Raw genomic sequence first — 138,181 nt, 5'->3', positions numbered from 1 at the left:
GATTTATTTTTCCTCAAGGTTGCAATTTCTACAGTGCTAATGTTGGTTTACACATTATAATAAATAAATATGCCCCTAAATGACAAGCAAATTAGAGGACAGGAGTGTGGATGCCTACATTAGTGATGTGCTGGTCAGGTAAGACTCGACCTGCACCAGGCCCTAATCCACAGAACCTTTAATCGCCATTGTAGGACCCACATCCAACACCTGTTCCAATCTTCCCACTTTGTACACTACTTCTGCGTGCGTGTCTGGTTCCAAGACTGGGAACCTTCTGGAGCAGAGGAAGAGTCTGAGTGTATCTGACAAAATTTGTCTTTCATTATCTTTCCCATAGCGTTATACAGTATGTAATGCCCATAGCGTTATTATTATTATTATTATTAATATTTATTTATAAAGCGCCAACATATTCCGCAGTGCTGTACAATAAGTGGGTTTCATACATTGGACATACAGAGTAACATATAAAGCAATCAATAACCGATACAAGAGGTGAAGAGGGCCCTGCCCAAAAGAGCTTACAATCTACAAGGAGAAAGAGTTGAGACACAAGGTGTGGGAATGGGCATGACCAGAGTTGTGAGAGGTGTGGCACAGGGTATTGCTAAACTAGATTAGGGTAAGCTTCTCTAAATAAATGTGTTTTTAGAGATCTCTTGAAGGCAGAGAGATTGGGAGAAAGTCTGATAGATTGTGGGAGCGAATTCCAGAGAAGGGGGGCAGCCCTTGCAAAGTCTTGAATGCGAGCGTGTGAGGAGGGAATGAGAGAGGAGTTGAGGAGCAGGTCATACAGTATGTAATGCCCTTTAAAAAGAGAGTAAGATCTCAGCCTGGCAATTATAAGCCTGTAAGTTTGACATCCGTGCTGGGCAAGTTATTTTAAGGCTTGTTAAGGGATCACATACAAAATGATGTACTGGGAATGCCATTATGAGCATGGCTTTATGAAGGACAGGTCATTTCAGACCATTAAATTGCTTTTTATGATGAGGTAAGTAAGAAGCTGGACAGTGGGGATGCAGTAGATTTATTTGGATTTTGCCAAAGCATTTGATACCGTTCCCCACAAACGACTACTTTCTAAACTAGGTCTATTGGTCTTTGTGAAGTCATTTGCACATGGATAGAAAACTGGCTACAGTCTTTACAGTGGGTAAAGAGGGTTGTTGTTAATGGTACAGTCTCTACTTGGAGTAAGGTTCTCAGTGGGGTCCCTCAGGGCTGGGTCCACTTTTGTTTAACTTGTTCATAAATGACTTAGGGGAGGGTATTATAAGTAATGTATCAGTGTTTGCAGATGACACAAAAATGTGCAGACCAGTCAATTCTATCCAGGAGGTGGCATCCTTGCAGCAGGATTTTGTCCAACTGGCAATCTGGGCGGCTAAGTAGCAGATGAGATTTAATGTGGATAAATGTAAAGTCATGCACCTGGGATGTAAAAATATGCAAGCCCCGTATACCTTTAATGGGACTGCACTAGGCAAATCCATAATGGAGAAGGACCTTGGAGTCCTTGTAGATAATAAACTTGGCTGTAGCAAGCAATGCCAGGCAGCAGCTGCAAGGGCAAACAAGGTTTTGAGATGTATTAAAAGGGGTATAGATTCACGGGAGGAGGGGGTTATTCTTCCCCTTTACAGAGCGCTGGTAAGGCCCCATCTAGAATATGCTGTTCAGTTTTGGTCTCCAGTGCTCAAACGGGACATGATTGAGTTAGAGAGGGTCCAGAGAAGGGCAACTAAGCTGGTAAAGGGTATGGAAAGTCTCAGTTATGAAGAAAGACTGGCCAAGTTGGGTCTGTTTACACTGGAGAAGAGGCGCTTAAGAGGTGACATGATAACTATGTATAAATATATAAAGGGATCATATAATAACCTTTCTAATGCTTTATTTACCAGTAGGTCCTTCCAATGGACACAAGGGCACCCACTCTGTTTAGAAGAAGGGAGGTTCCGTTTAAATATTTGGAAAGGATTTTTTACAGTGAGAGCTGTGAAGTTGTGGCATTCCCTCCCCGAATCAGTCGTGCTGGCTGATACATTATATAATTTTAAGAAGGGGCTGGATGGATTCTTAGCAAGTGAGGGAATACAGGGTTATGGGAGATAGCTCTTAGTACAAGTGAGGGAATACAGGGGTAGGGGAGATAGCTCTCAGTACAAGTGAGGGAATACAGGGGTAGGGGAGATAGCTCTCAGTACAAGTGAGGGAATACAGGGGTATGGGAGATAGCTCTCAGTACAAGTGAGGGAATACAGGGGTATGGGAGATAGCTCTCAGTACAAGTGAGGGAATACAGGGGTATGGGAGATAGCTCTCAGTACAAGTGAGGGAATACAGGGGTAGGGGAGATAGCTCTTAGTACAAGTTTGATCCAGGGCCTGGTCCGATTGCCACCTTGGAGTCAGGAAGGAATTTTTTCCCCTCTGTGGCAAAGTTGAGAGGCTTCAGGTGTGGATTTTTGCCTTCCTCTGGATCAACTAGTAGTTAGGCAGGTTATATATAGGCATTATGGTTGAACGTGATGGACGTATGTCTTTTTTTCAACCTAACTTACTATGTTACTATGTTACTTTCACAATAACTTTTAGTATGCTATACAATGTACTGTTCCTAGCAACTTTGCAATTCGTCTTATTATTTGCCTTCTTTGTCTACATGTTTCCAGCTTTCACATGGGGGTCACTGACCCCACTAACAAAACATCTTTTGCTTTTTTTTTTTTATTTTATTTTTATTGTTACTTTTTATTCCTTATCTGTCGGTTTAGACCCCAGCAGCCAAAAAAACTATTGCTCTGTGAGGCTCCAGTTTTATTGTTATTGTTACTTTTTGTACCTTTCTTTTCTATTCAACCCCTCTCCTAATATACAAGTCTCTCATCCATAAGCAGGCTTCACTAACCCCCTAATATTAAAGGCACACACCTTACAGAGACCAGCAAGTGCAGAAAAGATCCACAGCCTCCACTAACAGCAAGTGTCCCAGTATTCAGGCAAGAACTGAATAAACTCCTGCATTTAATCCTGTCCCAAGAAAAAAAATAACGCTACCCAGAGCAACCTTACTCAGTGCAGCACTGTGACACTGCCTTTACATTCTCTCCATAGCATCCCCGAGTAACCACTGAGGAGTGCACTCACCTATAATTTATTTATCCAGGCATTTGAAGAAGGCACCGAATGTTACGTGCTGGAGACATCGCCACGTCTTCACGTGTTTGTGATGTCACTCGCGGCCATTAGACACTAGGAACTAGCAGCTACCATGAGCGGTGGAGCAGAGCAGAGAGGGTATGCACTGGACTGCTTGGAGGGGGGCAGAGAAATAAAATCACATAGGTCATGCTATAAGATGTCAACCTTCCGAGTCTAAAAGCTTAAAGGCACAGTTTCTGCCAAATATGTATGCGATTTCTGATTCCTGATTATTGGAAAGATCAAACATGGGGGTGTTTTTCCAGAGAAGACCCGTTCCACTGCCTGTCCCCCATTTTCTTGCTGGGGTCATAGGTGGTGATGTGCGGATATAATTAAAACCTACAGGTTCAGGCTCAGAATGGGCTTTAAAATAGGCCCTGGAATTTTGAGTACACAGAGGCCCAAATAGCCCCCACTAACCCAATAAATACTCAATGTCTATGGCATCTTATAGCAGCCCCCTTTGATGTTTGCCGCAATCCACAGATTGCCAGTCTGGGCCTGTACTGGTTAACCCATGGTTGCTTGTGGGGGTTCTGGTGGGTCTAGCGTTTAGTATTGCTAGACCTGCCACCCTGAGAATTAACTTGGCTGTGATGTTCTAGCAAATCCTCCCTGTTAATGCAACAGCACTGGTTCTTAGGGGGAATGTGGCACACCACAGAAATTTTTCCCCAATACCCAAAAGTAACATCATGCGCAAAAGTCACAGATGAAGCTGAAGAATTCTACCCACACAAATTCATCACGGGACTTCATGAGACTTCAGAAAATCAGGGAAATGTTGCTAGGGGATGGGAGAATGGAGGATGGCCACCAAAATTGGGAAACTCCCAAAGATATAGGGGGGGTGGCAGCTCTGTTAATGATGTCACCAGTGGCTTCTGATTGTAAGGGCGAGTGTAGGTTTGTGACCTGTACATCACTAGTCCTAGGGCCCAAAGAGAAGTGTGGTTACTGTGTGGCTGCAGCCTAATGACTGGTTCTAATGTTTTTGTTGGAGTAGTGTATCCCATCAGCGCCACTGCAGGCTCATAAGAAAATGCCAGCACCCATGTAGAAGCACTGCTTAGACATTATTTAAACCCCCAATGACACCAAAGCAATTGCCTGATCAGAGTTACCCTTTCCTCAGAATGCAGTAACTGCTGGAAATAAATAAGTGAAAATTTTCTGAAGACATTGGACCTGTTTCCTAAACTTGTATCCTGATCTCTGACTGCCCTGACCTGTGCCTTGATCTTTCCTTGGCTCCTTTTGGTACCTTCCCTTGGACTTTGCCCATTTTGCTATTTTCCAGTATCAACAGTGTCTGTCTTACCAGTACCAGTCTTGTCTGTTCCCCAGTACTCGCTTCCTACCTTAGTCCTTACTAACCATTCTTAGCAGCCATGGGCCCTGACACCAAGATTAGGCCCTCATGAAGGCCTCCAACACTAAAAGCATAAGGCTTTGTCAAAGATGTTTTTTGAATAAATATTTTTTCACTTTATCATCATCACTTATTTATATAGTGTCAGCAAGTTACAAAGCACTTTACATTATTTTATAACATTTATGGGTCTCACAATAATTGAACAAGTGTTACAGGATAAAAAGTGTGGGCAGCAGGACATTTATGGCTGTTTATATGGCCTTTGTGGAGTGCCGACTTCTTTGTTTTTTCTTTCACCCAAGTGGTGGACCATAATCTGAATTGCATAGACCACAGGTCAACAATCAGGCAGCATGGTGGCACGGTGTATGACAATGATGCCTGACAGTGCTGGGGTCTTAGGTTTCATTTAAGCTAAAGTGCTATTCATAAGGAGTTTGAATGTACTCTTTGGGGCTGATTTACTAACCCACGAATCCGACCCGAATTGGAAAAGTTCCGACTTGAAAACGAACATTTTGCGACTTTTTCGTATTTGTTGCGATTTTTTCGGCTTCTTTACGAATTTTTCGTTACCAATACGATTTTTGCGTAAAAACGCGAGTTTTTCGTAGCCATTACGAAAGTTGCGTAAAAAGTTGCGCTTTTTTCGTAGCGTTAAAACTTACTCGAAAAGTTGTGCCTTTTTCGTAGCGTTAAAACTTAAAAGGTGCAAAGTTTCGCGTAAGTTTTAACGCTATGAAAAAAGCGCAACTTTTTGCGCAAGTTTTAACGCTACGAAAAATCGCCAGATTTTACGCAACTTTCGTAATGGCTACGAAAAACTCGCGTTTTTACGCAAAAATCGTATTGGTAACGAAAAATTCGTAAAGAAGCCGAAAAAATCGCAAAAAATACGAAAAAATCGCAAAATACCGATCATTACGAAAAAAACGCAATCGGACTCATTTCGACCCGTTCGTGGGTAAGTAAATCAGCCCCTATGTGTGGTTATTATCCCACTCTCCAGAAACACGGGTAAGTTAACTGGCCCCTGATCAAAAAGACCACAGGGTATATAAAAGACAGGGTACTAGTTGTGCAAGTGGCTAGGATGGTAATAAAATGGGTAAGGACATATAAAGAAGCGGCCAGATGGTTGTAAAGGGCCCCATGGTTAATTACTGTAACACTGATTATAGGGATCTCAGCTTTTACAGAGGGATTAATATGAATGCTTCACAATATCTATAAAGCTATATAGAATATGTCAGCACTATATTAATAAAGCCATATTGGTATTGACAGCATTTTCATTCTCTCAGATATCTGAACCATGGCTATAAGACATAGGGGCCCATTTACTTACTCACGAACAGGCCGAATGCGTCTGATTGCGTTTTTTTCGTAATGATCGGTATTTTGCGATTTTTTTTCGGAAAATTATCGCAACTTTTTCGTTACCAGTACCAAAATACGATTTTTGCGGAAAAACGCGAGTTTTTCGTAGCCATTCCGAAAGTTGCGATTTTTTCGTAGTGTTAAAACTTGCGCAAAAAGTTGCGATTTTTTCGTAGTGTTAAAACTTGCGCAAAACGTCGCGCCTTTTAAGTTTTAACGCTACGAAAAAAGCGCAACTTTTCGTGCAAGTTTTAACGCTACGAAAAAATCGCAACTTTCGGAATGGCTACGAAAAACTCGCGTTTTTTCGCGCAAATCGTATTGGTAACGAAAAAGTCGCGATAATTTCCGAAAAGTCGTAAAGGCGCCGAAAAAATCGCAAAAAATACGAAAAGTCGTTAAATGTTCGTTTTCCAATCGGAATTTTTCCAATTCGGATTCGAATTCGTGGGTTAGTAAATCAGCCCCTAAGGGTCATCATATTGGCCTTGGCTACCGACTCCTTGAGACTTCACTAAGTAGGCAACCGATATCTGTCCAGAGATGTGCACCTTTAATATATAAATGATAAATATTCAAGTGGTAGCTCCCCTTAAGCGCAGCTTTAAAACCTGCACAGCAAAGACTACTAGTCATGTATCCCTGGAGTGTACTTGCCCCTGTCAGTGCAGCAGAGAGCAGGCTTATGCACGTCACTAAAAGAGGGCTGAGAGATACAAACAGGGGGGATTATTACCTCAGCAACTTAGCTATGTAATATTAACTGCCATGCACCGTGCTGCTTACTGATATCACACAGCAAGCCTGACTCTCCCGGCACAATATTAACATCTCAAAGCTAATATAGGTGGTAGTGGGCGTGGCTGTATGGAAACATAGCTCTGTAATAACCACGCCCATTTCGATAGGGGCGTGACCTCGGCGTAGCTTGTGACGCCGCTCCCTGGGTAAAACCGAAGTCCTGCTGCAGTCTGGAAGCCAGAAGTTTCTGCTAGTTGAAGAGGAGGGATTTAAGAGGCTTGCGGAGTTTTGCTCCCGGCTGAAATGGCTCGTAAGTCCGGGATTTGTCGTAGGAAGTGGCTGATAATGGAATGGGTGTGGAGCTTCTGTTACGTGTGGCATAGGGTTGTATCTGTCAGTCAGTAGGGGAACCTGCCAGACTAATCAAGGTAAATGGAGTTTTATGGGTGATGATGGGAGTTGTAGTAACTGGTGTGCGCAGGTTTATTTCCTAACACCTAAATATCTATTGTTGTTATTCCAGCCATTTGTCGCAACCTGCCGATGGCTGGAAGGTCCAATTTGGTCTTGTTACCTTATGTGTGCGCTATTTAATTGGGTGGTATAATGATATACTGCATAATTGGGTCAAATTCTGTTCCGCCATAATAACGGTGGCACTGTACTGTTATGTTGCTGGTACCTCTGACTGCAGCAAATTCTGCCTCTAGTCGGTCTGTGATGGCACAATCGCCTTATCTTCCTTCCTCCCTTCCTTCCTTCCTCTATTTCCTAATTTCAGTAGCATTTCTCTCCATTTTCTGTATTTCTTGAAACAAAGGCTGCATGGATCCCCTTTCCTTCATACAGATAGACATTTAGATATAGATCTGAGATACTTGGGAGGCTGGTAAATTATACCCTCTGTATGCCAGTATTGTAAATACAGGGAATAGTGAGAATATAAAATGATTTAGGGTGGCAAATTCATGGGCATAAAAGAAAAGCATTTGCCAGTATGAAAATCTCCTTTTCTTGTATGCCCCTGTGCTGCTTTCTTTCTTTAAGCCTAAGGGTGAAGACACACTGGGTTACTAGTAGCAGCTACAACTCCAGAAAATACGCTGCCATAGACAATACTGAGAATTGCCTCTGCTAAAACACACATAGGGACAATTATCAGTAAATAATCAGCATTGTCTTTTTTAGTAGCCACATCAGGTTGCTGCTACTAGTAGCTCTGTGTGTCTTCACCCTTAAAGAAACAGTAACATCAAAAAATTAAAGTGTTTTAAAGTAATTAAAATATAATGTGCTGTTGCTCTGCAAAAAACTGATGTTTTTGCTACAGAAAAGCTTCTATATAAATAAGCTGCTGTGTAGCCATGGGGGCAGCCATTCAAGCTGGAGAAAAGGCACAGGCACATAGCAGATAACTAGTAGATAAGCCCCATATAACAGGGTTTGTCTGTTATCTGCTAAGTAACCTGTGCCTTTCCTCCTTTGAATGGCTGCCCCCATGGCTACACAGCAGCTTACTTATATAAGCTATAGTAGTCTTTCTGAGGCAAACACACCAGTTGTAGCAATGCAGGGTAACAGTACATTATATTGTATTTACTTTTATACACTTTCATTTTTTGGTGGTTACTGTAACTTTAAGCAATTTATGGTGCTTAAGGCAGATAATATTAGGGCCCAAAACATCAGCTTTTGTAAAAGGGATTCTCTCATGATTTTTATGGTGCTTTTATGGTACTTTTCGTTTCTAAATTAGATTTTTTAATAGCAAATAACTCACTCTACCATTTAAAATTTTATTTAAGAACCAAAACACTTTTTTAGTTGTAATATTGGTGTGTAGGCGCCATCTCCGTGCTTTGTGCCTGAGTCTGAGCTTCCAGAAGGAGCCAACGCTACACATTAGAACTGCTTTCAGGTAACCTATTGTTGGATTCTTGCTACCTTTCTATTCCGCTGATCGCAGCTGGGGGGGAAAGGGAAGGGGTGATTTTACTCCAACTTGCAGCGCAGCAGTAAAGTGAGACTGAGCACAAGTCACACAGTTGTGGCACGCTGGGAATGAAGAATATGGCTAGCCCCATGTGAAATTTTAAAATTAATTCTAAAACAAATCTGTTTGCACTTTTAAAAAGATGGATTTCAATGCAGGATTGTGCTGGAGAAGCTCTATTAACTGATGGGTTTTGAAAAACGCATTTCCCCATGACAGTATTCCTTTAAAGGGTCAGTATACCCCCCTCGTTCAACATTACCATATTGCCTATTCTTTTACAAAAAATCTATGGTTTGTGTTTTTTCTTGAGCTAACGTCACAAACAAGGAAATTGAAGCTTCTCCGTGTTTGGTTGTTGTGAGGTAGATAATTAGATTGAGAAGTTAGCTTCTGTCTGTAGAACTCTGTTTAAAAATACATTGCTGCCGATTGGGGAATGCTGGCTTCTAAACCTTAATATACCTATTACTGCAATCTGTTCCTTCAAAAAGTATGAATAAAATACTATTTTTATATGCTGCAAAACTGTTCCTCTCTTTTTTTGCTTCATTTTAAATCCTGTCAGGGCAGGAGGAACTAAAACATTGATTGTAACAACCTCTCCAGAGCTTACAGACAGCATGCACACATAACGCACAATACGTTCCACTGTGATATTTCTTACCCTATTGACATCACCTGTGCAGGGAATTTTGGGATTTGAAGGATACAGGCTGAGGACATTCGAATACCCCAGACCAGTGCATTTGTCTGCTAACAGGAGCACCAGCTCGGAGTATCACACAAGTGGTTATAATCACTGGCGGGTCCCAAACATTTGGTTTTTAGGGCCGTGACAGACGGGGGGGGGGGGGGGGGTTGGTCGCTGAGTGACAAATCTCCCTTGTAATATCCCCGAAATGCCATTACATAGAATCTAAATCACTGATACGCGAAGTTTTCTCTCAAGGCAACTTTGGCGATTTTGGCAAATCACAGCGCCGCATATGCCATCCCACCGGCGATTTACATTCTAGCTGGTGGGATGGCATTTCAGGGAGATTAGTCGCCCGCAACAAGGGAGATTTGTCACGGGTGACTAATCTCCCCATCTGTCACAGCCCTAAAACCCTTTTCCCTAGTGTTATATAATCTGAATCTGAACTGGCAGGAAAGCTGCAGAGCCATCAGAGTCCTGTTGGAGGTACCCATGATGACTCAGAGGATGTTGCATATGCAACTCCTATGATAAAATCATGAGAGCTGCTGGCACACATGACTTTAATATTCTGTAGAAAGTGTTTATGGGTTGTATAATGACTGAGTATCTCATTAGTCAATTTAAGTTCTGGATGTACAAAAACGTACGCCTGACCCGGCCTGCCAGTCTGCACATATATACCTACCTCATCTCTGATGTCAAGGAGGGCAGGGTGTGGAAGTGGGGCGCAGTTACCTCGTGGGCGGGGAGAGCACTAGGAAGAGCTTAGTCCAGCGGATTTCGGGCCAGAACATTCATCACCATGCATTGCTTTACTTTATGTTCATTGTTTATACATGTAACCTTAAATGTAAATGTTGTTTCCGACAGGTGGAAACCAACGTGAATTGTCTCGCCAAAAGAATCTCAAAAAAACACAAGATTCAGGCAAAGGCAAGCGAAAGGATGATAACTTATCAGCTGCACAAAGAAAACAAAGGTGATTTTTTACTATGTTGTGTGGCTGACAAATACAGGTCTACAGAGACATGCTCACTTGACACTTTCCTGTTCCTGTTTGCCTTTTCTGTCCTACAGTTAATCTGCTTAATAGGTTTATAAATTATTTAAAGTGATACAAACTGCAAAAGCCCCCAGTCTCAGCTAACCATTGTTTTGGGGTTGTCCTTTGCTCTCATTCTTCTTCAACAGAGACTTCAACTGAGAGATTGACTGGAGCACAGTTGGTATATCAGAATGATGCCACTGTGTGGGAAGTCCTCAGCTGACTCAGGATAAAGTAACTGTCTATTGAAAGTCTACAGGGTACGGGATCAGAAAATAACTGCTTACTGGAGGACACAACTCAGTTTAATGTGTGCTTTGTATATGCAACAAATGAATACTTTGAATGCATGCGTTATTTGCGTTATTAACAGATCAACTTCATAAGAACATGCCTGGGGGCAAGTGTATCTTTTATTGCTTTCCTTTTCATGTTTGATTTTTTAGGGTGGCTACACATGGACTTATAAAAGCCACTGGCAGTTTATAGGACTATGTATGGCAGGGGTGTCGAACTCAATCAGAGAAGGGGACAAAATCTAAAATCCAGCCTAAATCGCGGGCCGAATGGTTTACTGAACAGTCATAGACAGCCATAGACAGTAGCCCCCACACACAGTGCCCCCAATTGCCTCATACACAGTACCCCTCCATAGACAGTAGCCCCCACACACAGTGCCCCCAATTGCCCCCATAGAAAGTACCCCCAATTGCCCCCATAAACAGTACCCTCCATAGACAGTAGCCCCCACACAAAGTGCCCCCAATTGCCTCATAGACAGTACCCCCCACACACAGTGCCCCCATACAAAGTACCCCCAATTGCCCCCATAAACAGTGCCCCCAAAAATAAGTACCCCCAATTGCCTCATCATACACAGTACCCCCCATAGACAGTAGCCAGCCCGCACACACAGAGCCCCCACAGAAAGTACCCCCAACAGACCAGTGATGTCGGCGGCTCCTTCTCTCTTATGCCGCGGCAACAGGCACTACTATAAGGTTGCGCCTCGACGCTGACGTGTGACGTCATACGCACGGGCGCAACCTTATAAAAGGGCCTGTTGCCGCGGCATAAGAGAGAAGGAGCCACTGGCGAAGACTTGCTTGGTATGTTTTTGCGCAGAGTGCGCACTCTGCGTAGGGAGCGGCGGTGCTGGGTGCCCCCCTGGGAGTTGGTGCCCTACGCAGAGTGCGTACTCTTTGTATAGGGAGCGGCGGTACTGCGCATGCATAATAGATTGGCCGGCGAGATCACAAGCCTCCTATGTCACCGTGGTCACCTATGACAGCGCGGTGCGGGCCACATTGCAAGGCCTGGCGGGCCGGATTTGGCCCGCGGGCCTTGTGTTTGACATGTGTGATGTATGGGGTCGATCAGCCCCATTTAGCCCAACTCATGGATTGCTAAATTAGGCAGAGACCTGCTCATTTGCAAAGATTGCCAAATGACTGAATCTATAGGTGCTTCGTGCTTCTGTCAAGGTCTAGGTAGCAGTTTGTCAAGGTAGAAGTAAGAACAAAACATGTTTGAAATGACTAATTGTAAGCTGGCTCACAATAAAATGATAAGGTTTTATTCCTTTAAATGCCTTCTTCTACAAACTTTGTCATTGCAGAGATTCCGAGATAATGCAGCAGAAACAGAAAGCGGCAAACGAAAGGAAATCCGAGCCGGAAGCAAGCAAGTAAGATGGGCAGTAGCAAATGCTTTACACCTACAATCCATGGATCCCATGCAACTGCAGAGAAGACCAGTCATGCCGACATATCGTGACTTTCTTTCCCTTCAAAATTCATGTGCAATTTTAGTTCTTAAATTAATAACAAAATCAGAAGTTGTATTTTCGTGGATAGATAGTGCATGTATATATATATATATATTTTTTTTTTTTTTTAATCCTGAAAGGATGGTGCTAAAAACAGATGTAGTAATCTGCTGTAAATAATACATTTTTTTAATAAAACAAAGCTAAGCTTGAACACTTGTCTCTCAATGATTTTTCTGACTTAATAGTATCTCCTCCCCCCTACCGCCCTTGGCTTGTTTCTGCCACTTTAGTTTAGCCTGTGGCGAACTTGTTTAGCAATTGTATAGCATGGCGCTTAAACCATCCCATGAGAGGGCTGCATATATATATGTGAGTTAGGTTCTTGGCCTTAATGTTTCATACATCTTCTATAAAAGGCACCTTGTAATGGATTTAGTAAGATAACAAAGGATCTGGGGAGAGTTCCTTGTCCTTGAGTGTTATGAAATGATTACTATCTAGCCATTTGTTGGCAATAAAAGATAATGTACTTTTATCTGGTTCTGTGTAAAGGTTCTAACAATCATACATTACAAATGTATCAACAATTCCAATGTTGATTGGATGTTATTCAGTGTTGGGGAAATAAGTACTTTTGTAATTCCAGAACAGTGTTCCAACGTATTCATATTATTAAGTTGGATAATGTTTGTTGACATTTTGATTTGCTTTGTTTATTTGCCTCATTGAAGCCTTCTTACAGAATAAGTAAGCCTTTAAAAATAAATTCAAAAAATATTCTATACAGCACCCAGAATAACATACCATTCACCCTGCATTATTTCATTTGTCTGTTACAAGCAGCTGAACTGCATCTTTTACTGATTTCCTTGCTTTCTGAGCTTTCCTCTCTCCGACTATGATGACCTAAAGAAGGTGCCTACTGTGCATGCCTGATTCATTTTAATTGGAGCAGAGACAGTGAGCATGCCCAGGAGACAGCTCTTTGAAGTTGTCATAGTCTGATCGAGGAGTGCTCTGAAAGCAATAGGGGGTGGAGTTCATGCAAGTAAAATGCTCAGTAAAAGAAATAAAGTTCTGCTGCTTTAAATGGAAAAACAAAATAAATCTGCATGCAGGCAGAAAGGTATTTTATTCTGGGGGTTGTTTAGAGTAATTTTAAGGGATTTCAAAATGCTTACTTATCCTTTAAATGTTTCTGTTTTTTGTGAGACTATAGGGGTCATTTACAGTTCCCGGGGATCAAGTTGCACCTTCTTAGTGCTCATCTAACAAGCACTTGTGCTCCAGGAAAGTTGCACTCAATCAAGAGGTACAGGCGAGCCCTGTCCTTACTGCCTGCCATAGGCTAGGGCACTGTTCTGGCCTGAGCCTCCTGCCAACATGTGCGTCTAAATGACATGGAATTTAGTGAATGCGGGGTGCCTTCAGGTATGTCCCTCCCCAGTTCCCCCTCTTGGATAGAGCATTCCGTAACGCAGACAGCTCTATTCAGGGGGCTGAATGTCTGATTTTTCATTCTAAAAGTAAAAGACCCCTTATAGCTCTGTTCCTGTGTTTATACTGCATATAAAATCATACAACATGCAAGACTTAGTTTTTACTTTGATGTTTTTGGAATAAAACCATTCTTTCAGATTCCTGATTTAAATGTTTTGGGGCATATATATATGCTATAGCAGCACATCAGTGGAATTCTGAGGGGAATTTAAAATGTTCAACAATTAAACAAGTTTCCAGTCCACGTTTCCATCTGAGGCCTGTAAATCTGCACAAGTAGAACCCACCAAAGGCCTTCCCTGCATATTACATTTTTCCCTAAGGTTTGTGTGCCTGAATTGTACTTATTGATATTCATGTTGCATTTGCTTAACTAGTGTCAGCAACTAACCACAAATAGGGATTCAGAGACTAAGAACAAGCTATATGCTTGTAAGTACAGTATGCACGCAGGGGTATGAGACAGTTTGCACACCAAAGTGTACAGAAAAGGTTATATTCATACACACAATTCTGTACAAAGCTTTTAAAAGTGTACACAAATGAATACTTTGCACATGTGGCTACTAGGATTTATTCTTCCTTATATAAAAGTGCCTAGTTTATGGTATTTACATATATAGTCTATCCCATTGTTGCAGAATAAAGACATGACAGAAGTATGGCACACTTTTACCAAGTGAATGCAGGAATTAATGTTAAATACACACATACCTTCCAATGGTACACAATTTTGCAGGACAGTCCTGCACTGTAGGCTAATGGCACACAGAGCTGTGCATCAGCTTTTCCTTGCCTGTATTTTCTCATCAGATGTAGAATATACAATGTGCTCCTATACGCTACTTACTGTATGTGCACAGGCACAGCATTGGCCTCTGTACAGACACATGGAGCAGATGTCGGCATTGCACCAATATACGTTTGGTGTGTGTCTGCACACCGGCCGCCAGGCCTGTCAGTGTAGATACAGGAAGCAGCAGATGGGAGCACATTGGTTTTTCTCTGCCTGCCGAAAAAAGCCACTGTACAGCCCTATGTAGAATTAGCCTTATTATGAATGTGTGTGTGGAGTTTGTGTAACTGGGAGCTATATGGATTGTTTCCTCCTATACTCCAAAAACATGCAGGTAGGGTAGCTCTGTAAATCAGTATTCTTCTAATCCCTGTCTGTTCTCTGGTTCTGACTGCAAAAATGTAGTAGAAATCAGTTCAGAGGATATAAACAAATTTTGCTTTCAGTAGCAATGACATGTACAAATAACTTCAAAATCATTGAAAATTCTGAATGAATACTGTGAAGTATCTAAGAATTACATATTCTCTCATTATAGAAAGAAAATCAGTTTTGTGGCAGAGTTCATCTTTAATATAACAGCTGTTTAAATATATTATTGTTGAAACATGCCTAAAAGGGTATACTTATACACCACAAATAGATGGTGTTGTATTGGTGCTGTATGTATCAAGAACATCTAGTTTTCCAGCAATCCAAAGCAAACGAATACTCAAGTACATTTAAACCGAGTCTCCCAGTCGTAGGGTTTCTGGCTAAATTATTTATAAGCAACCAACAGAGGGCGCTAATAGCAACTAATGGCAGCATCGCGGCTTCCAAACTCGATGGTAAATGACAGAATACGGAAGCCTTAAGTGTTCAATTAGTGTATGCGTTTAGTATTGCGAGAAGTAGCGTGTCTATGGCAGGCTCGGAGGACAGTGGGGAAGTGCTGTTCAGACGTGGAGCCGGCCAGGTAAGGAGCCCAGACATGGCTTTGTTGTTGCACCGGTATAGGCAGCTGTGTGGCCGAGTTACTGTACTGACGTCGTTGTACAATGCCAGTCTGTGGGTGAGGGTCAGCCTGTAACTGTCTGAAGTGACTGGCATTTTATGGAGTATAATTCGGCAACAACTGGAGAGGAGTAGGACATATATCAAGACTTGATTTCTTGCTTTAGTTTAAAATGATACACAATCACACATATAGTTACATTGGCTGAACTGTTACCTTGCATAAAAGGAGCCAGGTGTATTTGCTTCATAAATTCCACACACCATCTTTTATTTTGTAGCAATGGAGTCTGTTAGGCACTGGCCTGGGGCCACATTGTGTAGCAGGTAACTCATGAGATATTCAGAATTTAGAGGTTCAGGTGTTTGTGTGGTTATAACTAAATGTGACTTTGTGACTCAGACACCATCTACTTGGCACATGTCAGCGCTTGACAGACCTACAAAGCTAACATTATAACTAACATTATAGCCATTCCTTAGTTTGCCTATTTCTTGGTCTTCTTTCTGCTTTTTTTTTTATGTCATGTGCCTGCTGCTCGGTATAAAAGGTATATATTTCAGGTATATCTGTGAGAACAACCAGGCATTCTCCTCAGATCTCACCCTAAATAGCCTTCAGGCTCACATGCCGGCACCGCAGTTTGGTAGCCACTGCCTTAGGGTAATGACACAGGGCAGTATTTTGTTGCCTAAAATGTGTTTTAGCTTTGTGGGGACAAAATTGCTCCCATTCATTTTAAAAATGGATAGTCCTGGTGGCAAAACATGACATTTATCACTTAAGCACTCTCTTTTCAATTTTGCTTGTATAAAAACTAAGCATAGTGTCTGACTGGCTGCTTGCACTCTGACTTGCATTGACATTGCTATTGAATACTTTATCTGTAGTAATTGGATTATAGTTCACATTATTAGGAATATTATTTTATGCTTGTACAATATATTGAACTTTCTCCAACTCCTTGTGTTTGTGTGACTGATCATATATTTTTTTTTTATTATTTTTACAGAGTGATGACTCTGATATCTGGGACGATACAGCTCTCATTAAAGCATATGATAAAGCAGTGTCTTCTTTTAAGGTAAGAATTTTGCTTTTTTTTGCTCAGCACTTGCTGAAATACCAGTTATCAATGGTACCATTGTATTACATGTTCTAAAAGGAAAAATATTTAGTGTAGGAGGGTTATATTTCATACTAATAATTTCCTGCAAATAAAACAGTGAATGCATACCTTGTTCTTTGCCTGATACATTTTAGGATTTTCTAAAACCGTGGCAGCCAGATCCTGACTTTTCCTAGTCTGCACCTTTATGTACACTATATGGCACAGCTGATGAAAGAGCCATCAGCACTCAAAGAAGTAAAATGCACACACACTCTGAATCATTGTTAAACTAATCTGCAGTCTTAAAAATGTGGCCCCTGTGTTGGAATATAGTAGGCAGATCCATGTTGCCCTGTTTTTGTGCCACTCTGCTCCTTGGCTGAGCATGCTAGCAATAGCTGTAAGTTCTGCAAAGCAGGGGTGTTAAAGTTCCTGCTCTTGAATTTATTCCAGTGACCCACATTAGTATTTTTGTATTCTTACCATCTTGTGTTGTGTACATTAGAAGGCACTGAAAAATGGGGATTGTACAGTTAGTGCAGAAGCAGAAGAAAAAATTCCCAGGACCAAAAGGAAAAATAATAAGAAGAATAGAAGCAGGAAGAAGTGTAATGCTGCTCCACTGAAAAAGGTAATACAACACCTACATGCAGTTTTCAGTACAATACTTCACAATATAATTCCAGAACTATTTGGGATTAAATGTATGCATTTTTATGTAGTTTTGAACCCTGCTTAGTATCAAGCAGTGGAAATTTGTAAACGGATTGTAGCTAAATTCCAAAATGTATAAGTGGCTGTTTGTAACCAAGCAATGGATTAAAACAGTGGTTTGCAAACTCCACCTACCCCCTGGGGACTCCAAGTAGAAGGCCAAATTCACGTCCGAAATATTATTGTAAATATATACTGTATCTGATGCAACTTTGTTTTCCTGTATCTGATATGTTGTTATGGTTTTATGGTAATGGGGGTCTGAAAACTTCCACTTTAAATTGTTTTGTTACCCCTTTTCTGTGTGTGATTTAGGGCGGCCATCTTAATATCTACCTACCAGATTAAAAGATCCCATCAAATGAGGACCGCATTCATACAGTCCTCTTTTGACTAGTCTCCTAGGTGTGCATTATGATCCCATACAGTGTGTGGGTGGCCATATTGGGCAGAAAATCAACTTGATTGGTGACCCTGCCAAACGAATGAATGTTGTAGTGTTACCCAGATTTAGACAGAACTAATGAGGGAATGCTGTGCAGTCAAGACTAGATGCATCTATTCTTTTCAGAAAAGTGGTGCATATATAATTTTAATTGCTAATTTGTTTTGTCGAGTCACTTCAACTTCTGTTCACAGAACCTGTAAAGGGTAATAATATTTTATTTGTCTTGAATGTACTGTTTTCTAGTGGAGAGTAGGCGACACGTGTAATGCCATTTGGTCGGAAGATGGAAATATTTACCCAGCAACCATCTCTTCAATTGATGCTAAAAAAGGGACATGTATAGTTGTATACAGCGGATATGGGAACAGTGAGGAACAAAGTTTGGCTGACCTGCGCTTTCCAGATACTTCTGAAGCAGAAAGTGACCAGAGGGAGCAAGGGCAGGTAGGAAATCATATTTAATATATATAAAAAAAACCTATTGTTTGTGAGTCTACAATTTTATTGTTATTGCTACTTTTTATTCCTTATCTTTCCATTCAGGCCCTTTCCTACTAAACTTTCAGCCTCTCATTCAAACCACTGCCTAGGTGCTAAGGTAAACTTAACCCTAGCAACCAGATAGCCGCTAAATTTCAAACCACTGAACTGATAAACAATTCAAAAGCTACAAATAATTTTCCATTGGTCTTCATTTTTAAATTTATCTTGGAATGTCACTGTCTGCATCATACTAAAAGTTAATTTTAAGGGAAAAGTACCACTTTAAGTACTAACAATGAATGCAGAACAGAGCTCACGGACTATTTTCCTCCATTTGAGGATATTTAATTTTTTATTAAATTGAAGTACTTTCGACCATAGCTATAATGTTAGTGTATAAAGTTAACTTTGCTTTTTAATGTTCAAGTAACTGCAAGGGGACACAAGATTGACGGACCATTTTAGACATTTGTTTTTAACCTGAAAAAAAATAATTCAGGCTGCAATTTCAGGCTGAATCAGTATAGATTTTTGTGCACTGGTGGTTTTAATCATTCCCCATTCAAGTTAATGGGAAGAGGAAGAGGTGGTTATGGGTCATTATAGGCTGCTGAAAACTGCCTTACCTGCCATCAGCCTTCATATATTTCTAAGACAGATCAATAGGGAAATCAAAATAAAAAAGTGGCCCTTCAATAGTCCACTATAAACAAGCATCTCAATTTTTTTATATTAACACATACATTTGCAAAGTAAAAAAAAAAAAGAGGAGAAGTTGCAAAGAAAGTGTGAAGGTGTATACCTGTACATGAGCAGTACTTCATTGCATTCTTGTTTCAGGAGCTAAATGGAGATGAGCATTCAACAGATGAAAGTGATAGATCCTCAAGATCGCCTCAATGCAAAGATTCTCAAAACCGGGAGATACCAAAGTCCTCGCAGTGGAATGGCCAGTTCCCTCCTGTTCCTCCTCCATTTATGCCTGGGTTTGGAAGGGTAAGCATATATAAGGAGAAGTAAGATTGCCCCCTGTCTTGGCTCTGTTTGCTTATATCTTTTCACTGATTGATGCTGCTTTTTTTTTAAAAAAAAAAAAAAAAAAGCACACTGGACCTCAACATTTAAGTAAACTTATGATAATAGTATCCTGTGTCTATAGAATGATGGTTAACAAAAAAATATTAAGTCTCCTTATTTGTGGATGCTATCATTAGCTAGTTGGTTGTTTGGTGCCTGTTTCCTGCCACAGCTTTGGTATGACAGGAGTTACCACACTGCAGGTATCGCTTATTTGCATAACCTGTCGGGTGAATAAAGGTATGCACAATCTTATAATGAAGATCTTTAAAATGTAACTTGTCAATGAACTTGTTTTCTTTTTTTTTTTTTGCTTCTATTATTTTCATTTATTAATTTAGGTTAAAACCGGATGTTTATCTGGTAGGTAATATATAATCCCCCTTAAAGTGATGGGATCTAACAATTTTAAGAATTAAGTTTCTCATTCAGATCAGAGAAGCACAGAGGGGGATGCATGTTGACATAGATGAAATGACTGTATAACAGACTATATATTCAATTTATGTTTTTAGCACGGTGAGAAGTTGGATCAAGCACATCCTTTCCTCTCTGGCTGGCCCCCACCATTTCTACCTGGACCACCTGTAAGTCCTTTTTATGTTACAAATGTATATATAGTGCACTGGCTTACATACATTATCAAAAAACCTGTTATCCAGAAAGTTCTGTATTACGGGAAGGCCATTTCCCATAGACTGCATTTTAATCAAATTCAATTATAAATTTAATTCACATTTTTAAAAATGGTTTCCTTTTTCTCTGTAATAATAAAACAGTACCTTTATACTTGATCCCAAATAATAGATAATTAATCCTTATTGGAGACAAAACAATCCTTTTAGGTTTAATTAATGTTTAATTTTTAGAAGAGTTAAGGGATCTTTCTGTAATTTGGATCTTCGTTCCTTATCTGGAAAACCCCAGGTCCTGAGCATTCTGGATAAAATGTTCCCTACCAGTACTGCATCAGCCAGCGTTATTCACATTCAAGAAGTCGATAGAATGACATGATCATCTTAAGAAATATCCTTTGGCAAGATCAATCATCCATCCACCTTTTTAAAGTTTTATTTAATATTTGTTTTATAAATTGGGCCTAACTTAACTGGCAACAAAAAATAAAAGAAAACATAGAAAAGCATATTTGTGACAGACTCATCATATTGTACATTAGTCTTCCTTTGGAAAATGAATACTTACATACATACAATCCTTTTCATTTTATGCAATGGGCACAACTTTTTATGATGACTGTCTTTGTGCTGTAAGATGATTCCTCCACCTCCTCCAATGAGCCCTGATGCTTGTGAAGATGATGAGGCATTGGGCAGTATGCTGATCGCTTGGTACATGAGTGGATATCACACTGGCTACTATCTGGTAAGTGGAAAGTCCTGCAGCAGAGCCACACTGTTCCTATTTCACATTTTGCTCCTTGCATGTACCTGTGGGCATACGGTTGATCTGCATCTATCAATTCCATTACATAACTGAATGATTAGTTACATGCAGTATGTTACTTTGGGAAGCTAAACGTTTCATAAGTAATTTGCCAGAAGTCAACCAAATTGTTGTGTGATTTATTTATTTATTTATTTTTTGCTTAGGGGCTAAAGCAAGGGCGAATGGAATCTTCCTTTGGAAAATCTCCTCACCAGAAGTAATAGGAAACGTCCAACAGCCGGTGAGTATTCAAGCTAAGTAGATACTTTTATATATTTTTTTTTTTTTTTTATGTTTAACATACAGCTAGCATATTGATGAACTATGCATATTTGAGGGGGGGTGGAGGTAAGGGAAAGTTAGTGGTAGGTAAGGAAAAGAGGGGGTTAGCCAGTGAAGGAAGAAAGTAGGAAGAAGTGGAGGAAGAGCAGAGAGCCATTAATGTGCTGACCCCCCTGTACAATCTCTTTAAAAGTATCCAACTTGAGCCATGTTGCTCAATATTTAGTGAATTGATCCAGTGTTAGCTGATAATTCTTTGAATGTCATTTTTTTCAATGATTATGTTGCCCCAGCATGTATTTGATTTGTATATAAGTAAAGATGATTTAAATTACTAGTTTAATCTGCATTTGGTATGCTAGGGGGTGAAACAATCCACAGTTCTGTGATCTTCCTACTTTTTAGATCCTACACCTCTCTAGTCAGGACAAACCCCACTGTCACATAATAACATAGTTATGGCAATACCAGTATGCAGACATATTAAAAATATTTAGCTTTGTATGTACTGGGTAGAACGGCAGTAAATGTATTTGTTGTTAATGCTTTGTTACAGGTGTCGGGTGTTTACATAGAAGCTCCATGTTTCTGCGCTATGAAGAAACCACTTCTGGACATATGAAACCATTCTGAAAGTAACTGTCACCATCTAGCTTTGTGTTATATCCAATGATTTAGATTGCTTCCAAAAATGAATGTGTGATATTAGGCAATATTGTTACTTTAGCAAAAAAAAAAAAAAGCATCCAGTTTATATGCCTGTTTCAAGGTGCTGAAAATGAATACCCGCATCATGTTAAGTATTAACTAATCATTTCCTAGCGAAGAGCACAGAATATGGCTTCAGATTCTGATCTGGTGATTTGTATCTGAAATTCAGTGGTTTTATAATGTATTGTATTCAGTACACAGGGAAACAGGCACTTAAGAGTTAATTTGTTATGAAATGTTTATCACTGAATTTACTAGTGAATATCACTAGTTTCTTCTCTTCCCTTGTGCCAGTTTGGAAGCAGGATTACTGTTTATGTAGGCACAGTATTCAACAACAAAAGGGTAAACAATGTGGCAGAACTATACAGATCCTTAATAACGGCTTGTCAGTTACTTTGGTTATTCTAAAAAAAAAAAATAGTTTCCCTTGGTTGGTTTATATAACCAGCCCCAGCAATTAGCAGCAGGCCTTTTGTGTTATTTTTCTATTCTAATAGCTTATGTGAGATTGAAAGGAGCCTCTTTTCTGTTTCCAACACAAGTAAAATTTCTGTTTATTTTGATAAATATACAGCTTTTTTTGTAAGTTAAACAATAAAGTAATTTTAGGTGAACATTGTCTCTTCTTCGTGTCTCTTCAACTTTAGAAGCTTTTTACCAGTAGAACTGCAGTCGGTTATTGGCTTTGTAGGCATAGTAGTCTCCTTTGGCATTGTTAGACATTACTGGTTCCCTAACTGCTATGGGATCTACAGAATGCCTGTTCTACTCCTATTACATGCCTGACCAGCAGCTTTGTTTCTGTGAAACATTTTCCAGTGTGACTTGTCTAACCATCTACTCATTTATTAACCAATGTTGCCAATGGACTGAGTTTAGTTATCACCGTAGAATGCACAGTGTAAGCCACTCATTGCTTTCTCAGTAGAAAAACACATCATACCTGCTCTTTGCTCTTTAAAACATGACAGGGCTTTTGTACTTACTGGGGACACATTGGGTGCATTTGAGTACAGAGTTGGAATGGGTATGGCACGGTATTTTTACTGCTTTTACAATGCAGTTATATCCCATTGGACCCCCATGAGTGGTTATTCAAGGTTTTGCTTTACATCAGCCATAAGGGAATATGCATCATAAGCTTGGAAATTACTGAACTGTTTCCAAAGTGACATCATATTGGATCTGGCAGCAGGGTTTTTGATGCAAATAGTGCAGATATGGAATCCATTATCCAGAAAGCTCCAAATTACAGGAAACCCATCTCCCATAAACTCCATTTTATTCAAACAATTCTGATTTTTAAAAATGATTTCCTTTTTCTCAAAAATTAAACAGTAGCTTGTACCTGACCCCCAGGCAAACAGAATTGGAGTCAACAATTAGAGCATACTCATCCAAAATCAAAGGGATGCCATAAATGCTCATTAAATGAGGGTGTGGAAGTGGTGGGGAAAGAGACAAAACATTGGTAAGTATTGGATCCCTGTAGGTGTGTGTTCAAGGTGTGCTTTACTTGGTTGCACACAATGAAATGCTTTTTTTTTTTTTTTTTTTTTTTTTTTTTTGTATGGGCACAATGATTGAAGAAGCAGCGGGGAAAAAGCAAAATGCAAAGAGCTGCATGTTGGCTGCCTCTTGTTTAATATTATAAGCACAGATCTAAGTTCAGTACTAACAGGTTATACTAAAAGTTCCACTTCCAGACAACTAGAACATTGTACTATAAATAAAATAACCAAGGGTAATGGGTGATACAAAGAAAATAATTTAACAGTGTCCATTACAGTCAGAGGCTCCACAGTAGTGATCAATGAGCAGATGCCTGCACACTGGAGTCTGACCTGGTCCTGGATTTGGCCGCCATGTACAGGTAAACAGTTAATTTTGTATTTTTTGTGCTGGGTTAATCCATTCAGGAAGGGGCAGGAGCACATTGCAAAGAGGCTTGTAGTAAAAAAAAAAAAAAACTAAAACTACTAGGAGATATTAACTGTTTAGAGCCAGATCGATGTGGCAACGCTTGACCCATTCAGATAATGGCCATGGTTATAGAGATAGAGAGACATTTTTTCCCTCTGTTGCTATAGATGAGTTTTCATATAGTTATAGATGTGAGCAGTTGTGTTTAAGGCGGACTTGGACTGTATTGGTCTAGCCCTTAATATTTGGTGGAAAAGGCAAGTGCCACTGCCAATATATAGTTAGGCTTTTAGACTGAGGGTGAGTTTCTTTCATGGTATTAAACATATTTAAGTCCTCTTCATCCAGCAGCCACCCAAACATCAGGATTGTCGTCAAAGTCGGCAGTCTGGATACACACTGTACAAAAGATGCAACAGTGGTGGGGTGAGACTTTATTGGGTGGGTGTACATCCTGTTCATATTTAGAAGCCTTAGCTCTGGCATATTGTCCACTTTATGGAAAAATGTTCTCCATCCAGATTCAGTGACACTGACATTCATATCCAGCTCAAGCTGGCAAAGCTTCTTCAGATATCCGTTTTTTGCTGCACCACCTTAGAAAGAGAAAGGCAAGTTTAATTTTCTGCCAACTTACAATAACTGCTGGTTAGTTACAATGAGTTGCAGAACTAAGTAATGTTCTTATATCAGGAGGAGGGCCTGTAATGGAAGCCAGTTTTGACCACTCTCTTTTTAAACTCATAGGGAAGGCAGAATATGGTACACACAGGTTTTTAAACCACATCCAATTCAAATCATACCCATGTTATCACAAGAGCTTTAAAGACCGTACCTACACTAATGATGGTAACGCTACAAAAACCCAAATTGTTGGTGCTCACTGCAGGGATATCACCCATCACTTAGATGTGAAAAGGGTTATTAAGTCATAGTAAGCCCTCCTCTTCCTCCCCTGTGGGTAGCATAGCAGCCCCAAGTACATAATTAAACACATTAGGGACCCCCTAACAATTATTTCCAAATGCTAACCCCTGTCAGATTCACCTCCCACTTGCAGCCTAGTGAAGGCATAGGGCAGGCAGAGTATGGCATACACAGGCAGCATAGGGCAGGCAGAGTATGGCACACACAGGCAGCATAGGGCAGGCAGAGTATGGCACACACAGGCAGCATAGGGCAGGTAGAGTATGGCACACACAGGCAGCATAGGGCAGGCAGAGTATGGCACACAGAGGTAGCATAGGGCAGCAGAGTATGACACACAGAGGTAGCATAGGGCAGGCAGGGTATGGCACATAGGCAGCATATGGCAGGCAGAGTATGGCACCTGGTTGGGTACCTGCAGAATACCCACAAAGCAGTCGGTTTTTGGGCGAAAAGTCCCTGTTACCCTGACCATGTGGTAATGCTATTCTTACTTAGGTTCATCTGCCCCTGGAGTGATATCACTTCTGGTTTTGCAGGTCATAGGGTTGGAAGACAAGTTAAGCCATTGTGGGTAGGGTTGTGGGTCGGGGAAGGGGGCACAGCAGGTTGCGGGGCCTGGTTGGGACCTGTGCAGATCTCTAGCTGGATGTAATGTAATGTGGTAACATACCTAGTTCTCCAATGCTTTCTTCATTTAGAATCCCAGACATAGTGAGATGATGGAGGTTTGGATAATTGTGTAGCTGCCCTATCAGAAGGTTTGCGGCTTTAATCATACCATCCCCTTCTGGTAAAAATAACTTTTCCAGGTGAACCAGGGAACCTAGAGCATGAACTGTTTAAAAAAAAACCAAACATTTATTTTAAATACTTAATGTACATCCAAAATCCATTTTGATGCCTCTTTACGTTTAAGTTGTCCTTTACTATATTCCATGTACTGGAAGTTTGGCTTGATCTGTAAGTCACCAAATGAGCAGTTAAAGGAACAGTAACACCAAAAAATGAAAGAGCTTTAAAGTAATAAAAATATAATGCACTGTTGCCCTGCACTGGTTAAACTGGTGTGTTTGCTACAGAAACCCTACTATAATTTATATAATAAGCTGCTGTGTAGCCACGGGGGCAGCCATTCAAGCTGGAAAAAAGGAGAAAAGGCACAGGTTACATAGCAGATAACAGATAAGTTCTGTAGATTACAATAGTGTTTTATCTGTTATCTGCTATGTGCCTGTGCCTTTTCTCCTTTGAATGGCTGCCCCCATGGCTACATAGCAGCTTATTTATATAAATTATAGTAGACTTTCTGAAGTAAACACACAACTTTTACCAGTGCAGGGCAGCAGCACATTATATTTTAGTTACTTTTATACACTTTCATTTTTTGGTGTTACTGTTCCTTTAATAGCACAGAAGTCATTGAATTCACTGAGTAGGGGAGCAGGGAGTTTATAGTGTAACAACAAAACAAGAAATTATAAAAAATATATTATAAAGATTTGAAAGCAAGTGATATGATTTACCCAATGTCTCTGAGACTTCCAGGGATGGGATTTTTTGACTTCTCAAGTTCAGAATTTTCAAGGATTTGAGATATACCATTGCTTGTGCTGCCAGGAAAGAACATAGAGAAAAAATAATTTAGTGAGTGAAAGTTAAACTCAGACTGGCAATGGAACATGCCTTATACAATGGGAATTTTATAAATGCTCATTTTAAACAGATGTGGCAGTCCAAAATCTGCAAAAGAGTGAGGAACATATTGCCCATTTTTAATGGGTTACAGCAGGCATCCTCAATCTACGGCCCCCCAAGGTAATTTACTCTGCCCCCGCTATGATCTGGAAGCAGAGGGGGGGCGAAGGAAGCAGTGGGAGCACGTGGGGGGGGGGGGGCAGAGGAAGCAGTGGGAGCACGCAGGGGGGAGCACCTGGGCCCATAACTTCAGTTCTTACCTAATGAGGCCAAATCATCTTTAAGATTTGATTCTGAGAAACTTAATTCTTTCAGGCTGTTACAGTAAGAAAGTGAAGTCATCAGACCCTTGAAATCAGGAAAACTATTGCAGTGCAGCTGTAGAACTTCCAGTTTTCCAAAGTTCTTAATGAATTGAGCTAAAACAAGAGAAAATATACACACAACTAAGAAGCAGAGACACAATGGGGCACATTTACTAAGCAATTATGACCCAAAGTCGTATTGTTTCTTACTTCTAGATCATTTCGTAGAGATCTAATTTCTTTTTTTTTTTATATATTCTTTCTTTATTGATTTTCTGAACAAATAAAAGGGATACAGAAGGAAAAAAAAGGGGGAAAGGGGAGGAGGTCAGTCAAAACAAATCACAAAACAGCAGGCTTTTCCTTAACATTAATTCCTATCAACAAATGTAAATTCACACTGCTCAATGTTTCTATCATATAATTTCTGTTTATGTCAATGGCTATCCTAATATACTAGTCAATGTCTATCTTAGTATACTAATCAAAGGGAATTTGATTTAATAAAATTATGCCATGGTTCCCATATTTTCCAGTAGAGCATGCTTGTTTTATGTAAAATGTGGGTGATCTCTTCCATTTTTCTAGTGTCTTCCACTAAGTTAACCCACTCCGTAAAGGATGGGGGTAACACCGATTTCCAATTGCGTGGGATCAGTGTTTTTGCGGCATGGAATAGGTGAAGAGTGAGTGGGTCAGATAAAACTGACTTTTCTCGGGGGCTGAAATATAAAAGAATCGTTGAGCCCTCTATATCTTGTAGTGCAGTCCCAGTAATATTGGCTATTGATGAGATAATTTTAGCCCAGAATTGCCTTAATAAAGGGCAAGTAAGCCAAATGTGTGAGTGAGTTCCTATATCAGACCCACATCTCCAGCAGGAGTCTGGGCTATCTCTGTACATTTTCCTTAATTTTACTGGAGTGTAGTGCCATCTAGTAACCAATTTATAGTTCATTTCTCTCACTCTCACAGCACGGGAGGATTTATGGATTATAGAAAAAGAGATCTAATTTCAATAGATTTACAAGTGGGTTTTCACCAGAACTCAATTTCTTCGTAATTATTCCCAGAAAAATTTGAGTTTTTTCGAAAATGACTCCCATAATTTGTGATTTATTAATGTTTAGTTAACTGTTTTTTGTAAAATAATAATTCGACAGGTTTGATCTGTGGAGTACCATTGAGTCCTATGGAGGTTTAGAGTAGCAATGGAATAGAATAGTCAGTGACAGCCTATCCTTCAAGGACAAGTTATTCCCCTCATTGTTTTCAGTTTCCCACCTTTCAAGGGGAAGTTAATCCCACCATTTTTTTCCGTTTCACACCTTTCAAGGGGAAATTAATCTCATCATTGTTTTCAGTTTCACCCAGTTTCAACTCAAACTTAAACATATTATTGTTTTCCAAGAATTCAAAATTATGTATCACATTCAAAATTATGTAGTGGAGAATGCCATTATGAGCAGTAATCAGCATGGCTTTATGAAGGACAGGTCATGTCAGACCAATTTAATTGCTTTTTATGATGAGGTAAGTAAGAAGCTGGACAGTGGGGATGCAGTAGATATAATCTATTTGGATTTTGCCAAAGCATTTGATACCGTTCCCCACAAACGACTGCTTTCTAAGCTAAGGTCTATTGGTCTTAGTGAAGCCGTTTGCACATGGATAGAAAACTGGCTACAGGATCGGGTACAGAGGGTGGTTGTTAATGGTACATTCTCTACTTGGAATAAGGTCCTCAGTGGGGTCCCTCAGGGTTCTGTACTGGGTCCACTTTTGTTTAATTTGTTCATAAATGACTTAGGGGAGGGTATTATGAGTAATGTATCAGTGTTTGCAGATGACACAAAACTCTGCAGACCAGTCAATTCTATCCAGGATGTGACATCCCTGCAGCAGGATCTTGACCAACTGGCAATCTGGGCAGCTAAGTGGCAGATGAGATTTAATGTGGATAAATGTAAGGTCATGCACCTGGGATGTAAAAATATGCAAGCCACTTATACCCTTAATGGGACTGCACTAGGCAAATCCATAATGGAGAAGGACCTTGGAGTCCTTGTAGATAATAAACTTGGCTGTAGCAAGCAATGCCAGGCAGCAGCTGCAAGGGCAAACAAGGTTTTGAGCTGTATTAAAAGGGGTATAGATTCACGGGAGGAGGGGGTTATTCTTCCCCTTTACAGAGCGCTGGTAAGGCCCCATCTAGAATATGCTGTTCAGTTTTGGTCTCCAGTGCTCAAACGGGACATTATTGAGTTAGAGAGGGTCCAGAGAAGGGCAACTAAGCTGGTAAAGGGTATGGAAAGTTTCAGTTATGAAGAAAGACTGGCCAAGTTGGGTCTGTTTACACTGGAGAAGAGGCGCTTAAGAGGTGACATGATAACTATGTATAAATATATAAAGGGATCATATAATAACCTTTCTAATGTTTTATTTACCAGTAGGTCCTTCCAACGGACACGAGGGCACCCACTCCGTTTAGAAGAAGGGAGGTTCCATTTAAACATTCGGAAAGGATTTTTTACAGTGAGAGCTGTGAAGTTCTGGAATTCCCTCCCCGAATCAGTCGTGCTGGCTGATACATTATATAACTTTAAGAAGGGGCTGGATGGATTCTTAGCAAGTGAGGGAATACAGGGTTATGGGAGATAGCTCTTAGTACAAGTTGATCCAGGGCCTGGTCCGATTGCCATCTTGGAGTCAGGAAGGAATTTTTTCCCCTCTGTGGCAAATTAGAGAGGCTTCAGATGGGGTTTTTTGCCTTCCTCTGGATCAACTAGTAGTTAGGCAGGTTATATATAGGCATTATGGTTGAACTTGATGGACGTATGTCTTTTTTCAACCCAACTTACTATGTTACTATGTTACTATGTATGAGTGCCAATGCTCCTAAAATGGCTGCTGAAGCAATTCCTGTTTGGAAAAAATTAGAAGGATTCAACATCCGTTTAAACTAAAAAGTTTTCTAGTTTTAACAATGCTTGCAACTCAAAAAATTCTGTATTTTTGGGATGCAAACTCGAAATTTACGTACAAATTATTTCGTGACATTTTAGAACATCAGAAATTACCATGGCTACTCCCAATTTTTACCATATAGTGTTTTTAGTCCCCCAAAATTTGGATTTTAGTAAATGTGCCCCAATATGTTGGTTCTAGAACTTGCAGAACAGTATCACAAACCCCAGTACAAAGAGCTGAAAGACTGTGCCTTGCTCCCTGGGGGACATTATATAAAACTTGAGAAACCATGGTTTGTCCATCAGCACAGAAATAGTTTATTACATTTTCCTATGCAATTGACAACTGTATGTTTCCTTAACCCTCTGCATTGCCCTTTGTTGCTCTGGTTTGCTCATAGCCCTATTGTAAAAGATACCAGAACATAAACTACATGGCCAAAAGATACCTGGCTTTCTAAAATCTCATAACTAATATCCAGTTGGTCTTCTCTGTGTGGTCAAAGCAGACTTTACCCTCCCTCTGCTCTTCTGGGAAGGCTTCTGAAACAGGAAGTGTTGCCATAAAGAAATAAAGAAATGCATTTGCACAAGAATTTACAGTGTGATGTTCTCACCTGTGTTAGCAATGGGCATGGCTAAAGGAACCAATTACAACATATATTTTCTTTGCAGCTTACCAAATCTTGTTGACCCATTAGCAAAATCACAGCAAAGTTCAATCTTTTGTATATTATTCAGTCTTCCAAACTCATCCGATATCTGTTCTATGAATTCTGTGTGCTTAGGTAGATTTATCGAAAGTTCCTTTAAACACCTAAATCTGTGTACACCTGAGATTAGGGATTCTGCACAAAAGCATAGGAACATTATAAATATTGTACTGTATATTAAATCCAATCTTATAGAAAAACACTATATGGGTAAATTTGCAAACAGACCCTATATAAGGAGAAGGTTGTTGTTTAACTGCATGGGCAGAGTGTATGGGGATGTAGCATTTGGCACAATGCATAATACAGTGGTGTGAAAAACTATTTGCCCCCTTCCTGATTTCTTATTCTTTTACATGTTTGTCACACTTAAATGTTTCTGATCATCAAACACATTTAACTATTAGTCAAAGATAACACAAGTAAACACAAAATGCAGTTTTTAAATGAGGGTTTTTATTATTTAGGGAGAAAAAAAATCCAAACCTACATGGCCCTGTGTGAAAAAGTAATAACCTAATAACTGGTTGGGCCACCCTTAGCAGCAATAACTGCAATCAAGCGTTTGCGATAACTTGCAACGAGTCTTTTACAGCGCTCTGGAGGAATTTTGGCCCACTCATCTTTGCAGAATTGTTGTAATTCAGCTTTATTTGAGGGTTTTCTAGCATGAACCGCCTTTTTAAGGTCATGCCACAACATCTCAATAGGATTGAGGTCAGGACTTTGACTAGGCCACTCCAAAGTCTTCATTTTGTTTTTCTTCAGCCATTCAGAGGTGGATTTGCTGGTGTGTTTTGGGTCATTGTCCTGCTGCAGCACCCAAGATCGCTTCAGCTTGAGTTGACGAACAGATGGCCGGACATTCTCCTTCAGGATTTTTTGGTAGACAGTAGAATTCATGGTTCCATCTATCACAGCAAGCCTTCCAGGTCCTGAAGCAGCAAAACAACCCCAGACCATCACACTACCACCACCATATTTTACTGTTGGTATGATGTTCTTTTTCTGAAATGCTGTGTTACTTTTACGCCAGATGTAACGGGACACGCACCTTCCAAAAAGTTCAACTTTTGTCTCGTCGGTCCACAAGGTATTTTCCCAAAAGTCTTGGCAATCATTGAGATGTTTTTTAGCAAAATTGAGACGAGCCATAATGTTCTTTTTGCTTAACAGTGGTTTGCGCCTTGGAAATCTGCCATGCAGGCCGTTTTTGCCCAGTCTCTTTCTTATGGTGGAGTCGTGAACACTGACCTTAATTGAGGCAAGTGAGGCCTGCAGTTCTTTAGATGTTGTCCTGGGGTCTTTTGTGGCCTCTCGGATGAGTTGTCTCTGCGCTCTTGGGGTAATTTTGGTCGGCCAGCCACTCCTGGGAAGGTTCACCACTGTTCCATGTTTTTGCCATTTGTGGATAATGGCTCTCACTGTGGTTCGCTGGAGTCCCAAAGCTTTAGAAATGGCTTTATAACCTTTACCAGACTGATAGATCTCAATTACTTTTGTTCTCATTTGTTCCTGAATTTCTTTGGATCTTGGCATGATGTCTAGCTTTTGAGGTGCTTTTGGTCTACTTCTCTGTCAGGTAGCTCCTATTTAAGTGATTTCTTGATTGAAACAGGTGTGGCAGTAATCAGGCCTGGGGGTGACTACAGAAATTGAACTCAGGTGTGATAAACCACAGTTAAGTTATTATTTAACAAGGGGGGCAATCACTTTTTCACACAGGGCCATGTAGATTTGGAGTTTTTTTCTCCCTTAATAACATAAACCTTCATTTAAAAACTGCATTTTGTGTTCAATTATGTTATCTTTGACTAATAGTTAACGGTTTTTGATGAGCAGAAACATTTAAGTGTGACAAACATGCAAAAGAATAAGAAATCAGGAAGGGGGCAAATAGTTTTTCACACCACTGTATGTGCAGGCATTTACTATGACATTATTAGTAGGAGAAAAATGCACCACTAGAAATGGATGAAGGGAATGTACCACCAGATGGATTACATGGGGGGACTTGGGAATTCTTCTGACAATGGGACAGGCCAGAGAATTTAAATTATAGTGATGTAGAGACCAGATTTATTATTGACCAGGCTTTGGGTATTGGGCAAACAAAGAGTTAAAGAACTCACTCAGTTTCTCTGGCATCAATAGTTTTTCTTGTTTTCACAAGTGGATTTTTTTCTCTGCACATGTGTTTTTTCAACAAATAAAAATCTGCCCAGGTTTTAGGTGGCAAAATTTAAATTTATTAAAAAAACGCAAAAAAAAAAATCAACGCAGAAGAGAGCGAGTGAATTCTTTTACTAACTTCCATTTTGCCTCTTTGCTTGCCTGACACCCGATCCTTAATAAATCTGACCCATAATGTACCTTATGAGCCGTACATTTTTCATGATATCATGACAAATAGTTACTATGACATTATGATCCTAAGTAGGTCATATAACAACAAGGGCAAAGTGTACACAGGTCCAGTAACCCATAGGAGCCAATCAACAGTTAGCATTTACTGCATCTGCAACATTTTGTATAATGCAAATAAACGTCCAATTTGTTTGCTGTGGTTTAGTATGCCTGGGCAATCATAGCCCTTAATAGTTTTACCCTGCAAGTTTTTTCCCAGTGCAGGGTACACTATGGGGGAACGTGGTCCTCTGCTTGGTTTGAATTAGTGATACAAGTGCCCCAAGTCCTGCATGATTGCTGTGCACATAATTTAGCAAGGGGGAAACATAAGGGATGGTATGCCAGCCATAAGGTGAATTGTAGGACCTTCATTGTTAAGACAGGGAAAACCAAAACAAAGTACTGTTCAGTATAGCACAAAGGGCCTCACCTTTGTATAAGTACAGAAAGCAATCAGTGCTTGGGGGAGCTGGAGGTCCCTGAATTAAAATTACAATCTCAAAGTGCTGGGTTTATCTTAACGTTCACTTTATTCATAAAGTGAGAGAAGGTTTAGCTGCCACCTTGTAACTTTTGGTTCAACATTCACTCCATTATTATGCTATCACACGTGTCCACTTTGATACAAGTATGGGACCTGTTATCCAGAATGCTCGGGATCTGAGGTTTTCTAGATAAGGGGCCTTTTGTGATTTGGATCTGTAGGGGATCAGAGAACCCTGTCCCCTGTTTCTCAGTCTGTGATCTCATCCAGCCTAGCTACAGCCTGGGGAGGGATCCGGTTGGCTGGCTGCCCCAGTGCACGTCTGGGAGAGGTGTGCCTAAGCTTTGGAGCCAAAAATCTAGGGGCGGGCCCAGCAGCCCCTGCTGTTGTTTGCCAGTTCAGAGGAAGACCCGGAGTGAGCAGTTAGCACAAACAGTGTGTGTTCAGACTGGAAAGGATAAAAGTCTGCTGGACTGCCAGAGAATATAAACTCCTCTGTGGTACTCTGTGTGTGTGTCCCCTGGAGGAACAGGTATTGCAATTACCTGCTACGTGGGAGCAGCCACCCTTTTCAACAGGGAAGGTACTCTGGGGCAGGTAGCGCTACCTGGGGGGACTAAAGAGCTCTTGGGGAAGGGACTGAACTGATTTAAGGGTTGGGGGTCTATCCGGATCTAAAGTGAGCTGGGCAAGTACAGAGACTGTGCCAGTGTGGATAGCCCTCCCAAGTTTCCTCAGGAAAGGATTATCGGTCACCCAAAAGCTGTTCTACTGTTTATGTCCAAAGTTATATAAAGTTTAATATTGCTGCAAACCATGTGTGATTATTCCTAGTGGAAATCCCCTAGAGGTGTGTTCCTCAGTGTCCACTAGGTGGAGGCACTGCGCTTTTCCCAGTTCCCAGTATCAATATTCTTTGAAAACACACATCTCCTGTGAAAATACAGCCCATATTAAGTGAATGTGCCAAGAAAGGGTTACAGATCTCCAAACTTTGTCTACTAAAATAATTTAAACATTCAATAAATCCAATAGGATTGTTTTGGCTCCAATAAGGATTAATTATATCTTAGTTGGGATCAAGTACAAGGTACTGTTTTATTACAGAAAAATAGGTAATCAATTTTACAAAATTTGAATTATATGATTAAGGTGAAGTCTAGAGATGGTCTATCTGTAATTCGGAGCTTTCTGGATAACAGGTTTCTAGATAACAGATCCCATACCTGTACACAAGATTTCAAGGCGTTATAAAAAAAAAATTATTTACCTGGTTGTGGTATTTCCCCTTTGCTAACTAGCTCCAGGGTTTCCAAGGATGCCATCCTAAGCAGCATTTCCTGTTCCTCTTTGCACAAATATGTATTATGTATAGCGCATTCTTTGAAAGAGCCCAGGTACTGCTCAATGACCGGCCCGATATTGGTAACTAAGCCATCGCTCTTGTTCAGCTCAAGCTTTATATGATCTGATACTGAAAAAAGAACTTTGATTTTCTCACATTCACGTGGAGCGAGTTGGCAAATGTCATTTGTGACTAGTTTGAAAACTGGAGCTTTATGGCCCTGAAGTGATGAAAATGCTTGGATAACAGAGTCACTGATTTGAACAGTCTGCGGGAAAAGTGACAGAGTTTTATTGGCCTCGTTTATTTTCTTTTGATTCTCGTGAAGCAAAGCATTCAGGGAAAGATATGCCGCGGAATAATCTTGCTCCACTGTAGGAACACCATAGTTTTTAAAAGACAGTTGTGAAAAATCCGGAACGTTAGGAAAATTCCTTGGTCTTATGCTGCAGGTGACGCAATTCAACAAAGCAATGCATTCTGGGTATTTCTCCATAAAACAAAAAAAGCTGCTATTGCTATCACTGGATATTGTATTAAGATATAAAGTAATGTTTTTCCCACTTAAAAACTGTAAAATGACGGGAGCGCATTCTGATAAGCACTGACTGTCAACTGCGGCCTCAACAGCAAATGTCACCAATAGATCCATGAGAAAGAATTCGGGTTCTGCATTACTCAGTTGGATTATAAGGCCCATTTCTATCAACTCAAGCTCTGGGTGCCTCTGCAAGTGATCTCTATTCTCCAAGTGACAATCCAGTGCATCTTTGTTATTGTAGAAACTGAACAAGTAGGAGAGTATCTTTACTGTTGCTTTTGGGGAATTCCTGCTAGCATATTTCAGAAAATAGCTGTACGGACCTTGCATCTTGAGAAAAGTGTTCACGCGGTGCAGGTAATGAAATCCTCTCTCCAGTTTTTCTTTTTCATCCGATTCCAATAATTCACTCATCCGCCTTCCAGCAAGGAACTCTTGGAACAAACTGTTACTAAAGCGGTGGACTGGGCGAAGCCTCTGGGCTGAGAATTTGCTTAAAAGTCCAAATGTCAGGGCATCACCAATATCCACACCAAATGTACATAAGTCTTCATCTGTAAAGTCAAGGCATGAATGGAAGACTCCATGGAGGGCAAGATCCCCACAGGACGTTATCACAGTATTTATTCTGTTGGTATCCCAGGCAACTTTTTGCATGTTGTAGTGTAAATATTCTTCAAAAACATGTCTTTCACAAAAAGAATGCTCCTGTGGATTCTGGACCCAGTAGGAACACTGAGCAAGAGTCATGAGAGGGGCATGAAGGGTAGACTGTAAACTCTTAGATGTTTCCAACCCAATGAAAAATTCCTTCACACGTTTATTTTCATGTGCAAACAAGTTCTTGACCAAGTAGATAGTGCTATATAAGGGGAACTTCTGGATTTCCAGTATGGTTCTTGCATATTGGCGCAGCTTCTTTCCTTTGTCTGTGCGCACTGTGACTGCCAAACTTAATAGATTTAAGTGGTTCTTTAGTAAAACTTCTTCTATGGCTTCTGGACTGGTGTCCTTAAAACCATAGTCATCCAGGAGGAATAAGATCTGGTTCTTTAGCCGCTTCATCATTTCTGCCAAAGTCTCTTTAGAGACATAAGCAGCAGTTTCAGTCAACTGTTTGCAAATGATGTCAGCTAGTGTACTGTCATTGTCAATGGAGGTAACAGAGATATAGAACACCAGCCTGAACCTGCTTAGCATGGGGCAGCACCCTGAGGCCCAGAGAATGGCTATCTTCCTAAGCAGAGCTGTTTTCCCACTGCCGGCTTCACCTTCTATCATGGTGATGTCCCTCAGGTCTGACAGAATATCAGGTAAGGTGAGCTGCGCCAAACGCTGATTTTTGGAGTCTTTCCTACTAACAGATATGTCAGCGAACACTGAGTTCAGATCTACACTAGGGTCAACATGCTCTCCGAAGGAGGATATTCTGTGAAAAGTTGGGTTGCTGTAAGCTTTAATGAGCTGGCTTTTTAAAAGTTTGATTTCTTTTTCATTTGCTGCTTCTGTTAAAAAAAATCAGCATATAGCATAAACGTACATCCAAGTAGGTGTGTAAATCAGCCTGAAATAAGAATCAGCAACAAACCAAGATAGGAAAAGAACTACTACTAAAGGAGAGCAGGATAACTCAGTATTCATCTTTATCGCTCTCCAGCTTTATTACACACAATAATGAAAGATAAAACAGTGGAGCAAAGAGCAGCAACAGTGGAGCAAAGAGCAGCAACAGTGGAGCAAAGAGCAGCACACATTCCCCATCTAGTGCAGTGATCCCCAACCAGTGTCTTTGGATGTTGCTTCCAGTGGCCTCAAAGCAGGTGCTTATTTTTCATTTCTGGCATGGAGAAAAGTTTTGGAGGCATACAAACCAGACAAAACCTGTATGCTGTCAGTCTACATAGGGGCTACCAAATAACCAATCACAGCCTATATTTGGTACCCCTAGGTGCATTTTTTCATGCTTGTGTTGCTCCCCATCTGTTTGTACATTTGAATGTGGCTCACAGGTAAAAAAGGTTGGGGACCTCTGGTCTAGTGCAACCTTCTCCATAAAACATTGTTCCAAGTAGTTTACAAAGACAAGACTTAGGTCACTTATTAACCTACAACAGAGAGGGCTTTTGTCCTCAGGTGTCTGATGGGGTGAAAATGTTGATTAAAACATAAAGGTATATTTAATTGTAAGATATATATTCAGGGATGTCCTATGGCCATTACCAGCTCTACTACAAAGGTTAATGACAGGCTAGTTTATATATTTTATATTGTTTTCTGATAGATTTGGACCCCAGGCTTCTTGCAATGTCTTGAATCCCATGTATCCAAGTACTATGAAATGATTTGCACTCCACCACTCATCATCTCCTACATGAGGAGACAATCATAATCTTACCTTTTTCTGAAAGCTGCATTTCTTTGCCATAAACATCACAGAAAGACATACCCTAGAACGAACAAATAGATTTTTATAAATGAAATACAACACATCTGTGAAGGTTCTTATTCATCCAAGTCATGGTATATCTCTAGTAATAAGTCAAATAAGTCTTGAAGACGTTTCACCAGTCATCCAACTGGCTTTCTCATTTCTGAATTAAGAAAGCCAGTAAAACAGCAAGTCCAGTTGATTTTACTTTTTACTACAGATATGAAGTACAGTACAGGAATTCATTTTTCTTTTGCTATTTTAGGCTGAAGCCTGGTTGCATAGGTTGCATAGGGCTGTAGGTGACTGGAAGCTACCGGGAGTAGCACATTACAAATATTACGAAATGGGAAATATATTGCTTTGTTTAACAGGAGGAGAAAAAAGCTGCAGTTTGGACTCCCACCGGGGCCTCTGCAACAGCTGAAGGGGCCATGTCTCTGTATGTCTAACCCACATCAGAAGAGGACATTGTATATTCACTATCCAATGATTTTTTTTTCCATTTTGCTAGTAGTCTGTAATGTGAAATGACACTACCTTCCATTTTCATTATGGAGATACAGGTATGGGACCTGTTATCCAGAATGCTCGGGACCTGGGGTTTTCCGAATAAGGGATCTTTCTGTAATTTGGATCTCCATAACTTAAGTCTAAAATATCATTTACATTTTGAATAAACCCAATAGGCTTGTTTTGCTTCCAATAAGGATTAATTATATCTTAGAATCAAGTACAAGGTACCGTTTTATAATTACAAAAAAAGGAAATCATTTTTAAAAATTAGAATTATTTGATTAAAATTGAGTCTATGAGAGATGGCCTTTCCATAATTTGGAACTTTCTGGATAATCGGTTTCCAGATAAGGGATCCCATACCTGTATTTGCGAATAGAAATCAAAGTAATTTATCAGTGATCTCATAAGTTACTAACTCATACTCTCATACTAACCTGAAAACTGGTGAATCCATAGTAGTTATCGATGTAATCACTGATTTCAGCTTCGGATTTTTCGCTACGAAGGAATACACACCTGACAACAAAGAAAAACAACGTTATTCTGTGTCATGTGATATTTCTATTATGTAAAAGTAATGATATTTTAATGGGCTTATAGATTTAGCAATTTTTCCTTTACACAGGACCCTGTTTACTTTTACAGGAATCACATTTTGTCTTTTTTTCTTATCTCACCATATTTCCTATGAGGCTGCCACATTAAGAACCTTTTTTATATGCTGGAATCTGTGAAGCCTCAATATAATTTTAGTCTACAAGAAAAAGCATAAAATGTTTTCCTGTTCCAAAGGCAACTTTGTATTAGGGGTTTAGTAGAAGTCTAAGATTGCATGTAAATAAATTCTGTAAATTTTGACAAAAGGTTTAGTAGTTGATTTTTTAATGTTATGCAATTAAGAACTGAGTCAATGGTCCCACTGGATCTAGTGGCTTAATCCAGCTTCAGACAGGGAAACACTTTTAGATGTAAACATCCAGAGAGTTTAGTTTGTGATCTACTTACAGTATATAATGTATTTACTCATATTGATTGTATCTGGCTCAGTTTGCATTTTCTGCCACCATGTTGAGACAAGTTTGCTGGGTTGCTTGGTCAAGTAGAAGGCAAATTCCCATAGAATTCCATATTGGGTGCAGGCTTAAAAACGATGGCTTTGGCTTTTGGACAAGTTTTCTACAAGTTTGCATCTTTGCACTACTTGCTGCTCAAACTTTTAATGTTAGTGTTGTGCTGAGATATTGTTTGTAAACAAAGGCCATAGGAATAAAACATGTGCAATCCATACAGCTATTTCATTCAAGCAGAACTGTCATATAGCCTGGGGTATCTCTGCTCTGTGCCCTCTGAACATCTTGAAGAAACAGCAAAGAGGGAAATGAGTAGTAAGTATAGTCATCCCATGAGGTAGGGCCAAACTGTTACATGAACCTTGTCCAACAAGTCTCTTTCTCTTAGATCTCACATTCTATGCATTTAGGGCTGTAGCATAGAGGGTACTTTGGTTGCTGCCATTTATTGCAGAGATTTATGGGCTTTTTTTAGTCTTACTATGTACACCGTACTATGCAGCAGTTTAACTATTATTTAACTGTTATCACCAAGGCACAATCATAGTAGCTTATTTAACTTACTCTGGGAACCACTTTGCATGTTCTTTCCAAGGGTCATCATTTTCTTCCCAGTTCCCCAGACAGCCCTCACATGAGAAGCATTGCACAATGTCTCTTCCTCCTGTAGTAATGCAGTATATCAGTCACATGCAGTTACAGATTTCATATAACATCCTTAGTTTTAAAGTTTAATAGTCAATCGTTCTACCATTAAAAGCCTCTTTGGTTCTGTGGCTTCTGTAGAAGTAAATTGTTTGAGGTCCACCATGACTTGCACTAATCACTGCTTAAATCTACCTCAGATTTAATAGGACTGTGGGATATGGTATTCACCTTCTCAATTGCATGAAGTGCAGGCCAAGTTGTTCAAATATAAATTAGGGACAACCCTGACCAATACAATGCATTTTTACTAAAAAAATCCTCCCTTTTCTGGGAAGGTCAGGAAGCATAGCCCATATGATCAATTGCCTATTCTCATCATATGGATTAAACTAGTACCAAACAGGCAACCACTGTCATCAGTAGCTGTTTATGGCATAAGGTTGTGAATGAATGTCAGAGAAGTTTCTCACTGGTGGACATGATAGCCAACAACTTCCCAATGACATTTGCGTATCATTAGTAATATGAATTAGCTTACTAAATCAACAGTAAATAAGCCAAAAGAGGGAGGTGAGATCAGCATGCTGCCTATATTATTTATTATAAGCAACCAGGGTTGCCCAAGTGGCATTATCCTAATAGCAGTAAAAAAGCCCAGAACTAGTTTATGTATTACCTGTGAAATAAAATCCAGCCTGTGCAAGAGCTCTGGGGTTTGCCGCAGCATATAAAGGCCATCCCTTATAGGTGCCTAGCCTACTTTCTTCACTTTTCATAGCATCTTTCTTAAACCTTTCATTAGGCTCCAAAGGCTGCAGACACACTTCATATTTAGATATGTTTCCAACATCTTTGCCTTGTACAAATCCACACCTGGGGTTACATTGCTTGTGCTTCTGCATTGGTGTTGTTGTTAAAGATTGCCTGCACAGAACTAACCCACAGCAGAAACACTGACAACTGTCACTTATTCCAGTAAAGAAGAAGCCAGCAGCAGCGAGTTCACATGGCGACCAAGTCGACGTGGGACCCAGGGCTAGTAAGGATTTTAGCCTCTTGCCTTCACTTCTCATTGAGTAGTTTGGTCCTTTAGGCATCTGCTGTCGAATATTTCTGTGGGTTTCTTCCATCTCCAAGACAACTGCCCTCAGGTCAACATTCTTCATGAACGATGGCAGCACTGGCTGAAAATCTGCATCAAACTCGGATATATTAGTTAGGTCCATACTTTCACTTGGAGGTATTTGGTTCTCCATGGTACAACAGGAATAGCTGGTATATAATTCTGAAATTGAAAAGAAGAAATTTGTTTTTTATTCCCTTACTTGCTGCACGCTGTATCCCTCCTGAAAATATTTAAACATATTAAACATTTCTTATTTGAGTAGCAGCTAAACCCTCACAGAGGAGTAGACTTGATGAACCCTATGTATATGGCTTCTGTACCAGCCTGGGGGTAGGAGTAAAGCCCTCTCATATTGGATTCGTGCTTTTAGGATTTTATAGGTGCTTGGTTCATAATAGAATAGGGTTTCCATATGATCATTGGTTCATAACAGAATAGGGTTCCATATGATCATTGGTTCATAACAGAATAGGGTTCCATATGATCATTGGTTCATAACAGAATAGGGTTCCATATGATCATTGGTTCATAATAGAATAGGGTTCCATATGATCATTGGTTCATAATAGAATAGGGTTCCATATGATCATTGGTTCATAATAGAATAGGGTTTCCATATGATCATTGGTTCATAACAGAATAGGGTTCCATATGATCCCTTTAAAATCTCACAACCATCAGATGAACATTTTGCAGAAATGAAAGTGTAGTCTGCAGCATGCATGAGAATTTATTAGTTAGCAGCCATCCAGCCTGAGTATAGTACTGTACAGCTCACCAGATCAGTATATCAACTAAAGTTATACAACAAATATTTTGTAGTTTTAGTTTTAATAAGGCAGGAGGAAGAGAAACGCTCACTCACATTTACACCGGCCGGTGCAGTTTCCCCCTAACAGGAGCACTTGGTCTTCCTTATTTATTACAGCTTTTTAAATGATTTGCCTTATCTGCCTCCGGCATACAAAACTCTTTCACTTTCTGTGGCTACAATTTTATTGTTATTGTTACTTTTTATTAATTATCTTTCTTTTCTGTCCTTCACCTTTTCATGTTCCAGTCTCTCATTCAAATCACTGCCTGGTTTTTAGGGTAAGTAAGACCTTAGCAACCAGATAGCTGCTGAAATACTGAACTGAAGAGCTGCCAAACAAAAAGCTAAATAACTGAAAAACTTAATTTTCAGCACACAGTTCAAATTCAAATGATAACTGAATAAATGATTTCTGTCCTGTGAGTCTGTACCTGGATTTAACGCTGACTGCAGATACAATCTACCTTTTTAAAACATGTTATTCAGTTTTTCAGTAAATATATATAGGAATTCAGGTTAAAGGACATGAATCTGTATCTCTATCCTTACTAAAAACAAGGACACGGACAAAGCCCAGTAGATGAAGAAGGAAAAGAAAAGAAAATCAAACTATTGTTTCCAAAACAATACCGTAGCAATATTGAAAAAAAGTATGAGAGATCCGTCAGTCAGAAAGATACAATCATCTTAATCAATTTTTTTCTGCATTCAGTGTTGGTGCCTGCACCCTCATAGCAGCCTGACAGGGCATAATGCTGCTATAATGTGCCATTACCTACCTCAATAGCCGCAGTGTTACAGTGTCACTCTGAGCTGCCCAAAGAGAAAATGGAGTTATTTGCCAGGCAAATGTGAAAGTGAGAACTTGCTGTTTACGGAACTACATTTTCTGAGATCTGAAAGAGGAACAATCCCATAGGCTTTAAGAGTTATGCAATGTGTGACATTTCTGGTTTTAATCCCCCAGGCTATTAGGTGCACGGTTGCACTGCTACAATGCTGAAGGGCATAGGCGGAGGGTGACTTTTTTGTTTGGGGAGGCTAAAGATGGGCCATACAGAGTCTGACCTACAGCTAATGTGACACTTAGTGGATTCGCTGCTGGTGTAAAAAATTAACCTCCCAACTACCTCTTGCCGTTCCCACTGACTCCCAGGGATACTGTGCAAAACTGCGGGTGGGAGGGCTTTTTTTAACCCTAAAATGCTTAGGATGTAAAAGCATTCATACGTGCACTTCTGTTAGGGGTTCTCTATACATTTGTGTTTGTGATCAGTTAGCTTAAAGGGGTAGTTCACCTTTAAATTTATCCAGGTAGTTTTTATTGAAATCAAATCATTAACATTGGTACAAGCACAGTTACTGTTACATTGGCATTCAAGCAACTGATTATACAGGCTTTTGCGATTATTGCGTGCTGCAACATTATTTATGACATCAGACCACTCTATGCATATACATTATATCTTAGGGGTTGATCTGTCCCTCTGGTGGGTGGGGTATCCTGGGTATGTTTTGGGGGCATACTACCGGGGGTCTAGGGTAGTGGTGACCCTTGACTAGTGTGCGCTTGGGGTGGGCTAGGGGTTTGTATGCACGGTCCAGCTCCCCCAAGTGCTGGCGAATGTGCCGGCCTTCCCTTTCTTGCACAGCGAGTACCTTTCTTGCATGCATGCCTCATTTACTGCCTTTAGCCATTGGTTGTAGCACGGGGCCGATTGCCCTTTCCAGTTAACGGTCAACAAAAGGGTGACAAAAACAATTTAATTTCAGCTAGTGGGTCAGTCTTTAGAACATATACAGTATAGTACCTGTGTATATAGTACCTGGGTATAGTACCTGTGTATAGTGCCTGTGTATAGTACCTGTGTATATAGTACCTGTGTATATAGTGCCTGTGTATATAGTGCCTGTGTATAGTGCCTGTGTATAGTACCTGTGTATATAGTACCTGTGTATAGCGCCTGTGTATAGTGCCTGTGTATAGTGCCTGTGTATAGTACCTGTGTATAGTGCCTGGGTATAGTACCTGTGAGATGAAAACAGCAGCAAAAGTTCAAAGTTGGTTCTTGGGTAAAGTTTACAGCCTGCACATTCTTCTTTTTTTTAGTCTTCAATTCTGCTCTGCCTCCAGTTTGCAAAATCTCCCATTCCTGTCTGCATCTGCGCCTTGAATTGTCAATTTTACTGCCTGTCAAGAAAGCTGTGCTCTGATTGGAGAATCCACAAGAAGAAAGATCCAATCAGAGCACAGCTGATTTCTGCAGAACCCGGAGAAGATTTGCAGGACAGTGCAGAAACGGAGCCAGGATTTTTTTTTTTTTAAGGTGCCAAAGGAGGTTTGGGGAGGCTTAGCCTCCCTTAGCCTTATTGAAAATCCCCCTATGCTGAAGGGGTTGTAGGTGTATAATGAATTCTGCTCCAGCACCATCTCTCATGTACAGGCACATAACTCCCAGTTGGAGCCTGGGCTTTTGCTATGTTCTTCTGTCTTCCATTACTTTAACTGCCCTTTTGCCTGCTCTTTACAAGTGAACAAACCAGCAAACAATTATATTTATAACCTGCTGGTACTTGGAGGTGCATGTTAAACATACTCGGTGCATATATTTACTTGCTGCCATGTTACAGACGCTCTTCACATTACACCCTGCACCCTCTGTGGCTCGGCTGCACAGCGAATAGATAGGGTTCAAGTTCTCTATAACTTACCCAACCACTGCAGATCTTAATCAGGAAGACTACAGAGCAGAGTAAAGATTAAATCAATGCCGGGGCCCTGGGCCTTGCGATGAAAAATAACTAAAGAAGTAAGCTTGGAATGTTGTACATTATGTTTTGTGCTTCTGTACCAGCCCAAGCAACCCCAGCCCTTTAGCAGGGAAGATCTGTCCCACACAGCAGCTGACTCCGAGCTGGATCCGTTTTCAAACTGGCAAATCCCCGTTAGAGTCACCTCCGTTTCCCACACAGCAGCTGACTCCGAGCCGGATCCGTTTTCAAACTGGCTAATCCGCGTTACAGTCACCTCCGTTTCACAGCTCAGGGCCGGGTGTCAGTGGGCGGGAACATTCGCTAAACGGATCTGTGCCGCATCTGTAAAAACGAGTGCGCGAAATTCTTCGGTGTGGTAGTTATCGGCGGTACAGTACATCCTCACAGCTACAAATTTCATAGGTAAGGTAAGTCACTGTGCTGCCCCGGCAGGTAATACTGTATATTATGTTTTAAAGTTAATGGTTTATATGTATTTTCATTGTTATGCTGCCACCTAGTGACCAAGGTCGCATTACAACTTGTTTACTTCTAAGTCTGTATACCCTCCCATCCCCTTCCTTATGTGTGACGTCAGTTCCTCCCATCATGCCATTCATGTTCCTGCTTTCTATGTGTGAGGAGCTATCCCAGGGGTTGGGAAAGCCATATTTATTTTGACCTCCAACATTTGTCCATCCACCCCAACGTTTGTTAACCCACAACAAATAAACAACCTTTTGTGGATTCCAAGAGTCTGGTGAGTTCTGCTATCTGGCAAAGATTGCCCACGGTGGTTGTACCCAGCTCCATACAGGCCCAGGGAGAGGGGTCTCGGGAAACTCAGCCATTATCACAGCATATTATTAGAGACTATTACACCACTACTACTATGTACCTTTTTAAATACATTTAGAAATATTTAACTATAGAGCTGAAAGGCTAGGTAGTGTAAACTTCTCTTTTTTTGCTTTGAAGTAATTTGCTATAATTGCCAAAAGAAGCAATGGACTGTTTGGATATTTTGCAGTACTATAAAGGGTCAATTCATACAAGTCATACTATAGATTCCATAGTCTTAATTTAATATTTTGTGTATTTTGAGTGTTTTTAGGTTTTAATCTTAAAGCAATTTGTCAAAGTTTTTAACCCTGCCAAACATTATGATTAGTTGGTGTTTGTGTTGTTAGGCAAATCTTTGGCGATACAGACTATGACAGTGAGCCAGAGACGGCTATAAAGAGGAGATGCCACAATGTCCTCCCTTGTCCAGTACCACCTATTCCTTCCCCTACTCCTGACAATGAAGCTTGCCAGACTACTGCTAGACCTCTCCTAGACCAGAGGCAGACAGAATCTTATTTTACTGGTATATTCTTTTATTTTCGTTGAATAGTTTTTTAATACTGTTATGTTAATGTTACAACTGAACATGTATATACAGTCAAGCCGTGGCAAATTTTATCTTAAGTCAAGGTACTTGCCTGGATCTGATGCAGTTAATGTAACTGTAAATTTAAGCTTACATTTAGTTTGGTCATTTAGCAGATGCTTTTATACAAAGCAACTTGCACATAAGGACAATAGAAACTATAAACATAAAGGATTTATTATTATAATAGTAAATTTATCATAATTTGTTGTTGTTCACTTAAAAATATGTTGACATACCTATGTTTCACAGCAGCACCACCTGCCCCCTTAAGTACATCTTGCATGCCTTCCAGTCAGGTATTTTTTTATAATAATGAATATATATATATATATATATATATATATATATAGTATATTTTTTAATAATTGTTTGCATGCCATCTTTGATCAACAGTCCGTGAGCTAAAAATAATGACTCTCCCCATCCTCAGTGCCTCAAGTTGCAACACGTGTCTCTCACGCACCATCAAGCTCTATGGGCCAGATCTCTGCCACGCCTCTGCCAGATGAGCATTTCTTTAGGCCCACATTTAGACTGAGGAAGACAGGCACTGGACCAATTCCATGCTCTGGTCAAATCTTTTTTTTTATTTTTTTTTTTTTTTTATTTCAAACATCCAGTTTTTCAAAATGATATATAATAAGAAAACTTTCAATCTTTCCTTTATTGTAGCTGCTCAGCTGCACATCCTAACTTTATTGGAACATGAGAAGGAACAGCAAATGTTGATTGCTGCTGCTGTGAACAATCTTGCTGCAAGACTGGGGACAGACGCTCCTGTGGCTGAAATGCCTAAAGACATCAGTATCCCCCTGACCACTGTGCCTGAAGTTGAGGAGTTTGAGGAATGGCTTAAAGACTCAAGAAATTCACAAGCTAAACAAAACATGGTATGTTTTTTTCCCATTATCTAAAGCTACTTTATGGTTGTTGTACCTACGTTATCTCAAGTGGTTCTGTGCCTGTTGTAGTGATACTGGCCTCAAATATTAATATTAATTCTTCGTTTTGGTTACATATTATTTAAGGTGAGAGTGTTAGATTCAGGGCACCAATTAATATAAAGTTTGGTACTCGTTCAGTTCATGGTACAGAACAATGATGATGAAGACCATCCCTCCCTCCAGTGATCAGATGCTCTGTCTGTCCATTAAGAAACATTACGCAAACTCTATGCAGAGTTAACCCATGGAAATCTGCTGGACCAGACAACATTCCTGGCAGAGCGTTCAGGGAATGTGCAGAACAGCTAGCATCTTTAACATTTTCCTGAGCAGCGCTGTTGTTCCTACGTGCCTCAAGACAAGGGGGGGAATTCACAAAAGTGGAGAGAGACCTTTTTTGGAGTAAAAGTGGTGGAAAAACTGGTGGAAAACACTTTCTCCAGATTCACAGACAGAAATCCGCCTAAATTCCGACTCAATTTAAGATTAGTACTGAGCAAAGGGACTAAGTTTTACCTGTAGGTTGCAGGTAAAACTTAGTCCCTTTGCTGTACTGCGTCAGCTATATGTGGTTGTAATGACAATAAAAGCGTCTTGACTTTACTAATGTCTCTCTCTACTTTTGTAGTCGGAGAGGGTCCTCACCGTAAAACGGCCCCTGGAATATGCTGTTCTCTACATTATATAAAATTTGTACGTTTTGATTAGAGCAGAGAATATAATATATTTTTGTCTTTTCAGATATCTTCTCTGGGTGCTGTTGGAGGTCAAAACACCAAAAGAGTATCATGGAACATACTTTCAAGGCTTTACTCAGATGCAGTAGCCAAACAAATAAACTGGAAAGGAGTCAATGGGAAGAAGTGCTTTAAGGAAATGCTCACAAGAAGTTTGTTGATCAGTAAGTATTGAGTAATACCAATAAGTTGAGTATTAGATACATCATTAAAACCTAAACAATAAAGTTACTATGCCATTATTATGGAGCTTATTATTCTGTAGAAGTTAAAGATTCTTATTTTTCTTTTTTACAGGGGCTGTAAGAAAGAACCAGTCTTCGACCAATGCAGCAGACAGTGAGATAGATTCTTATGCCATCCGTTGGTTCAATCTTGCTCCTGACCGTGGCGGTGGCCGGAAAGAGCGTTCAAGAGTCAAAGAGGCGTTAACTGAGGTAAATTCAGATCCAAGAAGCATAGTGGCAGTTACATTTTTTCATTAGGACAACAAGTCAGTAATAGAGGTTGACTTCATGATAAAAATAAATTTCAATTTTTATTTAAGGCAAAAAACTCAAACATTATTAAACAGCCATTGATTTATAGATAAAAAATTAATAAATAAACAAAAATATTACTAGAATTTGTAAGATAACTAATTTATTTATTTAATTTTTTATCTTACAAATTCTAGTAATATTTTTAATCAGTAAAATAAGTTATAAGTTAATTTGCAGTTTATCCATAGTCTGTCTCATAACACTGCTTTAGTGGAAAAATAACAGCTTTCTTATTGGTGTTTTGTTTTTTCATGGGAATTAAATTGTTTGACTGCTCTATCTGATTGTGTTTTTAGTTCATTGGGATAAATCTGTTATTATTAGTATTCTCTGTTTTGTTCTGACCACATTGTTTGGACTCAGGGGACCAACTCCTGTAGTTGCACAGTTAAAAAAAATAATAAATAAATAAATGAATTTATTTGCATTGTTCTTGTACTGTTTTATTTGTTTTTTATTTACACTTTGCACAATAACTATTTTTGTCAACAGTGTTGTAAAGATCAGTGTTTGTTTTTCTTTTATTAGTTTAAATATACTGTCAATTTACTTTACTTTGAAACAGAAATACAATACTTAAACAGTAGTCCAAGAACTGCTTGTGACCACTGATTCAGGGCCTTTATTGGATGTTATTCCTTATCCTGTCACTCCCCTACCATCTTTGTTAGTAAAAGCATAACAAGGCTCAAAACATGGAGAAAATATTGGTAAATAATGTTTGTGACTAACAACTTAAATTGAAATTAGATCTCAGTTGACTTATTTATAAGTGTTGCATTACAACTATGTGGTAATAATTAGGTTTTTCTTATTGTGTAGCACTGATTTAAGCTTGGTGAATATTATGGAAGCACAGTAAGTAAAAAACTGTGTTAGGTAGAAAGTAAGGTCAAATCTGCTCTGTGTAATTGTTTTTGTATGTTTACAGTAAAGTAGTGGCTGTTGTGTTAGAATTAACATTAGATGATCAGAAGGCATTTTAATATAGTATTTGTTTATATCAAAAAAATAAGTAGCAAAAGACAATAAGATATTTAATCATGTATATTTTAGATAATAAATGCTTGAAATTCTAGACAACATAGTCTTAGAGAGTGCTGAAATAATTAATGAAAGCGCAGAGGGACTGTGCAGCTAGCTGGGGCTCATTTTCCTTCCGGAACACGAAGGGTTAAGTTGGTAGCCTTGGGCGGGAAAGATTAGACCCCACACTAACCCCTCCCCCTGTTGCCTGTCACATCCCAGCGCAGCGTTGCAGCCTTACCTCCCTGCTACACACGGAGCGGAATCTCCCTCCCCCCTCCCTGTTTAAGTGCATTTAGCTTGTGACCGGTAGGTCAGTAATTTCGATTAACCTAAATTACTATGTCTTCTTTTCAGGCTCGGTTCATGTTTAAAAAAAAAAAAAAAAAAAAAAAAAATTCTCGGAAAGCTACATATATTTGTATATGTTTTGATTTGTCACAGCATATGGCGGGTGATTGGCCATTTAATCTCTGGTTGTTTGATGGTTTCCACATGCCCACTGCATTCGCAGTGGCTGGCATTCGTTATAAAACAGTCTTTAGGATGTTTGGTAAAAGTTGGAAATACATGGCAAGGACTATTCTGATGTTGGATTCTTTAATAAAGCTGTGGCCGAACTCCACCCACCAAAACGGCGTCATTGTGTTTTTCTTATGTCAGTTGGGCTCATTGGGGGGGGATTAGGTAGAAGGAAGGGAATAAGTCTCCGCAGTCTGGGCCAGATCTGAATCAGCTGAGCGAACTCCAGGCCAGATGCTATGATGATTTGGCTCAAATGTGAACCACATCTGGCCCACATCTATTCCACACTTCTGGCCCACATCTGGGGCTGGTATGGGACCAGAACCAGAACAGAGCTGGACCAGATCTGGTCCACATTTGAGCCAGATCATCAAAAAGGAATCCGCATCTGGCCCAGAGCCGGCTCAGTGCTGGTCCGGATAAGTACAATCGGATCTGTGGCAGTATTGGCCCGTTGTGCCAAAAGACACCGGCCCAAGTCAGTTGCGCGAATCTGGCCCAGAACTTACGATGGGTCAGGGCCAGATCTGGACCACATACGTGCCCCAAAGATGCCCCAGTAGCCCCCATCTTCTTTTCTGCTGATTCCCTGCACATTCTCTGTGCTGCTGTCACTTACCTGAGCTTAGAGTGACCAGATTTTCAGAGTGAAATCTGGGGATAGGGGAAAGAATGGTGGACACCCCCCCAATAAATCACTCACTATATTCTTTATCTAAGTCATTTTAAAATATCAGGTCAATGTTTCGGTCTCCTCCTAAGACCGAAATGTTGGCCTGATATTTTAAAAAGACTTAAAAAATTTTGTTTTTTAATTTTTAAAGGCTCCTGAAGCGCACCTGTTTACTCTTGAATTTCTGAATAACTTGGTAGCACCCAGGTCACTTTCATTGTTGGTGTGCTGAATTTCTATGGATTGTGTATATATACTGTATATATAAATGAACACAGTAGCAATTCCATATGTAATATGCCCTGAACTCATGGCAATTTTATGTATAATACCCCTAGATTACCCCTAGACTCTAAATAAGTAAATGCTGAATAAGCAAATCATTATTAATAAGTAAATTAGTATGACCCCAACCCCAACCCCTCTTGTGACATCATAGCAGGGCAGGTTGGGTGCAGGTCTATAAAAACAGGTGCCAAATGAGCTATTTGGTAGCCCCTTTGTGGACTGGCAGCCTACAGAAGGCTCTGTTTGGCTTTACACTGGGTTTTTATGCAACCAAAACTTGCCTCCTTACCAGAAATTAAAATTAAGCACTTGCTTTGAGGCCACTGGGAGCAACATCCATCATGTTGCCCCTGAGCCACTGGTTGGGGATCACTACCTTAGAATATAAATGTCACAATATATGTTAGATTGCTAATTTATTCAGATTCACATTACATGGCAGCTCTGAAACAAGTGCAATAAGGATCAGAATTTATTAAACCTCATTTTCTGCTTGATAAATGACCCCTAAGCTAAGCTTCTCAGCAGCTGATCAGAACCCACTGAGCGTGTGAGTGACATGTAACCCTTTCTTGGCACACTTACTTATTTTGGGCTGTAACTTGATTAACAGAATATTTGGTCCCCCTTGCAATAGCGAAAGGGACTGGGACTGTGATTTTAGTGCAGTGCCTCCACCTAGTGGACACTGAGGAGCACACCTCAAGGGGATTTCCACTAGGAAAATAATCACACACAGTTTGCAGCAAATATCACTTTATCTGGGTGTAACTAGCATTTAAATGCACCAGTATTAAACCCTGCTTTGAAACCTGTGTGGGTTCAGCCACTACTGTCACAGTCTCTCTGAGGACTCAGTCCCACACTCCTCTCCTGGAGGAAATACCCTTTCCCAGTTCAGTCCTGGTAAAGTTCCTTCCCCAGAGCTCTTTCAGTTTCCCCAGTTTACCTGCCCCAAAGTACCTCTCCCTTTGGAATAGGCAGTTGCTCCCATGTAGCAGGCACTGAGAAACACCTGCCCTCACCCAGGGGGCACACACAGGAGACTTTCAATACCTTCCCTCAGATGGATCACTCACTGGGATCCGCAGGGGTAAAGGCACCTAATGGCAGTGTAGCAGATCTCTCTTTACAGGCTGGCACTCCCACTGCTAAGCAGAGCTCCCCTCAGCCTTCCACAGTCACTGCTTACTGGATGGTCTCTCTGTCTCAACTCTGGCAAAACAACAGGGGCTCCCTTTATAACCTTCTGGGCCCGCCCCTAATTTTTGGGCTCCAAACCTAGGCACACCTTCTCTCCAGCGCCGGATTTGTAGTGGGGACGCCCGAGGCCGCCCCCATTTGGCGCCCCCTATCCCCCCTGCCGCGCCAATACGCATGCGTGAACCCCCCCTTCCCCCGCCCGCCGAACGAATGCGCAAGCGCCAAAGTTGAAGCTCCCATACGGAGCAGTGGGGAGAGTTCCCCATTGCTCCGTATGGGAGCAAAATGTTAAAATTTGCCTGCGGCGGGGCGGCATGCCACCCCTATGCTTATGCCGCCCTAGGCCCGGGCCTTTGTGGCCTCGCCACAAATCCGGGCCTGCTTCTCTCTCCCAACAGTGCACTGGGGCATCCAGCCAATCGGGTTCCTCCCTAGTCTGTAGCCGGGCTGGATGATGTCACAGACTGAGAAACAGGGGAAAGAGTTCTCTGATCCCCTACAGACACTTTCCAAGATGGGGAGCTCCTGTGACAAGTTTGAAGTCCTACATAATTGCTGCTATTGAGATGCTGGAACTTTAGACTTATGCAATAAATTCAGTATATAAAATATGGCAGTTTTAGCTGTATTCATTTTTTAGGGTTTAGTTCTCCTTTAAGACATTTAGTGACTTTTTGTGCTCACATTATCGCTATTTAAACTTTGATTTATTTTTTTTAATATGCCAGCAATTGCTATTTTACCTTATTGCTGAGAGTGTGGAGGGCCCAATTTGAAGCCTGATGGAAGGAACACTTCACGATATATATTGATACATACATAAATGTGTGAACTGTTACTTTCAATGCCCTCGTTGAACACTTTGAGCTTTATTTTTGCTAATATGGTTACTGCATCATTACTGTTTCAATGCCCCTTAATGTTTTTCATTAAGTTTGCTATGGGAGGTATAAAAAGGACAGGAAGGGAAGGAGGGCATTTAGGCAGTGGTGAAGTGAGGGACAGAAGTTTGTGTAGGGAGAAAGGTGTAAAGAATCCAATATTTTGGGGTTAAAGGGCACTGCAGCTGAACCCAGTAGCTGTCTAGTCGGTTGACTGTTTGGAGCACTTGTGAATAAAATCAAGGTTCAACTTGCACAGGTTCAGGAGGGACACACAAGGGATCATTTTTACATGCAGGTCAGGATGGGCCACAATAAGACATGTTTTTAGCACTTGTGTCCTTCCTTATAAAAACTGCCAGGTGTCTTTGCACTCCAAAAGTGGAGTATGTGTTTGCCCAATGAATACATTGCTGCCTGCATTCAGCAGTGCTGTATTCATTAGTGGCTTGTAGGGTAGATAATGAGCAGAGGTTAGCCAGACCCAAATGCAAGTGCTTGTAATGAGCACTAATGGGTGAGCTTCTGTGCTCCTTAGTGCACATATGTGTGTAAATAACTCCCCCAGACTATTTGTAGATATTGTCCATTTCAAACTGAGCCAACCTTTCATCCCTACTTGTACCACTACTTGTATTTGATGGTTAAATAAGGACCCCTTCAATAATTAGTGTCATTTAATTATCAATTTATTCAGCATATTATACTGTACATATATAATCACAACAAAGTTATGTCAATATAATTATATTGTTAGTTCAAGAATTATAGTATATTCTACAATCATGTATGTTTTATCAGTTGGATACATAACTGCTGCTGCTAGCATCTTTAACATTTCAGCTGCCTGTCCAACCTGGAATGCTCTGCATGACAGAAAGATGGTTTAAAAAAAAAGAGATCAAGTACAGCTTTAACATGATTTAGTCAACCCTTGCCTAGGCCATAAAATCACCCCTCACCCAAAAAACACACTCATTTTAGAGTAATGCTTATCCCCTGGTATGAATGCAGATATATGTATATAAAATGTGCAGCCTTTTTGTCTCAGAGGCATATTTTATTTCCTGGATTATCAGTAAGAAGGCCCTAATAAAGTGTTCAGTGGATTTTACCTTTTGGAGCACTCTCATAACACCTATTTTAACCCCTGTTTGTCTTGGTTAATTACCCACCCATTCTTACACTTTAATGCAACTGCACTTTATATTTATTTGTATTTACTATCCCCTTTATTGCCCTGCTGTACAGCTCTGCACACATAAGTAGCACCATATCAAGAAAAACACATATATTTTATTACTCATATTTTTATTAGCATTATCTAGGCGTTCAGATACTTGATAATATTTGCATATACTATAAGAAAACCTTCCATTAAAATAAGTGAATTACTGATAATCCCATAGGCCTTAATTGGGTTTTTATGAGAAGTTTCTTTAATTTCATTGAATCCGGCCCACTGCTTAGATCGTACTTAGCTATAAAACCTTGATCCTTGTGAGCCACGTTTAAATGAAAAAAAGTGTTCGGAAACAACACAAGTGTGCAAAAGAGTTCCTGGGGGTGTCTCAATTAAATGCTATTATTAGCTATTTGGCAGCCTACAGAGGGCTCTGTTTGCCATTACACTGGGTTTTCATGCAACTAAAACTTGCCTCTAAGCCAGGAATTCAACAATAAGCACATACTTTGAGGCCACTGGGAGCAACGTTTAAGGGGTTGGGGAGCAACATGTTGCCCCAGAGCCACTGGTTGGGGATCACTGCTAGAAAACATATGACATATACTAATATTTTATAGAATTTAGTCCTTCACAATAGCAGGGAATGGTAGGAACCACTGCCACTGGAGCTCAAAACGCTGTCCCTGGGGATGTTTTGTTTTCATGACATTAAACATTTCTATGTCTTTCTCATCCAGGAGCCATGAATACATGTATAAGTTCCTTAGACTAGGAAGTCTGGCCACGCACTGAACTAAGGCAATGAAAGTTAAGGGATCCGCTTTGATTTCCCTGCCATACGCTCTGCTGATTGACAGACTGTTGAGCTTTGGCAAATTATCTACCAACTAGAAAAAGTCTCTCCATCCAGACTGGGTAATGTCATGGTTTGCAGTAAGATCTAGCTTCTCAATGTTGCTTAAATGTCCGTCTCTCACTGCATGTGCTGAAAAAGAAAGGTTTTGATTATGAGTGCTTACACAAGTATTATTAAATCCTGCACAGACAGCCTTTCAGTTGCAGAAGTCATTACTTTATATATTGTTGGCTACTGAAATACTTAGAAATATATTCAAACAAAGCAGGGCCCTATACGTACTACTAAGTTAGCAGGTCTTTTTCACTAAGGAGGGCCCAATTATTAGCCCACTGGTTACCCAGGCCCCCTGGTAATGGGTAGTGGGACCCCGGTGAAAAAAATGTCCCTCGCGTGTCCCTCTAATATGCCCAACTACTTTCATTATGCAAAACTCCAACCGTGAGCTGACCCAACCACTCCCCAATGATGCCAGACTCTGCCCAATAATCCTCTTAAACCTCATCCACTTGCCACAAACCATGTCTGTCTCAAAACCTACAAATGGTGCTTTTTCATGTTACCGGGGGCCCTCAGGCAGCAGGTTCTGAAAAGAGTTGGAGTTACCTTGTGTCTATAGATACATTTGTAATACCCCAATCATCTGATGCTGGCTCTACAGGGATATTTCTCTGGGAGATTGTCACCAGCTTCACTGTGAAATTAAACTTACAGCTAAAGCAAAACTTTTTTTTATTAAGAATTCACATAGTCATTTGCCCAATGTGTACTGCATCTGTAATTCATTGGTTCATTGATGGCAGTCATGATACTGAAACTTGTTTACATACTGATACTGATGATGCAGTTTCTGGAGGAGACATAGGGATCTATTTCTTATGAGTCACTGCCAGACTTAACTCCTTTGTATCCACATCAACATTTCAGTTAATGTTGGAGCAATTCTCCCACCTTACCTAACTGTAGCAAGCATCCATCATTTAACACATTGCTGGGGAATGATATAATCCTGAGATTTCTGAGGTACTGGAACTGCTGAATAATAGTTTGTGGTATCATGCGTATCCCACAGCCGCCAGGTAAGTAGATCTCTTCTAGTCGTGCAAGATTTGGCAACGCTACAACTGAAAAGGAAAGGATGTTTATGGGAGAATGACCAGCACCTTTAAAGCAAGGTCCCTAAACTAGGGATGCACTAAATCTACATTTATGGAATTTGGCTGTAGGAATACCAAATCTTTAACACCTAGATAAGCATACGGGTACAGTTTAACAGCACAATCTATTAATTGTAATCTGACAGGCCAACCAGGGAACAGGTTCATTTCCAGTGTAAGAGGTGTTAGAGGAGCCTCCAGTCTAGTTGTTGGTCAGCCTCCCTTCCTTGTGGGGCAGATTAAGCTGCCCAGGTGCCCTAGACAACCCACACACACCCCCGGGCATGCGCAGTGACGTTAGGGAGGGGCAAAGGTAGTTAGAAATGAGAAGTGGCAGTGGGGGCAGAAGACTGTGGACTATGGACAAGCAGAAGTACCTGCTTAGCCCCCCCCCCTCCAATTGTTGTGCCTCTTCTGCCTAACTTTGGTTCCGGCCCAACTTCCTTGCCTGCACTATAATGACCATCCCTGTCTGTGGTGCAGCCACAGTATGATCAGATCAAACATTGCTGGGGTTTCAAAATTTAAGTTCCAGCACCATCAGCCCATTCCCCTATGTTAGTGGTTTCTAGGCTATTTTGGTTAATTCCACCTTTGAGGTTCAGACTATTTCACTTCAAACCCACTTTGAGGTCCACTGTGTGAAAATGTGAGTATCTGCCATTCAGCCACAGTTCCAATAATCCTACCACAGAGAATAAGTGTTCACCACAAATCCCATCATAAAATACCTTTGTGCTCACATCCTGGAATATTCATTCTCAGTAATTCTCACACTAACTGGTCTTTAGGCTGCCCCCCCCCCCCCCCCCCCATGGAAGCTAGGTCCACAGTAACACCCCAAGGAAAATATATTAAACAGAAGGCAAATGGTAAGTTAAGAAGAAGGGAGGGGCTATACAGGAGGGTGCTACCCCACTCCAACAATATATATATGACCGGAGCTTAATGCATCTTTAAAATATTCCACCTAAATCAGCCTGATCACTAGATAAATTCTGCCAACCCATCTACTATATGCACGTCTAATCCTCAGGTAATACATTTAATCTTAGCAAGTACAGGTGAACTTACCAAAAGTGTTTGCTTTCTCCATATTCTGAAAGTACATATCTTTAATATTGAACACTTTTAAATTTAGAAACAATGGTAAAAGAGAAGCTGAAAACAGAAAAATAAAATAAAGTTTATGAATACATTATGGTAATAAGCGTAGAAGTACATAAATTTTATGGCAGCAGAAAGGAATTAAAGGGGACCTGTCACCCTGGCAAATAATTCCAAATTCTTTTCTATTGTGTTTGTCAAGCAAAATAAACTTCACTTACACTGTAGAAATAATACATTTTAAATGGAAATTGTAGAAGTGACCATGGGCTTCCTTTTGAAAATCCCTTCTGGTAAACTAATGTAAAATAAAGCATCTTACCCAAATGAACCATTAAGCTGTCGTGTAGAAAACGTCCTCGTAGATTAATCTCCTGAATGTTTTCATTACGGGACAGTCCTTCAAAAACTTTCATAAATTCAGGACAATGATCACATTCAAGATGAAAACATATCAAATTAGAGAAGGCTGCAATAAATGCGGCTAAAAATAAAATAAAGAGATTAAGGAAACAATATAATAAAACAATTGCCAACATTTTGTTGCACTAATAAAAACTGGTGATTCATGAAACCAGTCTACGGCAGAAGATACTTCATCATAAAGATATTTGTTGGCTTAGGATCCTCTTAACATACATTTTGGCCTGGTCTTACAATGGGGAATCATCTTCTCCCTTGCCTCTTTCTGTCGGGGTTCCTCAAGGCCCTGGGCCCCTTACTATTTTCTCTCTATACCTCCTCACTTGGCAAACTAATCAGTTCTTTTGGCTTTCAGTACCACCTCTATGCTGACGATACTCAGATCTATCTTTCCTCTCCTGATCTCAACCCAGAGCTTCTAACTCGCGTCTCTTCCTGCCTGGCCGCTATCTCCACTTGGATGTCCCAACGTTACCTGAAATTAAACCTCTCTAAAACTGAACTGGTTCTCTTTCCCCCATCCAACGCCCACATTGTTCCCGAGGTATCTATAACTGTTAACAATTCTACCATCACCCCATTTTCCCAGGCCCGGTGCCTTGGGGTTATCCTTGATTCTGCCCTGTCCTTCACCCTTCATATCCAATCACTTATCAAATCATGTCACTTTCACCTAAGAAATATCTCCAAAATCCGATCATTTATCACCCAAGATGCTGCCAAAATTCTTATTCACTCTCTTATAATATCTCGCCTGGACTACTGTAACTCCCTATTAATTGGCCTTCCCCTCCAAAGACTGTCCCCTCTCCAGTCCATAATGAATACTGCTGCCAGGCTCATACACCTCTCCAACCGCTCCTCCTCTGCCATGCCGCTCTGCCAATCCCTGCACTGGCTTCCCTTACCATCCAGGATAAAATTCAAACTAATGACTCTCACATTTAAAGCAGTCCATAACTCTGCCCCACCCTACATATCTGAACTCATCTCTAGGTACCATCCAACCCGCTTGTTACGCTCCTCTACTGACCTGCTCCTCAACTCCTCTCTCATTCCCTCCTCACACGCTCGCATTCAAGACTTTGCAAGGGCTGCCCCCCTTCTCTGGAATTCGCTCCCACAATCTGTCAGACTTTCTCCCAATCTCTCTGCCTTCAAGAGATCTCTAAAAACACATTTATTTAGAGAAGCTTACCCTAATCTAGCTTAGCAACACCCTGTGCCACACCTCTCACAACTCTGGTCATGCCCATTCCCACACCTTGTGTCTCAACCCTTTCTCCTTGTAGATTGCAAGCTCTTTTGGGCAGGGCCCTCTTCACCTCTTGTATCGGTTACTGATTGCTTTATATGTTACTCTGTATGTCCAATGTATGAAACCCACTTATTGTACAGCGCTGCGGAATATGTTGGCGCTTTATAAATAAATGTTAATGTAATAATGTTAATGTCTAGTAACCCACAGCAACCATTCAACAGCTTACCTATTTATAGCAGTTTGTATACTGATGGTATCTGCCTGATTGGTTGCCGTGGGTTGTTTGACAGAGCCAGATTTTTGGCTCTTGAAGTTACCAGGAGCAGCTTTTTGCCACCCCTGCCTGGTAACTTGAGGGACCAGCAATAAAGTGAATAAAGTTGTCTGCAGAAGGAAACTTCACACGACTTCAGAAAAAACGAAGCAATGCTTAGGCCTTTCCCCAGCGATTCACTTTATTGTTGATGGAAAGGCATTTCAGGGAGATTAGTCAGCCACGGTAGCCGAGATTTAACTGCAGGCGACTGATTTCCCCAGGGCCATCAGCCTAAAGGAGAGGAGTAAGAGAGATGAAGGATTTTCCTGTGCCATCCAGGTACAAGAAGATGCAACAGATAAATTAATCTCATTATTAAGAAAAATAGCTGTGGGGATGCCTTGATAGGAGGGTCGATATTGCAGTCTGTTCTGAAGACAACAAAAGCCAATCTACAACGTCAACATTCCTTTTTTTTAAGGTTTTTCATCTTTAGCGCTTTTTGCTTGTACATGTTTGTACACTTGTAGGGATCCTGCTGAGCCTGACCTCCTGGATCTGACCACAGCTATCTCTTTGGCGAAAAATACCTTTAAGGGCTCTGGTACACGGGGAGATTAGTCGCCCGCGGCAAAACTCCCTGCTCGCGGGCGACTAATCTCCCCGAGTTGCCTTCCCTCTGCCATCCCACCGGCGAACATTTCGCGCAAATCGCCGAAAAAGACTCGCGAGTCTTTTTCGGCGATTTCCTGAAATCGCGCCGCCGCGTCTGCCATCCCGCCGGCGACTTACATGTTCGCCGGTGGGATGGCAGAGGGAAGGCAACTCGGGGAGATTAGTCGCCCGCGAGCAGGGAGTTTTGCCGCGGGCGACTAATCTCCCCGTGTACCAGAGCCCTTAAAGGTATTTTTCGCCAAAGAGATAGCTGTGGTCAGATCCAGGAGGTCAGGCTCAGCAGGATCCCTACAAGTGTACAAACATGTACAAGCAAAAAGCGCTAAAGATGAAAAACCTATCTTGTATGAGAAAAAAGGTTGGAGTAAACCTTTCTGAGCACCTTAGAAATGTTTTTTTAAGATAATAGCAGTTTTAGACTGCTAATGTCATGCCTTTGGTTCAACAGATCTCTCTTAAAGTCTAAAATTCAGCAACCCTAGGGTTTACCGGCTATACCCGGCTATACAGGAAGTGCACAGACAGTCAAGGTCAAGCTACATGAGGAGCCAATAATACCTTCCTAGAAATTTGGCAAAATGAAGCACAAATATAATAACAAGAAAAACAATAATAATGATAATTGCTATAATTATGTTAATATTTCTATTAGACAAATCCATAGAGTAAATATAAAAAATATACAGTGACCAATAAAGTAACCAAAGACAAATCCATACTTACCTAATTTTGCAGAATCTTTACTCAGGTTAACATTTTTCAACACTAATTTTTCAAGATCTCTGAGTTCTTTAAATGTATCTGGAAAGAATCTGACAACGTCCATATCATTATGTAGATTGATTACTAACTCCTTTAAATGCTTAAATCTGTCCAGATGTGAAAGTAGATATTCTACAATGGCAAATGCAAGGAAAAGACAATAAGAACTAAACATTTTATAGGAAGATTAGTAGTAATATAATCAACTATATTATATAGTAGCAGTTACTATTGCCTTAGTATATGGGGAGTATCTGGGGGTAGGTGCAGATTGTGAAGAGCATTTTGGGGCTTTCTGCATGTCACTGTGCTGTAACGGTAACTATTGTCACTGCTTGGTAATAAATAATTGATAAATTATTATCAAAGAATAGGGTAGGTATAATATGGTAGGTTCCCTGCTAATTACTGCTTCTAAAATAAATGCCTTGGCAATAGAGGTCTAGCTCACACAGTGGAATTTAGCTCTAAAAATCCTCATGTACCAGTAGGGCTGGTAATCGCCATGTAACGCAGTGACTCCCAAACTGTAAGGCTTTCCCAGGGTTGAAGAAATGGAATTTCAGTCTTAAGGCCAGTAAGGGTAGAATTTGAGGATGTATAGTCATTTAGGGGCTGTAACTTTGTTATGAACTAAAGGGGACTAATTTTATTTTTAATGGAGATCTTAAGCCAAAAAGTCTAAAAAAACTGCATTTCATGTCTCACAATGACACCACTGTACCACATTTGAAAAGCAGGGAGTCTGCAGATATCTACAGAGGCTTAGCATGGACGTTTCTTCAGTACTTTGCAAGATATGTTAGTATTTGCTGCACACCAGGAAGACTCCCGGTGGACACCGTGGGCCTTCCTCTTCACCCAATAAATTGGCCTTTAGTGCTTATACTATTTCTTTTCTATTTCCCTATATGTGATAAACACTGGGCAATGGAGGAAAGGGTAGAAGAGTTTAATTTTGTTTTGTTTTTTTAAGATTTTATTTAGCATTTTGATTATAACAATACAGAGGAGCAAACAGCCCCTTTTATTAGAAAGAAGAGAGCAGAGAAAAAAAGGAAGAAAGAAGGAGGGGTGAGGGGTACTGCTAACATGTAAATACTGAACAAATAACAATAAATGTAGTTTATTCCCCATTAGACAGGGAAATAGCAAATGGAAGGCATGCCTTAGCTGCAGGTATGGGAATAGCATATGTGCTTGGAGTTGGAATTCAAACTGGTTGTTTATTTTGTGCAATTTTAAACACCATCCACAAAGATTCCACTACTGTTCTAATGGGTGACATTGCATTATAAAATGGAGAGATGATCCTATAGGGTAGCTTAGAGAGGGCTCTAGGGTTCTAGGGTGCCCACAATAGTACAAGTGCTCAGTTATCTAACTGCAGGACTTGCTACCAATGCACATAAACCAGCTGACTGGTGAGAAAATACCTCTCAATGTTCACTGCCTGTTAGTGGGGCTTGCAGTGTCTGAGGGGTCAGTCAGAGTCGTTCACTTGACCAAATGACACTCCTTGTGACAAAATTTAGGACCTTAAAAAAGTTTTAGGAGGTGTTATTGGTGCATTATGGAACACATATAGACATTTTGATTGGAAGGTTAACTTTCCTGGGTTCTGACCCAAGATGTGAAGTGAAGATTTTGCAAAACTAGCACTCTCTCCCATAGCCAGGTGAGGACAGGGGAGATATTCAATTGCTTGTATCATTTCGGGTCTTTATGGAATGTTACCCCAGTTTTCCAATATTAGAGGCTTGCATCAAAACAGGAACAATGTTAGCAAGTTCTCCCCACTGACAATTAAAGGACAATGAAAGGTTAATATAAATTAAAAGTAAGTCTAAAGGCATTCTTTTTAAATACTTACTGCATATCTAAATTCCCAGATCCCTGCTTGCTTCTCTGAGATATGGTGCTGGCAGCCTACAGCAGTGTGAAGCCTACAGTGACATCACTGAAATCTCTCTGCCCTTCCTGTAGGTGCCAGCGGCAGCCTTCCTATTCTCTGAGCATGTGTGTAACTTGATCCTGTCTCCTGTTCTGAGCTACACATGCCCACCAGCCAATCAGAAGCGGATCTGGCAGAGGGGAGGGGGGGAGGGAATGAAACACATGTGCAGTATGAAGCAAGGAGGGAAAGGAAGGGAGAATACCTTTTTAGAGATGGCTGCCTGTTCTAGAAAATGTGAAGTAAATGTGACTGAGTAAATATTTGATTAGGTGAGCCAAAAGTGTGGCATTTTTACTAAACAATAGGAGGACTATTGGGCAGTATGCTTTTTAAATTTTGACTTGCCTTTAAGGATGGTATTAATTTTATACATTTCCAATAATTAATACAGAAAAACATGTATTTATTCATACCTGGCGGATGCTTACAAGTCATCTGAAGACTTTCTAGTGAAGACATCTGTAGAATCAGATCTTGCTCTGTCATATTTAATTCTACTCCATTAAAACTGCATTTTATAAAAGAAGCGCCGTACAGATCAATACAAGGCCAAACAGCTTCAATAAATCCAGGACAGTTACTCAGTTTCAGTTCTATGTGATCCGTAAGTGAGAGGAAAACTAGGAGATTACCAAGGTACGTTTCCAAATCTGGAATGCTGCCATTTACATCAACCTTGAGAAGAGCAATCTTATGTTGACTTGTGTTTATATCTAAATCAGATATGTCCACAGAATTTTGATGTAAATAATCAAACAGGTTCGTCACCGATGGCATATCTGGGTTTACTCTGAATGCCATGGAATAGTCTTGTTCAACAGTTGGAATATCAGGGAAATATTCAGCACTTAACTTAGAAAGGTTAAATAGTCCGCTGCTTTCTATTTTATATATAGCTAAACGCAAGCTTCCTATGAGCGACAATCCTTCTGGATATTTTTTGAGAAACAGAAGAAAAGGCATGTTTGGAAAGAACAGGTTCACACACATATCCTTTCCTTTAAGAAACTGCAATATAAGTGATGCACACTGAGGCATGGAATTACCCATAGCAGTTAGTTGAAAAATTAACATAAGAATTTTTTCATTTACACTTGAAAACTGGTTCAAATCAGTAAGCAATGGTCTTTGCTGCAAGCTTAACTCAACATCTTCTAGAGGATCAGGGGTTTCAAGCTTACTCAGAGAAAAGAGCAAGTGAGAGACAATAACTGAAGTTGTTTTGGCAGAATGCATGCAGCAGAGTTTTAGATAATCAGAGCGTTCCTCAGCTTGGGGCCATGTGTTTATTTGTTGCAGATAAAATAACCCTTTCTCCTTCATTATATCATTTTCTGACTGCAGGAGGTCATCCATCCTTTTGCTAGCAATAAACTCCTGGAATGTTGGGTAAAAGAACCTATAAACAGGGCGTAGCCTTTGTGATGTGAACTTGCTCAGCAGTCCAAATCTCAGAGCATCTTCACCAGATAAACCAATGGCAGTGAGATCCTCGTCTGTGAAATCAAACTGTGACTTGAAGACTCCATCCAGTGCAAGATCTCCACACAGTGATACTGAAGCTTCAACTCTTTCTCTTTCCCTGGGGTGCTTTAGCTTGGTGTACATAAGATAGGCCTTGCAAATGGATAGGTCAGTGGATAATTCCTTATTTACAGTTTGAATCCAGAAGACACAAAGGGCACATGTAAACATAGGAGTCTTTAGTACAGCTCTGAATGAATCAGAAAAAGCCATTTTGGTAAAATATGTTTCAAGAAAAGGAATATCATGGGAAAAAAGCTGTCTATATATATATATGGAACTGTACAAAGGGAAATCTTGGATGCTCAGTATTGTCCTTGCATATTGGCGCAGCTTCCTTCCCTGATCCGTGCGCACCGTGACTGCCACGCTCACCCTGTTCCAGTGGTTTTTTTGCAAAAGATTTTCTATAGATTCAAGTACAAAGTCCATCTTGCCATAATCATCCAGCAAGAACAGCACCTGGTTCTTTAACTGCTTTATAATATTCAGCAGAATATCGTCCATGAGCGATGGGGATGTTCCTGCCAGATGTTTACTGATTATTTGCGCGAGTGTTTGTTGTTTCTCAATGAGAGGAACAGAGATATAGAACACCAGCCTGAACCTGCTTAGCATGGGGCAGCACCCTGAGGCCCAGAGAATGGCTATCTTCCTAAGCAGAGCTGTTTTCCCACTGCCGGCTTCACCTTCTATCATGGTGATGTCCCTCAGGTCAGACAGAATATCAGGTAAGGTGAGCTGCGCCAAAGGCTGGTTTTTGGAGTCTTTTGTAGTTACAGATATATCTGCAAACAGGGACTTCAGGTCAATAGAAACACTGGAGGAATCAGCAAAAGGAGATAATTTAGTGAACTGTGAGTTATTATACATATCCATCAGCTGATGCCTCAGCTTGGTCACCTCCTGGAACCAGTCTTCTGTGGGGACATCTACATTTAAAAATGAAAAAGAACAGTTTAGTAGGTATAATTGATAATACTTTTTATGTAATAAAAATGTATGGGAAACGGCAAAACATTTAGGCAGGGGTGTTCGGCTGCTACTGAAACAAAACTGCCATAGCCTTCCCCACAAATTTAGACAACAGGATAATAGGGCAGCCCAGACCACACATTAGCTATTTATTTGGATACAGTGAAACTTCAGGCGGCTGTAGAGCCAGTGGACAGAACACACCCACATTCCTTATAGCAGGTATCTTAAGGTGTGCCATACCTTAGTCTCCCATAAAATCATTTAAACATGTATAAGACCCAATAGGACTGTTTTGCCTCCTATATGGATTAATTGTATCTTAGGTGGGATGAAATACAAAGTACTTTTTTATTATTACAGAGAAAAAGAGAATCATTTTTAAAAATCTGCATTAATTGCTTAAAACGTAGTCTGAGGGAGATGGTCTTTCCGTAATTCTGAGCTAAACTGTAAAAAGATAGATATCTGCACTTACCACAGTTATTAATGGTCTCTATTTTTTCTTGCGGGGGAACCAGCTGCAGAGATAAATTAACCATTGATATATTAACTAAATTAAGTTTATCGCCATTACTTGTTGCCATTTCTTAATACATTTTCTACATTGCAAATATAACATTAGGGCCTGGATTCCATTCTGATCACAGCACGAGCTGCATGAATTTTGATTATTATCCCTGTATTTCTATAGGTTTTTACAAGGTGCTATAGTCCAGAATCATTATCTTAAGTGGTTCCTGATTAAATATATCTGCCATATGAAAACTAGACGAAAAGCTTCTTTGCACCAGGAATGTCCAGAATGAGATTGTGCTATTGTGATAAGCATATTATATTTGGTACGTAATATTTGCTAGGACTTTACATTAAGCACTTCTGGTTGTTGCCATTAAAGGGGTTGTTCATTTTTATTAGAGAGTGTTATTCTGAAAGACAATTTGCAATTTGTCTTTATTTCTATTTTTTATGGTTTTTCAATTAGCTGCCAGGGTCAGTGACCTCCATTTGAAAGCTAATAATTCAAAAACTATAAAAAATAAGAAATTAAGACTAACTAAAATATTTCTATGAAATGATCATTCTATAACATACTAAAGGTTAATTGGAAGCTGAACTACACCTTTAATTAACTTTTTTACAGTAAATGCCATACCTGCATTGGGACATCCATCTGGCTCTCACTGTGGGTCTTGTTCAGGTCCAGAGTTTTTAGAAACTCACACCTGTAATGATATATAATAATAGCTGAGGCAATACATGTCCAGATACTGAAGCCATTCCATATACTATGTAACCATATACTGTATACCCTGTATCGTGCAAACAGGACTCAGATCAATTAGAGTTTATTTAAATAAAACTCAAAAAAAAAAAATACTCACCCTGGGAATGACTCTGCATGTTTCTTCCATGGGTTGTCATTTTTATCCCAGTTCTCCAAACAACCAGCACAGGAAAAACATTGAATAGTGTCCCTTGGTCCTGTAAATGACAAAGAAAAAGGGATAATGGTGGTGCCAAAATAGTGCCCCCACAGTTGCTTGTAGTAAGAGGGTGGGAGAAGTTAATGACAAGTTAATGACAAACCAGTACCTTTAGGGACAATAGCACATTAGTATCTATAATAAATATTAGTGGGGATAATAGCCTCTGGGAAGGGACTGTGGCTGTGGGATAGCAGGTATAGTAGGGAGAGATGGTGCCTATAGTAGCAGTGGGGGGATAATAGCCTCCGGGAAGGGACTGTGGCTGTGGGATAGCAGGTATAGTAGGGAGAGATGGTGCCTATAGTAGCAGGGGGATAATAGCCTCTGGGAAGGGACTGGGGCTGTGGGATAGCAGGTATAGTAGGGAGAGATGGTGCCTATAGTAGCAGTGGGGGGATAATAGCCTCTGGGAAGGGACTGGGGCTGTGGGATAGCAGGTATAGTAGGGAGAGATGGTGCCTATAGTAGCAGTGGGGGATAATAGCCTCTGGGAAGGGACTGGGGCTGTGGGATAGAAGGGAAAGGTGGTGCCTATAGTAGCATGTGAAATAATAGTCTCTGTAACCAGCTCTTCAGTTGCTGAAACACATTTTCCAGTACCCACATAAGCCTAAGGTCGTTAGGAGGTGCTGGGTATTGTACTTCAACAGGACCAATATGTTCAATTTTATTTTGGCATCAGCATGTTTCTGTTTACAGGCAACATAATAAAAATAAATAGCAAGGAAATAACCTTTGTAATAAAATCCCGCTCTAGCAAGTTCTCTGGGGTCAGGGTGGGCATTTTCAGGCCAGCCAATAAATGATTCCAAGCGTACTTTTTCATCCTCAAAGACGTTTAGGAATGGACTGCTTTCTAGAAACACAAAAAGACGCCATGTATATAAATATTCTCTATGCAGTGTCCTGTTCAGATAATTATTGGTTTGCAGGCAGTATTTGTGGATCTGAATGACAGTTCTATTATATACAGTTTGTCCCTGAGCCAAAGACTGTGGGATCCACAGTCAGCACATCACTTGTGGTCTCGGGGGCGGGTTCGAGTTGACCTCTTCTTCTCACCCTCCTTGCCGGCTTGTGCACCCGACACACCCCACCCCTTTTGTGACATCATTGCGGGGTGGGCGCAGGTCTATAAATAGGTGAAGCTGGGTCAGGTAGGGTTAGGGTTGGGAGTGGGCAGGTTAGGGTCGTGTGCGGGCTAGGGTCGTGTGCGGGTTGAAGTCTTCTCGACCCGTACATCAATTCTGCCCCTGCTAACTGGCTGCTCACTGCCACCTAAGGGAAGGTTATCACATAGCCTCATAGCAGTGGCGGCCCTGACACCACTCCAGCCGATCCTTGGCATTGTGCATAGCCACGTGTAGTTATGTGTCCATTAAAAAAACCACACGCCTGACAAATAGTACTTCCAGGGCCAGTTTGAAATTGTTCCAACTGAGGATGATAATGCAAGGGGATGTCTGGGAACCTTTAGTTATATTGTCTACATATGCACAGGCTAAAAGACTGTACCTTCCTGTCAGTAACAATGAAAATGTTGTAATGTGCGCAGTTACTCACGTGTTGCACTGGCAAAGGAAGTCTCACACTTAAAATCTTTACCCTAAAATACACAGGATAAATATTGTCAATTTTCCATCCTTAATATTTCAGATTTCATTTATTTTGAAATTTGAAAAGTGGGTTAACATCTATATATAAATGCAAACTGGTACAATAAGGCAAGACACTAGAATTTATTGTCTGTATTTCATAGAGTTATTGAATGAACCCACTAACTGCCTCCTAACTTACAACCTCATGCCAATATCCCTCCAAGCTTCTGGTCTGCACTGATTGCTTTTCTATTAAATACAATCAGTGCACCTATTCTAGGGTGGTCAAAGGTGTGTGGCTTGTAAGTTCACTTTAAAGAAAAGATAAAAACTTAGTAAGCTTTATCAGAAAGGTCTATGTAAATAGTCATAAGCACTCACAGGAAAGCTGCACTGAGTCCTCAGTGAAAAGAAACACCACATTTCTTTCCTTTTATTCTGTATACATGTTCTTCTGTGTCAGACTTCCTTCTCTCAGAAAAATCTTTCAGGGCACAGCACGTATCTGCTCAATTTGCTCCTCTCTCCCCCTCCCCTCTTTGCTCTCTCCCCATCCCTTCTGCTCTTCCCCCCTTTAATCTCTGCTGTGTAATCTGAGTTGAAAGATGTTCTGTGCCTGCAAGTGAAGTCAGACCAAGCTAAAATGGCAGCTGCTAACTTGAACAAACAGAGGTTTCTAGGAGTTTCTAGGGCTGTTTATGCAGGTATGGCATTGCTTTCTGCAGAATAAATATAATGTTCTAGGTGGCACTAATGTGACTAATCTATTGGCAGGAAAATGCCAAAATGACTTTCCTTCTCCTTTAAAATTGGCTTAAGCTTTCTAGAGACAGCGAGACTGACACTAAATGACAGATAGCCAGAAAGTCTCAATAAGGGTGCTTACGGTAATCTCTGAAAAAGAACCATAGTTGTCTTCATTTATCTGGCTGTGGTTAATTGTGAAATCTATAGTATATTTACTATATATATATATCTACACTGTACAACATGAAGCAGTGGTGTAACTATAGGGGGACACATCCCAAAACTGCAGAGGGGGCTGATAAGGGGTGAATTTCGGGTCCCACTTGGTGGCCTTACCTTATAGCCAGAGAATTCCTCATAACATGAGATGTACCGGTGGATTTCATCTTTAGTTTTGATGCTTTCAAGAAAATTGCACCTTTAGAGAAAATAATATTTAGTCACAACCTCTACAGGACACAATTCATACTCAACTACAGAGGAAGCTCAATTGGTTTATAGTTACACCACTGCCCCTAATGAGTGGTTAGGTTATTTGTCCATTGCTTTGCAGGTATCTAAGGCACAGTAGTAGTTGATGCGTTTAAAGCCAAACTAAGGTATAACAAAGAAGTAAGGCAGAAAAGTTGTACATTATGTTTTGGGTAGTGATGAGCGAATCTGTCCCGTAATGTGTTTGTCGCATGATTTTTTTGTTGCCCTCGCACATTTTGGCATGACCACTCCCTTTTTTGCCACGCCCATGCCTATTTTACCACGACCACACCCTTTTTTGCAACCGCGTCTTTTTTGACACGTGACAAATTTTTCATCAGCGAATTCCCTGCCCATGCTCTGTGCTGCTGTCACTTACTGAGCTTAGGGGCCCACTCACAATATACTGTATATATAGAATATAGATGTCACAATATACTGTATATATAGAATATAAATGTCACACTATACTGTATATATAGAATATAAATGGCACAATATGCTGTATATATAGAATATAAATGGCACACTATACTGTATATATAGAATATAAAAGGAACAATATACTGTATATATAGAATATAAATGGCACAATATACTGTATATATAGAATATAAATGTCACAATATACTGTATATATAGAATATAAATGGCACAATATACTGTATATATAGAATATAAATGGCACACTATACTGTATATATAGAATATAAATGGCACAATATACTGTATATATAGAATATAAATGGCACATTATACTGTATATATAGAATATAAATGTCACATTATACTGTATATATAGAATATAAATGTCACACTATACTGTATATATAGAATATAAATGGCACAATATACTGTATATATAGAATATAAATGGCACAATATACTGTATATATAGAATAGAAATGGCATACTGTATATATAGAATATAAATGGCACAATATACTGTATATATAGAATAGAAATGGCACAATATACTGTATATATAGAATAGAAATGGCACAATATACTGTATATATAGAATATAAATGGCACAATACGATGAGTTTTGGGGGAACACAGCAGGGTTGCAGTACAAATGCAAGGCTCCAAACTTTCAGGGAAACAGTCTGTTTATTTATCAAATCAAAAGGACTTTTCAACAGCAGCAAAAGGGCAACAGAAAACAGCTTGTGTTTAGCAACAAAAGTCCAACAAACAGAACGGGCTTACTTTAGCCGCAATATGTTCCCACACGTAGTTCAAACAAACAGATTTGGTTTACTTTAACAGAACAATGTCCCACATACAGTCCAAACACACTGGTTTGTCTCAGGAATTCAGAAGGTAGATCCCAAAACAGCTCACATGTGCAACTTCTACTTCCACTCAGCTCCTTTATAGCGATGCTGTAGGCTGGTGCGGTAAATTAAGTATATAAAATACAGAACCTGGCAGCAGGTGTGATAACAGCGACACTGTAGATCCAGGTTTCTGCTAATACACATAGGCACCAAGATGTGCATGGTAACCTTCAAACTAACCCTCAACCTTTGTAATATGAAAGCCTAAATAAAGCAGAACAAGGACTCACTCAGGGAACCACTTTGCATGTTCTTTCCAGGGGTCGTCATTTTCATCCCAGTTCCCTAAACACCCAGCACAGGAAAAGCACTGGACAGTGTCTCTTATTCCTAAAAATGACAAAGAAATAAAGGTAGCTCTGCTGTGTTTAAACTTCATATTTACTGTAATATTTCTTTGCCGCACTTAGTAATGTGTCCCAGTTATACAAGCTGTAAGATAAGATATAGCTGAATAATTCTCTGTGTCTGGTTTTCTTAAAGGGTATTATACCTCTTCGATTAACATGTGCCAAATAAAAAGGGTTTATACTGAAAATGGCTATGAATTTGGTTATATTTTTACTCTTTTACCTCCTCCTTCACCTGAAATAAACAATAACATTGAGATAAATTGCTCTGTATAATGAGTCCATGCCATTCTCTAATGTCTAACTCCTAATTGCTAATGAGACATTTCTAATGTCTCAGTCTTACAGGTAAGGAGTAGTTCACTATACTATACTATACAAGGGATTTCACTTAGAGAAGCAATTGCCCTAAAGAGCCAATGAGGTGGAATCTAGTATTGTCTGAAAGGTGTATCCTGTTTTATTACCATTTATATGTTTTATTTATTTTATTTTCAACCATTAAAGGTTAAACGTTTAAACTAAACTTTTAGCATGTTATAGCTGAACCTATTCTAAGAAATTTTACAATTGGTTATATTTTGTGTTTTTTCAAATTATCATCCTTACTATTCTTTGTGTTCTGCAACAGAAGCAATTGGAGCAATTAAGCCCTCGTAACCAATCAGCACTTATACAGGTATAGGATCCCTCATCCAGAAACCTGTTATCCACCAAATAACAGGTAATTTCAGACTGCCAGTGCAGTGAGCAAAGTGCAACTTATAGGGCAATAGCCATTTTTTTCCCCATAATGCAGCTTTTTAACAAGAATTCCACCAAATGAACACCTCATACATGGCTGTCTTTTTAAAGCAAAATCATAGAGGGTGAACTTATAGGCAGCGTATATTCCCTTTAGATTTCTTTGTGCTCACCATAAAGCTAATAAGCAAGTATTTATGGTTTCTCACCTGTAAAGTAGAACCCGGCAGCAGAGAGTTTGTCAGACTGAATCCTGGCATAGAAGGGCCAGTCCCTGAAGGAGTGTAACCTGGCTTCCTCTGTCACATACTCCCGCAAATCCCTTTGGGGACCTTCAGGCTGCTGTACACGGATCTCATACTTAGGGATGTTGCCAACATCTTTCCCTTGTACAAACCCACAAGCAGGGCTGCGTGTGATATGGCCTTCTAATGGTTGGGTTTGAATGTTACCAGTGCAAATAACAAGCCCACAACAGAAGCACTGAACACTTGTACCTACCCCTGTATAATAAAACCCAGCACTGGCCAATTCCTTTGGGCACCACAAGAAGGATTTTTGAAACAAGAGAAAAGATTGCAGTCTCCTGGCCTCACTTCTCATCTCAGACTTGTAGCCCTTTGCTAATGCCTGGCGTATAGCCGCATGTTCTTCATTCTTTACATCAAGAAATTTCTGAAAATTAAGACTGATGAAAGGAAACATATTTCTTAGCTTTCCTGCTAAGTCTGTTGTGTCATATTCATTAAAGTTCATGGCATCCGTCGTTTGGGCTCCAGGCTCTGTCTGCTCCTGCAAATCCATCTTCTATATTAAATAAAAAGACAGGTATTGAATGGTGCTAGTAATGTGTGTTAGCAATAACAAATGCAAGGTTATAAAACAGACTAGAGGTTGATACTCAGCAAACAGAGCTATAGGGCCTATCATCTGGGGTTTTCCAGATATTGAGTCATTTGAAACAGGATGCCTTAATTCTACTGTGAAAAAGGAAACTCTGAAAACCAAGTAAAGTTAATTTGCTGTCAGGATACATTTGGAAACAAGCTTATGGTCAGCACCTTAGAATGTAAGCTCTACGGGGCAGGGACCTCCTTCCCATTGTGTCTCATACCACATGGCACTTATTCCCTGTGTATTTATACTTATTTCTTTCATTTATTATAACACTTGTCCTCCCTGTGTGTTATTTTGTCCTCGCTATGCGTAATATATTAAGATTATACAGCACTGCGTATCCTGGTAGCACTTTATAAACAAAGTTATACATACACCTTGTTGTAGGGGCAACATTCACAGTTGTACAATACCCCACACAGGCCTGCCTTTACAGGTAACCACTTTCTAAGAGGATTTATCTCAAGGATGGCTAGGCTGGGTTCTCACACATCTCCCAACACTCCCTGCAGAGTCCTTTTGCTATTTTGACTCGGCCCTTTCTCACTGGCAGACCTCTGGCCCAAAGCCCATCAAACCCTTTCACTAGCCTATTTCTCTCCACTTGGGTCCCTATCCTGTTTACCTTTTACCTACAGCTACAATACAATGGGCCAGATTTAAATCAGCAAGAAAACATTATTTTATGGTTTATCACATGAATACAGTTAAAACAGTAAAAGTTATTAGAAATTAAATGTTATTGTAAGCTATACTAGGCCTCTTTAAAACTTAGCACTGAATTTTGAATTTCACTGTATTTTTTTTTTATTCAAAGTTTTATTTAGGTACTGTCATCATAGAAAGATACAATTTACACATTGGTTAATCATCATGTACATATACTTTCTATTGATACCTTTAAACCTTATATTCTTGTTTCCTTTTTAGTAAAACTAATAATTTTTATACAGAACAACTATAACTAATAGATCCGGTAGGTGTGTGTTGGCCCTTTATTTGATTTTCACTGTATTTTGTATTCATAAATATTTTATGATTGTATTCCCCCATCTGTTCTATTAATGTATTGTGCTGCTGTACAGCGCTGTGCACACAGGTGGAGGTAAATAAATACAAATATACAGACAGGTACAATATAGTAAGCTGACTGGATCATCACTGTACATAATCATAAGAAGTCTCTCATATTCCTGTTTAAATTCCCCCCCCCCCCCCCCCCCCCCCAGCACTATTTCCTTGGCTAGAGCAGGGATCTGGTTCATGCATTGGGTCTAAAGCAATTCACAAAGATGTCTGCCCCCCAATGCCAGCATACAGACTGCACCTTTACCTACCACAAAAGCAGCAGGGTCGCTCCTTCATGCAGAGCTGCTCAGACACAATGGAGTTATCTACCAGCTGAAGTTGAAAGTGAAACAGAACAAAGTTGGCTGTGGTCTGAGGAAAAGGAAGAATCCCATAGACTAAAAGTCACGAGGTAGTGCATAACTCTGCATTTTTCCTCTTGCTGTAACTCCATTGTTACATCAGACTTAGAGACATTTCTGGAAGAGTTCTAACCCTTTCAGTGCTGGTCACAACAGCAATTTTTTATTATGCATTCTGCTCCTACCATTTCAGCATCAGAGTGAATCAACGACATTGCTAGTTCTCTCTGCACTAGAAGAGGCTATTTACCATTTTAAAGGAGAACTAAACCCTTAAAGGAGAAGGAAAGGTAAAAACTAAGTAAGCTTTATCAGAAAGGTCTATGTAAATACAGCCATAAACACTCACAGAAATGCTGCACTGACTAGTTTAGTTGTGTTCCCTGCTCTCTCCTGCTCCCCCCTCCCTCAAGAATGCTAAGAAATCACTCCCCCCCTTAGGAATGTGGATCTCAGCCAATCAGCAGGAAGCTGACTCATAGTCTTACTAACTGAGAATGTTCACTTGGCCTGGGTGTCTGTGCAGGAGTGAGGCATTATGGGAACTTTCTTTACACAGCTCAGCGTTTTTTCTTCCTGTTTGGCTTCTGATCATCTGAACAGGTGAAATATGGGGAGACTTAAGGGCACTATTGAGACAACTGAAGGTATGCCTGCAGCTTGAGATTAACTCTTTATTAGTCTTTCCTTCTCCTTTAAGGTGAATATGACTAGAAATGCCATATTTTATATACTAAACTGACTGCAGTTTAGTATAGATAGATAGATACAGTTCCTCTTCACTTCTTTTCCCCAGACCAATAGAAATCTTCCATCAGGGCCAATAATCCTTGACCAATGAGGACTGCAGGATTATCGGTCTGAGCAGGGGCAATTCCATCTTAAACACTGCCTGAGGTGGCTTTCACAAGGCTGCCCCCCACGCTTATTTTTAAAGAGGAGGTCTAGGGGATCCCATCACTAGTACAGAGAGCGCAATTGCACTCCCTGTACTGAAAACATTTTCAGATTGAAAAACAGAAATTCGTTCTTAAAGTTACCAGGAATGGATTTTTTCCACCCCTGGTAACTTTCGGGGTGCTGCCGCCTGAGGTGAGTTTCTCAATTTGCAGCAGTTGGCAGCAGCACCCCTGTGTCTGAGGGGCAGTATGATTTGCCATACATGTCCAGATGGTCAGGCACTATGGTCAAAACCTGCCAAACTACTAACTGACTAAATGTATGGCCATCTTAAGATACAACAAATGTGCGTTTACTACACATAGATATGAAACCCATATTGAGTATATTTTATATGTGTAACCCCTTTTTGGCTTAAACCAGTCAAACCACGGCTAAGATAGGGCTTAGAGCATGGGGTACACGTGACTCAATCCTTCAGGATGGGCCTTCCTTATATGAAAGTGACCAACTGAGCTGATGTAGTGCAACTACAACTCACTCTAGCTGTGTGCAGTGCAAAGTAACAAATGGGCGCCAGAGGGTTCTTCTAGTTGAACAATAGAATTTGTTTATTGTCAGAGACAATCAATATGAAGGGTTATTGCAATATACTCAGATACGCTTCTATATGAGAGGGTGCACACCGTTTTATCCCAACTCCTCTTGAGTCTGGACAGGGTCAATGCACCTGGTCAGCTTGGCCACCCTTTGGAACAGTCAGGATGGATACCGCAATCCTCAGGTTGAATACCTCTAGCCTTCAGGGTCCCACAGCCAACTACGGATCAGGGTTCAGATACTGCCTGTCTCCTATGTCTTAACCGTGGCCCTATGCTGAGGCAACAGTGCCTGTATGGAAGGGTACTTCCAGCTACTTTCCTCGGTGGAGCTGAAACTGCTCTTGCTTCCTTTCCTCTCTATGTTACTTTCCTAGAAAGTGCTCCACAAGAGTACTCTATCTTCACTAGAGTATAAGATAACAACTATAGGGCAAGGTATGGCTTTACTGGGGCCCTGTTGATCCCAGGCTCACTGGAACTTCAACCTGGGTCAGCAGATGATGCCAAAGAGGAAGACCCACCCCTTTGCCAAACACTATATTGGAGTGCAAAGGGTGAAGTCAACCTGTAAACCAATAAGGCATCTCTAAACTGATACATGTAGGGTTTCAAGCCATAGGGGCATGTTTACCCTATAGGTCCCTACATATGTTTGTCAGGGGATCAGATACCTCTTTCCTCTGTTTTTCTGCCTGTGACATCATCAGCCCGGCTAGAGACTGGGGAGAAAACCGAATGGCTGGATGCCCAAGTGCACTGTTGGGAGAGAGGGTGTGCCGAACTTTGGAGCCAAAAATCAGGTGGGGGTCCAGCAGTTTATAAAGGGAGCTCCTGTTGCTTTGCCAGCAATTGAAAGATAGATCTGAGTGAGTAGCCAGTCACTTACTGTTGTGTTCAGACTACAAAGATAGAAGTCTGCTGGGCTGCTGGTGATTGCAAATGCCTCCGTGTGAGTCTCAGTGCGAGTCCCCTTGTGAGGACAGGTGTTGTTTGAGTGCCTGCTACATGGGAGCAGCTGCCTTTCCAAAGGGGAAGGTACTCTGGGGCAGGTAATGCTACCTGGGGGGACTTAGGAGCTCTTGGGAAATGAACTGGACTGAGAAAAGGGTTTTTGCCTATCCAGATCAAAGAGTGGGACCAGGCAATTTAAGAGACTGTGCCGGGAGTGGATAGACTACAACAGTTCCCTGGGGCAGGATTATCAGTTATTCTTTACTTTATTTCAACTGTTATATAAAGTTATCCTTGCTGAAAACTGTGTGTGATTATGTGTAATCCCCCTGAGGTGTGCTCCTCAGTGTCCACTAGGTGGAGGCACTGCGCTGTAAATCCCAGTTCCCAGTACCTTTTACTATTGCAAGGGGGACTCGGGGGACTAAGCACAAGTGTAAGCCAACTTTTACATAAGCATACCAAGAAAGGGTTACAAAAGTGATTATAAAAGTTAAAGGAATACTGACATGGGAAAACATATTTTTTTTCAAAACACACCAGTTAATAGAGCTTCTCCAGCAGAATCCTGCATTGAAATCTGTTTTTTAAAAGCAGAGTTTAATGATATATAATTCTGAAATTTCACATGGGGCTAACCATATTCCTTATTTACCAGGGTGTTACAGCCATGTGACCTTCAGTCACACTTTACTGCTGAGCTGCAAATTGGACTGATATCACCCCCTCCCTATCCCCCCCAGCAGCCGATCAGTTTTCAAAAAACATGCTTTCCCATGACAGTATTGCTTTTAGTATCTGCCCTAGTGGATCTTCAAATATACAGTATAATACAATACTTAGCACACACTACAGTTCTGTTTCTTCAAGACTTACTCACCACTGCATATTATTAAAGAGGCAGGTCTTCACCTTATATAGGGTTGCCATTTTGGCTGGTATTTTACCTGTCTGGTCGGTTAAAATGGTGTGCATGATGCCAGAGAGTGGAGGATCTAGATGAGGAACATCAAACCTGTGGCCCTCTAGTTCACAGAAGCTGTAACTTTCTCTCATATTCAGATGTTATCGGATGTTATAGAGGCAGTAGAGTTAACTGAAGCATCTAAAACATGGTCACACACTTATAATGAATGCATTGAGTCCAAAAGATGAATAAAAATAAAATCTGCTCCACTGTTATATTCTGCTGTTATTATCACTGGCCTGATTTCCATCCTGCAACTACCATCAGGCATAGAGACGGGGCAGGCAGTTACTTGCACTTTCCATTCAGCACTTTCTAGATGGCACTGCACTCCTCTCATTCCCCCTCTCTCCTGTCTATGTGTATCCTGTGCATGGGCACAGCCATCAAGTCCCCCGATCTGGTACACACAAGGCTTTGGATGATGCAGAGCTTGTCTTAATAACATTGTTTACAAAATGGTGGCTGCCCCCTTGCTGTGTTATGGATTCCAAGACTGAAGGAAACAAAATGTATATAATTTATACAGTTTATTTGTGACTAGCACAATAGAAAATAATTTGGAATTATTATTTCTTAGGATGACAGGTCCCCTTTAATCATCTCTGGTCTAGGCCATAAATGTCATTTAACCCAACCACAGTGATTTTACTTACAGATGAACACCCTTTCTATCACATAGAGATTGTTTTCAGGTGGAGCTTTAGTTAATACTTACTCATAACTTGGGTCATCAGCAAGGAGATCCTAATAAACAGGTCAGTGGATTCCATAAATTATTTCTGTTCATCGACATTAATATAGTGACTAATGTACCACTTTTTTTTTATTTATTCCAACTTTATTGCAAGGCAATCATATATGTACAAATTACACAGACTCGGCATGTTGTTGTAAATACACTTAACCAATCAGTATAGCATATCTATTTGCCTGACCTGTAGCCTCCTCTCAAGCCTAGCTAATTCCATTTATCTATATTTAGTCTGACAAATTTCTCCCGTTTTCTCCTGCCCTTCCGTTTTACTTCTGTTCATTCCCGTCTGCTGGCTACTGCCTGTCCCTTTCACCTCTGTTCCCTCCAGTCAGTCTGTTAGACTTTTGTTCCTACCCTTCCGTCTTTTCCCCTCTGCACATCCTAGTAACTAGGGCAAAAAAATATTTGGAGGGGCCCAGCACACAACCACTGTGGGGTCTGCTTCCTCTATAGTTATGCCACTGCACTTGTCAGTTTAGCTTGACTTACTCCCAGCTTTCTATAAGTTGTTCTTTTGCTGGTGTCCACCATACCATTCAGCCTCTCCTGTCTCATAAGCCCATTCTCTTGTCCTGCTGTCTGTGCCCTGCCCCTTCCCCTTTGTTGCAGGCTGTGTCGCCGGCTCTGTTGCAGGCTGTGTTCTGGTTACTTTTTTTGGCAAGATAACAGCACTGATCCCTTTATGTTACAAATGATTGTGCTGTTTGTAAGGATATAGATCACAGTTTGGTCCCATGGTGAAATGTCCAAACTGTAGATTATAAAGATAGAATTTACAAGGTATCCAAAGCTCTTGTTTTTTATATCCGGATATTGGATTAGATTGGGTTACATAAGAATACATATTCTGGTAACTGGAGAAGAGCTTGAAGGAAAATATATACCCCCTAGGTTGAAATCGTACCCTCCCTCATGTACAGGGGTCTTGAGTGGGAATAATCAGCAGGTTAGATGTGCTAGGAGCCAGAAAAGGGAGGTTCCCAGTGTGAGCTAAGAGTGTCTAGAGCTGTGTGGAAAGAGAACAGAATGAGGAGTTCTGCTGGTTTCCAAAATCAAAAAGGACTCTAAATAGAAAATATCTGGGTCTAGAAAAGGTACAGAGAACCAGTGGACTTTTTTGTTTCTTTTATATCATTGAACTGATACTGGCCCATTGCCATAAAACATATGCCATAGGATTTAGTCCTTCACAATAGCAGGGAATGGTAGAAGCCACTGCCACTGGAGGCCCAAACTCTTTCCCTGGGGATGTTTTATTTTCATGACATTAAACATTTCTATGTCTTTCTCATCCAGGAGCCATGAATACATGTATAAGTTCCTTAGACTAGGAAGTCTGGCCACGCACTGAACTAAGGCAATGAAAGTTAAGGGATCCGCTTTGATTTCCCTGCCATACGCTCTGCTGATTGACAGACTGTTGAGCTTTGGCAAATTATCTACCAACTGGAAAAAGTCTCTCCATCCAGACTGGGTAATGTCATGGTTTGCAGTAAGATCTAGTTCCTCAGTTTTGCTTAAATGTCCGTCTCTCACTGCATGTGCTGAAAAAGAAAGGTTATAATCATGAGTGAGTCTACTTGTTCATTTGCTTTACTTACCAGAGTATTATTACACCCTGCATAGTCAGTGCTACCATTGCACAACTAGAACCAAATTTTATATGATATACTGAAAAACACAATTAAGGGAGAAGGAAAGTCATTTTGGCATTTTACTGCCAATAGATTTGCCACATTAGTGCCACCCAGAATGCTATATTATTATTATTTACCATACCTGAGTAAACAGCTTTAGAAGCTCTCTCTGTTTGCTTAAGATAGCAGCTGCCATTTTAAGTGGCTTCCTGCCTGCAGCTCTAGCTGTTATAGCTGAGATCACACATTCCTAAGGGAGCGAGTTCTTAGCATTCTGGTGGGAGGGGGAGCAGGAGAGGGGAGAGAGGAGAGTGCTGCACAGACTCTGGCTACGGGAATTAAGGATGTTTCTGAGAGAGGAAGTCAGACACTGGAACATCATATTTACAAAAAAGAGGCAAGAAATCCTGTGTTTATTTTGATAGAGGATAGAGAAAGGTAAAAACTAAGTAAGCTTTATCAGAAAGGTCTATGTAAATACAGCCATAAGCACTCACAGAAACGCTGCACTGAGTTCTCTGAAAAAGATTTCTTGTGTCTGTAATTCCTGTGCCAGAGACATGCAGATTTCTGCTCTTTCCCCTCTCCTGCTCCCCCCTCCCTCAAGAATGCTAAGAACTCACTCCCCCCCCCTTAGGAATCTAATCAGCAGGAAGCTGACTCATACTCTAACTAACTGAGCATGTTCACTTGGTCTGGGTGTCTGTGCAGGAGTGAGGCATTATGGGAACTTTCTTTACACAGCCCAGCGTTTCTTCCTGTTTGGCTTCTGATCATCTGAACAGGAGAAATATGGGGAGACTTAAGGGCACTATTGAGACAACTGAAGGTATGCCTGCAGCTTGAGATTAACTCTTTACTAGCCTTTCCTTCTCCTTTAATAGACATTACATAATAATCTTAGAATTCCATATGTCCCTCATAAAGTCACAAATCTGATGAAAAGCATTGGGCTGTTTGTATTTTCCTGGCCACGAGGTCTCATAACCTGTTTGTACTATATCTAATTGTAAGTGCAGTCATTTTATTTTCATTAAACTGTTATTAATAATTGCACCCCTCTTTTGTCATTCATTTGCAGGCACCATATTCTTACATTATGGCTGATGCACCTTACGGGTTATTTCTCCTCTCTATGATTGGTGTCAGCTATCATTGTAACCGATGTGTTGGTGCTTCGCCTATTGATGCAGTGAATATCCCTATCATGATAGAATCACTGGTCCTATAGCGAGATCCTTGCTGTGACATTTCTGTCTGTTTCTCAATGCAATTAAAAGGTACAGGTATAGCGAGAAGTGTATTTAACATATTGCAATAGATAATGATCATATTTACCTCAAGGAATTATTATTAATCATAATGTTCCCAAGGAATGGACTGTGCTTCAGCCCAAGAAAAGCTACATTTTACAAAAACAGCGCATTATTAAATTGTAATCATTTCAGTTCACGTGTGAAGCTATTTTACCTCCTTACCTAATTGCAGCAGACTGGCATCATTTAACACATTGCTGGGGAATGATATAATCCTGAGATTTCTGAGGTACTGGAACTGCTGAATAATAGTTGTTGCTTCTTTGCATATCCCAGGGCCTCCGGGGAGGTAGAGCTCTTCCAGCTGCGCCAGGCTGGCCAAAGCTACAGCTAAAGCAGAAAAGGCAGTTTATGGGAAAATGACCAGCACCATAATGTATAACCAACAGCAAGATACCGGAACAATCTGACAAACCTATACCCTGACAAAACAGAGCCAAAGGCTACGAAAATAAGAGACTGCATGAGGGTGAAAGAGTAATAGGGGTTCAATAAAAGGAGATTGATAAAAGACAAATCAGTAGTTAATTAGTTTAGGTCAGTGCTGTCCAACTTCAGTGGTACCGAGGGCTGGGATATTTCTGGCCTACATAGTGAAGGGCCAATAATGGAAGCCAGTTTTGACCACTCCCCCTTTTTAAACCAAACCCACTTCAAACCACACCCATGTTATCACAAGAACTTTTAAGACAATACCTAATGGTGGTAGCACAGCAAAAACCCTTCACCCTTCATTCATATGTGAAAGAATTATATTATGTCATATTAAGACACACCCTTAAATCCATATGCCTCCTCCTCCCCTGTGGATAGCACAGCAACCCCCAACATATAATTACACACCTTAGGGACCATATAATGACTATTTCCAAATGCTAATAAACTTCCAAAACAAACCCCTGCCAGATTCATCTCTCACAGGCAGCATAGGGCAGGCAGAGTATGGCACACACAGGCAGCATAGGGCAGGCAAAGTATGGCAGACACAGGCAGCATAGGGCAGGCAGAGTATGGCACACACAGGCAGCATAGGGCAGGCAGAGTATGGCACACACAGGCAGCATAGAGCAGGCAGAGTATGGCACACACAGGCAGCATAGGGCGGGCAGAGTATGGCACATACAGGCAGCATAGGCAGGCAATACATACAGTGACACAATGCTGAGGCTGCTCCTACAGTCTGTCTGAGGTGTGAACAGGTGAATAATGTGGAGCCTTACAATCTGAGTTTATATGTGAACAATGCAGAGATTAAAAGGTGTGAACCATACAGGGGTTTACAGCCTAAATCTGAGGTGAGAACCATGAAGGGGGCCAGTTAATCTAAGTATTCATACCATTTAAACCTTACATAAAGGTAAGCAGTCACAGCAGCCAGACAGGTGGGGTGCCACACAAAGGGGGGCCGCAGACCACCAGTTGGACAGCCCTGGTTTAGGTTATACAGAATGGTGGTTGATAAAAACGAGTGTATAAATATAACAAAAAGTGATAATAAAGTAGAGAAGGTTTAGAATATAAACAGATAGAAGAAAACAGTTGGAAGAGAGAAGGTAACATATTTTGGTTCTTTGGTTTAGGCTATTTTGTTAGAACATTGGTACCCCATTCCAACAATGTATCTATGAATGCATTAATCTCTTAAATTAACTGCCCAGGAGCACTGAGAAAGAGAGCTCTGCGACTGCTGAAAAGCATATTTTTTTTATTGCATTCAGCATAGATAAACCTGGTCACTGAATAAATCCTTCAAATCTATAATATATATGTATTCCTTATTTTCATGTGTTAAGTTTGATCTTCTCTTACACAGGTGCTAATATGGTTTCATAATAAAACAAGAGAACTTACCGAATACACTGGCTTTGTCCACGTACATGTTCGTAAAGTACATGTTCTTAATATCAAAAATTTTTAGATTTGGAAGCAGCGGTAAAACAGAAGCTAGAAATCAAAGAAACAATAACATTTGTGAGCATTCACTTTATGTTATGTGGTACATGAAGGATGGCACAGGGGAAGATTCCCAGCAGGGCCGCCGCTCCCTATAAGCAGAGTACTCAGTCTGCATAGGGCACCAACTCCCAGGGGGGCACCATCCCAGCTGCTCCAAAAAAAAAAAACATTTTTATATATTATAACATACCCCCCAACACTGTCCCGCCGGTTTTTATAGCGCATCCCACTGTCCCGGATAGTTCAATCCATCTATGGGGGCAATTGGGGGCACTTACTATGGGGGCATTGTCTATGGGGGATATTGGGGGCACTTACTATGGGGGCATTGTCTATGGGGGCAATTGGGGGCACTGTGTGTGGGGCCCCTATAGTAGGTGTTTTTTTTATTATTTTATTTTTACTTCCGTAATATTTGGGGGAGGGGGCACAAAAGTAAATTTCTGCTTAGGGCACCCATTTGGCCAGCAACGGCCCTGATTCCCAGCTTTTGCCAATTAGACCCAATTTAAGTAATATAAAAACTGACGCATGGGTCACTCAGAAGGAAATTCAAAAGAGACTTGAACATGTAAAGGTTCTGGGACCGAATGGTTTTCATCCCAGGGTTCTAAACAAGCTTAGCTCCGTGATTGCCAAACCTCGTCATTTAATTTTTCAGGATTCATTGAGGTTTGGCATGGTGCCGAGAGACTGGTGGATTGCTAATGTGGTGCCGCTATTCAAAAAGGGATCAATTTCTCAACCTGAAAACTATAGGCCTGTTAGTCTGACATCAGTTGTAGGAAAGCTTTCAGAAGGGATAACCTGGGGTACTTGAATACATTGCAAATCACAATACTATTAGTTTGTGCCAGCATGGTTTTATGCATAACAGATCTTGCCAGACTAATTTAGTTGCCTTTTATAAGGCAATTGGATGGTAGTGGACTTGATCTACTTGGAATTTGCTGAAGCATTTGATACAGTACCTCACAGAGGGTTAATGGAACAATTATGAAATATTGGCCTGGAATAGAATGTTTGTCCTTGAAGGATAGATTACAGAGAGTGGTGGTAAATGGAACATTTTTTATTTGGGCCAGTGTTAGCGGAGTACTGCAGGGGTCAGTCCTTGGTCCTTTGCTTTTTGAGGTGGTGGGCATTCAAAGTACTGTACTGTATTTTTGCTGACAACACTAAATTGTGCAAAACTATAAGTTCCATGCAGGATGCTGCCACTTATGGACTACCAAAGTTATGCACTTTGGTAGAAATAATATAAATGTGAGTTATACACTAAATGGTAGTGTGTTTGGGTATCCTTAAAGGTACAGTAATGCCAAAGTGTTTTAAAGTAAAATATAATGTAGTTACCCTGCACTGGTAAAAGTTGTGTGTTTGCAAGAATATAAATCGGCAGTACCTAAACCGACGATACTACTTCAAATTGGTTATCACTCTGACTCGCTACGAGACCCTTTTTCGAGCGACTTCACAAAAAGCATTGGCATTCAAACTACTAGATTCTCTGAAAGTAAAACCCACTGAGCGGGAAGTCACTGCGATTTCCCCATTGCACTGAATGTAATTTCTAATTGTGGGCGGGGAATATAACACCTGGATTTGTGGGAAATAGAATCGCTCCGTTGTGGAAATCTCTAGTAATCGCTTGTTAGGAAAAGACGAGCAACTTGTCGCTGGAACTCGCTTTTTTAAAAATTGTAATGGCTAAATCTCCCAGTGGGACATTAGCCCAGTGGCGAGATCACAAAGCGAGCGGATCTTCACCCGATATCCCCACCATCCCCTGGGGCCAAACGATCGAATTATATTGGTGGCAATGGGGCTACTAAAGCAAATACAGTGCTGTCTTGCATAAGAAGGGGGGATCTTTTTTCCCATGAAAACAATCAGCGCACCAGAGGTCACCCCTATAGATCAGAGGAATGGAGCTTCCATTTGAAGCAGCATAGGGGGTTTTTCACGGTGAGGACAGTGAGGTTGGGGAATGCCCTTCCTAGTGATGTTGTAATTATAGATTCTGTTAATGCCTTTAAGAGGGGCCTGGATGAGTTCTTGAACAAGCATAGTATCCAAGGCTATTGTGATATTAAACAGACATTGTTGTATATTGGTGTATATAGAGTTTATATATATGTTAGTGCAGTGATCCCCAACCAGTGGTTTGTGAGCAACGTGTTGCTCACCAACCCCTTGGATGTTGCTCCCTGTGGCCTCAGAGCAAGTGATCATTTTTGAATTCCTGGCTTGGATGCAAGTTTTGGTTGCATAAAAACCAAGTATAATGCCAAACAGAGCCTTCTGTAGGCTGCCAGTGAACATAGGGGCTACCAAATAGCCAATTATAGCTTAGGTTGGCACTTTGGCATTCTCTTTTTCCATGCTTGTGTTGCTCCCCGATACTTTTTCCATTTGAATGTGGCTCACGGGTATAAAAGGTTGGGGATGTGTTAGTGTATAGATAGGTCTGTATAAAGGTGGCCACACTCGTGGCGATTTTCGATCTTTCGTGCGACCGTGCTGCCCTGAAGGCAGATTTTGATCAGGCGCCTTTCTATGGCGCCCGATCAAAATCTTTTAACCCGGCCGATTGGCAAGTCGACCGATCAGCAGCTTCCTGCAATATCGGTCGACTCACCGACTTGCCATACACACACCGAATATCGTACAAAACAGGGTTTTGTACAATATTATCGGTGCGTGTATGGCCAGCTTAAAGGGAAACGAAAGGCAAAATCACTTGGGGGTGCCAAAATGTTAGGCACCCCCAAGTGACTTTAACCGCTTACCTCGTACCCCGGGCTGGTGCCCCTGTTAGGAGAAAACCTGGAGCGGATCGCTTCCTTCTTCCGGCTTCCGTTGCTGGAATGCCAGCGGTGGGCGCATGCGCAGTAGAGTGAAAAGCCGACTTTAATGTTTAAGTTCGGCTTTTCACTCTACTGCGCATGCGCGCGCAGCGAATCAGGAAGAAGCAAGCGCCGGCAGCTACCCCGGGTAAAAGGTAGGTGGTAAAAGGTAGGTGGTCAAAGTCACTTGGGGGTGCCTAACATTTTGGCACCCCCAAGTGACTTTGACTTTCTTTTTCCTTTAAGTGTGTGATCAACTGCCCTTTATCTAAAAAGCTACTGTTAATTAAACAGGAATGAGATTATAGTAAATAAAATTAAGCCACTTTAAAATGAAGAGGGAATCATCTTACCCACAGAAACAATATATTCATTTAGAAACCATCCTTCTAGATAAAGCTCCTGAATGTTTTTATTACGGGATAAACCTTCCAACAGTCTCTCAAATTCAGGACACTGATCACATTTAAGATGAAAACATGTCAAATTGGAGAAGGCTGCAATAAATTTGGCTGAAAAAAAAAATTAAGAAAACTATCAACACCCTAGAACAAATTATATAAATTGATATAAACTACTTTTTATTTCACCAGCATTAGATATATTATTATTCATGCTAAAGTTTTTGGTAACATCATTCTCTCCTTTATATATACTTGCAAATATGTATGTAGGCAAAGGTTATGACCTGCTGGTCTAGAAACTTATCAACAGTAAGTGATATTTCCTTCCACAGTTGTTTAAATACTAAAGGCCTGATTGGTTGCTCTGGGTTAGTGGACAGGACTGGAGCAGATTACTCCCGTTCTTTATAGGACAGAAAAATAGTGGGAGGTCTGTAATAAAATCCATTGCAAGTTGAGCCTGCTGTCTATTAGTTATAGTATATATTATATGTCCCCTCACAAACCGACCTTCCTCACCAGCCAGTACTGCTCCACATACCTGTTAATAGAGTCATGCAAAGTAGCAGAGGTAGTGCAGTAGGGTTTGCAACACCAACCCCCTAGCTCTCTGATGGACAAGAGAATGTACAGTTAAAGATGATCTGGTCCTGACTTCAATTGTGATCACCATCAGAAAGCTGGAGAAGAATATGAAGCAAATGGAGCAGTATTGCACAGTGTGGGTTTTGGGAGGGGGCCTCTAAAAAGGGCCATATGATATATAAATTACTTTTATTTTCTATAAATGTGCTCATTTATTTAAGAACAGTTAGGTTTTAAAGTTCTACATCTGTTCAAGTATTGAAGGTAACTGCCTTGTTTAGAAGACAGAATAATGGTGGTAGGTCTCGAATGATCCATTGCAAGCTGAGCCTGCCATCTTTTGGTTATGGAACACATCTTATTAGGGACGCACTGAATTCACTATTTTTCCGTGTTTATCTGACAAAAAGTCACGTGATTTTAAGGATTTGGATTCGGTTTGGCCAGGGAGCATGGATTCGGCTGAATCCGAATGCTGCTGAAAAAGGCAAAAAATCTTAGACGAAACCCAAACTGGATCCTGGATTCGGTGCATCCCTACATCATATGTCCCCTCCACAGCCAGATTTAAACAGATCAGATGCAATTTGTACTGAAGGATTCTCTTACATTCATGGGTCACCCACTTTGGAGAGCAGAAGAAAAGTTGTTTGAGCAACGTTGCTTTAAAAATAAAACAGTGGGGTTGGTGGACATTCTTCAATATTTCCATCAGACAAATCCATAGAGAGAATAAAACCATGAAGGCATAGCGGCCAATAAATAACCAAGTTAATCCTCACTCACCTAATTTTGTAGAATCATTCATCAGATTAACGTTTCGTAACACAAATTTTTCAAGACTTCGGAGTTCTTTGAATTCTTCTGGAAAAAGTCTGACAACTTCCATGTTATCACTCACATCCAATATTAACTCCTTTAACTTCTTCAATCTGTCCAGATGTGAAAGGAGATATTCTAAAAGTACAAAATACAAGCCAAAGAGAATTATAACTAAAAATATAAAGCTAAATAAAGGCACATAATGGGGTGGGGCAGAATTCTGTTCCCCAGTTTTGTTAAGAAGATGACAATTAAATAAACTGTATACTTTGTAAATAACATAGTACTATTTCCCAGCTAACTGTAAAGACCTAATTTAAAGGGGTGGTACCACTGCAACAGGGCGTAACTTAACACAGCCACAATGCAGCCTCTAACCAACAGCATTGGTTATCCTTGAGGTGCCCTAAAACTTAACATGCAAAATCGGTCTTGGGAGCATTACACCACCTATAATACAAAAGTTCCAAAGTTTTTCATTTGGACACTGCCCTCTGTGTTTCCAGAAGATCTCCAGCATGGACATCTATTTATACCCTAAAATCTGTGTGGTCCCACAAAGCTCCTATACACAAGTAGGTATCATAGAAACCAGACATAATTGGGCAACACCACAAAATGCACAAGTGATGCAAAATATTACCAAGGCCTCAAAACAGAACACATTGTGCATATTTATTATGAACCAAGCTAAATGTAAAATTTGTCCCATTAGCAAATAAATGGGTGATGGGTACTCAATGACATTATTTTATTTATTATCATCTTTGAAGCCTTACACATTTCATGCACAAGAGGCACTTTATCTGGGATTTGGTGGCCTTTGTGGATTCCTTGGACCATGGACTTCACCCAGATAGGCCTAACCCAAGTCACTGAAGGTGATCAACTGAGGGGGACAAAATATACATTTAGCTTTGCATAGCATACTCTGAGTTCCATTTTGAGTAAGGCCCTACTGCAGCCTCAATTAGATCAGTTATTGCATCCCCAGTGGGCCCTGCACCTTCCAGTCCAACCCTGGTGCTCTCAACTTGGTCCATGTCACTGTCAGACCTGAGTAACTGCTGAAATTACTTAGGGAATTGCCGTTGGTGCTATTGGTTGAGAGGGTTTAGCACCACAGGAATCGTGGTAAAGGTCATTGAGTAACAATTGAACTGCCTCAAAGAGATGGCCAGGGGCACAATAAGAGCAATATCAAACACAGTAAGTGCTGGGGCACCAAGGAGTAAAATGCCAATATTAGGCTAATCAGCTTGCAATAATAAAGAAAGAAATAAACCCATCTATACCTGGTGGGTGGATCTGAGTCATCTGAAGACTTTCTAGTGAAGACATCTGTAGTATCAGATCTTGCTCTGTCATATTTAATTCTACCCCATGAAAACTGCATTTTACAAAGGAGGCGCCGTACAGATCAATACAAGGCCAAACAGCTTCAATAAATCCAGGACAGTTACTCAATTCCAGGTCTATGTGATCCGTAAGGGAGAGGAAAACTAGGAGATTACCAAGGTACGTTTCCAAATCTGGAATGCTGCCATTTACATCAACCTTGAGAAGAGCAATCTTATGTTGACTTGCGTTTATATCTAAATCAGATATGTCCAAAAGTTTTTGAAACATAGAATTTTTCAGATTGAGATGCCCAAAGTTTTCTGGTTTTACTTTAAATGCCATAGAATAGTCTTGTTCAACCGTTGGAACGTCAGAAAATACCTTGGCAAGGTCTTCATTAGATACAGGGCCAGTAGTGCTTCTTATATTATTTATGGATAGGCGCAAACTTCTAATGAGAGATAATCCTTCTGGATATAGTTTCAAAAACACAAGCAAACCCATGTCTGGAGAGAACATATTCACCGTTATATCCTGTCCTTTGAGAAACTGCAATACAATGGGTGCACACTGAGACAAGAAATTACCTCTAACTATTACTTGAATAGCAAAATTCCAAATGATCTGTTTAACACATGAAAGATACGTGTTTATGTCAGTGTTGCGTAACATTGCTATCATTTCTTGCCTGAATGCTGCATCTGGGTTGTGCTGAAAGTTAACCTTGGTATCTGTTTGAAACTCAATGGCTTCATGGTTATTAAGCAACAAGAACAAATGTGAAATGATAATTGATGTTGCTTCGGCCGAATGCATACAACAGTATTTTAGAAAATCGGAATGTCCCACAACATGTAAGCATATGTTTATTTGTTGCAGATAAAATAACCCTTTCTCCTTCATAATTACATTTTCTGACTGCAGGAGGTCATCCATCCTTTTGCTAGCAATAAACTCCTGGAATGTTGGGTAAAAGAACCTATAAACAGGGTGTAGCCTTTGTGATGTGAACTTGCTCAGCAGTCCAAATCTCAGAGCATCTTCACCAGATAAACCAATGGCAGTGAGATCCTCGTCTGTGAAATCAAACTGTGACTTGAAGACTCCATCCAGTGCAAGATCTCCACACAGTGATACTGAAGCTTCAACTCTTTCTCTTTCCCTGGGGTGCTTTAGCTTGGTGTACATAAGATAGGCCTTGCAAATGGATAGGTCAGTGGATAATTCCTTATTTACAGTTTGAATCCAGAAGACACAAATGGCACATGTAAACATAGGAGTCTTTAGTGCAGTTTTGAATATATCAGAAAAAGCCATTTTGGCAAAAAAATTCTCAAGAAAAGGAATATCATGGGAAAAAAGCTGTTGATATATATGTATGGAGCTGTACAGAGGGAAATCTTGGATGCTCAGTATTGTCCTTGCATATTGGCGCAGCTTCCTTCCCTGATCCGTGCGCACTGTGACTGCCACGCTCACCCTGTTCCAGTGGTTTTTTTGCAAAAGATTTTCTATAGGTTCAAGTACAAAGTCCGTCTTGCCATAATCATCCAGCAAGAACAGCACCTGGTTCTTTAACTGCTTTATAATATTCAGCAGAATATTGTCTGTGAGCGATGGGGATGTTCCTGCCAGATGTTTACTGATTATTTGCGCGAGTGTTTGTTGTTTCTCAATGAGAGGAACAGAGATATAGAACACCAGCCTAAACCTGCTTAGCATGGGGCAGCACCCTGAGGCCCAGAGAATGGCTATCTTCCTAAGCAGAGCTGTTTTCCCACTGCCGGCTTCACCTTCTATCATGGTGATGTCCCTCAGGTCTGACAGAATATCAGGTAATGTGAGCTGCGCCAAAGGCTGGTTTTTGGAGTCTTTTGTAGTTACAGATATATCTGCAAACAGGGACTTCAGGTCAATAGAAACACTGGAGGAATCAGCAAAAGGAAATAATTTAGTGAACTGCGAGTTATTATACATATCCATCAGCTGATGCCTCAGCTTGGTCACCTCCTGGAACCAGTCTTCTGTGGGGACATCTACATCTAAAAATGCAAAAAACAAATATTATAAGGTGTAATTGGTAAACATAAATTAATTTTATTCATTTGTAGTGTTTGCTCAAAGGAAGTTGGTAGCATACCTACTTATATAAACAGAGAGCCAACCTACTGTATTTTATTGTGTTTTACTATAACTGCAGTCACAGATGAGCACCTATCTTTAAGTGCATTTCTGCTATTTCCAGTACCTTTTTCATTTTAGTCTTTCACAACAGGTTAGATTTAGTGAAAAATTTGAAATGAATGCAAAAGTGAAACAAGTTAATTGTAAATTAATAAAATCGTAATTAAGTTACCTTTTACCACTTTATTAATATGGCCCTTCAGGCATTTACCATGAGTTTTCATCCATTGCAGTCAGGAGATATTTCACCCACATACAGTATGTATTTTATGTGCCCCTGGCTGTGTAATGGAGTGGCTGCAATGCCCTGCTCTCCTTCTGTACTTACCAGTCTTATCTGCAGCACTATGTTACTCAGCAATAATGCAGATAAAAAGAACTGCATCGTGTGTTTGCTTATAACAGTTGATAGAAAGGATGGTCACACATTTCTGCCCTTACCTCTATTTGCTAGGGTCTGTAGTTTTTCTTGGTGGGGAACAGGCTACAAAGATTAAGATATATGTTAATTAAAGATTATCTTCAATGCTTGCTTCTTAAATTTAATAATGCAGTATTACACAGTATATACATGTGGATTTAATAGTAGGATGGCAGGGAGCACAGAGTTGCAGAGTTTTAGATCTTGATCAAGGCATTACCTGCATTCTGTTTAAGATGCTGGAGAGCATATAAGAATTTAGCATGCAGTGATTGCTAACTCTTTATATAATAACTGTGCTTTTGGCTATTAATACATGTATCAAGCACACATACCTTAGCACTTATACTTACGGTGAAAAGTGTATGCTGTATCTGCTGTGGGAAATTATCGCATTTGCTCTCATCTTGGACATTTTTGTGGTCCAGGTTTGTACAAGTGTTCACAAACTTACACCTGTAATGATATATAATAACAGCCAAGACAATATACAGTGTAAGACTGGCCTTCCATGTCCAAGAAATGACCGGTGGGCTATCTTGCCCACGCAACCATTGGCCTTGTATGCTTTTACCATGGCCATTTCACGTTTCTATATGAGACCAAAGAGGAGAAATGAAGGATAGATGATGGAATGTAAGAAGCAGCACTTAGTGAATAAGGGTGAAGACACACAGAGCTACTTAGTAGCAACTACTTGTCACAGCTACTAAACACCAGAAAATACCCTGCCATAGACAATACTGAGTTATCAGTAAATGATCAGCATTGTCTATTTCTGCAGCCGTAACAAGTAGCTTTTACTAGTAGCTCTGTGTGTATTCACCCTTAAGAATAATAACTAAAGAGAGGAGAAAAAATAGTTTGGAAAATGGACTAACAGTCTGAGGTTTTCCTTGCACCCCAGTCTGACACCGGCAATATGTATATAGTGACTGAATAATTTTCATTATTGTATTACACAGTTTACTAATCTGATGTACACCCCAAACAGCAACTGCTCCAGAGGTTGGATAATGCATATATATATGGGGCTAAAAACAGTGGGTTCTAGGACACAATGATAGTAACTACTCCTTCCCCAAAAGACACACATAAATTTCAGTAACAATTTCAACATTAAAGTTTATTCAGATGAAGGCCTCGGTGTAGATTCCTATACTGCTACCTTCTACAACTAACTGTATTTGTCAGAAAAGTGTGTGTATTGTCTCCTGATACCTCACCTTCACCCACAAATGTGTGCAGTAAGTACCGAATGTCAAGTAGCACATGTACTAACATGGGGTGATAACTACATAGTGTGCACCACTGCTTTTAGGAGAAATTCTGACATGTAGGTATTATACAGGCTATAAAACTCAAGAGAATTTTCAACACCAGAAAGATTGTAGTTGCACCTGATCAGAAATAATTAAAGACTTAATAACAGAGAATTGACTCACTCAGGGAAACACTTTGCATGTCCCATCCATGGGTCGTCATTTTCTTCCCAGTTAACCAAACATCCAGCACAGAAAAAACACTGGGCAATGTCTCTTTGTCCTGAAAAGCAAAAGAAAAAGCTTATAATGTACCACATATTAACTTCTTGACTGTGCAGGACAGCACTGCAGATCCTGTAGCTTAGGGAAGGGGCTGTGGCTGTGGGATAGCAGGTATAGTAGGGAGAGATGGTGCCTATAGTAGCAGTGGGATAATAGCCTCTGGGAAGGGACTGTGGCTGTGGGATAGCAGGTATAGTAGGGAGAGATGGTGCCTATAGTAGCAGTGGGATAATAGCCTCTGGGAAGGGACTGTGGCTGTGGGATAGCAGGTATAGTAGGGAGAGATGGTGCCTATAGTAGCAGTGGGATAATAGCCTCTGGGAAGGGACTGTGGCTGTGGGATAGCAGGTATAGTAGGGAGAGATGGTGCCTATAGTAGCAGTGGGGGGATAATAGCCTCTGGGAAGGGACTGTGGCTGTGGGATAGCAGGTATAGTAGGGAGAGATGGTGCCTATAGTAGCAGTGGGATAATAGCCTCTGGGAAGGGACTGTGGCTGTGGGATAGCAGGTATAGTAGGGAGAGATGGTGTCTATAGTAGCAGTGGGGGGATAATAGCCTCTGGGAAAGGACTGTGGCTGTGGGATAGCAGGTATAGTAGGGAGAGATGGTGCCTATAGTAGCAGTGGGGGATAATAGCCTCTGGGAAGGGACTATGGCTGTGGGATAGCAGGTATAGTAGGGAGAGATGGTGCCTATAGTAGCAGTGGGATAATAGCCTCTGGGAAGGGACTGTGGCTGTGGGATAGCAGGTATAGTTGGGAGAGATGGTGCCTATAGTAGCAGTGGGATAATAGCCTCTGGGAAGGGACTGTGGCTGTGGGATAGCAGGTATAGTAGGGAGAGATGGTGCCTATAGTAGCAGTGGGGGGATAATAGCCTCTGGGAAGGGACTGGGGCTGTGGGATAGCAGGTATAGTAGGGAGAGATGGTGCCTATAGTAGCAGTGGGATAATAGCCTCTGGGAAGGGACTGTGGCTGTGGGATAGCAGGTATAGTAGGGAGAGATGGTGCCTATAGTAGCAGTGGGATAATAGCCTCTGGGAAGGGACTGTGGCTGTGGGATAGCAGGTATAGTAGGGAGAGATGGTGCCTATAGTAGCAGTGGGGGGATAATAGCCTCTGGGAAGGGACTGTGGCTGTGGGATAGCAGGTATAGTAGGGAGAGATGGTGCCTATAGTAGCAGTGGGATAATAGCCTCTGGGAAGGGACTGTGGCTGTGGGATAGCAGGTATAGTAGGGAGAGATGGTGTCTATAGTAGCAGTGGGGGGATAATAGCCTCTGGGAAGGGACTGTGGCTGTGGGATAGCAGGTATAGTAGGGAGAGATGGTGCCTATAGTAGCAGTGGGGGATAATAGCCTCTGGGAAGGGACTATGGCTGTGGGATAGCAGGTATAGTAGGGAGAGATGGTGCCTATAGTAGCAGTGGGATAATAGCCTCTGGGAAGGGACTGTGGCTGTGGGATAGCAGGTATAGTTGGGAGAGATGGTGCCTATAGTAGCAGTGGGATAATAGCCTCTGGGAAGGGACTGTGGCTGTGGGATAGCAGGTATAGTAGGGAGAGATGGTGCCTATAGTAGCAGTGGGGGGATAATAGCCTCTGGGAAGGGACTGGGGCTGTGGGATAGCAGGTATAGTAGGGAGAGATGGTGCCTATAGTAGCAGTGGGATAATAGCCTCTGGGAAGGGACTGTGGCTGTGGGATAGCAGGTATAGTAGGGAGAGATGGTGCCTATAGTAGCAGTGGGGGGATAATAGCCTCTGGGAAGGGACTGTGGCTGTGGGATAGCAGGTATAGTAGGGAGAGATGGTGCCTATAGTAGCAGTGGGATAATAGCCTCTGGGAAGGGACTGTGGCTGTGGGATAGCAGGTATAGTAGGGAGAGATGGTGTCTATAGTAGCAGTGGGGGGATAATAGCCTCTGGGAAGGGACTATGGCTGTGGGATAGCAGGTATAGTAGGGAGAGATGGTGCCTATAGTAGCAGTGGGATAATAGCCTCTGGGAAGGGACTGTGGCTGTGGGATAGCAGGTATAGTTGGGAGAGATGGTGCCTATAGTAGCAGTGGGATAATAGCCTCTGGGAAGGGACTGTGGCTGTGGGATAGCAGGTATAGTAGGGAGAGATGGTGCCTATAGTAGCAGTGGGGGGATAATAGCCTCTGGGAAGGGACTGGGGCTGTGGGATAGCAGGTATAGTAGGGAGAGATGGTGCCTATAGTAGCAGTGGGATAATACCCTCTGGGAAGGGACTGTGGCTGTGGGATAGCAGGTATAGTAGGGAGAGATGGTGCCTATAGTAGCAGTGGGGGGATAATAGCCTCTGGGAAGGGACTGTGGCTGTGGGATAGCAGGTATAGTAGGGAGAGATGGTGTCTATAGTAGCAGTGGGGGGATAATAGCCTCTGGGAAGGGACTGTGGCTGTGGGATAGCAGGTATAGTAGGGAGAGATGGTGCCTATAGTAGCAGTGGGGGATAATAGCCTCTGGGAAGGGACTATGGCTGTGGGATAGCAGGTATAGTAGGGAGAGATGGTGCCTATAGTAGCAGTGGGGGATAATAGCCTCTGGGAAGGGACTATGGCTGTGGGATAGCAGGTATAGTAGGGAGAGATGGTGCCTATAGTAGCAGTGGGATAATAGCCTCTGGGAAGGGACTGTGGCTGTGGGATAGCAGGTATAGTAGGGAGAGATGGTGCCTATAGTAGCAGTGGGATAATAGCCTCTGGGAAGGGACTATGGCTGTGGGATAGCAGGTATAGTAGGGAGAGATGGTGCCTATAGTAGCAGTGGGATAATAGCCTCTGGGAAGGGACTGTGGCTGTGGGATAGCAGGTATAGTAGGGAGAGATGGTGCCTATAGTAGCAGTGGGATAATAGCCTCTGGGAAGGGACTGTGGCTGTGGGATAGCAGGTATAGTAGGGAGAGATGGTGCCTATAGTAGCAGTGGGGGGGATAATAGCCTCTGGGAAGGGACTGTGGCTGTGGGATAGCAGGTATAGTTGGGAGAGATGGTGCCTATAGTAGCAGTGGGGGGATAATAGCCTCTGGGAAGGGACTGTGGCTGTGGGATAGCAGGTATAGTAGGGAGAGATGGTGCCTATAGTAGCAGTGGGGGGATAATAGCCTCTGGGAAGGGATTGTGGCTGTGGGATAGCAGGTACGGACAGGCCTGGATTTGTTGCAAGGCCACAAAGGCCCAGGCCTAAGGTGGAAGGACTTCAGGGGTGGCATACAGCCCAGCTGCCTGTACATTGGGACTGGAGCCCTGGGGAAGTGTAGGCGACCTGCACACTGCACTCTGTACCAGATAAGGGAAATTTTCACTTGTGCGCACAAGGGGGGCGGGCCGTGCACCAAGACCGGGGGCACCCAATATACAAATCCAGGCCTGGGTACAGAAGGGAGATATGATGTCTCTATTAGCAGTAGAAATAATAGCAGTATAGTAATAATAACAGCAAAAAAATAACCTTTGTAGAAAAATCCAGCTCTAGCAAGTGATTTGGGGTCAGGGTGGGTTTTAGGCCATCTTTTAAATGATTCCAAGCGAACTTGTTCATCCTCAAAGATGTTCAGGAATTTACTCCCTTCTATAAATGTAAAATGACAGTATGTATATACATAGATCACATAGATCATATACAGTGTTTGGCTCTAACAGATGTGTCTACAAGCACTATATTTGACTCTCCTGCAAGCACAAAAGCAACATTTCTTTAAAAATACCAGACTGTTATGTTATTCAGTTTGCACCTGCCCCTTTGAGTGTATGGTACAGGGAAAATAAAGGATTACATTGTGCCATAGACAAAGCCTTTCTATAATCAAGGAAGCCAGAACCACCACTTAGAACCAAATATCTGATTAGTTGTTAGCTAGGGGTTACTGGACCAGAGCACATTTCCCCTGTGTTGGTATATGCCCCCATATGTGTCAGTTTAGAAGGAGGTGCTAAGGTTTTAAACGCAGGAGCATAGTAATAAACCAAAAGGGATACTAAAATAAATTGCATATTTGTAAAGCGGCAACTCCTAACACAACACAGTGTTTCTGCTCATTATAAATATATTCTGTTTATAAAAACTCAGGTGCAATTTTACACTGAAGTGGACCCAATGGAATCAAATGGAAAGATCCATGCATAGACTACACTGTAGCCTAGCCAAATATAAATAAGGACAAGATAACCTTTCAATACACTGCTACTAAATTAAATTAAACAAAACAGGGATTGTTTGTCCATATATTGCAATATATTCATTCAAGCTGGCCAACTGCGTCAAAGTCCCCGGTCTGGCTGGTCCTACACTCACTTTTATCTGATTTATTAAGAATTCTGCCGCTTCATTATACATTTTTTTACAGGGGCTAAATTTAATGCACAGAATGTCTTAATGTCCTATATATATTGAAAATGGGAGAGTGCAAAGGACATCTTGTTTCTGTCTATATGTATTTTGTGGTCACAGCCTCATTGATTGCACCCCCGCCTAATGGTTTACGATTCAGTGATGAGCACAACTTTCCTTTTTTGAACAGCACCTCTGAAAGCTCTGACAAAGGCAACAAAACAGTTATAGCACCTTCCAAGTATATGGGTATTTTATATTTATATACATATATTCACAGTATAAAATTTAGAAAGGAAAATATAAATGTAGGAATATATAAGTAGTTACGTACGTGGTACACTGGTTAAGGTATTCTCACAGTGAAATGTAGTAAAATCTTTACCCTAAAATCCACAAAGAATAATTAGCCACATTTCATGTCAGATCAGTCAGCAATCAGTTTGAAAGTCTCAACAATGTCTATAATTAATTAAAAAAATTAAAATAAAACAACACTATGGGGCCGATTCACTAAAGGTCGTTAACGCTTAATGCATAGTTTTATGTGTTAAAAAGTATTCAATAATTAAGTGCCGATTCATCAAAGTCATTTTGCATGTGTCACTACTCATATCGCATGTGCAAAAATCCTGATTATCGCAAAGCGTTATTTCCATCGCATTGAGGTAATTATCGAATAGAAATAATACTAACGCATAATTCACAAATACATTTAAAGCGTTAAAAGCATAAATTGTGGCGATAATTACTGTGAAACTTACCGCCGTTACTGAACAACATTGCAGCTGGTGATTGGCTGTGGTGACAAGATGGATTTTGCAGTGGGATTTATTCAAGTATATGATTGCCCTAGAGCAGTGCTGTCCAACTTCTGTTGTACCGAGGGCCGGAATTTTTCCAACCTACGTGGTGGAGGGCCGATAATGGAAGCCAGTTTTGATCACTCCCCTTTTTGAAACCACACCCACTTGAAACCACACCCATGTTATCACAAGACCATACCCATATTAATGGTTGTAGTACAGCAAAAACCTGCCATACTCTGCCTGCCCTACCCTGCCTGTGTGTGCCATACTCTGCCTTCCCTACCCTGCCTGTGTGTGCCATACTCTGCCTTCCCTACCCTGCCTGTGTGTGCCATACTCTGCCTTCCCTACCCTGCCTGTGTGCCATACTTGGCTGGTTTGTGCCATACTTGGCCTGTGTGTGCCATACTCTGCCTTCCCTACCCTGCCTGTGTGTGCCATACTCTGCCTGCCCTACCCTGCCTGTGTGTGCCATACTCTGCCTTCCCTACCCTGCCTGTGTGTGCCATACTCTGCCTTCCCTACCCTGCCTGTGTGCCATACTTGGCTGGTTTGTGCCATACTTGGCCTGTGTGTGCCATACTCTGCCTTCCCTACCCTGCCTGTGTGTGCCATACTCTGCCTGCCCTACCCTGCCTGTGTGTGCCATACTCTGCCTGCCCTACCCTGCCTGCATGTGCCATACTTTCACTGTGTTTGCCATTCTTGGCTGGTTTGTGCCATACTTGGCCTGTGTGTGCCATACTCTGCCTGTGTGTGCCATATTCTGCCTTCCCTACCCTGCCTGTGTGTGCCATACTCTGCTTGCCCTATGATGCCTGTGTGTATGGCACACACAGGCAGCCTACAGTGACACAATGCTGGCACTGCTCCAACAGTCTGCACAATAACTATATATTAAAAAACTTTTTAATTGCAGTACCACCTCAGTATATGTTCTTTTTGTGCAGGGATTATTTGTGGGTTTCTACTGCTCCTGAGGTGTGAACAGGGGAACAATGTGGGTGATTACAGCCTGAGCCTGAGGTGTGAACACTGCAGGGGGTGAACAATACAGAGATTAAAAGGTGTGAACAACACAGGGGATTACATATTTAAACAATACAGGGGGATTACAGCCTGAATCTGAGGTGTGAGCAATGCAGGGGGGGCAGTTAATCACAGTACTGATACCATTTAAAGCTTACACAAGAGTAAAGGTGGCCATACACGCACCGATATTATTGTACGAAACCTCGTTTCGTACGATAATCGGTGCGTGTATGGCATGTCAGCAAGTCGACCGATATCGCAGGAAGCTGCTGATATCGGACGACTCGCCGATCGGACCAGTTTGAAAATTTTGATCGGGCGCCATAGAAGGCGCCTGACCAAAATTCTCCCTTCAGAGCTGAATCGGCAGAAGGAGGTAGAAATCCTATTGTTTCTACCTCCTTACCTGCCGATTCAGCCCTGAATGGTGTGTGGCGGATCTTACGATGTTTCGTGCGACCGATGGTCGTACGAAACATCGTCAGATCGCCACGTGTATGGCCACCTTAAGCCATCAAAGCAGCCAGACAGGTGGGGGGCCACACAGAGGGGGGTCGCGGGCCGCCAGTTGGACAGCACTGCCCTAGAGTGATGCAGCCTCCAGTTTTCAGGGAAATGGTCATTTTTAGAACGGGAGTTTTCAGAAAGTAACGGTTACGTGCGTACTAGTGTGCGCTAATATCGCGTGCTACAAAATAACGCATAAATAGATTGCATGCTTTAAAATATCGCTTAAAAATCTGTCATCACCAGATAAATAACGACAATAACATCGCTTCTTAATTCAAACAAGTGTCCTTTTAGTGAATTGATTGTTAATTCTTAAAATATAAGTGATAGTATTTTTAATGCATGCTATAAATATCACTTGTTTTTTCGGCCTTTAGTGAATCGGCCCCTATATATCATCTGAATACATTATAATTCTGTGAATCCTGACAATGGCTCTTAACCTCAGTGGTTGAAGGTCAAGCATGGCCAGTTTTCCCGATCTCCCTAGAATAGTTCTGTATGTATTTGGACCCAAACAGGAGACCAACTGTTAGACAGGTCACAGAGGACCCTCCCGCCACAAGTAGCCCTTTTGGGGCCATGGACTTTCGCTTGTGGCACTTCTAGGGACCCATTTCACTTCAGGTAGTCAGACAAATAAAGCAGAGGTAGACTGAAAACTGAAGAAACCAAATGGTGAAAGGCAAAGGATGGCAGGAACTCCAGGCAAGATGTAAAAGGGGATCAGCCATTCAATGCCATTAACAATAAAACCCCTACGTATATCTCAGCTCCGATCTCAAAACACAGTTCTTCATGCAACATGCCCTCTGCTTCTGACCTTAACCTCTCTTCTCCTCCCATCACATCATCTTATTCCTGACTGCAAGACTCTGGAGTTTCTGTCTGTCTCTGGAACTCAATGCCACTAGCTATCAGACTCTTCCCTTTCTTCCACATCTTCAAATGCTCCCTGAAGACCCACCTGTTTAGAGAAACATATTTAATGCATCTTGATAGGTCAGAAATCAGTAATTCACCAATTCTTCAACATCTTCCTTATTTTTCATATGTTCTTTAATCCCCTTACATTGTAAGCTCTTGTGAGCAGGGCCCTCTGATCCTTTTCTGTTTTTTTTTAATGATTATTATTTTATTATTTATTGTTTTATTATTATTATTATTTCAAAGACTTTGTTTGTTATGAATCAATATAACGTGGTGCCGCTATATATATAAATGATGATCAGGCAGAGACAAGTTTAGATTCAAGGCAGAGGATCAGGGCAGGCTGCAAAGGTTCATTCAGTCACGGCAGGCAGCAGTCAGTAAAACTGGTAAACAGGCAAGGGGTCAGATGAAGAAATAGCAAATACAATGACAAGTCTTAGCAAGTCTGGAATTTGGAACTGCATCGATTTAAAGTAGATTTGGTACCAAGAGTGCATCTGTTTGCTGAAAGTGACGTGATCAGCACAGTAATCTTAATCCAATCATTTTTTGCAAGTTTTCTTGATAGATCCTTTAGCTAGATTCTCAAAGATATTATACTTTATGGCCTGATTCTCTTGAATAGATAAAGTATATGTCCTTCTCCAAAATGGCATAAAGTCACAAATAAAGTCAATGGCGCAGTCATACAGCCCGTGAGGAGGCAGAATCTTAGCAAACATTTTTCAAAGATGTTGGCTAAATCTCTATAACAGTGATCCCCAACCAGTGGCTCAGGGGCAACATGTTGCTCCCCAACCCCTTGGATGTTGCTCCCAGTGGCCTCAAAGTAGGTGCTTATTTTTGTATTCCTGGCTTGGAGGCAAGTTTTGTTTGCATAAAAACCTGGCTTAATGCCAAATGGGCCTCCTGTAGGCTACCAGTCCACATAAGGGATTCAAATAGCCAATTACATTGGCAAGCTCAGAACTTTTCATGCTTGTGCTTGTCCCCAACACTTTCTGTGTTTGAATGTGGCTCACACGTATAAGTTTGGGGACCCCTGCTCTATAACATATGGGCAAAAGTTTGTACTATCAAGGCAGATAATGAATGATAGGACTAGCGGGACACTTTATCAACATGAAGTAGAGCACTTGCCTTGTGAAGAATGCATGCCTGTAGCAACAAGGGAGGGGTGGCAGAAAAAAACAGTCCAGGGTTGGCTGTTCTACTTTAAAGTGCAAATGTTGTCAAGGAACGTAAAGGGTAAGTAAACAATGTTTGCCTAGTTTCAGAGCTATATGGTTTATAGCCCCAGTAGACTAACAGGTAGCATGAAATGACATGGTCTTCCTTTGGAAGACTGAATAGTGAGAAGAACACCTATTAATAGATTGTAAGCTCTTTCGGACAGGAAACTCATCCCAACTGTGTATTGAAACACCTAAGCAAAGATTTATCTAATGTTAATGTAAAACTATATTAACTATACCCCTGTTTGTGTTTACACCAAAGCACTGCATATGATTGGGGCGCTATATAAATATAGCAATACATACATACATACATACATACATACATACAGTACTCGGGTCTGAAGGCATAGCCGGGTGGATCTACATCTAGCCTTTTTGTCCAGAGTTGTTCCTAGCTACATATATTCCTCTGGCAAAGGTTGAGGCTTGAAGTGTGAACTGAGATACAGACCTACTGGGAAGACCCTTCTCCTGCAGCCACTCCCTAGGGTAGGCATGGGCGTCCACAGAAGGGGGCAAGAGGGGGCACTTGCCCCCCCCTGGAAAAGTAGCAAAAAAACCAAAAACCTTACTCCGTTTCTGCACTTTCCCCTCAAGCCCGTTTTTGCTGTGCTCCGATTGGATCTTTCTTCTTGTGGATTCACCAATCAGAGCACAGCTTCCTTGACAGACAGTAAAATTGACCAATCAGAGCACAGATGCACACAGGGATCGGGAGATTTTGCAAACTGGAAACAGAAATAAAGACTGAAAAGATGAATCTGCAGCTGTAACTTTACCTGAGAACCAACTCTCAACTTTTGCTGCAGTTTTCATCCCACAGGTACTATACAGTTCTAAAGAATCACTAGCTGACATTAAATTGTTTAATTTATAATCTATCCCCTACCCTAACACATGGAGGGTAAGTTAACTCTTTCCCTCTGAAAAAGCTCATTGTGTGTTTATATATGTGTTGTTGTTTTTTGCACTTACTATTTTTTTTTTTTTTTTGTCATTGTTTTGTTCATTTATAGTAAGTTACAGTGGGGCCAATGTTGTGTATCCGTGCCAGTGTTATAGTGCCAGGGCCTGAATATCTGCCATCAGTACCCACTGCTCCTCATGGCATATAATGTGCTGGGTTTGTAAATACGGACTGCATCTCACTGTATATAATGGGGAGTCAGTACCCACTGCCTTTCTTGCTATAAAACTAACATAAACACATCTAAAGGGGTGGTTCACTTTTAAGTTAACCTTTAGTATGTTATAAAATGGCCTATTCCTAGCAACTTTGCAATTGGTCTTCCTAATTAATTTTTTTGAATAATTTGCCTTTCTCTTCTGCCTCTATACAGATTTCAAATGGGGGCCAAAAAATATTGCTCTGCGAGGCTACAATTTTATTATTATTATAATTTTGTATTACTTATTTTTCCAAGTAGGCCCCTTAACTATTCATATTCCCATCTCTTGTTTAAATCACTACCTGGTTGCTAGGGTAAATAAGACCCTAGCAACCAGATAGCTGCTGAAATACCAAATGGAGAGCTGCTGAACAAAAAGCTAAATAACTGAAAAACCATTAAAAATAAAAGTGAATTCGAATGCGAACTACCCCTTTAAGCTAACTGATCCCAAACACAAATGTTTGCAGATCCCCTAACAGAAGTGCGCGTATGAATACTTTTACTACTAATACTAAACATTTTAGGGTAAAAAAAAAAGCACCCCCACCCGCACTTTTGTACAGTATCCCTGGGAGTCAGTGGGAACGGCAAGAGGTAGTTGGGAGGTTAACTTTTTACGTCAGCAGTGAATCCACTAAGTGTCACATTAGCTGTAGGTCAGTCTGTGTATGGGCCATATTTAGCCTCCCCTAGTATCATCCTGCAAAAAAAAAAATATATATATATATTTATCTGTTGCAGGATGATGCTAGCTTACTTGCCCCCCCTTGGAAAATTTTCTGCGGACGCCCATGAGGGTAGGTACTGTGAGCAAAGTGCAAATTGCATGTTTGTTCCCACAATGCATTTTCCCAAGAATTCCAGCATTGTGGCTATCACCAGGGGGAATTGCATTAAGGTTATTGCAAATGTACTCTCACTTTGCTGCAAATCAGATACATGTGCACTGAAAATCAGGTTGCTGTAATTTAGCATTCAGTGTGTGAGTGATGTGTAGGCTCAATGTAGGTACAATTGCACTGCGCCAATTGACGTAGAGCACTGTAGGAACCCTGTAGCTACCGCCTGGTAAGGAGGTGGTGGTAACTCCAGGGTTCCCCTGCATCAAACTGTGTTTGGAACAGAAGGCAGGAAGGACTGAGTGGTGCCAGATGCAACTATATTGCAGTGCAATGAATGGGATTTTTAATGGAAGACTGAAAGTGCTTAAAAACTGATGTAATGTTCTAAACACAGCATTCATATTACTGGGTACTACCGTCACAAACGAGGCAGAAGATGACCCTGAAATTGGCAGGAATTCTCTGCAGAAACACAATATAGCACTACAATGACTGATATCATAAGTTTGCCCAGCATGCAAATAAGAGAAAACTTGTCCGGAGTATTAAAGTGGCCCTACCGTATAGCCAGGAAACGTCTTGTAACATGAGATGTACAGTTTGATTTCATCTTGTGTTTTGATGCTTGTGAGGAAATTGCACCTTTAGGAACACATATATACATTATCATGAATGATTTAGAATGAGAAAACACATAGCTTTTCATGTACATACATTTTGGATGAATTGGGTGACTAAGTGCAGCCCTACAGTTTGGGAACCTCTGCTCTAACCCATCCTTATTCACCCGGTTTCTTCCCAATTCTGACAACTGCTCTTCTACCTTGGGGAACTTTTTCTTGGACCCACACAGCATTCTTGTATTTCCAAGTCTAATTAGGTCCAAGTCTATCCCCATAAAATCAAAAAGACATTCAGGCTCGTCTGGCCACCAGTAGGACTAAAGACAGTTCCCATTAAAGTCAGATGAAGGTGGCAGGGGAGGAATACATTGTACCACCTGCCACATGTATTTGATTTTGAAAAAATCTAGAACAAGAGCTCCCAATATTTCACCTAAGCATTGACCATCAAAGCCAGAATAACATAACAAGGACTCACTCAGGGAACCACTTTGCATGTTCTTTCCAGGGGTCGTCATTTTCATCCCAGTTCCCTAAACACCCAGCACAGGAAAAGCACTGGACAGTGTCTCTTATTCCTAAAAATGACAAAGAAATAATACTGACGCTTTCAGATTCCATATTTGTTTAAAAGTTTTGTATAAAGTTCACCTCTTAGGGATGTGTTCAGGTTACTAAAGCTGAAAGTAAGATTATAAGGGGTCATTTACAAATTGGAAGGCAGCAGGTCCTTTGCCTGCTGCATTTTAGCAGAAATGAATTGCTGCAAGTCTCTGCTACTGCCAGAGCAATTGCCTGCTGTTTTTCAGAGGACACATGCATGTGGCTGCCCCATAAATACAGTGCTTCCTGTGTTCATCAGTGCTATATTCATGAGTGGTATTAAACAAGCTTAGCTTTGTGATTGCCAAACCTTTCTACTTAATTTTTCAGGATTCACTGAGACCTGGCATGGTGCTGAAAGAATGGCAGATTGCTAATGTGGTGCTGCTATTCAAAAAAGGATCCCGTTCTCAGCCTGAAAACTATAGGCCTGTTAGTCTGACATCGACGGTAGGAAAGCTTTTGGAAGGGGTAATAAGGGATAGGATACTTGAATACATTGCAAATTACAATACTATGAGTTTGTGCCAGCATGGTTTTATGCATAACAGATCTTGCAGACTAATCTGATTGCCTTTTATGAGGAAGTGAGCATGAAATCAGTTTTCTATCCAAATATTATGTTCCAGGCTAGCATCCCACAAGTTTATCATTAACTTTCTGTGCTTTAATCAAATGCTTTAGCAAAGTCCAATTAGATGACATCCGCTGCCATCTCAGCATCAAAGGTTCTAACTAAATTAGTCTGGCAATATCTGTTACACATAAAACCATGCTGGCACAAACTCAAGTTAAGAGGTTTGCCAATCACAGCTCTAAGCTCATGTAATACCCTGGGATGAATCCCATCTGGTCCCACACTTTTGTTTACTTTTACATGTTCAAGTCTGTTTTATATTCCCTCCTGAGTGACCCATGCATCAGTATTTATATTACTAGAAATTGGTCTATTAAAAAGAAAATCTTCATTAAACAGATGAAAAATAACAGTTCATAATTTCTGCTTTTTCTTTCTTCTCATTAACCAACTGACCCCCCTGTGATAAGGTGGATTAGATTTAAATGAGCTTTCCATAAAGCCAATAAGGAAGTAGTGACATATTTATGGTTTCTCACCTGTAAAGTAGAACCCGGCAGCAGAGAGTTTGTCAGGCTGAATCCTGGCATAGAAGGGCCAGTCCCTGAAGGAGTGTAACCTGGCTTCCTCTGTCACATACTCCCGCAAATCCCTTTGGGGACCTTCAGGCTGCTGTACACGGATCTCATACTTAGGGATGTTGCCAACATCTTTCCCTTGTACAAACCCACAAGCAGGGCTGCGTTTCATATGGTCTTCTACTGGTTGGGTTCTAAAGCTGCTAGTGCAGAAAACAATCCCGCAGCAAAAGCACTGGACACTGCGCTCCACTCCTGTGAAATAAAACCCAGCGCTGGCCATTGCCTTTGGGCACCATGATGAGAATTTTGTAAATGAGAAGAAAGACTGCAGTCTCCTGTTCTCACTTCTCATCTCAAACTTGTAGCCCTTTTCCACTTTCTGACGTATAGCTGCATTTTCTTTATTTTGCTCATCAAGATATTTCTCAATATCAACACCCAGAAAAGGCAGCATTTTTGTCAGCCTTTCCACTATATCTGGCGCATCAAACTCATTGAAGTTCATGACATCCACAGTCTGGCCTCCAGGTACTGTTGGCTCCGTGGGATCCATTGTCTACATTACATGAAAGATAATATTGTAACATGCTACGAGTTTCTCAATGCATAATAGGTGAATAAAGACTAGAGCTGAAAATCTCCCTGTTAGATCCAATGCCCCTGTCCATTAAATGCACACACCCAAAATAAACTGTAAAATAAAAAAATGTAAGTAACAAAAATGTTGCTATTTCCTTCTTCTTTTTTTACCCATTTCTTTATGTTAGATTTAACAATGAGTTTTAAGCACTAAATTCAACTTAAAACCACCTTTTCTAAATATATTATATAAGTTTTTTGCACAAATGGTTCATTTCAGATACAGACCTGTCACCTGCCAGCAGTGCCTGAAACCAAAATGAAAGCAGGAAAAGGGAAAGAATTTAGAGCTGTAACTTAAGATCCACCCCTCCTTCTCATTCCGAGCACGGCTGAAAGAAAACAAATAAGCAGTGACACTTCCTTTTTTTCAGGGCGAGTGTAGGAAAACCTTTACGTTAGCTTTTGTTTATGGCATAGACCAATGTTTCCCAATACTGTATAGACCAATGTTTCCCAATACTGTAATACAGACCTTTAACCCTTTCACTGCCAGTCAATTTGGCACTTCTGGAGCTTTTATTAACAAACAATTTTTGAACATTTTGCACTTTCACTTGGGGACTCGGGGACTTTTTACCCATGACAACCTCAGATTTCATAATATGCTAGAATTTTTGTGTAATTCCACTTTTGTAACAAGATATCGGCTTCTAAATGTCTACAAAATGAAAAGTAAAATCACATTTTCCATAATATAAACACATATATCAGAAATATACATTATTTTATGAATGAAAACACAATTGATTTGGAAAGTCCCATGTCTCCTGAATGCGCCACAAATATAGAGTTTTATGGAGATTTCTTACTTGTATAGGGCAAAAACTATTTCTTTCTAATTCAAACTACTAAATGGCAAAGCTTTCCTAAAGTTAGCAGATTTGATGGCATTTCTGAAAATTGCCTAAAAACGTTGCAATTTGCCTCATATATCTTGCACAAGTTCTTACATACAAAGGCAATTCATCCTAAATACTGTTTGAATGTCAGGTTTACTGAACAGTTGATGCCCAATATGCATAGATATACTAAAGAATGTGGTATGTACTGACCCCAAATAAAAATTTGTACATATGAATTTTCTTGGCTGCCAACTCTATTACTGGTACTATTTGCTTGGCAGGTAAAGCTTTTTCTTACAAGAACATAGTACCTACGGGCTTGACAGGTAAAGGGTTAAAAACTGCCAAATCTATATTGAGTTTGAACATTTAACCCTTTCTTGGCCCTAATCTCCAGGGCCACACTGGGGCACTAACAGAATAGATCTAAGTAGGACATTTGCAGGGTTTGGATAAGTTAAGCGGCTCCACTCAGGGATAAAACCAGATATTGTAGGGCAAACAACTTCCTGGGAACTGCAAAAGCAGTGAATACTATATCAAATGTAATAGACAAAAAACACACAAATATGTATAGGTGTTAAATGTTAAAATGTTAATACATTAGCAAGAAAACATATAAGCAAGGCAATGAGAACAGTGACATAACATTTTCAACACACATGGGGTTATGTAAGAAAAGGGCACTAAGTTTACCCAGGAGCAGTAACCCAGAGCAACCAACCAGCAGGTAGAATTTACTGGTCACCTGTTTAAAAGCAAACCTTTTATTGGTTGCTATGGGTTACTGCTACTGGGCAAATTTAGTGCTGTTTATTACATATGGGATATAGAATATTAGGCAATATAACAGTGGGTCCCCCCTTTCATAAAAATGTCACTTTAGGAACACGGACTGTGCATATTATGGGTCTGCAAAGATTTACTCTTGCACCAAGGAAGTGTGATCAGCGTTATGTGTTACAACACCAGTCTGATGCACCCTGGGGTGTGTAAAAGCAAATCATCTCACCACCTCCTAGTGACAATGTTAAATAAATCCTATGAGGCAGAGCAAGTGCAGGAATGTAGTCTGGCAGCTTTAGGGCCGTGACAGACGGGGAGATTAGTTGCTGCATGACAAAACACACCGAAATGCCATCCCACTGGCTAGAATGTAAATCGCCAGTGGGATGCAGCGCCACGATTTGCCAAAGTCGCGGAAGTTTCCTCCCAAGGCAAATTTGGCAAATTTCGGCGATTTACATTCTCGCCGGTAGGATGGCATTACGGGGAGATTATTCGCCCGCGACAAGGGAGATTTGTTGCGTGGTGACTAATTTCCCCGTCTGTCACAGTCCTTAATTCACGCTGAGTGTGCAACCACTTAAGTATAGGAAGGCTATCAGCAAATCTTGAGGAGATTCACTGCAAGGGTCACAGAGGCTGATGGGTAATCCACAATCCAGATACAGGGCTGAAGTAATAACTATCCAACCCAGATTTGCTATCCTAGCAATAGCTCAGGCCAGCTGCACTAGTCCCATTCACTATGATGGCTGAATGGGAAGGGTTAATTAACTCCCTGCACTCTAACTATGGGGTTCCCTATATGGGTAATAGTTCTACAGGTGGAACCCCTAGCTCCCTGCTGGTATAGATCAGCAGCAACACTCACAGGAGAAAAGGGGGAATCCATATACAATATGGACCATGTTTCCTTCTTTTCTTCTTCCTGGAAAAAAAAAATTCCCATTGGCCTCAATGCTTCTGTTGAATTTTTGTTGTTTCACAAATTTTTAGTGAAGTGAACTGGGACAGATTCGCTCTTCACTATAAATTATATACATATAAATATACAGTTCCCAAGCACCATATTATGTCATAGAATGGCCTAGTCTTAGCAACTTTTCAATTGGTCTTCATTTTTTATTTTTTTGTAGTTTATAAATTATTTGCCTTCCTCTTCTGACTCTTTTCCAGCTTTCAAATAAGGGTTTCCAACCCCGGCAGCCAACACACTATTGTGAGGCTACAATTTTATTGTTGTTACTTTTTATTACTTATCCTTCTATTTAGGCCTTCTTCTATTCGTATTCCTGTCTCTCTTTCAAACCACTGCCTGGTTGCTAGGTTAAATTGGACCCTAGCAACCACACAGCTGCATCACAAGCTAAAGAGCTGCTAAATAATTCACAAAAAAAAAAAAAAATGAAGACCAACTGCAAACCTTTCTACATCATACTATTTTTTACTTTAATACTTTAAAGGTTACTCCCCCCCCCCCACCCCCTTTAAACCATTCTGTTAGGGTTCTGCCAAAAATATGGTAAAAGATTCATTATCATAATAACCTACAGGTGTATTAATGTTTTTGCTCATACTAATAAAATCCCATATTTTTGAGGTGGTAACCTTGAGAAATGGGGTCACTAAAACGAATTTATGTAACCTGATTGGCTTGTTCATTTTTCTCGCTTCTTTCCACCAGGCTCCGTATTGGGTCTTCCACAAATTCATGTGATGAGATGCAAAAGGAATAATACCCAGATGCTACTAAGTATGCAGCACAGAGAGGCATCATTTTAGACAATTTTTAACAAAAGAGGAACTTTGGCAATTTCCCGGGGAAGGACAAGGAAGATGGTGAAAATCTACCTCGATCTTTTCTCTTGTGTAAAAAGGCGAGGAGATTTAGTATACGTATCCCTTTTGTGCCTTAATTTGCAATTGATTTGATCAGGTTCAATGGTTATCAGGAAATACTAGCTAATTTTATTTAACCAAAACATATATATATCCTCTCTTTGCCTGTTGAAAAAATCTAGGGGATAATCAAAAGTGATATGAATCAACATAAAGTCAAGTAGGCAATTGGAAGGTACTGTTTTCCTGCCAGAACAGCAGCAGCACCATTAAATTAGCTGTGATGATAAATCAAACATAAAAAAATGCATTTAAAAAAATTAGAATATGTCCTTCTCTACTACAAATATAGTACATTTTGGGCATCATGATATATAAACAGTCTCTTGTAATTGTTTGTACTTTGAAGATCATGTAAAATCCATTGCAGATTTTACATTGAACCCCATTTCCTTTCATTACCAGGGACTCCCCCAGTTGCAATCCATCTGGGTACATTTCTGGCCCATGGGGTCCCAGCAGAGTGAATAGGGGTGCAGCTGGAGCTGACCAAAGGCAGGTCAGGGCAGACCTGAAAAAGATCAGGTGAAGTGACAGGGCCACAACCCAGGACCTTGCCAGAAGTTAACCAGTCCTGGCGCTCCCTATATAGTAAACAAGACCATTTGTAGCAAATACAGCCAAATGCTTCTTGTTTTGCATTTGTAAAGGAAATGACATTAGATATGGATCATAACCTCCAAGCTATAATTTTTAAATATATATTTAAAGGGTGGTTTGAGCAAAACTCAATACAAGCTTTCATTTTCTTAATTCTGTAATTAATTTTCTGTTTATTACATGAATTTGTACCTCATAGTTCAAAAATGAAAATCTAATCAGCCATATGTCAAAACTAAAAGCTCTACATAAGGTTAATATGAGCCAAGCTGTCATTTCTTCACAGTAGGACCGAATGGAAGTGACCACTGCCAAAGTAGCATGAAACTCTTGGCTTTTGGATGATTTTCTTTCATTGTGTTGAACATCTCAAGATCTTTCTCATCCAGCAGCCACCCATGCATGACCAGACAGGTCAGACTGTGGAGCCTGGAAACACACTGAACTAAGGCTTTTAGGGTTAAAGGATCAGTTTTATGCTGATATGTATAGATTCTGTAAATGTTCAACTCGTTGATAATCAGTAGGTTATCTAAGGTTTGGAAGAAAGATCTCCATCCAGACTGTGTGATATCATGGTTAGCAGAAAGATTTAGGCTCTGGATGTTTCTTAAATGTCCGGCTCTTGATGCATTTGCTAGAAAATAAATAAGAAATGTACACAAATTGGAACTGGAATTATCTTTATACATTTCTAAGTGATGTATCTATATAGTTCTTGGGCTGGAATCCCTTAAAATTGATCAATTCACTTGTACTTTTGTTTTTCTAACAAAATGGATTGGATTGTGTGCTCCATTAATCACACTGATATACTGCTAGCATATTTTACATTATACAGTACATGAAAAGTACATTGGCTTTTATGTTCCCTGTGTTCCTATAGACGTCTATACAACCTTGTACACTGTTGGAAGAGCTTTCATATGCAATATCTCTGTGTTACAATAAAGTCTTTTCTTAAAAAAAAAACATTTAATATTTCTGTCCAAGGGCTCCAGTAGGCAACTCCTTGTCAAACATTAATAAACTGCCCATTGTTAACTATATCAACCATTGCTTTACATTAGTCACCAAATGCAGGACTGACCCCCTTGATGAATGTGACACTGTATTGGTCCATTTAACTGTATGCATTGTATGCATGGGCATACTCCCATGCCAAATAAAGCTTAGGTGCTCAGGCTTGGGGCGCCCAAATGCTGCTTTTACAGGTCTGACGTTTATACGCCATAGAGCTGCTCCACTATTACAAGAGTACATGTTCTATACAATACATAGTTCAGCATGGGTAAGTTGTTTACCAAAGTTACTGTTTACAAAGAGGAAGATGCAGTCGAACATGAAGCCTCCCTTAGCCCGAACACTTCCTCCTTTCCTCTCTCTGTTATAAAGGTAACTATTTCTTCATGCAGAGTTTCCCAGTGCAGTGATATTGTATGACGACACCAGATGCATAAGGCAAGCGCACTTGCCTTTTTGGGAGTAGACCTCTACTACAAAGCTATGTGATTTTTATTCTTTCTTGGATGCCTACTAGCAAGGGCATTAAAATCAGAGCCCCCTGTTACATTGTTTGCTGCATTAGTGGCTGATTTTGATTTTAACTCATGTTTGCCTGGGAAAGATCTGATGGACTCTTGCTGTAATATGCCATTCCCTCTCTTTCTTACCCAGTTAATTTTAACATTAGTTAACTTACCGAGCTCAAGCAAGCTGCTGTCATTTAAGGTGTCATTAGTGAAATGGATCACCCTAAGATTAGGGAGATATTGGAGCTGCAAGATGATTGGTATTGCCATTTCTTTTATTGCAGAACCACTGGGGAGTTTCAGTTCTTCCAGCAGTTCCAGGGATGGTAGGGCTTGGACTGCAGGGGAAAAAAATGCTAATCAAGAGCAGGTAATATTTTGCCTGAGGTTTCCATTACAAAGCTCCAAAAGGAAGTACACACTGAAAAGTACACACTGAAAATGAACTATGTTTGGGTAACTAATGCACGTGCTTTGTCACTATCAGTTTGTCACTATCAGTATCAGTTTGTCACTATCAGTTGAAAGTGTTTTTTTTAAAATTCCCATTAGCCATGTCTATACTCTTGCCAGGACTTTGCCAGTTTCTTCACAAACAAAGTACTGCATATTTCATCAATAAACAGAATTCCACTCCCCCCCCAAGTTTCCACTCTCCTTTGTAAATTCTATTGATCTTGTTACTGAACTGGAAGTTTCTCAGCTTCTCCTGCCCTCTGCACTAACAATGTGTCCCTATGTCCTTATCATTGCTTAAACTCTGTTCTCCCGCCCTCCCTCCAGCTCTTATTTGTATTGTCAATTGCTCTCTAGCTTCTTGTACTTTCCCCACTGGTACTTTTCCCCTGAGCCCATTTTTAAAAAGGCTATACCCCAAATTCACCGCTCACAGTATGGTAATTTTTGAAATGAATGGTAGGAAAACAGATTTGAACTAACCAGATAATATTTTATGGAATATCTAACAACGGAGCATCTAATAATAGCTGCATCTTGTAGTTGGTAAATATAGGTTTCATTGCTGCAAGTAATGATTAAGAAAGCAACATTTGTTTTGTGGTGTTATAACATTCATACCAAACATCTGTCCTGTGTCCATGCTGTCACAAAGTTGCCTTTCTATATTCAGAACTTTAAGTTGTGTCATCAGCGATAGCACAGAAGCTAAAAAACATGTATGTGAAATGTAAAAGGATAATGTTATTAAGCACACTCTAGTTTACAACATCAACCCCCACACATATACTGAATAAAATGACGCCTATTGTAAAATATAAAGATATTATAAGCCACCGAGAAGTTCCATGGCCATGTACAGGTCAGTGAACTTCAAGGTTACTTCTATTATACTTATATTTTACATATGGGGATACTTTATTTATTATAAAAACATGTTTCATTGAGTCATGTGACAGAAATGACATCACTAAGCACTGTTTATAAGGATATCATTTACATGATAACCATGATAATTGTGGAATGTGTGTGCGTGTGTGTAAATAAAACATCATCAGGAATAAATCTTTGCACTCCTTGAATGAAGCCCAAAGGGTTGGACCAGTCAGTGTATGCAGCGACTGCTGGTACTTAGTACAAGACGGGTGGGCATATGGGTGGGACATCCTGGTGTGGACCGAGGATCAAAATAGGCCTTGGCACTTCTAGTACAAAGATAACCCAAAAAGCTTCCCACAATGACTGTCTATAGTGTCTTACAGTAGCCTCTCTGGCATTTGCCAGAATCTACAGATCTATAGATTCCAAGTCCAGGCCTGGACATACGCATCCTATGGCAAAGATGGGGCCCCAGGGGGTGCCCCTGTGCTCAGCACCTGATGTACCATTAAAGGTGCAATAGCCACTAGGACACTAGGCAGCTCTGTACACCACCAAATACTGTGTGAACTGTGCAATGATAAGTACCATTTTGATCCCATAAGTGTACACATCACTTGCAGGTGGCATTTGCTAATGCACTATATTATATATAACATCAAAATATTGAAAATATCGGAAAAAAGATGCAAGCGCATGCACTTGGTGCAAGTATAGTAGGGTTAAATAAAAAAATGTAAGCTTTCCAGAACAGCCTTCCTCAGGGTCTCTATGTAAAAGACTGGGTGCAGAAGCAAACTCCATAAACTTGCCTACAAACCCCACTGTAATATACTGCCCCTCATTTATTCAAAACAAAATCTATTAAAATTCTATTTAATCTGTTAATTTATTTAAAATCATGTTATAAAAAGAAAGTTCCAGTATACCTTACCCAAACTGACTATTCCATGGTCTGGAAAAACTATTCCATACAGTTGGATCTCCTGGATTTTGCCATTTTGAGATACTGCAGCCATAATTTTTTGGAAATCTGGACAGACAGTGCAGTTCAGATGAAAAGAAGTCAGATTGGAGAAGCCTGTAAGAAATTGTGCTGCACAAAAAGAATAAAAACAAAAATTAAAGAACCAAACAAAAAATAAAGTTTGTGTTTGAACTGATGTGTAATGTTAAGTAATGCAGAATGGTGTGGGAACAATAAATCTGTGAAATCATTTCTTATAGTTTCATAGTGTGTACCAACCAATAGCTTACAACGTACTGACCTAGTAAAGAAATTCCAGTGCCACCCTCGGCAGGTTACTGGGGCGGCAAAAAGTCACTCCTGGTAACTTAAAGAGGCAAGATTCTGATTTTTAAATTGGAATTTCGGCTCTTCTAGTGCAGAGCGTTCTATTGCCCTCTCGTCCCTCTCAGACACCAAAAAAAAAACTAAGCATGGGGGGGTGGGGCAATGGCAGGAGCATCAACTTGCCCACCCATGAGGCGGCACTGCCAGTGCCTCCCCTAGTGGATCCTAGGATCCAAGATGGAAAAATCTGCCCAGTGGAGAATAAATAGTGAAGACATATATCCTGCTGTATTAAATCCTGCTGTATTGTAAACTTGGATATACAGTGGCTTCTGAATGCTGGGCAAAATTATTTGCTTAGCATTTCCATGTCACTACTCTCGAGTGCCATATTGTGCCATGGGACTAAAGGTGGCCATACAAGTTACAATCCGCATATTCTTCTGATATGCCCACCCTTTGGCCAAATTATGAAAAGGGTGGGTATATGGGCCACTGCACTGAGGACTGCATCACTGAGTAGATGGGGTACCTTTCCGACAGGAAAATCCAACCTGCCCAATCAAGATCTACCCAATTGTAGGCCAGATATCGGTTAGGTAGGCCTGCCAGGGGTGCCCACACGTGCAGATAAGCTGCCAAATCAATCTGAGGGACCCAGACCGGCAGCTGAAATCTGCCCATGTATGGCCACCTTAAGTATTGTTACACAATTTTAACATTGCGTTGTTTTACAGTTAACAAATGACTGGAATAATCTGCCTTTACTGGTTTAAAGAAACACACAGAATTATTGTACCTAATCGAGATGAGTGTGTTTCCATGCTCACATTATTAAACATCAGTTTTTCAAGACTGTGTAGGTTTTTAAATCCATCTGGCAATATTCCAATGACTTCACATTCGTCTGACAAGTCCAGAGTTAATTCCTTTAATTGCGTGAAACAGTCCATATGTCCAATAATATGTTCTAGGGAAGGAACAGCATCAAGTCATTATTCATACAGCACAGAGAATCAAAACACATGGATACCACTAAGGCGCATCAGTGAGTAAATAATAATATATAATATACATTGTAGGTTGAGGTAGTTTGGGGCACATTTATCTAAACAGATTTTTCCCCACTGATTTCTCCATAGATACCGCAAACCCCATTTACTTGTCTAGACTTTTAGAGTAGTTTACGGAAACATATCTCTTTGCCCTTAAATAAATACAGGGTCTGACTGGGCTGCCGGAACACCGGGAAAAATCCCGGTGGGCCCCGGCGACCCAGATGCTCCCCCTGCCTGACCGCTCCTGCCCTGACGCGTTAAATTTACTCACTCAGGGGAAGACGTCAGTGGGGAGCCCTGCGAGGGGGGGTTGGGGGGCCCCTGCGGGGGGTAGCGCAGGCACCTGCAGGGCCCCTGGGGCAGGAGCCCAAGTGGGCCCTTCACCCCCCAGTCCGACCCTGAATAAATATGCCCTTTAGATCAACCACTGGACTCACCCAAACAACAGAAGTAAGGGTTAAGACACACATTTTCAGAATTATCTATGGCAGGGTATTTTCTGGCGTTTTGTAGCTGTGGTGACAAGTAGCTGCTGCTAAGTAGCTCTGTAGAGTTCTTACATACCTGGTGCCAGCATGCCAGATATTTTAAGGCTCTGTAGTGAAGTCATGTGCAAAATCAGCTCTTGTTCTGCTGAATTCAGTTCCATCCGACACAATGTGCACTTTACAAAAGAATCTTTGTAGATTTCAATGCAGGCACCGAGTCTTTCAAAGAAACCTGGACTATCTGTAACCTTCAACTCGATGTGATGAGAAAGGGGGAAAAAAATCCTGAAGTTAAAAAGGGCCTTTTCCCATTTAATAATGTTGCCAGTGGTTTTAACTTTCAGTACGTTAATTCTATGGTTTCCTGCGTTTAAATCAAAATGGGAAAAGCCTGCAATATTTTTACGGCGGTAATCTTTCATTTGTGCTTGAGTTTCGGTGGCTAGCTGGAACGCCATGGAATAGTCCTCCTCAACGGTTGGGATACCCCAAATAGAAGTAAGATCCTCCTGACATCTCAAAGTTAGATCAGGGGCTTCTTCTCTTTCTCCCACCACAGATAACCGTAGGCTTTTAATCTGTGACAGCCCTTCAGGATAGTCTTTTAGAAATGTAAAGAAGCACTTGTTTGTAGAGGAAAAATGTACAGTGATTTCTTTTCCTTTAAGAAACTGCAGTATAATGGGAGCGCACATAGCGAGTGAATTTCCATCATATGCTGCTTCAATGGAGAAAATAAGTAGCATGTGTGTCACTAATGAAAGGCGAAATCCTGTTGGCCTGCTGTTTACGACAGTGAGCATTTGCTCTAAGCACGCGAGATTAGGGTGATGCTCAAGGTGAACCTTTGTGCCTGACTGACAGTCAAACGCTTCACTATTATCTAGCAATGCAAACAAGTGGGAGATGATTATTGTAGCTGATTTAGGAGAAAATAAGCAGCAATAGTTTAAGAAATAGTAGAAACGCCCTGCAAATTTTAAAAAAGTGTTGATTTGCTGCAGGTAAGAGAATCCTTTTTCCTTCTGAACTTCGTCGGTAGAATCCAGAAGATCGCTCATTCTCTTAGCAGCAAGAAACTCTTGGAAGGATGCATGGAAGAAGCTGTAAGTTGACTGTAGCCTCTGCCAAGTGAACTTGCTCAGGAGTCCAGCTTTAAGAACATCCTCAGTTTTAACACAAGCTGCGCAGAGATCCTCATTCGTGAAATAAAACTTGGACTGAAAGAGACCCATTAAGGCAAGTTCTCCACACGCAGACACCAGATCTTCCACTATCTCTCTGGCATTGGGATGTTTTAGTATAGTGTGCATTAAATAAGCCTTGCAAACTGATAGTTCACTGGACATTTCTTCATTTGGATCCTGCACCCACAAAACACAAAGACTAAGTGTAAAAAGGGGCGTCTTTAGTGCAGCTTGGAATGTTTTAGAAGATATCAGTTCTAACAGGAACTTCTCTATACGTGGCATATCGTGAGAGAAAAGTTGTCTACAGATGTACACTGAACTGTACAAAGGGAAATCTTGGATACTCAATATGCTTCTTGCATGCTGGCGCAGTTTTCTGCCCTGGTCAGTGCGCACTGTAACTGCTATGCTCACCCTGTTCCAGGGATTTTTTAGTAAAAGGTTTTCTATTGATTCAGGTACAAAGTCCAACACACCATAATTATCCACAAGGAAGAGAATCTGGTTCTTTAGCTGTCCCATTAGTTCTCCCAGAATATCTTCTGTTAAGGATGAAGCAGGTCCAATTAGCTGTTTGCAAATAATGTTAGACAGTGTTTGTTGTTTTTCAATTAATGGAAAAGATATATAAAATACCAATGTGAACCTGCTTAGCATGGGGCAGCACCCTGAGGCCCAGAGAATGGCTATCTTCCTAAGCAGAGCTGTTTTCCCACTGCCGGCTTCACCTTCTATCATGGTGATGTCCCTCAGGTCTGACAGAATATCAGGTAATGTGAGCTGCGCCAAACGCTGATTTGTAGTATCCTTTGTAGTGACAGATATATCGGCAAACAGGGAATTTAGGTCTAAAGAAACATGGGAGGAGTCAGAAAAAGGTAACAATTTTGAGAACTTAGCATTACAATACACATCCACCAGCTGGCTCTGCAGTTTAATTGCTTCATACATCCATCTTACATGTGGTGTTCCGTGGTCTGAAAAACAATACATTTTAATGAAAGGTTTATCTTTGTTGCAGCACTAAAATAGAAGTACTATTACCGTACAAAGCTGAGCTGAAAGAATACAAATGGGGTACTCATTAGGCTAAAGCTTAGTGTAACATTTAGCTCCACATAGATAAAATTGCCCAGGGATACTATTATAGGCATGGAATAACGTATCCTGGAACCTGTTTTATTGGTTATATTGGTGGCAAAACAATCCTATTAGGTTTCTTTCATGTTTAAACCCCAAAACAGATTCTATACCTGTAGTATACTTTATTTATGAAGCGGTGAAATGTTATGCAGCACCTTACAGAGACAGAGGCCTATTTTTACATACCTTCCCTCCTGCCCCACATGAATACAGCCGAAAATAAACAGCATTGTATTCATGGGACAATGATGTTGGATAGCAAAGATCTGTATCGATTCTGTAAAGTGTAAGACATGGCGCACACAAAAACAAGACAGGCTTGTTCCTGCTTTTTTTGCACTTTACTTTTATTTTATTAATTTTCTGCAGTGATCTTACTGGCATGGCTGGGGTTAATATGCTTATCACACATGAGCCATGAATATCCTGAAAATCCTTATAAACAGAGTTTAGTGATGCCACCAGTTATAATCAGTGTCACATGTCTCACTAATAATAATAAAAAAACAACAAAACACAAATACAAGAGTATTGTAGAAATGATACCTATATTGGCTAACAATAAAAATACATTGCAAGCTTTCTGAGCTCTAAGGCCCCTTCGTCAGGCAAAATACAAATGAGAACTGAAATGGCACAACATTTATACTGATAGATCAGAGAGAAGTACAGTACTACAGTTTTTGTTTTGTGATTAACTTCTCTCTGATCTATCAGATACTACAAATTAATTTGAATTAAGTTGCAAAAGACAAATAAGGTGAGAACTGAAAAGCTAGAAAGTGTGAGAATGTGAGATAGAAGAGAAGAAAAGAAGACATGAAATAGGGAGAAAAATAAAAAAAACAGAATTGGGTATAAGGGAACATTTATACTGATAGATCAGAGAGAAGTACAGTACTACAGTTTTTGTTTTGTGATTAACTTCTCTCTGATCTATCAGTATAAATGTTGTGCCATTTCAGTTCTCATTTGTATTTTGCCTGATGAAGGGGCCTTAGAGCTCCGAAAGCTTGCAATGTATTTTTATTGTTAGCCAATATAGGTATCATTTCTACAATACTCTTGTATTTGTGTTTTGTTGTTTTTTTATTAATATTTTTGACACTGGCTAACATGGTACTACAGTTTTTGTTTTGTGATTAACATGTCTCACTGAAACTTCTGTATTATAATAAATAATGAAATGTAATCTGAGGAAATCAGAAGTCACCTTAGAGTTCTAAAGCTATTGGCTTTCGTCTCATGCTTTTATATGATCATGGAATTCCTCTGTGACTTATTTTCTGCAGTGATCTTGCTGGTATATCTAGGGTTAATATGCTCATTATCAATTTTATTTTATCTAACTTGAATGTAGAAGTAATTATGGTTAAAGGGTATGGCAAATGGCTGAAAAAAATATAATGTTATCACTGTGATAAGCACAGTGCATGGGGACCCCAAGCTTCAGATTGTGTTAAGAAAGCCATGTTCTTCCATGAACATGGGGGATGGGGGCAGCAAAAGCTTTTAAGGGTTGGTGGCAGCAGTGGAAAGTCAAGTCTACAGTAATTAATTTGAATTAAGTTGCAAAAGACAAATAAGGTGAGAACTGAAAAGCTAGAAAGTGTGAGAATGTGAGATAGAAGAGAAGAAATGAAATAGGGAGAAAAATAAAAAAAACAGAATTGGGTATAAGGGAATAAAGGAGGGTGAAATAATTTTTTAAAAAAAGGGAATTACTGTTGCCCTCCAGCTACAGGATTATTTTCCTGTGGGTTTACATGCATCAGTTGTTCAGTACACACATTATATATATGCTTTTAAAAAGATGACTAGTATATGCTACCTGTTGATTGGTTGCGATGGGTTATTGCTCCTGGGCAAACTTTGTACCTTTTGTTACATAACCTCCCTAACAGTTCATGCTGCTATATTCAGTGTTCATAGGCTAATCTGAAACAATAAAGCTTATAAATAACTGCTATCGAATGTCTTTCACTATTATCAAGGTACCTGCTCCAGCATTATACACTGTACCTTGGGACTAAAACACTTGCAGCTTAAACCTAAATTTACCTTGAATTTGATGGCATTCCCTTCTTTTCCACAAATGCTGTAAAACAGAATGCAAAAACCATTTAACTATTTGGCTATTTATCCATTTAGCTATTTAGACTGGCTTTCTCAGCTCAGAATGAGAAAGCCAGTTGGATGACTGGCGAAATGTCTTTGAGAAAAAAAAACACTCAGCAAGTCCAGTTGATTTGACTTATTACTACAGATGTTAACAGAGCAGTAGGATTGTAGTCTCAGATTTTGCTAAAATACAGCTAGAGCTAGAGAGTCGGATGCCTACTAGGGAAAGTTCTAAATCTTACTTGGGCACTGAGATTCGGAATCTGTTCATCTTTAGCATGTGATAGTTTATGTAGAAAGGCACACCTGCAACAAGAAGCAGAGAACAGCTAAGAGGCACCTAGGAGACATTCTTAATTCCTTAGCAAATCATAAGCTTATTCAAGCAGGGTGCTTAAAGTAACAGTAACACCAAAAAAATGAAAGTATCAAAGTATTTTTTACACAGACAGGCTGAAGACAGACGACTAATTTTTTTAGTCTCAAAAAGATCAGCAGGAGAACAGGGGGTCAGGCTTAGTTAACTGTTCCAAGCCATATTATCACATTAAAAATCATAAAAAGGCTGCATATTTTTTTTAATTGATGTATATTGCAAAGTTGCTTGAAATTTTCTTTTCAAAAAGCTTAAGTTTGGTTGGAGTTCCACTTTAATTCCCCTTGGTATTGGCCTGATTTTGATTGTTACTCATAGCACTTTATCACAAATAGACAGCTAAAGTACATGTCATTCGGAGGTGCAACCGTACCTGAATCCAAGAACCTGAGGGGCCCTATGAGCACCTTTTCTAAAGAGCAGAACAAAAACAAATAACTGCATAACAGACAAAGCACAATCCCATGTCAGAGGCCGAGACATAGGGCAAAAGAATGAGAGGCATGAAGGAACCAGGAGGGGAGTCCATCCAATTATTGCACCATATTATAACAAGTGAAATGACTCACATACCCTGTTTCCCCGAAAATAGGACATCCTCCAAAAGTAAGGCACCCCCCCCCCCGATTTTTCACCCCCCTCGGAAAATAAGGCACCCCCCGAAAAGAAGACCGAATGCATATTTTGGAGCTTAAAAAAATATAAGACAGTGTCTTATTTTCGGGGAAACACGGTAGCTATGTTAATGAATGCTCCTTTAAAATCCCAAAGCATAAAATTGTCACAGCACATTATGTTACTTACGCTGGACTGAATTTCTTGTGTTCTGTGTAAAGATCATCTCCTGGCTCGAATGAGTGAATACAGACACCACATGTAAAACACTTCACATTGTCAGTTATTCCTGTGTTTAAAAAGAAGACAATACATGATTAAATTGCATTGAAATCTAGAAATACATGACAATGCAAAATATTAGCCCAAATCTGCACCATACATCCATACTCCATCCACACCATAGATACATACATTTCCCCACTTGTGGTTGATTTCAAGGGGAAGGGAGTGGTAATCTAACAGCAGACCCTAAAGCCATTTAGGACAACCTCCTCCTCCAGGCCCCTCCATGGTCGTGGGGTCTGCTGTGAGGTAGTTATGAAATTGACAGGAGCCTACCTGTATGGATGGTGTTTCATTACATAGAGTTGTAAAGCTCAAGGTTACATTAGTCTCAATATATATGTTATATTTCTTCACAATTTATATCAATGCCATCAAGTATGAAACAGGCAGGAAATGGCTACACACTTGCCTAGATGCAGTAACCCATAGCAACCAGCAAGATTTTTGAGCAGGTGACCATTAAATGCTCCCTTGAATTGTTTGAGGACCTGTAGCAAACACTGCCCATTTTATTATATAACCCCATTAGTTTATAAAAGGAAGGTTACTGTTTCTGTTACGTAATATTTCCCTTATTGGGTGTATCGAGACACTGGTGTAGTCAGGTCCGTACTGGGGTTTAACTTAAAATAAACCTTGGCATTTAAAATACACAGAGGCCCAAACAGCCCCCACCAGCCCAATAAATAGTGACTGTCTATGGCATCTTACAGCAGCCCCTCTGGCATTTGCTAGAATCCACAGATTGCCAGTCAAGGCCTAGGTGCAGTCCCAGTGGGGTCAGGGCAGAGGGGGTTCTTTAGTGGAGGTTCTTTATTAGTGCAAGATAATGTGAGCTACTTCATTAAGGACTTGAGCAGGGTTATTACCCTACTGACACTAAAGTAGGGACACAAGTATTAAGTGCAGACGTACGGATACCCTATGACATGTCTGTACATACAACAGAATTAGGTAGTTGATCAAAAAGTGATGTTAGCACTGGGTACCAACCTGTGTAGTAAAATCCAGCTTCAGCAAGGGATGTGGGGTTGGCATGGGCATTTTCAGGCCATTTTTTAAAGGAATCCAGTCGAACGTTTTCATCTTCAAATATGTTCTTGCTTGTATAGGCTTTTAAAACAGACACATTTAATAGAATGCTCCCAGAAGGTCAATGGTATTTAAAGGGGATCTCAACTGCAATGTCATTCATTTTTAATATTTTTAGAAGGTTTTTGTTTGAGAAATTAGCAGTTTACAACAGTTTCAGACTATTAATACCATTCTCTAAAAGTCAGAGATTCAACAACCCAATGGTCTAAAACTGCTAATATACAGTATCAGACCACTGAGTAAGTTACATCAATTGTGTATTTGGTTTAAATTGCCTTTAACAGCAAGGAACCTATAAGGAAAAACAATACTACTTCAATTATGTCAGGTGGTGGTCCCAGCTACATGCAGTTATATTCACCACATGTAGATTTGTACCTAGAATCAACAGAAAACTATATATAAAAAAAATTATAGCTATACCCACAAAACTCTGCAGGTCAAGGGAAAATTTAGATTTTAACCTTTGCTGTATGAGATATTGCCACACTCCCTTCTTACACTGTATGCACCTGCCTTTATATGGTGAGTAAAATGCAACTTACTTGTAATGGTAGGAAATGTCCTGTCCTCTGTAACAGCAGCAAAATGCTTTCCCTGTAATACAGATTTCCCTTTACACAAATATACTTTCTGTGGACTTCAGCTTGGTAGCATGTTAGTATCAAATAAAATCTCTGTGAAGTGTAAGAATTGTCAGTTATCTCATAATTTTAAAGGAGAAGGAAAGGCTTTTTGGCATTATACTGCCAATAGATTAGCCACATTAGTGCAAGTCAGACTATTATTTTTGGGGTTGACGTCCTTTAATGGCTTTGACATGCATTCGAACTGTATCGAACTGGCCCACCAGGATACCAGGAAAACTCCCGGTGGGCCCAGGTGTCAGTGGAACCTCCTGCCCCTAACCATTTGGCCTTGTTCATGGTCATTACTTATTTCAGGATTGGAACAAAGAAAAGAAAAATATGGAAGAATAAACAGATAAATGCTAATAGTTTGGAGAATAGGCCTAGGTTTTCTTGTAGAAGCACAGATAATAGTGTGTTAAAAAAAAGTGTTTAGTGCAATGCACTGGATTGGCACTACCCTCCCCACTGTTACAGCCTGGAAGAATCTAGTGAATGCTGTTGTCCCTCTTTACAAACTTACATATGAGAACAGGGGCGTGTCCGATAAATTCGATAAAGTTTGGGGTCCTTGGTGTGATCTGGAGGGAAACCTGGTGAAATCCCCGGCGTTTCCCCACTTCTCTCTACCACATCCTGAGCACTTAGCTCAGTAGGTTGATGTACCCAATACTATGTAACTGCCGCCAGATCCACCCTTAAACTTTGTATTGTTACACTTTCCCCCTCGATGTTTGTAACAAACCTTAAAGACAGACCTGAAAAGAAAGACTAGCATATTCTATTTACTGTAATGTTAAATGTGTTATTTTATGTTTTTGTTTGTATAAAAAGCAATAAAACATACCTTTCAAAAAAAAAGTGTTTAGAAGAATAAAAACGGTTGTGAGGAGGGGAGTACCAATAGTTTGGAGAGAGTGCTTATGGCCTAAAGTTTTCTTGTGGGGCCCCTGCCATCCCAGCCTGGCACTGCATACATCTTGACTTTCACTATGTGATTTAAACAAAAACCAAGCTGCCCCACGGTTGGCATGACATGAGGCTGTGTGACCTTGTGATTGCCATCATAAAACAATACACATGGTAAAGCATTATATCATTATATTTTATAGAAAGTATAGGAGCCAGAATTTCTTAACATTACAGTTTGAATAATTTAACATATATATGTTATATATTCATCAACCTAAAAGAAACATTAGCAAAGCACTTTACCATAATTCCAGAAAATCCATTGTAAGTGGAAATGTACTGTTTAATATCCTCAAATGACTTCTTACTCCTAAGAAACATACACCTTTAGAAGAAAATAAGAATAACCATTAATAAAGGAATGTATTTTAATGGGAAAATCAGCGCACTCAAATACCAGGTTTCATCTAAATAGCTGTCAAAGTACATATTTTAATACTCCCCAAATAACTACACAAAAATAAATAATTTATAGTGGTATTTCACATCCAAACTAGCAAGTTAAATTGTTTTTACATTTGCCAGTCTGAAAGTGCCAATGTCAGGTAAAAACAAAATTATAAAGCGGATATAGTTTTAATTGCTGCAACAAAAAGTTGGGCTTTTTCCTGCACCAGAAGGTCTAGAAACCAACAGCTTATGAGCAGTGGTGAAATTAGCTATGCAGCAGACTCCATGGTCATGGGGGGCCCGGCGACGGGGGGGGGGGGGAGCAGCTGTATTTTATTGAAGTCCCTCCTCCCTCGCCCCTCTCCTACCTTTTTTTAAAAGCCGGTAGGTGCAGCGCAAGTGTGCCAGGAGGGGGTGCGGGAGAGGAAGGACTGTTCATGATGGGTGCCTTTGGAAGAGTTGTTTGCAGGGGGGCCTGGCATGACCAAGTTACACCACTGCTTATGAAACTTTTTATGCCAGAAAGCTGGGAAAAAACGAATTTTTTGCAAATACAAAGGTTTATTTACCCTTCATCATACTCCACTGCCCTTGGGGATGCTTATATAAGATCCTTATAATTTTCCTGAATTAAAATGGCCTTTTGAGCAGCATTACATTTTGTTAAAAACTCTTGCAGCATTTTCAAATGGATGTTTAATAAAGAGTCTCAGACCCAGTAAGCAAGCAGCCAAGTGAGAGGTCAGACTTTCCAGCCCAACCATAAGTGGATATTACAGCTTTAGATTTTTAATGCTTTACATCAGAGATTCCCAAAGTGTTGGGCTGCTCCACCTCAGGGGGCTTAGAATAGTGGTGGGGGTGAAACCTGGATAGAATGGCCATTTGCTCTCCTAGATACAACTAACAGAACAGCTTTAAGATTAGTTAGGGTTAGATTCCAGGCAAATATATATATATATATATGTCATTCTAGACATGACAGTATTAAAAAGTGAAGTTTTGCTAAACTTCCATGAAAATTCGCAGCAAAAAAAATTTGTTGCGCGTCAAAAAAACTTGCGGTCACATCATAAAAAGACACAGGCGTCAAAAAAAGACGCAGGCGACAAAAAAGTCACGCAACAACTGTGTTTCACGGATTTTTCGCCTTTTTGCGAGTTTTATGGCAAGCCAGATACACTCATCACTATAGATGAGATGAACTAAATATGTATGACTGCATAGAACTCAGTTTTATTGTAAATAAACAGCAAATGCACAGGATTATTAGTTAAGGAGGGAAATATATGACGAGACACTGTACAGAACTCAACTGCACTCACTCTGGGAACCACTTTGCATGTTCTTTCCATGGGTCATCATTTTCTTCCCAGTTTCCCAAGCAGCCCATACAGGAGAAGCACTGCACTGTGTCCCTGGTTCCTGAGTAAAATGATACAGAGAACTTCATTTATGCCTTCATTTAAATACTCATTCTGTTTGGGGTCTGTTTCATGGTTATCTTTCATTCTAGGACCACTCCTACCTACTGATGTTCCATTCTGACTTTTAGACTGCTAATGGGTTACGAGGGTAATTATGCCCTCCTTGCAACAAGAAAGCATTGCAGACTGTAAGGCTGAGAAATGCACAAAAGTGTAAGTGAACATGAACCATACTTATCATTTAATTGCTGATTTAAAGTCATACACATGCTTACCTGTAAATAAGAACCCTGCGCTGGAGAGTTCGGAGGGTACAATCCTGGCATAGAAGGGCCAGCCTGTGAAAGACTTTAACCTAAGTTCCTCTGCTTCATACTCCTGCAAGTCTCTTTGGGAACTGTCAGGCTGCTGTACACGGATCTCATATTTTGGGATGTTGCCAACATCTTTCCCTTGTACAAACCCACATGTCGCATTGTGTTTGACATGGTCTTCTAGTGGAGGGGTTCTAAGGCTGCTAGTGCAGAAGACAAGCCCACAGCAGAAGCACTGGACACTGAGCTCCACTCCTGTGAAATAAAACCCAGCAGCGGCCATTTGCTTTGGGCACCAAGACGAGAGTTTGATGTAGGAGAGGAATGATTGCAGCCTCCTGGCTTCACTTCTCATTTTAAAGTTGTAACTGCTCCCTAGTTGTTGGCGTATGGCGGCGTGCTCTTTATTTTTCTCAGAAGTAAGCTGGTTAAAATCAATATTTAAATATGAAAGCCTTCTCTCAAAGTCTGAAGCATCAAGCTCTTCTATGTTCATGACACCCACATCCTTATTAACATCCTGGCTTTGTTCGGGAGAAGCCATTGCCTGAGCAAAACAGAATGACAGTTTGACACTACTTTTGAGGATAATTAAAGCCAGACACCTTGTGCAGGGGGCTTTCCACAGGTATATTTTGTACTATTTTTCTTATAGTAATAATACTAACCATGCAAGGCCACTGGCCACAAGATATTCCAATATATAAAACAACTGGGTCAGTTTCAAATGCATTGATCCTTAAGTGCATAACATGCTCTGAATTTGTACAGTAAACCCCATGGGGTAGACACATTTCTGGAAAATATACAGCCCTTACAATATTTTGAACTTTTGTCACCTGCCAGATGCCTAGCTTAATCCTTTGTGTGGCTTATTTTAGTATGAGGTGGAGCAGCAGCACCAGAAGAGCAAAGAATTTCACATACATTTAATTTCATTTACTGTTGATCAATAAAGAACATATATATATATATACATACACACATATATAAGATACTTTGATCCTCTGATATTTCTCCTAACATTTGTATTTTGCTACTGAACCAGAGCACTGGGTCTATAGTATGGCTAAATAATATCTAACCAATAAGGGTTTTCAGGCTATTGCACACAAAGTGATTTGTCTTCTTCTACCATCTGACCCCAAAATGCCAATAAATTTATAAAAAAAAGTGCTGTACTGGACACCCATAGAGTGGTGACAGCTGTACTTTGGCATACAATGCTTGTCCCATTTACACAAATCTGACTGGAACAGAAGTAAAATGAAGTTGTTGGACTGAATTTCATTGGCCATTGCAAAATTTCTATTAAACCACAAGCACAGCACTTCTTGATGGTCGGTTTCATTATTAAGCCAGAGATAAGATTGCGGCAGCTCTGCAAGTATCATATGATTTTTCGTCACATGTTAAATAACAAAAACCAAGGTGTCTGACCTCGGGAAGTGGTGAAATAATGCAAAAACTGAAGAGGCAGCACTACATTGTTCCCATTCTCAATAAAAACAAATGAAATCGGCTTACCATATCTGGTGGCAATGCCCCAGAGTCCAGCGTTTCTGGAATAGAGTTTATGAATTAATTTTCTCAGTAACCGAGATAAACTTACGTAAATTACCAGAACAAGCTCTGATAGGAACCAAAATTCCGAATATAAATAAATATACGAGAATTCTTTTCACTCAAATTTTCACAGCAGCAAAGGTGACTATTTCTAAATCATGGAAATCTCCACTCCTACCAATACAACAATTTAAGCATAAAATAAACTGGATCTTACAAGTATTCTAAACGATAAACAACTACAATTTCAAAAAATTTGGGAACCATGGTTACACTATATCGCGCCACCCAGTGGGAGCCATGTTTAAGGTAAACAAGGACAAAAAAAAAAAAAAAAAAACAAACAGACCGGAAGATCTAACTTCCAATACTCTGGACCGAATTTTACTAATCTTATTAACCGACCCTTTATGGGTAACCCTCACTATTATGACCTTACAATAAAAACATATCATACCGACAGCGACTGTATGTCACTAGTAAAACCCGGGAGGAGAGTGAAAAGGAGGCACCATCAGTTAAAGCTTATTGAGTTTGTAAGTTTGTCATGCTCTTTAAGTTATGAGCAATTTATATTTGTTATAATTTTAGAAGAAATTAGCACCACCTCTTGGGAAGATTCCTAATGACTTAAATGCACTAACAACTAACTATTGGTTACTGATGTTACCGAACTTAATTTCTAATCACATGCTGAAAAGTAACAAGACACAGGATAGGCCTGGAGTCCAAAAAAGGATTAAATCCAGCCTACCCTTCAATACTTCAGTAATAAAGAGATGCAAGATACAAAAGCTGTTACCAAATACCAATTTATTTTACAAAACCATGCTGTTAAACAATTTTTTCTTTATTTTCTCTTAACAAATCCGAATCTCTGTATACATTGTGAAATCTTCAATAAAAGTTTTGAAAATGAAAAAAAAAACCACACAAATGAAATCAATAAATAAACAATATTCCACTTATCTGGCGCTATACTGATAGCCTTTGCACCTGCCAAAATAACAGTTTTCATTATCATTTAGCTTTGTGTGCATTCAAAAGGAAAAGAAAATGAATAATTCTGTTTAAATATAAAATCAGATCAGGAAATCAGTACAGAACACTTAATTGCCAGCAGTTGCTTTGCATTAAAGGGATGTTATGCCATTTTCCCCTTAAAACATAAAATGTTCTTGTTTTTAGATGCAAGTCCCCCCATTACCTATGTTAACTGACATTAAAAACAATAACATTTTAAACTATTAGAGTCTGATTTTAGCAACAATAAAAGCCCATACTGACAGCAGTACACACAGCATCTCACAGGGACAATATGACATTGTTGGTTTCTAAATAAGTATTAAACAACATTCTATGAGAAGGACGTTTTTACAAACCCAGATGAAGGCGATTTGCTACTCCTTTCTGTGTTTTGAAAGCTTTCTCAGGGAGGAACTGCCGAGAGGGCCCCACCCACCCCTGGTATTTAGCAGGTCAGTGCTGTGAATCAGTTACTGAGGCAAATACACTGCTGTATTTACACCTAACAAAACCTACACCATTAAACCTACCACCAAAGAAAAAAAAATCATGTTTTTTGATGATATAGACTTGTGTTAATGAGTAACCTGTCTACCTGGCAAAGGTTGAGAAATCAGTTCACCAGAAAGCCCGTCTGTAATTCAGGGAAACATACCTGCATCTCTCACAAGTAAGGCTGATGCCACACGTGGCGTAGGGCTGATTTTTTCGGCAAGCGGAAAAACACTTGCCGAAAATTCAGCCCTACGCCTGCTACTTGTGCCTGCACCCGAATGAATGAGATACGCTCGGGTGCAGGCACATGTAGCTGATATACGCATGAAAACGCAAGACTTTGCATTCTCTCGCGTTTTCATGCGTTTATCGGCTACATGTGCCTGCACCCGAGCGTATTCCATTCATTCGGGTGCAGGCACAAGTAGCAGGCGTAGGGATGAATTTTCGGCAAGCGTTTTTCCGCTTGCCGAAAAAATCAGCCCTACGCCACGTGTGGCATCAGCCTAAATGCTGCTCCAGGATCACATACATGCGACAAGATACACACTGAGTGACACCGGGTACTTACAGTCTCCCGAGTGCAATGCCTTGTATAATGCCTTTTCAGTTTTTAACGCCCACACTTTTATTTACATGCAACACTCTCTGTGCCGTCAGTAACTTACTGAGGTTCAAACCAAAGAACCCAAAGCCTGGTGAGAATTTACCTGATTAACTCCTCCCCTTTAATTAGTTTTAAGAAATAAAGGACACGGAAAGTCTAGAAAGCAGTTTTATTCCCTGGAAAGGCATACCTCAAGTGTGTACTTCAGTGCTGTTAAATCCCTTGTATTTCCATCAATTTGTCTGTTTAAATATCACATTTTAGAAAAAATATCCCATGATGCAGCTCTTCTGCACCAAGACCAAGGCCAGGAGCATGCGCATAACCCAGTCTTAGTAAGCAGCACATGCGCAGAAATCATCTTCATGAACATGCCTTTTACATTGGGAGCAGGAGTGCTCACTGCATTCCCTGCAATTCCCGCCCTTCACTCAGCACACACCAATAGGTACCGGTTGCTATGGTGACGCGCAAGGAAAGCAGGAATATATACACCGATTTGCAAGCATTTCTTACTGATTCCTTCTCTGTGCCGATCAGTGTATATCTCCCTGCTATTCCTGCCTGCTTTCCAGCTCACATCCAATCTCATAGTTTTGCAGCCCTTTATACAACTGGCACATGCGCATAATATAGATGGCGGCCATCTTTAAAATATATGTACAGGAAACATGGCGCCTGCGACAGAGCAGTGGCAGTTCTACCTAACCAAAGGCACCCCAGATAAAAGAATAGGTATTTTTTAAAATAAACTTAGCGATCAGCTATTGCCAGGGGGGCTTTATTAAATAATGGACACTTAGGATAAAGGGTTTCCTTGTTCTTTAAAGGCCGCCTCCTGGGATCATAGAATTCACAGTGCACACAAACAAGCCAAGGCACACATACATGCTAGGCCCCATCAGCCAATTAATAGCCATGGTTCTGCCTTTTGCTCCCACACTACTTCCTGTTACAGTTAGAGCTGCATTATTTCCTGTCAGCTGATCTCTGAGGGAGCACACAGCCCATCACTAAATGTGGAACAAGGGAAAGGATATAGAAGGACAATATTTACTGATATATAGATTCCAGCTTGGCAAGATTCTTTAACAGGTCACTCAACATAATATAAACTATCTGTTTGTTAAGTATTCATTCTGGGGGTATAGTTTTCCTTTAATCCACCTGTTACTTATGTAGGGGTTTACCAAAAATGGGCCCTTAGGATAGACACCCCTAGGACAGGCCACAGGGTGGTGCTAGTTACTGGGATACTGGGATGACTGGGTTCTAAATAGTTAACAGGGAGTATCCCTGCAGTTCGGGTTGCAGCCACAAGGTGGTGTGCAGGCTATATAAGGGGATGCAGCCATGTGCTGTGGGCCAGACATTTTAGTCCAGGGACAGCTCCAGTAGTGGAGTACCCCTGGCACAGTTTAGTGATAGTGGTTCATGTAAGAGATCATTCTAGGAGTGATATGTAGGTCACTTAGCTAGAATGGGCGGATATTGCCCCTCCAGGAGTGGTAGTGGGGTTAAGACCCCCCAGCATTACATCTGCTGGAGTGCAGGGCACAAAGTGGCTAGGTAGGTGGACCAGGTCACTGCTAGTCAAGGAGTCCGGATCTGAGGGTGCTTAGGCGAGAGTACCGGGGTGAGTCGCCTGTGGTGAGGCTGCCTAGCGTGAGTACCGGGGAGAACTCCAAGAGGGAGTGTCTCCTGGCGAGAGTACCGGGGAGATCACCTAGATGGGAGCACTTGGCGGGAGTACTGTAAGTTACCCAACAGGAAAAGGTTCTCAATTAGAAGTGAGGAGTAAATGCCCTGCTGTGATTGAATTGTATGTGCCACTCCTGGAGAGGTCTCTGCTCTGAATAAAGCACTTATCTGATTGATCATATCATCTGTGTATCTGGATCTTTCCTGCACAAGGGATCACCTACCCGCTGGTAAGCAACTACCCCAAGGGAGGGGCAAGGTACCAGGAGTTGTGTGGATCCCAGGCAGAGGTGCTATTGAAACATTAAGTTTCCAGGGGTGGATTATAGTTCCACAAGATCATCCCTGGGTGGAGGCACGCCTTTAAGGGAGAAATCCCTGTTAACCCCCATAGTAAGGGGGGGCTCGGGACTCTTGTAGTGTCAAGTGCAAATAATCAGCAGGTAGCAGCACTAGAATCTGCAAAAGTGGGCTACACTTATACTAAAAGTGCCCTTAAGTAACTAATCCCCACACAAAACAGACTAAATATACATAATTTATTAATCCCACACTCAATGGAAAGAGGAATTTTTATCCTCTCTGTAAAATCCTTTTCTCCTCAAAAGTACAAGGGGGGACACAGGCACTGGAGGGTACTACCTTCTGGGAGATGCAGGAAAAGGTGATGTACTGTGCTATCCAGTCAAAATGTTACAGGGTAACCCTTTTGAAATAAATAACAAAAGTGGTATAAAGGTGATACCTTTATTGGCTAACTAACATAATCATAGCAAGCTTTCAGAACATTTTAGTTCCTTTTTCAAGCTGATTACCCGGTAAAAAGGAACTAAAATGTTATGAAAGCTTGCTATGATTATACCACTTTTGTCATTTTTTTTTTTCAAAAGGGTTACCCTGTAAACAAATACCTTCTGGGAGGAAACACTAACAGGTCAAAGGTTTCGACAGCCCTCTCAGGGGGTCGGTCCAGCTGTCCCCAGTAGGCTACACCCCCTCCAGGAGGCTGCCCCTACCCAGAACTTAACAAGTAGAACTTTTATGAAAACTGCTGAACAAGGCCAAAAAGAAAATTGTTGTGAGAACTTAATTGCTGGGCTAATTCTAACTCTCATCCCTGTAGATAAGGAGAAAGTAAGCCCAGTCAATGCAAGTAGGATGGTGGATTGGTGCGGAGACATGGGCTATGCACTGAAGGAAAGTCCGGATATGAGGATCCTGGGCAGTCTGGTGTTGGAAAAGCAAAGATAGAGCAGCTATCTGGGTCTTGAGAGAGGCCAGGCAGAGGCCCTGCTGGAGGAAGCCAAGAATGTGGGCGGTTCTGTAACAATGAGGAGGAAAGGCATGGGCTAATCACCAGGAAATGTAGGTCTGTCAGGTTCTGTAGTATATCCTGGACAAAGAGGGATTTCTGGCAGTGTTCAGGGTGAAAACCCCTGTTGCCTAAGGATAAGGTTTTCAATAGCCAGACTGTCAGATAGAACAGCCAAAAATTTGGGTGAAGCACTGGTCCTTGGCTCAGAAGACAGTCTGGAAATGGGACTGGAGGCAGCTCTGCAAGGTTTATGAGGTCTGTGAGCCAGGCTCTCCTGGGCCAGTGAGGGGCAATTAGTAGAGTCCTGATCCATTCTTGCTTGATCTTCTTGGGAGAAGGGAAGAGGGGGGGAGATGTAGTAGAAACTGAATGGCCAAAGGGCTGCGAGGGTGTCAACTCCACAGGCGGTTGGATAGCAGGTATAGTACGGAGAGATGGTGCCTATAGTAGCAGTGGGATAATAGCCTCTGGGAAGGGATTGTGGCTGTGGGATAGCAGGTATAGTACGGAGAGATGGTGCCTATAGTAGCAGTGGGATAATAGCCTCTGGGAAGGGATTGTGGCTGTGGGATAGCAGGTATAGTAGGGAGAGATGGTGCCTATAGTAGCAGTGGGATAATAGCCCCTGGGAAGGGACTGGGGCTGTGGGATAGCAGGTATAGTAGGGAGAGATGGTGCCTATAGTAGCAGTGGGATAATAGCCCCTGGGAAGGGACTGGGGCTGTGGGATAGCAGGTATAGTAGGGAGAGATGGTGCCTATAGTAGCAGTGGGATAATAGCCTCTGGGAAGGGACTGGGGCTGTGGGATAGCAGGTATAGTAGGGAGAGATGGTGCCTATAGTAGCAGTGGGGGATAATAGCCTCTGGGAAGGGACTGTGGCTGTGGAGAGAAATGAGTGCCGTGTAATGGGTGTTTTAATAGGTGATCAATCGGGATCAATCAATGAATTATCTTAACTACTCTTCCTCAAACTTTAATAAGATATTTTAACTTATTTATTATACTAAGCCAATCAGAAAGTAAGAATTGCATAAAAAACACATTATTATAAGGTGGCACAATTAAGACTACAGTAAGGAATATTAAAATCATTTTATTTACATTGTGTATTTAATCTGGTTATACAGCTTATTATTATATAAAATGTAAAAATAGCACATAATTTCCAAACAAATAAACAATGTACAACTGGGCCATATGCACATATGTAAACATAAGTAAAGCCTTTACAGTTTGTTGTAAATATAAAGATGTTTAAAAACTCCTTTAGCAATGGAAATTTTTGTTTCCCAGGTATATCTGTAGTAAAAGGTCAAATCAACTGGACTTGCTGTGTTTTTCTTGCGAGTCCAGTTGATTTTAGTTATTACTACAGATATACCATGACCTGGATGAATCAGAACCTTTACAGTCGTATTTCCCAGGTAAAGAACAAACCCAAGGCTGAATAATAGTTCCCATGCATTTAATGCTATCCACCATAAAACAGAATAAACAGGACTATGAGGCATGAGAGTTCAAAAATGTTTTGATTTGAATTGTAATTTGGAATCTATTTCCGAACCTGTACAGAAACTAAGCTGTGCAATAATTCCTAACAAGGAGCTTGGCTCAATATAGAAAAAAAACCATTTCTATTTTTAAATAGCAATTATATGTAAAATTGTAGAAAGTCTTCATTTAACTTTATGTTCCAAGTTCCCTGTTAGATAGTGTGGCAGCAGTCCATAGCCTTCCCTACATGGATGGCTTCATACTGGGGCGGGCTGCTGGTGTATACAGCCTGGACAACAATGCAAGGACTCATGAATAAAGAGATCACATTCTATACAGAAGACACACTGGCAGACTGGGCAGATGTAAACCTGCATTGAGGGTGACAAACAAACTAGATGTTAGTTAAAAGAACATCACAAGCATTTTTATTTCTGTTTACAACTCTGTTAATCTCAAATTGATGTTTCTCTTTTTAACTACTATTCTCTATAGCTAGATAACATTTTTCTGTATAAAGGGGACCAAGGTGAGCCACTATAAACAGCATGGCAACCCAATATATCTGGAAAGATAAGACAGTAAATTTTGGGGGGGCTAAAGATATGAATTGTGGGCTTTAAATAATGTAAAAAACGGTCAATAAAAAGGGGTATTAAAGGACATGTAAAGCCTACATTTGCCTACAACGTAAATCTATTGAGCAGGACTCCCCCACCCAAATGGCATCATGAGTACTGCATATATCCCCTCCGCTTGCCAGCACCATCACATTTTCCTAAAGCAAATAGCAGCTTTCCCCTGGTGGCCATTTTTCCTCTGATACATAATCAGATACATTTAAATCTGCAAACAGTATACACACACAGACCCTTATTCAGCATACATTTCATTTCAACTGTCTCTGATAAAGGTTCTGCTTTGTTTGAGCTGAGCTCAGGAGAGGAGGTTGGGAGAAAAAAATTGAAGCAGGCAGCTAGAGCTGCCATAGAGTTTCTATGGGAACCAGCAATGCCATCTCTTTACTGGCTGCTAAACTGGGGGGAGTGTTTAGTAATCTGAGCTTAGAACAATTGAGCATGCCCACAAGCCAGAAGTCAAAGCAAATTCCTGAGGGAGGGGGGCGAGTGGGTTACAGGAGGAATAGGAAATCTAAGTGATTAAGGGGATGCTGCAGCCTTAGTATTAACCTCTGGACAACCAGTGTGGCAGGTATTGAAAGATTTCAAAGAGACTTTTCACTGATTACATTTTTGTGTGTGGGGTTTACATGTCCTTTAAGAGAAATAAACAACTTCCTCCAACCCGCTTTTCTATGTCTGTCTGTCGGTCTATCTATGCACTGGTTATCTGGAACTCTGCAATATGTGATCCCTTTTCCTGAATGACTCTCTAAAGCCGCATAGTAAGCAAATAAGGCAGCATTTTAAATCAACATCTTTCTATATGTGCTGTAATCCCACATGCATCCAAATGGTACCTACCTGCTGATCTTTAAGCTCTCCATCACACCCTCGGCAATACCTTAAATATTAAAGGCAAAGACAAATTTTAACCATTTTAGCACTGTTATGTTGAGATGAATTGTTTTCACAGGACAAGCTTGTAAGCTGAATATTTAATAGTGCATACTTAACACATGATCGTAATTACCTTTCTCCTTCATATTCTTCTAGACTGACTTCTTTAAAAGCATCTAAGGGAAACAAATGGTGGTACGACCGTGCTAAATGTGGAGCGGATACCAGCGTGAGACCTAAAGGAATAAGCATTGGTTAAGAAGTGGTGACAGTGCCAGGAATGCCAATATTCATTTGAACACTATAACTGTCAGCCAGTCAACAACAAGATGGATACTGCAAAGTAACATTTTGCTCATTATTGCAGGCACAGTCACTGAACAGACTGGATGAGTACTTACGGCAGACTTTGCATTCTACAGGAAGTTCTGAGTACTTTGCTCTACACTGAGGGCAGAAGTAGCCACCTAATGTCAGGCCTGGCTCACTGGTATTATCCAAATGACTAGAAAATAACAAGAAAGAGTGTCATTTGTTAGCACGTAACACAGAGCCACTAAGGGAAGCTATTAACAAAAGCTGTTGAGAACACACTGATACATTATGGCAAACATTCAAAGAAATTGTAAATCCATAGCACAGGTTACACAGCAGTGCTGCGCTGGCTGAATCACCTAACAGCCCTATGCATTCATTCAAGCTAATAGAAAACATTAAGGTATTTATGATACTACCTGATCTTGCATTGTGGTTCTATATAATAAAATAGCATGTAAGCATTGGTGAGGAAATACTAATATGCAAGCCTAAAGAAAGGAACTTTTAAAGACTATCTACATTATACTGGGGAAATAAAATGGCAAATAAGATGATTAAATAGGTAGTTCCCCCTTAAATATGATATAAATATGAATATGATCCAGAAAGGGATTTTTTTCAAACAGTTTGTGACTGGTCTTCTTTTTAATGCTTTATGAAAT

At 40.6% G+C, this 138,181-nt stretch overlaps 7 protein-coding genes across 15 annotated transcripts in view; 3 read left to right on the top strand and 4 right to left on the bottom strand.

Annotated features, from left to right (window-relative positions):
- Positions 1-6,905: 6,905 nt before the first annotated feature.
- Positions 6,906-12,428, top strand: serf1b (small EDRK-rich factor 1 b). Of its 2 annotated transcripts, none has more exons than XR_001168870.3 (3): positions 6,906-7,133; positions 10,272-10,380; positions 12,065-12,428. XR_001168870.3 is itself a non-coding variant. In XM_004910806.4 (3 exons), the coding sequence occupies exons 1-3, from the start codon at positions 7,009-7,011 to the stop codon at positions 12,135-12,137; spliced, it is 189 nt and encodes a 62-aa protein (XP_004910863.2). In that variant the 5' UTR covers positions 6,909-7,008; the 3' UTR covers positions 12,138-12,428. The 2 variants fall into 2 exon arrangements, 1 of the variants encoding a protein (XP_004910863.2); XM_004910806.4 differs by having other exon boundaries at positions 6,909-7,015.
- Positions 12,429-15,348: 2,920 nt separating this feature from the next.
- Positions 15,349-22,399, top strand: smn1 (survival of motor neuron 1). 2 transcript variants are annotated; one of them, NM_001100240.1, is given in 9 exon segments: positions 15,369-15,471; positions 16,523-16,594; positions 17,127-17,252; positions 18,027-18,227; positions 19,107-19,262; positions 19,859-19,930; positions 20,616-20,726; positions 20,954-21,030; positions 21,628-21,813. In NM_001100240.1, coding segments are annotated over 8 exon segments (849 nt in total). In that variant the 5' UTR covers positions 15,369-15,417; the 3' UTR covers positions 21,011-21,030; positions 21,628-21,813.
- Positions 22,400-44,032: 21,633 nt separating this feature from the next.
- LOC105945272 lies at positions 44,033-48,155 on the top strand. Its single transcript, XM_031893643.1, has 6 exons — positions 44,033-44,886; positions 45,649-45,827; positions 46,324-46,464; positions 46,566-46,783; positions 47,579-47,738; positions 47,872-48,155. The coding sequence occupies exons 3-6, from the start codon at positions 46,368-46,370 to the stop codon at positions 48,057-48,059; spliced, it is 663 nt and encodes a 220-aa protein (XP_031749503.1). The 5' UTR covers positions 44,033-44,886; positions 45,649-45,827; positions 46,324-46,367; the 3' UTR covers positions 48,060-48,155.
- Positions 48,156-53,383: 5,228 nt separating this feature from the next.
- On the bottom strand, positions 53,384-63,020 carry LOC733866 (Novel protein weakly similar to C-terminal part of birc1 (baculoviral IAP repeat-containing 1); the record flags this gene model as incomplete). Its single annotated transcript, NM_001045606.1, is given in 6 exon segments — positions 53,384-54,883; positions 55,711-55,878; positions 56,986-57,072; positions 57,341-57,502; positions 60,357-60,527; positions 62,766-63,020. Coding segments are annotated over 6 exon segments (1,208 nt in total), but the record flags the coding sequence as incomplete, so codon positions are not given.
- Positions 63,021-78,163: 15,143 nt separating this feature from the next.
- Positions 78,164-107,745, bottom strand: naip (NLR family, apoptosis inhibitory protein). 2 transcript variants are annotated; one of them, XM_031902083.1, is made up of 15 exons: positions 107,307-107,745; positions 106,398-106,995; positions 105,157-105,256; positions 104,616-104,697; positions 97,854-97,905; positions 96,641-96,760; positions 93,062-93,161; positions 91,970-92,072; positions 91,637-91,679; positions 88,966-91,053; positions 87,635-87,805; positions 86,213-86,371; positions 82,906-82,998; positions 81,217-81,384; positions 78,164-79,645 (listed from the first exon to the last, which is right to left on the bottom strand). In XM_031902083.1, exons 2-15 carry the CDS (start codon positions 106,990-106,992, stop codon positions 79,281-79,283), a joined length of 4,239 nt encoding a protein of 1,412 aa, XP_031757943.1. In that variant the 5' UTR covers positions 106,993-106,995; positions 107,307-107,745; the 3' UTR covers positions 78,164-79,280.
- A 3,602-nt stretch (positions 107,746-111,347) lies between these two features.
- LOC116406436 (NLR family apoptosis inhibitory protein) lies at positions 111,348-131,213 on the bottom strand. 5 transcript variants are annotated; one of them, XM_031893639.1, is made up of 16 exons: positions 130,424-130,511; positions 129,003-129,037; positions 127,437-128,022; positions 127,060-127,159; positions 125,588-125,669; positions 124,289-124,340; positions 123,642-123,761; positions 122,550-122,649; positions 121,612-121,675; positions 121,310-121,346; positions 116,992-119,082; positions 116,169-116,339; positions 115,010-115,171; positions 113,818-113,904; positions 112,911-113,078; positions 111,348-111,845 (listed from the first exon to the last, which is right to left on the bottom strand). In XM_031893639.1, exons 2-16 carry the CDS (start codon positions 129,003-129,005, stop codon positions 111,481-111,483), a joined length of 4,188 nt encoding a protein of 1,395 aa, XP_031749499.1. In that variant the 5' UTR covers positions 129,006-129,037; positions 130,424-130,511; the 3' UTR covers positions 111,348-111,480. The 5 variants fall into 5 exon arrangements, with proteins under 5 accessions (XP_031749499.1, XP_031749494.1, XP_031749486.1 ...); XM_031893634.1 differs by having other exon boundaries at positions 116,992-118,953; positions 130,424-130,495; XM_031893626.1 differs by lacking the exons at positions 129,003-129,037; positions 130,424-130,511 and adding an exon at positions 131,134-131,213.
- A 4,051-nt stretch (positions 131,214-135,264) lies between these two features.
- The window catches only part of gtf2h2 (general transcription factor IIH subunit 2), a 13,967-nt gene continuing 11,050 nt past the window's right edge, over positions 135,265-138,181 (bottom strand). For both annotated transcript variants that reach the window (XM_012960692.3, NM_001011081.1), the window contains exons 13-16: positions 137,603-137,706; positions 137,335-137,437; positions 137,166-137,205; positions 135,265-136,052 (exon numbers count right to left, since the gene is read on the bottom strand). In XM_012960692.3, coding sequence (XP_012816146.1) covers positions 135,939-136,052; positions 137,166-137,205; positions 137,335-137,437; positions 137,603-137,706 — 361 coding nt within the window. In that variant the 3' untranslated portion in view covers positions 135,265-135,938. The remainder of the gene's footprint in view (positions 136,053-137,165; positions 137,206-137,334; positions 137,438-137,602; positions 137,707-138,181) is intronic.

Source organism: Xenopus tropicalis, chromosome 1, assembly GCF_000004195.4.
Source record: "Xenopus tropicalis strain Nigerian chromosome 1, UCB_Xtro_10.0, whole genome shotgun sequence".
In the NCBI taxonomy this organism is placed as follows: Eukaryota; Metazoa; Chordata; class Amphibia; order Anura; family Pipidae; genus Xenopus; species Xenopus tropicalis.
This window is presented reverse-complemented; position numbering and strand designations above follow the sequence as displayed.

Coding starts and splice junctions, on each gene's coding strand:
- smn1 (XM_018092087.2), top strand. CDS start 15,418: ATGGCAGGCTCGGAGGACAGTGGGGAAGTGCTGTTCAGACGTGGAGCC. Junction 16,595..18,026: donor AAGCAGTGTCTTCTTTTAAG/GTAAGAATTTTG, acceptor ACTGTTTTCTAG/TGGAGAGTAGGCGACACGTG. Junction 19,931..20,615: donor CATTTCTACCTGGACCACCT/GTAAGTCCTTTT, acceptor TTGTGCTGTAAG/ATGATTCCTCCACCTCCTCC.
- serf1b (XM_004910806.4), top strand. Junction 10,381..12,064: donor GCTGCACAAAGAAAACAAAG/GTGATTTTTTAC, acceptor TTGTCATTGCAG/AGATTCCGAGATAATGCAGC.
- naip (XM_031902083.1), bottom strand. CDS start 106,992: ATGGATCCCACGGAGCCAACAGTACCTGGAGGCCAGACTGTGGATGTC. Junction 96,761..97,853: donor TACCTTAACCAGTGTACCAC/GTACGTAACTAC, acceptor TTACATTTATAG/AAGGGAGTAAATTCCTGAAC. Junction 91,680..91,969: donor TACAGCATACACTTTTCACC/GTAAGTATAAGT, acceptor TAATCTTTGTAG/CCTGTTCCCCACCAAGAAAA.
- LOC105945272 (XM_031893643.1), top strand. CDS start 46,368: ATGGGCCAGATCTCTGCCACGCCTCTGCCAGATGAGCATTTCTTTAGG. Junction 46,784..47,578: donor CACAAGCTAAACAAAACATG/GTATGTTTTTTT, acceptor TTGTCTTTTCAG/ATATCTTCTCTGGGTGCTGT. Junction 47,739..47,871: donor CACAAGAAGTTTGTTGATCA/GTAAGTATTGAG, acceptor TCTTTTTTACAG/GGGCTGTAAGAAAGAACCAG.
- LOC116406436 (XM_031893639.1), bottom strand. Junction 115,172..116,168: donor AACACACTCATCTCGATTAG/GTACAATAATTC, acceptor CTTTTTGTGCAG/CACAATTTCTTACAGGCTTC. Junction 113,905..115,009: donor CCATGGAATAGTCAGTTTGG/GTAAGGTATACT, acceptor CATGTTTTTTAG/CTTCTGTGCTATCGCTGATG.